Below are 123,395 nucleotides of genomic sequence, written 5' to 3' on the forward strand. Positions count from 1 at the left end.
ATATTCATTTTCACGGCCTAATTCTAATAAATTCTACAAAAGACCTGTGGAGTCAAAATGCTCACTATACCCCTAGATAAATTCCTTAAGCGGTGTAATTTCCCAAATGGAGTCACTTTTGGGAGTTTCCATTGTTTTGGTCCCTCAGGGGCGTTGCAAATGTGACATGACACCCGAAATCCATTTCAGCTAAATTTGTGCTCCAAAAGCTAAATAACGCTCCTTCCCTTCTAAGCCCTGCTGTGGGTTCAAACTACGGTTTACTACCTCATATGGTAATTGGGAGAAATTGCTTTACAGATGCTGCGTGTTTTTTCTCCTTTATTCCTTGTAAAAATTTCTACATTTTTTCAGAAATAAAGTAGATTTTCATCTTCACATACCAATATAAATACATATAGCAAAAAAAACCTGTGGGGTCAAAATGCTAACTATACACCGAGATAAATTCCTTTAGACGTGTAGTTTCAAAATTGGTATCACTTTTGGGGGGTTTCCACTGTTTTGGTCCCTCCAGTTCATTGCAAATGTGACATTTGGCACTGAAAACTATTCCAGCAAAATCAGCGCTCCAAAATCCAAATGACGCTACTTCTCTTCTGAGCCCTGCTGTGGGTCCAAACAGCAGTTTATTACCACATATGGGGTATTGCCATAATCAGGAGAAATTGCTTTACAGATGCTGGGGTGTTTCTTCTCCTTTATTCCTTGTAAAAATTTAAAATGTCTACGTTTGCTCAGAAAAAAAGTAGATCTTCATCTTCACAGACTAATTCAAATACATTTAGCAAAGAAAACTGTGCGGTCAAAATGCTAACTATACCCCAAGATATATTCATTGAGGGGTGTAGTTTCAAAAATAGGGTCACTTTTGTTGTTCTTTTACTGTTTTGGCACCACAATACTTCTTCAAACCAGACATGGTGCCTAAAATATATTCTAAAAATAAGGAGGTCCCAAAATCCACTAGGTGCTCCTTTGCCTCCATTAGGACACTAGGGCCACATGTGGGATATTTATAAAAACTGCACAATCTGGGCAATAAATATTAAGATGCATTTCTCTGGTAAAACCTTCTGTGTTAGGGTATGTTCACACGCACTAATTACGGACGTAATTCGGGCGTTTTTGCCCCGAATTACGTCCAAAAATAGCGCCTCAATAGCGCTGACAAACATCTGCCCATTGAAAGCAATGGGCAGACGTTTGTCTGTTCACACGAGGCGTAATTTACCTGCCGCTGTCAAATGACGGTGCGTAAATAGGCGCCCGCATCAAAGAAGTGACCTGTCACTTCTTTGGCCGTAATTGGAGCCGTTATTCATTGACTCCAATGAATAGCAGCGCCAATTACGTCCGTAATGGACGCGGCGTTCAAGCGCCTGCACATGCCGTTACGGCTGAATTTACGGGGATGTTTTCAGGCTGAAACATCCCCGTAAATTTCAGCCGTTACGGACGCCCTCGTGTGAACATACCCTTAGGTTGGGTTCACACGACCTATTTTCAGACGTAAACGAGGCGTATTATGCCTAGTTTTACGTCTGAAAATACGGCTCCAATACGTCGGCAAACATCTGCCCATTCATTTGAATGGGTTTGCCGACGTACTGTGCAGACAACCTGTAATTTACGCGTCGTCGTTTGACAGCTGTCAAAAGATGACGCGTAAAATTACAGCCTCGTCAAAAGAAGTGCAGGACACTTCTTGGGACGTTTTTGGAGCCGTTTTCTCATAGACTCTATTGAAAACAGCTCCAAAAACGGCCGAATAAAACGGCTCGAAAACGGCGCGAAAACGGCGCGAAAAACGGCGCGAAAAACGTGAGTTACTCAAAAAACTTCTGAAAATCAGGTGCTATTTTCCCTTGAAAACAGCTCCGTATTTTCAGACGTTTTTGGCTCAGCGTGTGAACATACCCTTAGAGAAAAAACTGTATTACAAATGAATTTTGGCAAAAAAAATAATTACATTTGTAAATTTCACCTCTACTTTGCTTTAAAGTGCTTCTGTCACTAGTTTAGTAATGTCCTATCTCCTAGCTAATCTAATAGGCGCTGTCACACTGACAATGCTAGTGAAAATTGTGTCCCAAAACTTTTATTATTTTAAAAGTTATGAGCTTTTTTCTAAATATGTAAATGAGCCATTATTAGACAAGTGGGAGGTAACACCCGCGATTCTCCTGAGGTGGAGCTACCTCACAGCCTCTGACGCTGTCCAATCAGCATGAAGCTGCCTCACACAGTGTGAGAGACTGAGGCTGGAGGGAAGGGGAATCACTTCAAATAGCCATATCTTGGTTTGTGGACCACCGCGTTTCTGGTGTAATATGAAAGAGGAGATTCTAATCTTTTATATGACACCAAGAGCGCAGTTCTAGCTATGACACAACCGGAGATATCACCAGCTGAATACACAGTCGTGAATGGAAGCTGTATACTATATGATCACGCTGTGTTGCTGGGCAGGGAAGGGGGAGAAGCAATGGCGTAACTACCGCTGTAGCAGCCGTACCGGCTGCTATGGGGCCCGCGGCATTTTGGAACCCGTGTCGCCCGCTGGCATGGGCCCCCACCATGGCCGGAGGCTCCGCTAGCTGCCGCTACGGCTACTACAGCGCGACGCCACTTAACACTACGGCAGAGCAGAGAGGTATCTCCCTGCTCTTCCATTAAAGGGGTTGTTCCTACAAAAGACATGTATCCCCTATCCACAGGATAGGGGATACATGTGTGATCGCTGGCAGCGATAGGGAGAACGGGGGACCGAAAGTCCCCTGCAGTTCTCCATCACAAACCTCGGACTTCCGGGGGCTGTGTCCGCAGCTCCGTAGAAATGAATGGAGCGCCGATCGCGCTTGTGCGCATGCGTGACCAGCGCTCCTTTCATTTTTATTGAGCTGCGCAGACTCCGGAAGTCAGAGGTTAGTCATGGAGAACATTGGGGGACTTTCTCCCTATCGCTGCCAGCGATCACACATGTATCCCCTATCCTGTGGATAGAGGATACATGTCTTTTGTAGGACAAACTATAGGTCGGATTTTTTCTGGGGGGTTGGGGCTGTATGGCGTTACCTACAGGGGGGCTGTACAGCGTTACCTACAGGGGGGGCTGTACAGCGTTATCTACAGGGGGGGCTGTACAGCGTTACCTACAGGGGGGGCTGAATAGCGTTACCTACAGGGGGGGCTGTATGGCGTTACCTACAGGGGGGCTGTATGGCGTTACCTACAGGGGGTCTGTATGGCGTTATCTACAGGGGGGCTGTATGGCGTTACCTACAGGGGGGACTGCATAGCGTTACCTACAGGGGGGGCTGTACGGCGTTATCTACAGGGGGCTGTATAGCGTTACCTACAGGGGGATTCTGTATGGCGTTATCTAGAGGAGGGGTCTGTATGGCGTTATCTACAGGGGGGTTCTGTATGGCGTTACTTACAGGGGGGACTCTGTATGGCGCTATCTACAGGGGGCTGTATAGTGTAACCTACAGGGGGGCTGTATGGCATTATCTACAGAGGGGGCTGTATGGCGTTATCTACAGAGGGGGTGTATGGCGTTATCTACAGAGGGGGCTGTATGGCGTTCTCTACAGAGGGGGCTGTATGGCGTTCTCTACAGAGGGGGCTGTATGGCGTTCTCTACAGGGGGCTGTATGGCGTTCTCTACAGGGGGGCTGTATGGCGTTCTCTACAGGGGGGCTGTATGGCGTTCTCTACAGGGGGCTGTATGGCGTTCTCTACAGGGGGGCTGTATGGCGTTCTCTACAGTGGGGGTCTGTATGGCGTTCTCTACAGGGGGCTGTATGGCGTTATCTACAGGGGGGCTGTATGGCATTACCTACAGGGGGGCTGTATGGCATTCTCTACAGGGGGGCTGTATGGCGTTACCTACAGGGGGGCTGTATGGCGTTCTCTACAGGGGGGCTGTATGGCGTTATCTACAGGGGGGCTGTATGGCGTTATCTACAGGGGGGCTGTATGGCGTTATCTACAGGGGGGGGCTGTAAAAAAGGCACTATCTACAAGGGGGGGTTGTGTGACACCCAGGGGAGGGGGGGGCCCAGTCAAAAGTTTGCTATGGGGCCCAGTCTTTCCTAATTACGCCCCTGGGGAGAAGCTGTATGATGATTGGACATACACAAAACATTACACCGCCCAGAGTGAAAAGAAAGAGCCACGTCCTAGTTGGCTATTAGAGCCACATTAGCATATTTAGAATAATTCCCATAACTTTGCAAATAATAAACGTTTTTGAAAACAAATCACACTGTAATCAGCAGCAAAGCGCCTATTAGATTAGTTAGGAGATAGGGAATTTATAATCTGGTAACAGATCCTCTTTAATTCCTGAGAAACGCCTAAAGGGTTAAAACACTTTCTGAATGCTGTTTTATATACTTTGAGGGGTGCAGTTTTCAAAATGTGGTGATTTATGGGGACTTTCTAATATATAAGGCCCTCAAAGCCACTTCAGAACTGAACAGGTCCCTGAAAAAAATAGCCTTTTGAAATTTTCTTGAAAATATGAGAAATTGCTGCTAAACTTCTAAGCCTTGTAACATCCTAGAAAAAAAAAAACGAATGTTCAAAAAACGATGCAAATATAAATTAGATATACGAAATAGTAACTATTGTGTATGGTATTACTGTCTGTCTTACAACCAGATACATTTGAAATTAGAAAAATGCTATTTTTTTCTACATTTCTTGTGTTTTTCACACAAGTATTGAATTTATGGACCAAATTTTTTTACTGACATAAAGTACAATATGTCACGAGAAAACATTCTCAGAATCACTTGGATAGGTAAACGCATTCCCAAGTTATTACTACATAAGGTAACATGTCAGATTTGAAAAGATCGGCTTCGTCCTCAAGGCCAAAACAGGCTCAGTCCTGAAGGGGTTAAAATATAGAGGTGGAGATTGTTGCAACACAATGATTAACCCCTTCCCGACATTTGTTGTATGGATAAGTCATGGAAAGCTAGTGCTTCCTGCATTTTGCCGTATCCATACAACAAATGGTGGACACCGGCTCAGAAGCTGAGTCGGTGCCACCATCCCCGGGAGCTTTATGTTACAGCTGACACCCTGGGGTAATGGCGGGGACTGAAGTTTGTTCCGATCCCTGCCAATAACCCCTTAAATGCAGCGGTCAAAAGCGATCGCTGCATTTAAGGGGTTTGCAGCTCATCGGCACTGGTGCCATGGCTGCAAAGGCAACCGGAGGCCTAACACTAGCCTCCCAGTATGCCTAGTGTTGAAGCCTTTCAGTCCCCGCCCGGAGGCGGGGCTTAAAAGGCTTCTGTAGCCGCCGGCAAGATGGCGCCGGATCAGGAGTTCAGCGGTGGATGTCAGCTGTATGTTACAGCTGACATCCACCTGTAACGGCAGGAACCAGAGCTAGCTCCGATTCCTGCCATTAACCCCTTAGATGCAGCGATCGCTGCATCTTAGAGGTTGGTAGCAGATTGGCAGCCCTGCCATGAAATCGCAGGGCTGCCAAGTGCTGCTATGGCAACAGGAGGCCTAACAATGGCCTCCTGCTCTGCCTAATCGGCTTGCTGTCAGTGAATGACTGACAGATCTAATACATTGCACTACATAGGTAGTGCAATGTATTGGAAAAAAAATCTGACATTTGGACCTTCAAGTACCCCAGTGGGACTAAAGAAAAGTGGAAAAAAAAGTTGTAAAAGAAATAAGTAATAAACAAGTAATAAAACAAAACACAATCTCCCTTTTCACTTATCAAGTCTTTTATTTTTGAAAAAAATGAATAAACCATACATATTTGGTATCGCGGCGTCCATAACGGCCTGAACTATAAAAATATTATGTTATTTATTCCACGCGGTGAACGGCATTAAAAAAAAAACAACTTAAAAAGCAATGCCAGAATTTCTGTTTTTTGGTCACTTTGCCCTACAAACAGTGGAATAAAAAGTGATCAAAAAGTCGCATGTATCCAAAAATAGTACCTATAAAAACTATAGCTCGTCTCGCAAAACACAAGCCCTCATACAGCTCCGTCGACTAAGCAATTAAAAAATGATGGGTCTCACAACTTGGTGACAAAAAAAATACATTGTTTTTACAAAAGTAATTTTATTTAGCTTAGGGCTTATTCAGACGAACGGGATATACGTCCGTGCAACGCGCGTGATTTTCACGCGCGTCGCACGGACCTATATTAGTCTATGGGGCCGTGCAGACATGTGCGTGATTTTTACGCAGCGTTGGTCCGCTGCGTAAAAGTCACGACATGTCCGTTCTTTGAGCGTTTTTCGCGCATCACGCACCCATTGAAGTCAATGGGTGCGTGAAAACCACGCATGCCACATGGAAGCACTTCGGTGCGACCAGCATGATTCGCGCAACAGCTGTGAAAAGGACGAATGAAAACAGAAAAGCACCAGGTGCTTTTCTGTTTACAAACATCCAAACGGAGTGTCATAATGATGGCGGCTGCGCGAAAAGCACACAGCCGGGCAAAACGCCGCGTTTTTTGCGTGCGCAAAAAGCACACGCTCGTGTGAATCCAGCCTAAATGTTGGTGTTTTTCACAATTAAATACTGAATGTATTGGGCACATTTTGCCAGTAACATAAAGTCCAATGTTTCATGAGAAAACAGTCTCAGAATCGCATTCCGAAGTTATTACCACATAAATTGAAACGTCGGATTTGAAAAATGATGCTCTGTCAGTAAGGTCAAAAATGGCCAAAGCGGGAAGGGGTTAAATCCTCACTTATGCTGTCAGTTCACACAGTGTTTACTGCCACTAATTTTGATGCAGAAACGGTGTCGGAATCAAGGCCAAAAAAGGGCCAAAATTGCCCCTCCATTGATTTTAATAGGAGGCAGAGGCCTTTTTTCCCCCAGTCAGCTTTTGGCTGCTCCCGGGAAAAAAAGCACCATGTCCTTTCTTGCCGCGGTTTCAGCCTCTGACCTCCTATTAAAGTCAACGAGAGGCAGAAAAAAACCTGCGGCACTCGTTTCTGAGCGTTTTTTGCCTGTGGTTCTGGAATTAGCAGCAATGGCTGTGGGCCCAAAAAAAAAAAACAACGAAAATACGCAGAAAAAAATGCGCAGGAATTCTGAGGCAGATTTTTTTAGAGTACAATTCTACAGAGCGTCAATAGTCCATCACAGTCCGCAATTGTCTGCAGTGATTATCTGTAGCAACACGAAAGCTCTGCCACCGTCACTAACCACCGCCTGTAAGGACTGGTGCACAGAGCTGTATGAGGGCACATGAAGTCCGCATGCCTGGGATCTACCGACAATCCGGCGTGGATAGGCATAGCCCGAGTGTCCCCTGACATCTGATATTTGTTTCCCTCGTAGATAAGCATCAACAGAGATGTATGGATGCCACTTATCTTCCCTTACTGAAATAACGCTCCCACGCATCTAAACGATGCGGAAACTGTACAAACTATTAGGCTATGTTCACACTGAGTTTTTTGCAGGCGGAATTTCTGCCTCAATATTCCGTTTGGAAGTTTGAGGCAGATTTTCCTCTCCCTGCACGCCGATTTTCGCAAAGTTTTTCGCCCGCGGCCATTGAGCGCCCGCGGGCATAAAAGGCAGCGGAATACGCTTTCTCTGCCTCCCATTGATGTCAATGGGAGCTCAGAGGCATGAACGCCCGAAGATAGGGCATGTCCCTTCTTTCTCCCGCAAGACGGTTTTACTGCTCGCGGGAAAAAGACGCCTCGGCCTCCCATTGAAATGAACGGGCGGCATTTTCGGACAGTTTTTGACGAGTTTTGCGGCGCGGTTTCCGCGTCAAAAAACTCTGAGTGAACATACCCTTATTCTGTCTACAGCCGCATCATGTGTAGGATTTTGTGACCCCTCTTGTCCAATTGCTGCTAAGGTATAAATGCGAAACATTAATGTCACGGGATGATGTGAAGTGCCACCCCCCACTCCCTAATTTTGTATTATAACGATATTACAGACAGGAAGTCTACATGATTTCTTCTTTATGTCACCCATATAGGCGTGAATGATAGAAGCGGCTCACACGGTGTCTTCCTACAGCAGTGTTACTCTACTTGTAACACGCCAAGGAAACAATATGTAAGCAGCACGGGTCGTGACAGTGAGGAGAAGCGACGACAGCATCTGGGAGGGACTACGACCGCGGAGGGATCAACACTGGCGGGGGAGGTTAGTGGCGCTTCTGTCGGGACGGTGCACTCTACTGCTGCGCCCCACTGGTTGACGAGGTAGTGGCTGCGAGCTGTATGTATCCCGGCACAGCACTGCAGTGAGTACATCACTATGAGCCAACTTGTCCCGCTCCTGGGATTCTTTAGGTTCATTCGTTGTGTGTATGTGTGTCCTATATATATATATATATTCAATGCTGATGTGCACATTCCGTCCACGGCGGGAGGTCACATGACATATCTGTGGACATCACGGTCACTTGTAAACAGAGTGGGGAAATTCGATGTGGGAACAGAGCCGTGTTAATAAGGGAAGTTATTGTATTACAAAGATTTTTATGTTTACATTTTTCTGCCCATATAGAGAACTATTGCTATTAGGCTCCTTTCACACTTTTTTCTATCCCCTACCTGATGACGTTACGGTTCTCACGAATTGCCATAATATTACGCCATGTTAATGGCACGGGCACAGTATCTGTGTAAGGGGGCTCCCTCTGTCACCTAATTGACGCCCCGTGGCAGGATCGTGGGATACATGGCATCGGATCTAAAGGCCCTCTGTTCTGCCAAGTGTGAATGCGCCTTTTAGGGCCAGTTCACACAGAGTTTTTTTTTACACGGGAACCGCATCAGAAACTGCGCCAAAAAACAACCGAAAATGCCCCCCATTGATTTCAATGGGAGGCGGAGGCAGTTTTTTTCCTTGAGTGGAAAAACCGTCTCGCAGGAAAAAGAAGCTACATGCCCTATCTTCGGGCGTTTACGTCTCTGACCTCCCTTTGACATCAATGGGAGGCAGAGGAAGCGTTTTTTGCCCGCGGCGCTCAATGGCTGCGGACAAAAAACGCTAGGAAAAAACGCGGCAAACGGCGTGCAGACAGATGAAAATCTGCCTCAAAATTACAGACGGAGTTTTGAGGTAGAATTTCTGCCTGCAAAGAACTCTGTGAATATAGCCTTAGGCTCTCCCTATGTCAGGCCCTGATAAATTGTTTGTTCGTATCAGGCTGGATTCACACGAGCATGTTACGTCCGTAATGGACGGAACGTATTTCGGCCGCAAGTCCCGGACCGAACACACTGCAGGGAGCCGGGATCCTAGCATCATAGTTATGTACGAAGCTAGGAGTCCCTGCCTCGCTGCAGGACAACTGTCCCGTACTGTAATCATGTTTTCAGTACGGGACAGCAGTTCCACGGAGAAGCAGGGACTCCTAGCATCGTACATAACTATGATGCTAGGAGCCCGGCTCCCTGCAGTGTGTTCGGTCCGGGACTTGCGGCCGAAATACGTTCCGTCCAAGTGGCCCTTCAACACATGCTCCCCTATTCTGTTGGACAGTTTACGCTTGCTTCTACCCCCATATTGCTTATTTCAAGGCTATTGAATTATGTATACAATCCCAATATTGTTGTATTTTATCGTTTCTATAAGGGTATGTGCACACGATGAGAGGCTTTTACGTGTGAAAAGACAGACTGTTTTCAGGAGAAAACAGCTGTCTCGTTTCAGACGTAATTGCTCCTCCTCGTAATATACGAGGCGTCTGTGACGCTCGTAAATCTTGAGCTGCTCTTCATTGAGTTCAATGAAGAACGGCTCAAATTACGTTGCAAAGAAGTGTCCTGCACTTCTTTGCCGAGGCAGTCAATTTACGCATCGTCGTTTGACAGCTGTCAAACGACGACGCGTAAATTACAGGTCGTCGGCACAGTACGTCGGCAAACCCATTCAAATGAATGGGCAGATATTTGCCGAAGTATTGTAGCCCTATTTTCAGGCGTAAATCGAGGCATAATACGCCTCGTTTACGTCTGAAAATAGGTCGTGTGAACCCAGCCTAAGGCTTAAAGAGGCTCTGTCACCAGATTTTGCAACCCCTATCTGCTATTGCAGCAGATCGGCGCTGCAATGTAGATTACAGTAACGTTTTTATTTTTTTTAAAACGAGCATTTTTGGCCAAGTTATGACCATTTTTGTAGTTATGCAAATGAGGCTTGCAAAAGTCCAAGTGGGTGTGTTTAAAAGTAAAAGTCCAAGTGGGCGTGTATTATGTGCGTACATCGGGGCGTTTTTAATACTTTTACTAGCTGGGCGCTCTGATGAGAAGTATCATCCACTTCTCTTCAGAACGCCCAGCTTCTGGCAGTGCAGATCTGTGACGTCACTCACAGGTCCTGCATCGTGTCAGACGAGCGAGGACACATCGGCACCAGAGGCTACAGTTGATTCTGCAGCAGCATCGGCGTTTGCAGGTAAGTAGCTACATCGACTTACCTGCTAACGCCGATGCTGCTGCAGAATCAACTGAAGCCTCTGGTGCCGGTGTCCTCGCTCGTCTGACACGATGCAGGACCTGTGAGTGACGTCACAGCGTGATCTGGCAGAAGCTGGGCGTTCTGAAGAGAAGTGGATGATACTTCTCGTCAGAACGCCCAGCTAGTAAAAGTATTAAAAACGCCCCGATGTACGCACATAATACACGCCCAGTTGGACTTTTACTTTTAAACACACCCACTTGGACTTTTGCACGCCTCATTTGCATAACTACAAAAGGTCATAACTTGGCCAAAAATGCTCGTTTTTTAAAAATAAAAACGTTACTCTTATCTACATTGCAGCGCCGATCTGCTGCAATAGCAGATAGGGGTTGCAAAATCTGGTGACAGAGCCTCTTTAATTCACACGATCGTGTTCAGTCCATGATAAACGGGCTCCTACCATCATAGTTATGTATGACGCTAGGTGTCCCTGCCTCCCCGCGGGAATATTGTCCCATACTAAAAACATGTCGGGGAGGCAGGGACACCAAGCGTCATATATAAGGGCATGTTCACACGCTAGACTAAAAACGTCTGAAAATACGGAGCTGTTTTCAAGGGAAAATAGCTCCTGATTTTCCGACGTTTTTTAAGCCACTCGCGATTTTCGCAGCGTTTTTTACGGCAGTTTTTGGAGCTGTTTTCAATAGAGTCAATGAAAAACGCCTCCAAAAACGTCCCAAGAAGTGACCTGCACTTCTTTTTCACGGCCGCTTTTTTTACAGCCCGTCGGAACAGAGCGCCATTTTTCCCATTGCAATCAATGGGCAGATGTTTGGAGGCGTTCTGCTTCCGATTTTTCGGACGTTTTTCGGGCGTTTACGGCCCGAAAAGCGTCCGAAAATAGGCCGTGTGAACATACCCTAAAGGCGGATTTACACGAGCGTGTGCGTTTTGCGCACGCAAAAAACGCGGCGTTTTGCGCGCGCAAAAGGCACTTAACAGCTCCGTGTGTCATGATCATATGGTGCACTGCTGCGTGCTTTTCACGCAGCCGCCATCATTATGACACTCTGTTTGGATGTTTGTAAACAGAAAACCACGTGGTGCTTTTCAGTTTGCAATCATAGTTTGCTTCTGTTGCGCGAATTACGCGCGTCCCACGGAGGTGCCTCCGTGTGGCATGCGTGATTTTCATGCACCCATTGACTTCAATGGGTGCGTGATGCGCGAAAAACACAGAAATATAGGACCTGTCGTGAGTTTTACGCAGCGCACTTGCGCTGTGCAAAAATCACTGACAGTCTGCACTGCCCCATAGACTTGCATAGGTCCATGCGACACTCGTGAAAAGTACACGGCTCCCTGTACTGTGGTCTGTCCGGGAAATGCGTCCGTCATGCGGTCCGTATATCATGGACCGAACACGGCCATGGGCATGAGACCTAAGGGTATAATTAGATAGTTCATCTATACCTTTAAGGCCTCGTTTACACGAGCGTGATATACGTGCGTGCGACGCGCGTGCTTTTCACGCGTGTCGTACGGACCTATGTAAGTCTATGGGGGCATGCAGACAGTCCGTGATTTTTGCTCAGGGTGAGTGCGCTGAAAAAAACTCACGACATGTCCTATCTTTGTGCGCTGTTCGCGCATCACGCACCCATTGAAGTCAATGGGTGCGTGAAAACCACGCATGCCGCACGGAAGCACTTCCGTGCGAACTGCGTGATTCGCGCAACAGCTTTCAAACTCTGAATGTAAACAGAAAAGCACCACGGAGTGTCATAATGATGGCGGCTGGGCGAAAATCACGCAGCCGCACATCATATGCTAATGACACACGGAGATGTTATGTGCCTTTTGCGCGCACAAAACGCCGCGTTTTTTTGTGTGCGCAAAACGCACACGCTCGTGTAAATCAGGCCTATAAATGACATCTAATATAAGAACTTATCCATTCCGAGAAAAGGATAAACCATGTATTTACACATTTAGCCCATGTTCACACGGGGTGGACATGCTGCATAAAAGTACACAGCGTATCTTCACTAGTCCGCACAGGGAATTCCGCCCTAACAACTGCACTAAATTGTGGTGCAGTTTTTCAGACGGAATGTCCACTGCGGAGAGCAGGTTTAAAAGAAAAAAAAAAAAGCAAACAAAGTCTTATACTTTGGGTATGTTCACACGGCAAACGAAAAACGGCCGTAAAATACAGAGCTGTTTTCAAGAGAAAACAGTCTCTGATTTTCAGCCATTTTTTAAGCATCAAGCATTTTTTGATGCGTTTTTTTACGGCCATTTTTGGAGCTGTTTTCTATTGACCCAATGAAAAATGTCTCCAAAAACAGCTCAAGAAGTGACATTCACTTCTTTTTAGGGGCATTTTTTTACTCGCCGTTTTCTCAAATGGCCGCGTAAAAAAAAATGCCCGTAGAAGCGAAATGCCATTTTACCCATTGAAATCAATGGGCAGATGTTTGGAGGCATTCAGCCCCCGTATTTTCAGCCATTTTTCAGGGAGTTTACAGCCCAAAAAACGGCTGAAAATAAGCCATGTGAACATACCCTTACCCATAGTCATGGTGACGCGTCCCACTGATGTCCTGCAGCCCGGCCTTCTGGTGTGACGTTTCATCCCATGTGACCGCTGCAGCATGTGACCACTTGGCTGCAGCGATCACGTGGGTAGATGGGCACGTCATCACTGCATCTATGTCAAAACAGCAGCGGGAAGGAACGGAGCGGCGGCGCTGCAACGACGGGGATCCGTGAGTTGAGCAATTGCTCTTTTTATTATTTTTTTGCATCCCACCTACCGTGGCCAATTTTTTAAATAACTCGGAAAACCCTTTAACAGAAAACCAGGAATTCCGAAGAATAAATTGACGTACTGCGGATTAAAAAACTGCAAGGCAGGTGAATTTCTGAGCGGTTTTCCGGAATGTTTTTTATGGAGCGTGTGGATGAAATGTGTTCAAATCTCATCCACTCTGCTTCTACTGTAATACGCTGCGGATTTTCCATAATGAAATTCGTTGCAGAAAATACAAGACATATCCCTAGAGAAACTATTAGGGCATGACCACACGTGGCGGATTTCCTCCGCAACTGTCCGCATCAATGCCGCACCTAATCCGGGTTGCGGATTACGGCTGCGGATCTGCACAAAATGTGCAGAAAATTGATGCGGACTAGCTGCTGCGGACTGCGGGAAAAGTGCTTCCCTTCTCCCTATCAGTGCAGGATAGAGAGAAGGGACAGCACTTTCCCTAGTGAAAGTAAACGAATTTCATACTTACCGGCCGTTGTCTTGGTGACGCGTCCCTCTTTCGGCATCCAGCCCGACCTTCCTGGATGACGCGCCAGTCCATGTGACCGCTGCAGCCTGTGCTTGGCCTGTGATTGGCTGCAGCCGTCACTTAGACTCAAACGTCATCCTGGGAGGCCGGACTGGAGACAGAAGCAGGGAGTTCTCGGTAAGTACGAACTTCATTTTTTTTTACAGATACATGTATATTGGGATCGGTAGTCACTGTCCCGGGTGCAGAAACAGTTACTGCCGATCGCTTAACTCTTTCAGCACCCTGGACAGTGACTATTTACTGACGTCTCCTAGCAACGCTCCCGTCATTACGGGAGCCCCATTGACTTCCTCAGTCTGGCTGTAGACCTAGAAATACATAGGTCCAGCCAGAATGAAGAAATGTCAAGTTAAAAAAGCAAGACGCATCCGCAGCACACATGACATGTGCATGACAGCTGCGGACTTCATTGCGGAACTTTGAATCTCCATTGAAGTCAATGGAGAAATTCCGCCATGAGTCCGCCACTGCTCCGCAACAGACAGAGCATGCTGCGGACACCAAATTCCGCTCCGCAGCCTATGCTCCGCAGCGGAATTTTACGCCTCGTCTAAACGAACACTGCTAAATTAAAGTGTAAGTCAATGGACAAACGGCTCCGCTGCGGATTAACGCTGCGGAGTGTCCGCAGCGGAATTTAAGTGAAATTCCGCCACGTGTGAACCCAGCCTTATATGCCTCAGTACAGAGATTTTATACATTATTCAATGCCGTTGCCAAAAGCAATACCATATGAAGGTAGAGCCAAGTGTAAACTACTTAAAAGAATGGGTCATGGGAACATCCCTAAGGACCACTTTTCGAAGCACTTTTACACAGCTGATTATTAAAACACAACGGGTAGATTTATCTATGTATTTTGCCTTAAACTGCAGTTTTTTGTCATAAAATATGAAAATATATGGCATATTTAAGAAGTCCATGTGCCACTTTTTCCAACACATATGGGTATGTCGGAAAAAAGTAGGCGGGTTCCAGAGTGGCACTCATTTATTACCTGCTGCTGTTTTTAGTGTATGCCAGAGTCTGGCGCATATTGTACACGGGAAATGTAACAATATTGTCATAAGAATTAATTAATGTAACAAGTTACTACAACTAAGCTAAGTGCAGCACTTTCATGCTGCACTTACCACTGGCAGCAGGATATAGCGACAGGTGCCCTGATTATATTAACCCCTTAACGACATGTCACGCACTAGTACGTGACAGCCGTTAAGGGGAAGTATGGAGCGGGCTCACAGGCCCCCAGGTCTGCCATCTTTGTACTCCTTTGAAACCCTGCATTTCTCAAACCCTCTAATGACAGTATGTGTGCGTGTATCTTTAAGGCTGGGTTCACACGACCTATTTTCAGACGTAAACGAGGCGTATTATGCCTCGTTTTACGTCTGAAAATAGGGCTCCAATACGTCGGCAAACATCTGCCCATTCATATGAATGGGTTTGCCGACGTACTGTGCCGACGACCTGTCATTTATGCGTCGTCGTTTGACCGCTGTCAAACGACGACGCGTAAATTGACTGCCTCGGCAAAGAAGTGCAGGACACTTCTTTGCAACGTAAATTGAGCCGTTCTTCATTGAAGTGAATGAGCAGCTCAAGATTTACGAGCGTCAAAGACGCCTCGCATAATGCGAGGAGGAGCATTTACGTCTGAAACGACGCAGCTGTTTTCTCCTGAAAACAGTCTGTCTTTTCAGACGTAAAAGGCACTTCTCATGTGCACATACCCTCATACCTACATCCACAGGTTGCCATAGGAACACATGAACGCAATACAAATTTAAAAAGACGGTAATAAAAAATGTACACATACAGAATCATAAAAAAAACACTCAAATCATTGCGGTCATTAAAGAGGCTCTGTCACCAGTTTATAAGTGCCTGGTGTTTAATCTCCTACCTAATCTGATAAGCGCTGTAATGTAGATAACAACAGTGGTTTTTATTTTGAAAAACTATCATTTTTGAGCAAGTTATGAACAATTTAAAATTTATTCTAATTAGTTGTTAATGACCAACTGGGCGTTTTTTTAAAACTTTTTACCAACTGGGCGTTGTAAAGAGAAGTGTATGACGCTGACCAATCAGCGTCATACACTTCTCTTCATTCATGCCCAGCTTGTTTCACTGCACAGCGTAATCTCGCGAGATCACGCTGTGACGGGACTTCCTCCCACAGGTCCTTCACAGGAGCGATGGAAGAGTCAACATACAGCGGCTGGAGGTGATGTCTATTCAGTCTTCCATGTCTCTGAAGAACCTTTGGGAGGAAGTCCCGTCACAGCGTGATCTCGCGAGATTACGCTGTGCAGTGAAACAAGCTGGGCAGGAATGAAGAGAAGTGTATGACGTGATTGGTCAGCGTCATACACTTCTCTTCACAGTGCCCACTTGGTCAAAAGTTAAAACACGCCCAGTTGTCTATTAAGAAACTAATCAGCATAAATCTAAAATTGTTCATAACTTGCTCAAAAATGATCGTTTTTCTAAATAAAAAACACTGTTGTTATCTACATTACAGAGCCGATCAGATTAGGTAGGAGATAGGGCACTTATAATCTGGTGACAGAGCCTCTTTAAATCCAAGATTACCTAAGGTGTTAGTTTTAATAATCCACCTAGCCTCTCTGCAACAACAATCTACAGCGATCACCTCCTGCATATGGTAAATCTACTCTTTCTATTCCTGCAAAGGTGAGAACATCTGACCTGCTTCACGATCCATTTTCATCATACTGCTAACAAGCACATCTTTAATATTTTTGCTCTGTCTGAAGCTGATGAGGGTTTTTTTTGTGGTTATGTCTCTTAACTTCTGGATTTGACATTAGTATTGCAGTATATCATGCAAGCGATCCAACGATCTCTGGTTCAAGTAGGGGGACTAATAAAAAAAGTAAAAAACAGTTAAATAAAGTTTGTTTTTTTATGTTCGAAAACAAAGTATTAAAAGTTTAAAAAAAAAACTTTTCCCATTTTTCCTCTGAAGCAATAGCAAAAGATCGAACTATCACAATGTAGCTATAAACCCCGGACGAAGGCAGTTGCCGAAACGCGCGTCGGGTCCAGACGTCTCATCTCACACTTCCATCATGTCCACCGGTATGTTTCATAACTTTTGTTCTGTCTAGCAGCTATTGCCTTGTTTTGTCCATCATCTCTGGTTACCTTCCGTTGATTCCAAAGATTTGTTGATATGTTACACTGTCCTGTAACATCGTGTATCTAAACTTCCTGCGATCCATACTTATCTCTCACACTTATGCAGAGATCGCTACAATCACTAGTACCTCATTTTTGTACTGACCATATTGCTGTTCTTGGACATGTCTGGCTCTTACTTGCTGTGATCTCAACCGGACACGGTTTCCTCTGTGATCATATGCGTTCCCTATTGCTGCTATAATGTAAACTGCTTACATGTTGACACAACACTCATATCCGACCTTTTGATTGATGCGACGTCTTTTTATTGTGTGACTTATTCCTCATTTCCATCTTTTAAATTGTCTCATGTTTGTTATTTAATAAAATTTATATATTTTTTTCATTATTGTGTGCCGTAGTCGATCATATTTTCTTGGTTTAGTCTCTTATCACAATGTAGCGTTGTTTAACCTGCTTAGTGAACGCCACAAAAAATATATATATAAAACATGCAAATTTATGTTTTTTGGTCACCATAGCTCTCCAAAAATATGGAATAAGAAGTGATCAAAAACTCAAATGTACCTCAAAATGGTATCGGTGAAATCTACAGCTCCCCTGCAAAATTTAAGCCCCCACACCGCTTAATTGATGGAAAAAGAAGAAAGTTATGGCTCTCAGAATATGGCGAGACAAAAAATTTTTTTTTTTTTAGCAAATAGTTTTATTTTTTTAAAAGTGGTAAAACATAAAACAAAACATAAATTTGGTATCGCCATAATCATATCAACCTGTAGAATAAGGTCAATATGTAGTTTTTACTGCCTGATGGACGCCGTAAAAAGAAAACCCCCTTAAAGGGAAGGTGTCACTAATTTTTTTTTTATATAATATTGCTTTTAGGGCTGATTCAGACGTGTGTGGCGTTTTTGCGCACGCAAAACACGCGGCATTTTGCCTGCGCAAAAGCCACTTAGCTGCTCCGTGAGGCAGCATCATATGATGCGCGGCTGCGTGCTTTTCGCGCAGCCGCCATCATTATGACACGCCATTCGGATGTTTGTAAACAGAAAAGCACTTGGTGCTTTTCTGTTTACATTCATGCTTTTGACAGCTGGTGCGCGAAACAGGCAGTTCGCACGGAAGTGCTTCCGTGCGACCTGCGTGGTTTTCACGCACCCATTGACTTCAATGGGTGCGTGATGCGCAAAATACGCGGAGATATTGACCGTGTCGCGCTTTTTGCAATTTTATGCAGCGTGTGGATGAGATTTGTTAAACCTCACCCACTTTTCTGCTACTGTTTGCCGCTGCGTATTTTCTGTCCGCAATTCCGGACGGAAAATACGCAGCAATTACATTATGTGTGGACAAGCGCTAATAGCCCGGCTCAGAGGTAACTCCAATCATGGCTGTTTATCCCCTTAGATGCTGCGGTCAATTCTGACAATGCGGTCAATAGTTGTAAAGGATCTGCCAGGCACTACGTCTGTGGATACTCCCAGGGTTAATCAGTCGACACCTGAGGCCAGACCTCTTAGACTGACACCGGCTCCCACCAATCAGGGTGGCAGGCTCAGGAGTGGGAGAGCCTATCGCGGCCTGGTCAGTCGGAGTTAGCTCCGCCCCCTGTTCATTTATACCTGCCGTTTTCTCTTCCTCATTGCTTGTTATTCTTCTTGGATTCCTGGCCCCACTGCTGCCTTGCTCCAGCCTGCTTCTGCCGTGCTTCTGCCTTGCTTCAGTTCCCGCTTATCCTGCTTCGCTCTGCCCCTGGCTTGCTTCCTGCTCCGTGCTCTGCGTTTGTATACTCCACTACATCCTGATCCTGACTGGCTCGTTCACCAATCCGTTTCCTCACGGTGTTCCGTGGGCTACTGCCCCTTCCCTTGCTTGTTCCCTGTTTGTATCCCCTTGCACTTAGTCAGCGTAGGGACCGCCGCCAAGTTGTACCCCGTCGCCTAGGGCGGGTCGTTGCAAGTAGGCAGGGACAGGGCGGTGGGTAGATTAGGACTCACTTGTTCCCTTCACCTCCTTCCTGCCGTAACATAATAACAAGCCCATACCTAGTCTACCATTTCTCCTACGCTGACGCTATCATGGACCCCCTTGAGACCCTGACCCAGCAGATGCAGGGCCTCTCCCTACAGGTCCAGGCCCTGGCTCAGAGGGTCAACCAGTCTGACGCTGCCATAGTAGTAACCCTCGCCTCACCTCTAGAACCCGACCTCAAGTTACCTGACCGGTTCTCAGGGGACCGTAAGACTTTTCTCTCCTTCCGGGAGAGTTGCAGACTTTACTTCCGTCTAAAACCTCACTCCTCAGGTTCCGAGAACCAGCGGGTGGGTATCATTATATCCCGACTCCAGGAAGGGCCCCAAGAGTGGGCCTTCTCCTTGGCTCCTGACGCCCCTGAACTTTCCTCCGTCGATCGTTTTTTCTCTGCCCTCGGACTCATTTCCGACGAGACTGACAGGACTGCCTTAGCCGAGAGTCAGCTGGTGACCTTACGTCAGGGTAGGAGACCTGTTGAGGAATACTGTTCTGATTTTAGAAAGTGGTGCGTAGCTTCTCGGTGGAACGACCCGGCCCTAAGGTGCCAGTTTAGGTTAGTATTATCTGACGCCCTGAAGGATCTGCTTGTTAGCTACCCCTCTTCTGACTCCCTAGACCAGGTTATGGCCCTAGCAGTACGACTTGACCGACGTCTCAGGGAACGTCAGCTTGAACGTTTCAATGTTTTCCCCTCTGACTTCCCTGCGATTCCCCCCAAGGTCCCGTCTCCTCGCTCTTCCACGGAAGACTCGGAGGTACCTATGCAACTCGGGGCCTCCATGTCCCCTCGACAACGTAGAGAGTTCCGCAGGAAGAATGGTCTCTGCTTCTATTGTGGGGGTGACAAGCATCTACTGAACACCTGTCCCAGGCGCAAGAATAAGCAGCCGGAAAACTTCCGCGCCTAAGTGATCATCGGGGAGGTCACTTGGGCGCACAGGTATTTCCCGTTAATATGAAACGCAATAAAATTTTGCTTCCCTTTCAGGTCTCGTTTGCTGGCCGGTCTGCCACTGGCAGTGCCTTCGTGGATTCTGGCTCATCTGCTAATATCATGTCTGTGGAATTTGCTATGTCTCTAAAAATGCCTTTTATTGATTTGCCTTATCCTGTCCCGGTAGTGGGTATCGACTCCACTCCTCTTGCTAATGGTTATTTTACTCAGCATACTCCTGTTTTTGAACTCCTTGTTGGCTCCATGCATTTGGAGCAGTGCTCTGTACTGGTGATGCAGGGATTATCGTCCGATCTGGTATTAGGTCTTCCCTGGTTGCAGTTGCATAATCCCACGTTTGATTGGAATACTGGGGATCTCACCAAATGGGGTAGTGAATGCCTGACGTCATGTCTTTCGGTTAACTCTATTTCTCCCCGTGAGGAGGTAAACACGCTACCTGAGTTTGTTCAGGACTTCGCTGATGTGTTTTCTAAGGAGGCCTCCGAGGTGTTGCCCCCTCATAGAGATTACGATTGCGCCATCGATTTGGTACCTGGTGCTAAGCTTCCTAAGGGTAGGATATTTAATCTTTCATGTCCTGAACGTGAAGCTATGAGGGAGTATATCCAAGAATGCCTGGCCAAGGGTTTCATTCGCCCCTCGACTTCTCCGGTAGGTGCTGGCTTCTTCTTCGTGGGGAAGAAGGATGGTGGTCTTAGGCCGTGCATTGACTATCGGAACTTGAATAAGGTCACAGTAAGGAACCAGTATCCCCTTCCTTTGATTCCGGATCTTTTTAATCAGGTTCAGGGGGCCCAATGGTTCTCTAAGTTCGATCTGCGGGGGGCTTATAACCTTATCCGCATCAAAGAGGGGGATGAGTGGAAGACTGCGTTCAACACGCCCGAAGGTCATTTCGAATACCTGGTCATGCCCTTTGGGTTGTGTAATGCCCCTGCCGTCTTCCAGAATTTTATTAATGAAATTCTGAGAGATTACCTGGGAAATTTTCTTGTAGTGTACCTTGATGACATACTGGTGTTTTCCAAGGACTGGTCCTCCCACGTGGAGCATGTCAGGAAGGTCCTCCGGGAAAATAATCTGTTTGCGAAAACCGAAAAATGTGTGTTTGGGGTACAGGAGATACCATTTTTGGGTCAAATCCTCACTCCTCATGAATTCCGCATGGACCCTGCCAAGGTTCAGCCTGTGGCAGAATGGGTCCAACCTGCCTCCCTGAAGGCGCTACAGTGTTTTTTGGGGTTCGCTAACTATTACAGGAGATTTATTGCCAACTTCTCGGTCGTCGCTAAGCCTCTTACGGACCTCACTCGCAAGGGTGCTGATGTCCTCCACTGGCCTCCTGAGGCCGTCCAGGCTTTTGAGACCCTCAAGAAGTGCTTTGTCTCGGCCCCCGTGCTGGTTCAGCCCAACCAAAGGGAGACATTTATTGTGGAGGTTGACGCGTCTGAGGTGGGAGTGGGGGCCGTCTTGTCCCAGGGTACCAGCTCCCTCACCCATCTCCGCCCCTGTGCTTACTTCTCTAGGAAGTTTTCGCCCACGGAGAGTAACTATGATATTGGCAACCGCAAACTTTTAGCCATTAAATGGGCTTTTGAAGAGTGGCGTCACTTCCTGGAGGGGGCCAGACACCAGGTAACGGTCCTTACTGACCACAAGAATCTGGTTTTCCTAGAATCTGCCCGGAGGCTTAATCCTAGACAAGCTCGATGGGCGCTATTCTTTACCAGATTTATCTTCTTGGTTACCTATAGGGCTGGGTCCAAAAATATTAAGGCTGATGCACTGTCACGTCGTTTCATGGCCAATCCTCCTTCTGAGGAGGATCCTGCTTGTATTTTACCCCCTGGTATAATAGTTTCTGCCACTGATTCTGATTTAGCCTCTGACATTGCGGCTGATCAAGGTTCAGCTCCCGGGAACCTCCCTGGGGACAAGCTGTTTGTCCCCCTGCAATACCTAAGGGTACTCAGGGAAAACCATGACTCCGCACTATCTGGTCATCCTGGCATCTTGGGTACCAAACACCTCATTACCAGAAACTATTGGTGGCCTGGGTTGCCTAAAGACGTTAGGGCTTACGTCGCTGCTTGTGAGGTTTGTGCTAGGTCCAAGACCCCTAGGTCCCGACCTGCGGGCTTACTACGTTCTTTGCCCATTCCCCAGAGACCTTGGACCCATATCTCCATGGATTTTATCACCGATTTGCCTCCACCTCAGGGCAAGTCGGTGGTGTGGGTGGTAGTAGACCGCTTCAGCAAGATGTGCCACTTTGTGCCCCTTAAGAAACTACCTAACGCCAAGACGTTAGCTTCTTTGTTTGTTAAACACATTCTGCGTCTCCATGGGGCCCCAGTCAATATCGTTTCTGACAGAGGGGTACAATTTGTTTCCTTATTTTGGAGAGCTTTTTGTAAAAAGTTGGAGATTGATCTGTCCTTCTCCTCCGCCTTCCATCCCGAAACTAATGGCCAAACGGAAAGGACTAATCAATCCCTGGAACAATATTTAAGGTGTTTCATCTCTGACTGTCAATTTGATTGGGTCTCATTCCTTCCCCTCGCCGAATTTTCCCTGAATAACCGGGTCAGTAACTCGTCAGGGGACTCCCCGTTTTTCTGTAATTTCGGGTTGTTCCAATAATCCTGAGGTAGAGGACGTTCATCGGGAACTGTGCACAGTCTGGGCCCAGGTTCAGAAGAACCTAGAGGCGTCCCAGAGCGTACAAAAGATTCAGGCTGATAGAAGACGTTCTGCTAACCCCCGGTTTGTCGTCTGGTGTCGTTTGGATCTGGTGTGGTTGTCGTCTAGGAACTTGCGCCTTAAGGTCCCGTCCAGGAAGTTTGCTCCCCGATTTATTGGGCCTTATAAGGTCATTGAAGTCCTCAACCCTGTATCCTTCCGTCTGGAGCTGCCCCCATCCTTTCGCATACATAACGTCTTTCATGCCTCCCTCCTTAAACGCTGCTCCCCGTCCTGGTCCCCCTCGAGGAAACCTCCTGTTCCCGTTCTCACCCCTGAGGGGGTGGAATTCGAGGTGGCCAAGATTGTGGACAGTAGGATGATCCAGGGCTCCCTCCAGTACCTGGTCCATTGGAGAAGATACGGGCCGGAGGAGAGGACTTGGGTACCTGCTCGAGATGTTCACGCTGGGGTATTGGTCAGGAGGTTCCACCTTCTCTTCCCCACTAAACCGGGTCCTCTTAGCAAGGGTCCGGTGGCCCCTCATAAAAGGGGGAAGTACTGTAAAGGATCTGCCAGGCACTACGTCTGTGGATACTCCCAGGGTTAATCAGTCGACACCTGAGGCCAGACCTCTTAGACTGACACCGGCTCCCACCAATCAGGGTGGCAGGCTCAGGAGTGGGAGAGCCTATCGCGGCCTGGTCAGTCGGAGTTAGCTCCGCCCCCTGTTCATTTATACCTGCCATTTTCTCTTCCTCATTGCTTGTTATTCTTCTTGGATTCCTGGCCCCACTGCTGCCTTGCTCCAGCCTGCTTCTGCCGTGCTTCTGCCTTGCTTCAGTTCCCGCTTATCCTGCTTCGCTCTGCCCCTGGCTTGCTTCCTGCTCCGTGCTCTGCGTTTGTATACTCCACTACATCCTGATCCTGACTGGCTCGTTCACCACTCCGTTTCCTCACGGTGTTCCGTGGGCTACTGCCCCTTCCCTTGCGTGTTCCCTGTTTGTATCCCCTTGCACTTAGTCAGCGTAGGGACCGCCGCCAAGTTGTACCCCGTCGCCTAGGGCGGGTCGTTGCAAGGGACAGGGCGGTGGGTAGATTAGGGCTCACTTGTTCCCTTCACCTCCTTACTGCCATAACAATAGTGCAGCCTGTGGCTCAATGTGTTTTTGTCTCCCATACAGCTGGTCCTGAGTTTGAGACCTGGCAGAGACCTGGTAAAAGAAGAGTCTATATATTTAACTTTCATTCAGAGGCTTCCCTGTGCTTTATCAGAGAGTCATTGATGTCCCCCTCCCATGTCATGTGTAGGAGAAACTACACAGCATGTAGTTTCTGCTAAGGGCAGGGAGCAGCAGTGGGCTCTTCTTCCTCTAGTGTGTGCTGGCATATGCCAACCTTGCTGGGTGCTGATTCTGGCCCTTCTCTGCAAAGTGATCCTTTATTCACTGCAGAGCAGTCAATAAAACGGCTGTAATCTGCTGTGGATTTTCTGTGCACGAATCCGCACAGGAAAATCTGCAGCATTTCTTGTGTGCAGAGGGCCTAGGAAAATCCTCTATTTTGCTAATTATATGTACTTCAAAATAATTCTTATAACTTAACCCCTTAGTGTTTTTAGCCTGTTTTGGCCTTTAGGACCTACCCCATTTTTGCAAATCTGACATGTGTCACTTTATGTGGTAATAACTCCAGAATGCTTTTGCCTATCCAACGATTCTGAGATTGTTTTCTCATGACATGTTGTACTTTATGATACTGAAAAAATGTCGTCGTTAAATTCAATATTTATTTGTAAAACGCCAAGATTTAGAGAAAATTAGCAAAAATGTGCATTTTTCTAAATTTAAATGTATTTACTTGTAAAACAGATAGTAATACCACACAAAATACTTACTAGTTAACATATCCCATATGTCTACTTTATATTTGCGTCGTTTTTTGAACATTCTTTTATTTTTCTAGGACGTTACAAGGCTTAGAACTTTAGAAGCAATTTCTCATATTTTCAAGAAAATTTCAAAAGGCTATTTTTACAGGGGCCAGTTCAGTTCTGAAGTGGCTTTGAGGGCCTTATATATTAGAAAGTCCCCAGAAGTCACCCCATTTTGAAAACTGCACCCATAAAAGTATTCAAAACAGCATTCAGAAAGTGTTTTAACTCTTTAGGCGTTTCACAGGAATTAAAGCAAAGTAGAGGTGAAATTTACAAATTTCATTCTTTTTCTTCGAAAATTCAATTGTAATACATTTTTTCTGTACCACAGAAGGTTTTACCCAAGAAATGCAACTCAATATTTATTGCAGAGATTCTGCAGTTTTTAGAAATATCCCACATGTGGCCCTAGTGTGATAATGGACTGAAACACAGGCCTAGTGGATTTTGGGGCCTCCTTTTTTTAGAATATATTTAAGGCACCATGTCAGGTTTGAATAGGTCTTGTGGTACCAAAACAGTAAAGACCCCCAAAAAGTGACCCCATTTTGGAAACTATACCCCTCAAGGAATTTATCTATGGGTATAGTTAGCATTTTGAACCCACAGTTTTTTTGCTAAATTTATTTGAATTAGTATGTGAAGATGAAAATCTACTTTTTTTGTGAAAAAACTTAGAAATGTTAAATTTTTACAAGGAATAAAGTAGAAAAAACACCCCAACATATGTAAAGCAATTTCTTCCGATTATAGCAATACCCCATATGTGGTAATAAACTGCTGTTTGGACCCACAGCAGGCCTCGGAAGAGAAGGAGCACCATTTGGATTTCTGATTTTGCTGGAATAGTTTTCAGTGCCGTGTCGCGTTTGCAATGCACTGGAGGGATGAAAACCGTGGAAAACCCCCAATAGTGACCCCATTTTGGAAGCTACACCCCTCAAGGAATTTTTCTAGGGGTAAAGTTAGCATTTTGACCCCACAGTTGTTTTGCTGAATTCATTGGAATTAGTCTGTAAAGGTAAAAATCTACTTTTTTTTCTGAAAAAAGGTAGCCATTTTTAATTTTTACAAGGAATAAAGGAGAAAAAGCACCCCAACATTTGTAAAACAATTTCTCCTGATTACGTAAATACCCCATATGTGGTAATAAACTGCTGTTTGGACCCACACCGGGGCTTAGAAGGGAAGGAGCGCTATTTGGCTTTTGGAGCTTAAATTTAGCTGAAATAGTTTTTGGGTGTCATGTCGAATTTGCAAAGCCCCCGAGAGACCGAAACAGTGGAAGCCCCTCAAAAGTAACCCCATTTGGGAAACTACACCACTTAAGGAATCTATCTAGGGGTATAGTGAGCATTTAGGCCCCACACGTCTTTTGCAGAATTTATTAGAATTAGGGCGTGAAAATTAATATCAACATTATTTCCAATAAAATGTTACATTTTTTCAATTTCACAAAGGATAAAGGAGAAAATGCAACCCAACATTTGTAAAGCAATTTCTCCCGAGTACGGCAATACCCCACATGTGGTCATAAATGCTTTTTCATTAGAAAGTAATTAACCCTTTACGAACTGACTCATGTTTTGCTTTTTGCTTTTTCGTTTTTCCTCCCCGCATTCCGAGAGCCACTACTTTTTTATTTTTCCGTCAATAGAGTGGTGTGAGGGCATATTTTTTGCGGGACGAGCTGTCGTTTTTATTGGTACCATTTTTTGGTACATAAGACTTTTTGAGCACTTTTTATTACATTTTTTGGTAGAGCCTGGGTGACCAAAAAACGGCGATTTTGCAGTTTACAATTCTTTATTTTTCACAGCGTTCACCGTTTGAGTTAAATAATGGTATATTCTAATAGCTTGGACTTTTACGGACGCAGCGATACCAATTTTGTGTATTTTTTTTATTTTTTTACATTACTTTAGAGAAAAAATGTGAAAAGGGTTTCTTTTTGGACTTTAAATATTTATTTAATTTTTTCCACTAATAATAACTATTTACTTTTGTTTTTACATATTTTATTAGTCCCCATAGGAGACTTGAACCAGCGATCGTTAGATCACTGGTAGAATACGCTGCAATACTAATGTATTGCAGTATATTGTGATTTTTACAGGCTCCTGTAACAGCGTGATCACTGTTTCTGTCCGTTAGTCCCGGGTATCAGCTGTAATACACAGCTGACACCCGCAGCGTATTGCGCGGGCTCAGCGCGGGAGATGCTCCATATATCACCCCCCACACCACGACATGCCATTAAGTCATGGTGCGCGAATGGGTTAATGCGCAGCGGATGGTGCAGAGTGAAAATTAAAATTTACAAAATGATGTGTCATTTTAGTGCACTACATGTTGTGCCCAGTTTGTGCCATAAATACCACATAAAATATTAACAGGGTTCTCCCTGGTATGGCGATGCCATATCGGTTGACGTAAACGGCTGTTTGGGCACGCTGTAGGGCTCAGAAGGGAGGGACGCCATTTGGCTTTTGGAGCGCATATTTTGCTTGGTAGTAGCTCTGGCGTTTTGCTGGTATTTCAGTTTATAATGTGGGGGCACATGTAGGCTGGGCAGAGTACATCAGGGGCATAATAAGAGGGTATAATAATGGGGTAAATAAATAATAATCCACAGATATGTGGCCAGTGTCGCACTTATAAATGGCACCCGATCCTATCCGCTTTTGGAACGCTCTGTACATTTTGCATCGCCATAATCTGGGAGCCGGAACTTTTTTTATTTTTTCACCACCGGAGCCGTGTGAGGGCTTATTTGTTGCGGGACAATCTGTAATTTTCATTGGTACCATTTTGGGGTACATGCGATTTTGTTGATCACTTTTTATTCAATTTTTCGGCAAGCCGGGTGACCAAAAACCATCAATTCTGACAATGTTTTTTATTTATTTTTGACGGCGTTTACCCTGGGCTATAAATGACTATTATACTTTATTCTGCGGGTCGGTACGATTATGGCGATACCATATGTATATACGTTTTTTTTATATTTTGCAGCGTTTGCGCAATAAAATAACTTATTTAGAAAATAAATTATCTTCTGTGTCACCATATTCTGAGGGCCATAACTTTTTTATTTTTCATTCAAAAAAGCTGTGTAAGGGCTTGTTTTCTGCGGGACGGGTTGTAGTTTGTATCGGTACTATTTTGGCGTACATGCGACTTTTTGATCACTTTTTATTACATATTTTGAGAGGGGTGGTGACCAAAAAATAGTGATTCTGGCATTGTTTTTCGTTTATTTTTTTTGCGGTGTTCACCGTGCGGGAAAAATAATATTATAGTTTTATAGTTGGGGTCGTTACGAACGCGGTGATACCAAATATGTGTGATTTTTTTTTACGTAATCATTTTTTTTCCTATAATAAAAGACTTATAATAGGAAAAAAAGCAGTTCTTGTTTATATCACTTATAACTTTTATTTTTACACTTTTTTAAAAACATTTTTATTCTTTTTTTTACTTTTTTCACTTGTCCCACTAGGGGACACTTAGACTTGTAGCTTTGATCGCTGCTGGAATACATTACACTACACACGTAGTGTAATGCATTCCAACTGTCATTGTGACGTGACAGTCACACTGACAGGAAGCCTACGACGACCACCCTCCGGGTGGTCCTCATAGGCTTCTGTACATGGCAACCCGGAAGCCATTGTCTGGCGTCCGGTTGCCATGGGTACGATCGCCAGCCCCCGTGATTTCACGCGGGGGCTGCCGATCGACGCTAAACACCTTAATTGTGGCGTTCAAAATCGAGCGCCGCAATTAAGGGGTTAACTGCCGATATCAGCGGCGATGGGCCGCTGATCGGCAACGGGGAATGCAGGGCAGATACCCTGCACAGTTAACCGCCGCTGCGGTGTAGCGCCGCGCGGCGGTTAACTGTCAAAGCACTGATGTAACTGCACGTCAAGGTGCGCAAACTTACTGCTCACCTTGACGTACAGTTACGTCGTGGTGCGTTAAGGGGTTAATCTAATGTCACTTTTTGTGTTTTTCTTTTAGGCCCCATGCAAACGAACGTGCTTTTGCAGCCGCAATTCCCTCGAAAATCCACGGGAGAATTGCGGCCCCATTCATTCCTATCGGGCCATGTACACGACTGTGGTTTCCACGGTCCTTGCATGGCCCAGGTCACCTGACCGCAGAAAGAACGGGCATGTCTTATTATGGCCGTGTTCTGCGGTCCAGGCACATAGGAAATAATGGACGCGGCCACGTGCATGGCCCGCTATTTGTGGGCGGCTCGCGAGTGACACTCCGCTGCCGGCCGACCCGAAAATCACGGCCGTGCACTTGGCTACAGTCGTAGAGGCCTTAGAATTTATAGGTTCTCTTTAAATAATAATGCCATACATACTATAGCAAATTCAACATGTATTCACTAGGGGATCTGTGTTAGTAATCAGATTCCTATCGCGGACGTGCCGTGTGATATCTGAATGGAGGGATTTCATGTGGAATCAGCAAATACTAATTTTTTTCCTGCTGCGCGGTTGGGTGTAGATGTTGTTGCGGACTCCCCATTCACTTGAACTGTAGGCGAAATTGATGCGCAATCCGCACCAAAATCAAGATCCGGAACTTCTGAACAGGCCTAATAATAATATCATCAAACATTAGCTACCAGTGCTATATAATCCCAACACCACCTGAAATCTGCTACAGGTGTTGATGCTTTTTTAAACAAAAAAAAATTCTAAATAATTTACTTTTTTTTATTTTATTTATCCAATTCGCGTTTTGTCCTGACACAAAAAAAAATTTAAAAACAGCACCATGTGGAGAAAGCCATAATCTTCTTACTAAAGAGGAACAATGTCCAGCGCTCATGACATAATTCAGGGTGTATCAGAAGTATAACAGGAAGGTGTAATTTATGATACCTTTTTATTTATACCTTGCAGTTTATTTCCTGTTTTGGGGACAGGTGGGGTCTACTAATCCTAACGCATTCCAGGAATGAGACCTAGGCTGCAATTTTGTTGAGGTTTAGATAGCTCTAGGTTTTGATGGGTGCATAAGAAGGGGCCTAACCCGATATCAACTGTGAAGTACTATGCACACCAGTTTGAGTAAGTTACATGTTTTATTTTCATGCCTGTGTGGACGTTTCAGTCTAATCCTAGACCTTGATCAGGCACTAGAGTATACTGGATTCCTGTGTGCTAGGGCGTAGTATTGCGGCTGACTGCTAAGGAGGCACACCCAGTATATTCTAGAGGCTGATGAAGGCCTAGGCTGCAGTCACACAGCAGCATGTTTACTGCCCCACTTCAGGGCCCCAGATTGTGACTAAAATGGTTGTAAACCACTTAAAACAGCTGACAGCGCTATATAGAGGTCAGGGAGAGCAGTGTAACCATACCCAGGGTGATGGTAATACAGATCGCATGACCAAGAAATCAACGTTTTTATGCCTCCAGCACTGTGACCAGAAGTGCCCCCTCTGCTTTGAGTGACTGCTCTAGTAGTTTCCTGATTGGACGCAAGAGCTGTCACTCAGATCAGAGGAAAAGGGCTGGGGACTGATTAGTAAAGAGAGTCCGGAGCACTGCACATGAAGGGGCCCGCTTAAGGGGCACTTACGATCGTGGTGCCGGGGACATTAAAACGTTAATTTCTCGGTTATGCAACCTGCATGTCTGTCACCCCAGGTATGGTTACACGACTCTCCCTGTCCTCAATATAGCACTGTCAGTAGTTTTGAGGGGTCAAAATGTCTGCTGCATAGACATACACCGTGTTCCAAATTATTATGCACATTGGATTTAAGTGTCATAAACATTTAATTATTAGTTTTTCAATTAAACTCATGGATGGTATTGTGTCTTAGGGCTCTTGGGATCATTGTAATAATCTCAGACACCTGTGATAATTAGTTTGCCAGGTGTGCCCAATCAAAGGAAAACTACTTAAGAAGGACGTTCCACATTATTAAGCAGGCCACAGGTTTCAAGCAATATGGGAAAGAAAGAGGATCCCTCTGCTGCCGAAAAGCGTGAAATAGTGCAATACCTTGGACAAGGTATGAAAACATTGGATATGTCAAGAAAACGTAAGCGTGATCATCGTACTGTGAAAAGATTTGTGGCTGATTCAGAGCACAGATGGGTTCGTTCAGATAAAGGCATAATGAGGAAGGTTTCTGGCAGACAAATTAATAGGATTAGGAGAGCAGCTGCTAAAATGCCATTGCAAAGCAGCAAACAGGTATTTGAAGCCGCTGGTGCCTCAGGAGTCCCGCGAACCTCAAGGTGTAGGATCCTCCGGAGGTTTGCCGGTGTGCCTAAACAATGCTCACAAGCAGAAACGGTTGCAGTGGGCTCAGAAATACATGAAGACTAAATTTCAAACCGTGTTATTTACTGATGAGTGCCGTGCAACCCTGGATGGTCCAGATGGATGGAATAGTGGATGGTTGGTGGATGGCCACCATGTCCCAACAAGGCTGTGACGTCAGCAAGGAGGTGGCGGAGTCATGTTTTGGGCTGGTATCATGGGGAGAGAGGTGGTAGGCCCCTCTTGGGTCCCTGACGGTGTAAAAATGACCTCTGCAAAGTATGTAGAGTTCATACTGACCACTTTCTTCTGTGGTACAAAAAGAAGAACCGTGCCTTCCGTAGCAAAATTATCTTCATGCATGACAATGCACCATCTCATGCTGCAAAGAATACCTCTGTGTCATTGGTTGCTATGGGCATAAAAGGAGAGAAACTCATGGTGTGGCCCCCATGTTCCCCTGACCTCAACCCTATTGAGAACCTTTGGAGCATCCTCAAGCAAAATATCTATGAGGGTGGGAGGCAGTTCACATCAAAACAGAAGCTCTGGGAGGCTATTCTGACATCCTGCAAAGATATTCAAGCAGAAACTGTCCAAATACTCACAAATTCAATGGATGCAAGAATTGTGAAGGTGATATCAAAGAAGGGGTCCTATGTTAACATCTAACTTGGCCTGTTACGTTTTTTTGGATTGAAAGAGCTTTTGATTTCTGTAAATATGACCTCCTGATGCTGCAAATTCAACAAATTACCATTTTAGTTCTCTTTACAACCTTTAAAATCTCTGTTGTGCATAATTGATCTCTGTTGTGCATAATAATTTGAAACAGTGCATTTTGAGTTTTTTACTTCTAAAAAAAAAAGTGTTATCATTAGAAGATGTGTTCAATAAAATTTGCATTATACTCCAACGGTTGATGGCTTGAAGATTATACTGACTGTCATTTGCATCGACTATTTAGGAAAATCAGCGTAAAAAAACATTTGCATAATAACTTGGAACGCGGTGTAGATTTAAAACAACATTCTGCTGCCTGCAGCTGCCACTAAAGGGAGCATAGGAGCTAACTGCATCCTGATATTATTTAGTTCAAATTATAACCGTATGCAGTAAGCTCTCGGTATGTACTACCCTACTTTTTGTGGCGGCTGCAGGTAGGCAGATTGTGTGTAAACACTGTAGTCCGTCAATCCACATTCTAGTGTAAACACTGCCCCTAATCACTCCACAGTCTAGTGTAAATTAGTTCTTTCTTTGGCGCTGGGGCGGTTTCAATCTACTTCTCTAAACTTGAGGACATCCTTGGGACTGCAGACCATCCAGACCACTAACTAGAGCTTATGTCCTCCTACAAAACACTATCTCTGAACAAAGTGGGTGGTGGATATCCCTGCCTTGTCAACAGATGATTGAAAGGTTGTTGATTCAAACGAAATGTCTAAATAGGGTCTACTATACTCCTACTAGGATGAAACGCATAGGGATTTCTAAAGTAAAAACGGCTGTAAAATAGCTCTGATTTTCAGCCATTTTTAAGCATCAAACGTTTTTTTGATGCGTTTTTTGAGGCCGTGTTTGGAGCTGTTTTTCTATTGACAAAATGAAAAACAGCTCCAAAAACAGCTCAAGAAGGGACATGCTACTCCTTTTTACGGGGCATTTTTCTACGCGCTGGTTTTTCAAATGGCTTCGTAAAAAAAATTCCCGTCTGAATGAAACTCCATCTTTCCCATTGAAATCAATGGGCAGATGTTTGCAGGCCTTCAGCTTCCGTTTTTTTTCGAGGCGTTTACCCCCCCCCCCCCCGAAAAATGCCTTAAAAACACTGCATGTCAACACACCCTTAGGCTTCATTCAGACGAACAGGAATTACGTCCGTGCAACGTCCGTGCGGACATGTGCAAAAAAGTCACGACATGTCCGTTCTTTCGGCGTTTTGCGCGAATCACGCACCCATTGAAGTCAATGGGTGCGTGAAAACCACGCATGCCGCACGGAAGCACTTCTGTGCGAACTGCGTGATTCGCGCAACAGCTGTCAAAAGGATGAATGAAAACAGAAAAGCACCACGTGCTTTTCTGTTTACAAACATCCAAACCGAGTGTCATTATGATGGCGGTTGCGCGAAAAGCACGCAGCCGCGCATCATATGATGCTGCCACACGGAGCTGTTAAGTGGCTTTTGCGCACGCAAAACGCCACGTTTTTGCGTGCGCAAAAACGCCACTCTCGTGTGAATCCAGCCTTATAAGCAGAAGTTTTTTGTCACGTTCTCAGAAATGCAACCTGTCTGTGAGATCTTTATAAAGTATGCCCCATCTTGGTATGCAGGTATTTTAGGTACACACCCTGTTCTTACATAAGAATATTTTACAAGTCCTCTATTCACTTATTTCAATTTTCATTTCTTTGGTCAGTAAATATTACTTATTACCATCACTAATATTTGATATGTAATCATGGTTAAAGTAAATTATAAGTACTCCTTGATTATGCAAAATATACAGGCAGTGCTCCAGTTGTTATATAAAATTACGGTTGAGAAGAATTCTATTATGGAGAACAAGGAGTATACTATTCTATGTTTTGCATTGTTTATTACATTTTTTAGGGTTATTTAATTTTTGCAGTAACTGTATATGTGAATTCAAATGCTGTTTTGCATGTTCCTTTTTACTCCACTCAGACCATATGTTGTGAGGCATTTTAGTGGACATATAAAGTGGAGGATGGACTGCACCAGCACGGAGCCTGCTGATCAGGTGAGACTCTTCTTTAAGGCCCCTGCACCCTTCTGCAGATTTAGGCTGGGTTCACACGAGCACATTAACGTCCGTAATGGACGGACGTATTTCGGCCGGAAGTCCCGGACCGAAGTCAGTGCAGGGAGCCGGGCTCCTAGCATCATAGTTATGTACGATGCTAGGAGTCCCTGCCTCTCTGCAGGACAACTGTCCCGTACTGTAATCATGTTTTCAGTACGGGACAGTAGTTCCACGGAGAGGCAGGGACTCCTAGCGTCGTACATAAGTATGATGCTAGGAGCCCGGCTCCCTGCACTGAGTTCGGTCCGGGACTTCCGGCCGAAATACGTCCGTCCATTACGGACGTTAATGTGCTTGTGTGAACCCAGCCTTAGTTGCAAGCACATGCATTTCTGCAAGTGTCATTCAGATGAATGGAACTGATTTTCAGTCTGCAACAAATCTGCCACGTGTGAATCCACCCTTACTTACAATGAAAAATTAAGGCTTAGTTTACACCACGTTTGGCCATCCAGTGGACCATATGCATTTGGTTTAAAAAAAAAAAGAAGTATACTGTCAAAAGGGATGAAAATATGCAGCTAAATAGACATAAGGCTGCATATATGTCTGCCATTGACTTTCATTAAAAAAATAAAGTATAACTTATTTTCTGGTTTACTTATTACAATATTTCAACTACAATCTAAAAATATTTTTTTTTTTAATTAACTTTGATATTAATACATCATGCTGTAGCCCCCATCCCTGAAATTCCTCCAGCCTATGCTTTTCAAACATTTGGCAAAATGATCACTTTTTTTGGCATACTTCTGCCCCCATAAAAGCTTATTGATACTCTACAATATACGTATAGGTATTTATTTATTTACGTTGCATACTTGCTGCAGAATTTCCGCCCAGAGGCTTTAGTAGCTGCAAAGTGAATGAGATTTAAATAAATCTCATCCATACCCTGCAGAAAAAATCTGCTGAAAAAACGTGCAGAAATTGACCAGCGGTGCTGCAGCATATAAATTTATGTTGCAGAATTTCCACACGAAAATTCTGCAGCGAATACGCAACACGTGCCTAAAAGTCTCGGTATACATTGTCAACTGTGTGGCTAAACGTGGTGTGAACAGAGCCTTACTGCCACATGTGTTTTATAAAAGATAAATTGATGCATTTTATCGCTTGCAGTACGGGAACACACGTCTACACTATGAAGCACATGCGGGCAATTTAGACATGGTTCGTAGACTGATGCAGGATGGATACAGTGTACTCAGCCAAAATGCGGTAAGTATGGTTACGATGGGTAATGCCCAGTTCACGGTTTTTGCTTACGTTTGACTTATCCATCGGGAAAAAGTTCCCAACGTAGGCATTCATCACCGCCTACGTTTAATGTATAACAGTGGCATCCCTCACCAAAGTCTTTAATGTTATCCGTTAAACTGATAAGTGGTGAACTGGGATCATGAGTGTTCATGACCTATCATTTAGCGAACACGATTATAGTCTATGGGTGACGCATGCCATTGTTAAAAAAAAAGGCATTTGTTTAAAGAATGCATCTTTAGACTATAATGGTATCTTTTTAATGGATACGTCATGAAAGGCTATTGGAAATTCCATGACATATCTGTTAAACACATGCCTTTGACGTTTGCCTTATAGTGGCATACGTCACCCACAGGATCCCATATTAAAAAACAGTGTACCACGCAGTATACCTTTTTTTTGTGGGTTCCGCTGGAATGGAAAAGTACAGTCTACTATGCTATTCAATCCTTGGACACATTTAGGCCTCATGCACACGGCCGTGCCCGTAATCACGAGCGATACGGAAAAGTGTCCGCGACTAATGGAACCGGGCGGGTCCGTAATTGTGGTCCGTTTTGCGGTCCACAATTACAGAGTTTTTCCAACGGTCGTGTACATGGGGCCTTAGCGTGTACATCGAGAGCTCTTGTTTCCATAATCTCTAGTTTACATCCAGAGGCTGAAAATTGCTACAGACCTCCATCAGTTGTGACGATTGTTCAGATGGAAATGATCAGATCCACCAATCGATTGATTATTTGTTGATAAATCGTAGTGTGTAAATGGGCCTTTAAATACATGAAAGTAATCTGTGAGAGACCACCTATCACACATGAAGTACCACATTGGTGTACACCACCTGAGGTGGTCTCTCACATATTACCTTCATGTATTTAAAGGCCCATTTACACACTACGATTTATCAACAAATAATCAAACCGCACGGCCACCCTGCGAATCAAGGCACAGCGTCAGTGCAGGGGTCTTGCACTTTCCGGACCACAGTCTATCACCCGGACGACTGTCTTGCATCGCTGCCTCAGTTATCCCTGCTGAGGCGCCGCTGCAACATACAATCAGTCCCAGTGTATCATAATCCAGTTCCAATAGTATCCACCACATTGCTGCTCTGCTACCAGGGAGCACCGCTGTGGGAGATCAATTGGCTGGAGTCCATTCACACTATGCTGCTTGCAAACTGCATGGCAGCACATTCTCTAATTGTGGTACTTTACAGAGACATAACTTTGTTATACTGTTGAGCTGGCCTCAGGGTATTTGAGTTTGGGGGTCACTCACACATACCCTATTGCACCATTGGCATTTTAACACAATTTGCTCATTTTAAACATACTAATAAAAGTTACATATTAACTAGATCACACGCCTTCCTCTTTCCCGTCCCTCCAACTACTTTAAATACATGAGAAACGCAAATCCCTTGTTTTCCTGATAGTTTTCTACAATGTATCAGCCTGGAGTTCACAAAGTACTGTGCAGACTTAATACAGTTGTATCCATCCTTCATCTGTGACTAAGACTAGTCCTTAGCTATGTTCACACTAATGTTTTATTGTCTTTTGATTTTTCTGCATTTTTTTTTTTTATTGGACAGCTAATGCAGAAAATATTAGCTTGCAATAGTTTTTTTTAATGAGTTTTTGGATCCAGTTGTAATTACAATGTCCAAACAAATAACTTGCTAAATACTGACCAAAGCTTCTGGCAGGGCTTAACAGGACACTGTGAGGCTGGATTCACACGAGCGTTGCGTTTTTGCGCGCGCAAACAACGCAGCGTTTTGCGCGCGCAAACACCATTTGACAGCTGCGTGTGTCATCCGTGTCTGATGCGCGGCTGCGTGATTTTCGCGCAGCCGCCATCATAGAGATGAGTCTAGTCGACGCCCGTCACTGTCCAAGGTGCTGAAAGAGCTAACTCTTTCAGCACCCTCGACAGTGAATGCCGTGAAAAAAAGAAAAAGTTTGTACTTACCGAGAACTTCCCGGCCGTTGCCTTGGTGACGCGTCCTTGGTGACGCGCCTCTCGACATCGGGCCCCACCTCCCTGGATGACGCGCCAGTCCATGTGACCGCTGCAGGCTGTGCTTGGCCTGTGATTGGCTTGAGCTGTCACTTGGCCTGAATTGTCATCCCAGGAGGTCAGACTGGAGGAAGAAGCCGGGAGTTATCGGTAAGTCAGAACTTCGTTTTTTTTTTTACAGGTTCATGTTTATTGGGATCGGTAGTCACTGTCCATGGTGCTGAAACAGTTTAACTCTTTCTGCACCATGGACAGTGACTATCTCCTGACGTCGCGTACCGATAATTTTTTTGCCGGGTTCGGCCAAATCGAGTTCGGCCGAACCCGGTGAAGTTCGGTTCGCTTGTCCGGCTTCGCTAATCGCAAAGACACTCCGTTTGGATGTTCGGAAACAGAAAAGCACGTGGTGCTTTTCGGTTTACATTCATCCTTTTGACAGCTGTTGCGCAAACACGCAGTTCGCACGGAAGTGCTTCCGTGCGACATGCGTGGTTTTCACGCACCCATTGACTTCAATGGGTGCGTGATGCGTTGAAAACGCTGAATCATCGGACATGTCGTGAGTTTTTTGCAACGGAGCAACGCTGCGCAAAAAACGCTGCCATGTCTGCACGGCCCCATTGACTAATATAGCTACGGGCAACGCACGTGAAAATCACGCGCGTTGCACGCGCGTATTTTACGTTCGTCTGAATAAGCCCTAAAAATGATAATACACTGCGATACATTAGAATTGCAGTGTATTGAGCCAGCATCTGCAGATCGCTGGTTCGAATCCCCTTGGGGGACTAATAAAATAAATAAAATATTAAAAGTTAAAAAAACAAACATTTTTCCTCTAGAATAATGTAACAATAAACAAAATTGGTATCACTGCGTCGTTAAAGTTCTGAATTATTACAATATAACATTATTTAATTTGCACGGTGAACGCCATAAAAAAGCAAACCTTTTAAAATGCTTTTTTGGTCACCTTAGTTCTGAAATTTATTTTATAAAAAGTGATAAAAAATGTGTATGTACCAAAAAATGGTACCAATAAAAACTACAACTTGTCATGCAAAAAATAAGCAAATAAAATCAAAAAGTTATGGCTTTCAGAAAATGGGGGCACCATTTATTTTTATTTTTTTAACAAATATTTTTTTCTTTGTAAAAGTAATAAACATAGTAAAAACTACATAAATTTGGTATCGCCTTAATCATATTGACCCGTAATCGTATTGATCCGCAATTTTTTTCCAATTCCACCCCACAATGTAGTTTTTTTCAGTTTCCCAGTACATTATATGGTACTTAGCGCCAATAGAAATTACAACTCCTCCCGCAAAAATAAGCCTTCACACCACTCCATTAACGGAAAAAAATACGGCTTTTGGAGGTGGGGAGTGTGAAACTAAAATTAACAAATGAAAAATGGCTGTGGCGACTAGGGTTTAAAGTTCTAAGAATACAATGCAGAGTTCTGTGAATTTTCCTACGCCATTCATCCAATGGGTTAAATGACATGATATTTTAATAGTTTAGACTTATACCAATTATGTTTACTTTTTTAATGTTTTACGTTTCTATAGGGGAAAAATGTAAAACTTTTTTTTAAAGTTTTAATATTTGTATTTTTTGATACATTATTAAACATTTTAACTGTCTGGCGGGGCCTAATAGCAGCAGAAAGATGGCAGACCTGGGGGCCTTCACTAGACCCCCAGGCTGACATAATAACCATTGGCACCTTGTGATCGCATTACGGGGATGCGATGGACTGACGGAGGGCCATCCCCCTCTTTCTAACGGATTAGATCTAAGTGGTTAAACAGCTGGTGTCAGAGTTATGTCCGAACTTGGCCATTGCAGTGAGGTGTTGGCTGTACACCCATACTCCCCCTGACATACAGTTATGTCACATAACGCCAAGGGGTTAATAAATGAAATGATACTTAGCTGCAGTTACAGATGAGTAGTTTTTCCACAATGAAATGTCGATGACAACCAAAATGTTGCTGGGCACCTATACACAGTTTGTGATCCCAGTAACTAGATACAACATAAACTTGGGTCTTTAATCTAATTTGGGGTGGAGGCTTTCAATACTGTGTCTGTATAACCAGCTGGACATGACCATAAATGAAGAAGTATAAGGAGTAAAGTAATGTACACAAACTTACCATAGCAAAGGAATGTACGCAAACTAACCAAAAATGTGTAGCAAAACAAACGCATACCGTACAAACTGATCAGAAATAGATAGCAAAGGAATTCATACAAACTGTCTAGTAACAGTATTTAAACCATTCATAACACATCAATAAGACACTTTACTTTGCTAGAAAACAAATTCTATTACACCCGCCATCTACTGTAGCTCTTTGACTTTTACCTCAACTTTCTCTTTCAAGTTGGAGTCTGTGAAAAATATGGGGGAAATTTGTCAACCTATCTACTTGCGAAAATTGTACCGGAAATTTGCGCCAGCACACAGCGGTGTGGGGCATAGCATGTTTGGAGGCCTGTGCATGGCCCTGTAGCTTGCACCCCAGATTGGACCACTCCCCATAACCTGACATGCTATCCCCCTTCAGACAATAATAATAATCTAAAAAAAGTATATACTGTTCTCTCAGGCTCTCACTACCAGCCACGGCATATGCAACTTACTAAAGCATGGCAGCGTGTGGTAGTTGCATGTTATGCAGCACTGATGACGTTGAATGCTGTGTTGCATATTTGGCCCTGATGCTGCTCTGTGTCAGGACCTTGTATGAGCCGCCGCATGCTGAGGGTACCTGGAGGGGAAAAGCGAAGAGGAACAATGAGGTGAAAATATATTTTATTTTATGTCCGATGGGGGGATGGTTGGCGCACGGACGTGGTCATTCGGTCATTGCGTCACAGTTGTGCATGCGACTCTTAAAAAATCTGTCGCATGAAACGCCAGTCTTAGTACATCTGCCCTTAAATGTCTCAGAAGTCAGCGACTAACATCCTGGCGTTCCCTCTAGGCCTCTGTTTTACCGCATTGCCATCCTCCGTGTATGCATCGCTCTAGGGACTCCGTCCCTCAACATCACTGCCATGGTAGAACCTCAATGGCTGCAGCTTATTCTCTAGGTCCTACTGCCAACATATAGGAGACCAAGACCTTTTTTTTCACCCCAGAAGGCCTGCCCTGGCCCCTATACCTTTTTTAAATTAGGTAATTTTTTATTTGCATTTACATTTAATTACAAAACATACAAAAAAATAGAAAAACCCTAACCCATCCCACTCTTCCAGAAGCATTCCAAAATAATACATAAATCATGTATTGCAATGGTACATTCAATGTGTATAGATATAAGATCAAAGTTACAATTAGCAGCATATATTAGTGGTCACAACCAAATATAGATATGATATATCATCAGCCTTATACAGATATACACAGTCGAGTCACATTATTATGACCACCAGCTAATATCCAGAGTAACCGCTGGGAGTGACTCAGTGTAGGTTGTCTCAGTTATCTGGAGCCATGCTGACTGCAGTGAATCCCACATTTGCTGGAGAGTGCGTGGGGGAGGATCCATAGAGTGAACAAGACAATCGAGGTGATCCCACAGATGCTCAATTGGGTTCAAGTCTGGCAAATTAGGGGGCCAGGGAGGAACTTTGGAAGTCTTGGTCGTGCTCTTCCAACCACTGTCGGACATTTCTAGCCATGTGACATGTCGCATTGTCTTGCTGGAAGATTCCATCTGCCCCAGAGAAGACAAACAGCATGTATGGGTGGACCTGATCTGCATTGATGGATTCATACCAAAATCAATTCAGAGCGCCTTCCATATGGATGAGTGGACTCAGAAAATGCCATGGAAAAATTCCCCAGACCATAACGCTGCCGCCAACAGCTTATGTTCTTCCAGCAATGGTTGCAGGGTGTTTGTTCTCTGATGTTTCTCGCCTGACACGCCAATGTACATCCGTTCGATGAAGCAGAAAACGTGACTCATCGGAGAAGCCAACCCTTTGCCAATCATCGGTGGTCCAATTCCGTTACTGCCGTTCAAATTTAAGCCTATTTTTCTGATGCACTTTTGTCAGCATAGGAGCAGAGACCATCCGTCTGCTTCGGAGCCCCATACGCAGTAGGGTTCGCTGAACTGTTGTTTTACACACACGTCTGGTAGCCCCCTGGTTGATTTTCACAATGAGCTGCTCCACTGTAGTGTGTTGTTCGGCCCTCGCGCACCTTCGTTGCCAATGTTCACCTCTCACATCAATGGCACGTGTGCTCCTCAGTTTCCACGTCGGTTATTCCCAAAGGTGCCATTTGTCCACTCACGATACACTTTCACGACAGCAGCACGTGAACAGTTCATAAAATGCGCTGTTGGAGAAATACTGCCACCCTTGTCCCAAAAGCCAATAATCACCCCTTTTTGCAACTCCGATAAATCGCCCGTTTTACCCATGGCAACAATGAGTGATATGTGTTCAGTCAGCCTATCGCACACCTTATATACCCACTAACACATCACTTCTTTCATGGGCTACGCGCTGCTGACTTTTGAAAGTAGGAGGTGGTCATAATAATGTGACTCAACTGCCTTAGAGCATCATATCCCAAAATAGTTCCCCGTCCCAATTCCAGAACCATGCTGGTCCCCTTTACCTGACGTCGGGGATTGCAATTAGACTGGCTTCATGGTTTCCCGATTATGCTGTTATAATGACTGGGCCTGGACCCCAACTGAACTGTACTTATGCTTTCCTTATAGTGGAGACAGGCTAGTTTGTCTATTCTGATCATACCCTGGGACTTCCCGCTGGTCATCGATTAGGAGGCTTCAGTACCTCTTTCTACGTTTTCCTGAGTTATTTCTGCCCATCTTGCATTGGGGTGTTCTACTACTGTAGGGATATGCCCTTTGTTAGGCTTTATGCCCATTCACGTCTTTATCCTACCCTTATCTCCTACATTTTGGTAGTTTCACTGTTGTATTGATAACACTCACAGCTTGTACCCAAGTCTCACTTCACTAATGGTGACCCTAATTTAGGTCTATAGTTTACTTGTTATTCTCTTTCTTCTATGTTTGACATGACATGCCTTTTCTTGTTTATTTAACCTATGGCTTACCTGATTCACCTGCCTATTGGTTTTGCCTATACTTGTTCTCATACCATTGAAACTTATGGCATGTCTTACTGTATTTGTCATGCTCTGTCAGTCTCCTTTTGATGTGATTGCTTACTGGTCTGGTATATGACTATATCTTACCATGTGAAAATTGCCCAAATAAAAGAATTGGGAAAAAAAAGAAATCTATAGCAATTAATATTATAATGTACCATGGGTAGATATTTATAAATGAGATCATATACACTTTGTTTACTCGTATTTGTCTTGTTTCATACAGAGTGGTCTTACTCCTCTACACATGGCAGCTTTTGGCGGAAATGCGCAAGTACTAGAAATGCTTCTATCTTCGCAACCAATCAACGCAATCAATATAAGAAGTATTAAGGTACTAGTGATAATAGTATTTTTTGCAAAATTTGCTGTAACATTCTACTCTAAATGTGAAAACAATACTGTAGCCTGTATATTATGGGGTGCTATATATGATGCAGTTTGTTCACTAAGGGCATGTTCACACATGGCACACGTGGCAGAATTGTGCACATGTTGGTGCAGATTTGGGGCAATTACGCAACTAATCTGCAGCAACATTTGCATATTTGACAGGTAATTCAGACGTTGCAGAAAACACAGCGGACTTGCCACAGATTTCAGTTTTTTCATTGCAAAGGCTGAAATCCGCAGTGAAATTCCGCTTCTTCTCTGCAACAGACAGTGCATGCTGCGGAGGGAAAATTCCGCACCGCAGCCTATGGTCCACAGCTGAGTTTTTCGCAACGTCTGAACTAACTTGCCTCAAAATCTATTGAAACAAATGTAAAAAATGGCCGCTGGTGAATTCTACTGCGGACTGTCCGCTGCGGAATTCAACAACAATTCCGCCACGTCTGGCCGTGCCCTAAATCTGCTTTGTGCTCTTGTGACTTACAAGGATCCCTTATGTATTGTTTACACATACTGTACGTCACCAATAGTAAGTAATGTAACTGACAAAAATAGTCTAAGAATACAAGGGACGTCACTAGATTTTTATAAGATCTGGGCCATGGGACCCCAACTAGGGTTAAACAATAGCAGAAATTTTTGAATGAAAATGTCATTAAGCTAGATGTAGCAATAATTATATATATTAATATTTAGCCCGGTTTTAAGGGGAATGCAAAAAATATAATTTAAAAAAAAGTCACCTTACTACTGTTGTTGAGGAAAATAGTGAAGCTATCTGACCTTGTTGACTGGCATGTTTATGAACCAAACGTGATAGAAAGTCGTCGCAACAAGCCCAAAAATGTAATTTGTGACACAAAAAAGGGTGGAGAGCTGCCAATTTCCAGGCATAAGATGAGATTCCATCTACTCATGTATCCATAATCTTGGCAGGTCTTTCTTGTGAAATGTTTGTAGGATATGGGAAAAGGGCTGAGGATGTGAAGTGTGGTCCCTAGTAATATTTGATTATTAAAATACTAATCAGGATCTTTGATCTGCCTTAGGGTATGTTCGCACGGTTTATTTTTGGCCGTTTTTCGGGCCGTAAACGGACGAAAAACGGCGGAAAAATCGGAAGCAGAACGCCTCCAAACATTTGGCTATTGATTCCAATGGAAAAAACGGTGTTCTGCTCCGACATGCCGTTTTTTTACGCGACCGTTTTGATAAATGGCCGCGTAAAAAAATGGCCGCGAAAAAGAAGTGCAGATCACTTCTTGGGACGTTTTTGGGGCCGTTTTTCATAGGCTCTATTGAAAACAGCTCCAAAAACAGGCGTAAAAAACGCAGAGAAAAACGCAGCGAAAATCGCGAGTGGCTTGCTGCCTTGTGATCATTAACAAGTTCCCCTCGTGTAGTTTTCGGCTGAGCTCTTACCTTCCTCAGGATCAAGGATACCCCACGAGGTGAGATTTTGCATGGAGCCCCAGATCGATGTCGATTGACAGTCATTTTGTATGTCTTCCATTTTCTTACTATTGCACCAACAGTTGTCTCCTCCTCACCCAGCGTCTTACTTATGGTTTTGTAGCCCATTCCAGCCTTGTGCAGGTCTATGATCTTGTCCCTGACATCCTTAGAAAGCTCTTTGGTCTTGCCCATGTTGTAGAGGTTAGAGTCAGACAGATTAATTGAGTCTGTGGACAGGAGTCTTTTATACAGGTGACCATTTAAGACAGCTGTCTTTAATGGAGGCACCAAGTTGATTTGGAGCGTGTAACTGGTCTGGAGGAGGCTGAACTCTTAATGGTTGGTAGGGGATCAAATACTTATTTCTCTGTGCACAATGCAAATAAATATATAGAATTTTGACTATGTGATTTTCTTTTTTTTTTTTTATATAATCTATCTCTCACTGGTAAAATTAACCTAGCCTAAAAATTCTAGACTGTTCATGTCTTTGACAGTGGGCAAACTTACAAAATCAGCAAGGGATCAAATACTTATTTCCTTCACTGTACTTGAATCAGGCTGTGTGGAAGTTCTCTGTGCGGTGCCTGGCTGAGAGTGGAGATTGCAAAAAATGTCAATGTGGACTGCAAGTAAGCATTGCATTACTCCTCTTGTACTTAAAGTGTAACTAAATGTTTAACAAACTTCTGACATGTCATAGTGTCATAGTGACATGTCAGAAGTTTTGATTGGTGGGGGTCCGAGCACTGAGACCCCCCACCAATCGCTAAAACGAAGCAGCTGAAACGCTTGTGTGAGTGCTCAGCCGCTTCGTGCCTGTGCTCAGCTGCTTTGTGTCTGTTCGGCTTTTCCGGAAATAAATGTATCGGTGTACTTTCTAAGTCTAGACTTACCAAGCCAGAAGACTCCAACCAGAGCACCTGCGATGCTCTGGCAGGGGACTTCGTAGAAGAAAGCCCCTGACATCACTGTCCATATATGGACATTGACATCAGGCGTTTCCCAGGGAACAGCTCTTCAAGTAGCGCTATGCCTCGGGAGTTCGGGCGACGTTTCCCACTGATATATACATCCGACGGAGAAATAATAAGGCAATGTCAATCAGGCATATGCTGTTAAGGATATGTTAGACAGCAAGACTGCTTACTAATTTCAGTAGCAACCAACAGAATTGTAAATGCAGCTCTGGGCTATAATATGGGTTGTAACACAGAATTATTTCAAGATTAGTAATGCAATGTTTACAAAGTTACTCAACTATTTTTATGTATGTCAATTCTATATATAAACTGTAAATGTTTTTTTTAAAGGTGAACATACCATTTAAACTGACTCAGTCCCAAGTATTCATAAAATCGGTTAGATAAGTGTCTGCCAGACACCTATGCCTCTTTTTATTTCTGGGGATGAGGAAAAAAGGGGGGAGGGGAAAAAACAGATCGGGCAGAAAAAGGTGCTGTCAGATCATTGTGTCCTCCGCCATCTTTGGAAAAGAAATAGCTGTGCTTGGTTTATGCCTGTGTTATTTTCAGGACTCTACCCTCCTTCATGAAGCAGTTTGTGGTAGAAGTCTTGAAACTGTTCAGCTTCTGATAGAAAAGGGAGCTGACACAAATCTGCAAGACCAGGTATGTGAGTCACAACAGCGTATACCGTAAGTTTGTTGTAAAATTTTATAATATGTTAAATAGGAAATATAAAATATTAGAGACTCAAAAGGAGCATCCAGTAATTGTGAGTTCCCGCACACATATCACTATTGTCCAGTTCTAGCTGCCGTGGGGTGTCCCAACAACAGCCGATTATTATATTTTATTGAACTGGAGTTTTACCAAAGTTTTTCAAATCTGGAATTAGAGCTGCACATTTTCTGGGACATGCTGGGGTTTTTTTTCAATTGACTTTAGTGGAAAAAATTGAAAACCTTATGTAAAATACACAATTGTATTCCCAGAGACATAGTTCTAGGAACATTTTCAATAAAGTACAAGCCCTTTAACTGAGTCCTTACATATAGTTTTTTAATCTGACCACAAGATGCGTTGTCTGCATTTTTAAAAAATTATCATGAACATTAAAATTACTATACAAATCCCTTTCCTAATGTATTTTTGGTCACAGTAATAAATGGTTCACAACATAAAATAACATTTCTTTAATACCATAATATATGCAATTATAAACTTTATCATAGTGAATGTTTCAAATTATTATTATTATTACTATTTGGTTATAAATTTTCCATGCTTTTTATTTCAATTGCTTTTAGAGGTGATCTTCATTGTGGCAAGAAAATAAATCTTAGTGTATTTTCTAGGCAGGTAATACACCTTTACACTTGGCTGCCTTCTTGAGACCAGCTTCTTTGTCTATTGCTATATGTCAAGCTCTTCTCAAAGGAGGTTCAAATCCAAGCATCCTAAATTTGGTAAGAATTAGGTCACGTAAAATCTCAAATAAAAAATTTCAAATAAGCTTTATAATCCTGTTCTGCATATTCATGTGTAATGAATGGACTTTCTGCACAGGTAGAAGAGAATTTTATTATTGCTGTTTTGAGAGGAGCTGCTATGGAGGGATGCAGGAGCTCAGAACTTCTTGTCACACTTGCCCTCAAGCACCACCCTGACCTGCTGAGTCGAAACTCTGTAAGTAGAAGACAACCGTTGCTACATCCTACACTAGAGATCTCTGTTCGTTAAAATCATGTCTATAAGCATAAGGGCTCGTCCACACGTAGCGGAATTGCTGTGTATTTTCAGTCTGGAATTGCGGACGGAAAATACGCAGCAGAATACAGTAGCAGCAATAGTGGGTGAGATTTAACAAATCTCATCCACACGCTGCGTAAAAATTCTGAGTACATATTGACCTGCGGTGCATATTTTTCGGACCACAGCATGTCAATTCTGCTGTGGAAAGTGTATTGAATTGCTGCGTTTTTTAGTGGAGATGTCACCATCTCCCAGCAGAAATTTTCTGCAGCAATTCCGTTCCGTGTGGACAAGCCCTTAAAATGCTGAATATCAATCAACAATATGTAAGTTCAACCCCTTGTTCTTTAGCTGTCGTTACTTCCTGATCCTAGCAGACAGTCAGCAAATTTTATCATGACACTTACTGATAAATCCTTCTGTCTGCAGCCCATGGCCATGTGAGGGAAGCAATCAGTGACAGATTTCACCTATATTACATAGTTACATAGTTACATAGTTTGTACGGTTGAAAAAAAGAAACATGTCCATCAAGTTCAACCAAGGGATGGGAAAGGGGAAGTAAAAAATTTCTACACATAGCAGTTAATATTTTTTTGTTCTAGGAAATTATCTAAGCCTTTTGTAAAGCCATCTACTGTCCCTGCTGTGACCAGCTCCTGCGGTAGGCTATTCCATAGATTCACAGTTCTCACAGTAAAGAAGCCTTGTCGCCTCTGCATGTTGAACCTTTCTTTTTCTAGACTGAGGGAGTGCCCCCTTGCATTACGCATACTGAGTCAACTGAAAAAAATAATCTGCAAGATTAGAGCATCTGGTGACAAGAACTCATCACCAAGTGATTGCCTATGTGACATTTAAAAAATAGATATTTTCATCTGGTTGGGGGATCAGTGCAGTTTTTAGGGGTGAAGGACCTGTCGTGACATCATGGTCACATGACCATGATTGCACAGGTCCAGCACCCAGGGAGTAGTTCAGTGGGAGTCTGTCGGGAATGTACAAATGAACTGCAGAGGAGGTAAGAGAGGAGCCTGGATAGCTCTCATGACACTCTCCCTCGCACTTCTAGCATCATCTTGTTTAAATCTGCAGCCAGCATCATTTAATCTCTGTCCACTGAGTTGCTGCTGCCAGTCTCGGAGCGATGGGAATGGAAAAAGTGTTGTTCAAAGTGGGAAAGGGTAGAAGAGGATGCTACTGCCAGTGGGGTAAGGGTAGGAAGGGATGGAATGCTGCTATCAGAGGGGAAGGGGTGTGTATAATGCTGTTGCCAGTGGGGGAGGTGTGGAGTGAATTCTGATGCAGAATGTAGCTTCCATTCGAAGAAGCGTGGTTAGGGGACAATGCTGCTGTCAGTAGGAGAAAGGTGAGAGGGGGACAATTCTGCTGCCAGTGGGAGAGGGGTGAGAAGGGGCACAATACTGTTGCCAGTGGGGAAGTGGTAGAAAAGGGACAATGTTGCCTCACTGTGGTATTTGATTGGTGCTTCTGTGGAGCTATTTTGTGCTGCACTGTATTATTTGGGGCTGCTAGGTGCTATTTTGTGTGCCGCATGGTGGTATTTGGTTGGTGCTGCTGGTGGGATTATAAGGCACTGCAGTGGTATTTGTTTGGCGCTGCATGGTAATATGTGTTCGCTGGTGAGGCCCTGGCATCTCCACGAATTGGCTGGTGAGGCACGAGTAGAAAAAGTTTGAGAAGCCCTGATCTATGGGATGGTTTATAAGATAATCCGATAATACAGGGTGGGCCATTTATATAGATACACCTAAATAAAATGGGAATGGTTGGTGATATTAACTTCCTGTTTGTGGCACATTAGTATATGGGAGGGGGGAAACTAATCAAGCTGGGTGTTGACCATGGTGGCCATTTTGAAGTCGGCCATTTTGTATCCAACTTTAGTTTTTTCAATGGGAAGAGGGTCATGTGACACATCAAACTTATCGAGAATTTCACAAGAAAAACAATGGTGTTCTTGGTTTTAACATTACTTTATTCTTTCATGAGTTATTTACAAGTTTCTGACCACTTATAAAATGTGTTCAAAGTGCTGCCCATTGTGTTGGATTGTCAATGCAACCCTCTTCTCCCACTCTTCACACACTGATAGCAACACCGCAGAAGAAGTGCTAGCACAGGCTTCAGTTGCTGCACATCTCGTATCTTCACAGCATAGACAATTGCCTTCAGATGGCAACAAAGATAAGTCTAAGGGGGTCAGATCGGGAGACCTAGGGGGCCATTCAACTGGCCTACGACGACCAATCCATTTTCCAGGAAACTGTTCATCTAGGAATGCTCGGACCTGACACCCATAATGTGGTGGTGCACCATCTTGCTGGAAAAACTCAGAGAACGTGCCAGCTTCAGTGCATAAAGAGGGAAACACATCATCATGTAGCAATTTCAGATATCCCGTGGCCTTGAGGTTTCCATTGATGAAAAATGGCCCCACTATCTTTGTACCCCATATACCACAACATACCATCAATTTTTGTGTTCCAACAGTCTTGGAGGGATCTATCCAACGTGGGTTAGTGTCAGACCAATAGCGGTGGTTTTGTTTGTTAACTTCACCATTCACATAAAAGTTTGCCTCATCACTGAACAAAATGTTCTGTGTAAACTGAGGGTCCTGTTCCAATTTTTGTTTTGCCCATTCTGCAAATTCAGTGCGCCGATCTGGGTCATCCTCGTTGAGATGCTGCAGCAGCTGGAGTTTGTAAGAGTGCCATTTGTGAGTAGCTAATATCCGCCGAAGGGATGTTCGACTGATGCCACTCTCCAGTGACATGCGGCGAGTGCTACTCTGTGGGCTCTTGATGAATGAAGCTAGGACAGCCACTGATGTTTCTTCATTAGTGACCGTTTTCATGCGTCCACATTTGGGCAAATCCAACACTGAACCAGTTTCACGAAACTTGGCAAGCAGTTTGCAAACTGTAGCATGGGAGATGGGTGGTCTCGTAGGGTGTCTTGCATTGAAATCTGCTGCAATGACCCGGGTACTGCGTTCACCAGACATCAACACAATTTCTATCCGCTCCTCACGTGTTAACCTCTGCGACATGTCAATGGCTGTAAACAAAGAGAAGCTTGTAAATAACTAATGAAAGAATAAAGTAACTTTAAAACCAAGCACACCATTTATTTTCTTGTGAAATTCTTGATAAGTTTGATGTGTCACATGACCCTCTTCCCATTGAAAAAACTAAAGTTGGATACAAAATGGCCAACTTCAAAATGGCCGCCATGGTCAACACCCAGCTGGAAAAGTTTCCCCCCCTCCCATATACTAATGTGCCACAAACAGGAAGTTAATATCACCAACCATTCCCATTTTATTTAGGTGTATCCATATAAATGGCCCACCCTGTAGATTCTTATTAATACAAGGTGTCAAACGACAGAACTGTCTGAAACTCCATATTCGTAGTCCTGCTTCGAACTTCATATGTATGCCTCACCTGCAAAACCTGACTAAACCCCCTGTGCGGAGGATAAAAGTCTGCCTGTCTCATAGAAATCTTCCAGGCAGATACCCAGGGTATCTGTAACCGCTGCGAGATTTTAAACTACATATAAACATAGAACTCCGGCTTAAAGCTTGTCCCACTACCTTCTTGATATTTGTCCCAAAGGTGTTGGATGGTGCTGAGGTCAGGGCTTTGTGCAGTCCAGTCAAGTTCTTCCAAACCAAACTCACCCAACCATGCCTTTATGGACCTTGCTTTGTGCATTGGGACACAGTCATTCTGGAAAAGAAAAGGGCCTTCCCCAAACTGTTCCCGTTCCCACAAAATTGGAAGCATGCAAATGTCCAAAATGTCTTAGTACGCTGAAACTTTAACATTTTCCTTCACTGGAACAAAGGGGCCTAGGCCAATCCCTGAAAGGCAAACCCATAGCATTATCCCTTCTCAACCAAGATTTACAGTTTGCACAATGCAGTTAGGCAGGTAAAATTCTCCTGGCATTTGTCAAACCCTGACATTAAATTCTAATAAAATAGTAGAGCAGGCAGCCATTTCATGTGTTCCATCCCCCATATACATTTTATATAATGGTGAATCAGGCTGCTATGTATGTGTTCCGCCCTCATATAAATATCATATAATGGTAGATCAGGTGGCCATTTCATGCACTAACCCGTATATATTTAGTATAGCAATGATTTGAAATATATATGGGGGAATACATGTAAAGGCTGTTTGCTTTACCACTATATGAAATGTATATGAGGGGGACATGAAATGACTGCCTGCTCTACCATTATATGAAATGAATGAGGGCGAAACGCGTAAAATGGCCATAATAAGTCATCAGTCTTGGCAAGTAAAGAAGAGATATGCTGTGCAGACCGCTTGCAATCTTTATAAATCCCCACTAGTTGATTTTCAATTGTGCTCTCCCTGCCCTCCACTGCCGCAGTTCTCTGTTACCTTTTGTAGGTCATGTCGTATTATGGAAATATCTTACCTCGTGCTCCCCAGTAGATAAAGCAGTTTTACAGTGCGTAACTGACAAAAACTCTCCTTCAATGTAGGTTCTTCAGTCTAGGTTCTTTTCAGTTGTGTTTCTGGGTCAGTTTTGGGCCAGGAGGCATTAGTGCTACCTTCTGATTATTGGGAGAGTATTCCACGGCTGCAGTAGGCATAACTGCGTCCTCGTCCAAGGAGTCCATGACTGTGTCTGAATCTGACACGTGGAAGTCAAGAGTCGAACCCCCATCTATCCTTCCAGAGACGGATGGGGCTTTTACCCGGACAAATCACTCCAATCAGGCTGCAACTTCCTGCCTTTTAGCCACCTATGCTCCTGTCTGCTCCGTCAGTTTATCAGCAGTGCCTTTTTGGTCCTTGCGCTCCGCTCCAGCTGCCAACTTTTTCTTGCGCCTTTTTGTCATTGTCATCCCGAACAAATACACTCTCCAGAAACAATAAGCAAACGGAGGTCTACACAGTCTAGTAATATCTGGCTGAAACAGGAGAAAAGTCTGGATACTATGCAGGAGCTCTCAAACTTGCATTCTTTTACATGCTGTACTAGGCCACAACCCCTTAGGGTATGTTCACACGCTAGCTGTCATTTACGGCTGAAATGACAGCCTGTTTTCAGAAGAAAACAGCTGTGTCGTTTCAGCCGTAAATGCTCCTCCTCGTAATATATACGAGGCGTCTGTGACGCTCGTATATCTTGATCTGCTCTTCATTGAGTTCAATGAAGAACGGCTCAAATTACGTGGCAAAGAAGTGCCCTGCACTTCTTTGCCGAGGCAGTCAATTTACGCGTCGTCGTTTGACAGCTGTCAAACGACGACGCGTAAATTACAGGTGGTCTTCACAGTACGTCGGCAAACCCATTCAAATGAATGGGCAGATGTTTGCCGACGTATTGTAGCCCTATTTTCAGACGTAAAACGAGGCATAATACGCCTCGTTTACGTCTGAAAATAGGTCGTGTGAACCCAGCCTTAGAGTTTCTTTTTAATAAAATGGTTGGCATAGCTTCCAAAAGGTAAACTTTTTCCTTGATGAGACCTATTGACAAAAGGGAGAACTGAATTTGAAGTGATCTCAATAGTTTTGTTTTGAGTATGGTAAAGTTTGAAAAAGTGCTTTTGACAAAAATCTAATAAGTCTAATAATTTCTCCCTGCAAAATTTAGGTTGGTCTCACGGTCTTGGATGAAGCAAGAAAAATAACAGCTCCAATTAATATAATCCGATTAATCAAGGAAAAAACCCAGGTAGATGGTAAACATAGTTTGGAATAATACAGACAGATATCTTATTTGTCTAGTTCTATTTTTCTCTAAAGTGGACCTTCAAAGTTGCTCATGTCTATTTGTTCTACCAGACGTTTAAATGTGATGGCAAGGAGATGCAGCTGGCGGATTGTTTTAGTAATATTCATGAGCCTCTCCAGAAAAGCTCCTATGCTGGGTACTTTTTCCGGCATTTTACAGTAGCCTCAGCAACACTACTGCCCAATCTCCTGCTAGAAATCTAACTATAACGGTAGAAGAGGCGTCAGGTAGATCAGGAGATACACTTCAAAAGGAATCTCCAGCAACCTGGAGAAACACTGGGATTACACTTTAGGACCCCCTGGACATGCTGCAGAAACATCTTCAGCGTGTACAAGGGGCCTAAGTGTACCCACGCAAGCAGCGGATTTGTTGTGTATTTTTCTACAGTGAATCCCCAGCAAAATCTGCTTGTGTTGCAATCAGATTTTGTTGCAGATTTCACCCCTTTTACATTGAAAAGGGTGAATTCCGTTGTGAACATCCTTAAAGGAACAGAGTCACGAAAATTTTTTTTTTTACATCAGTTTGGTTTTAGTGTTTCATTACTTTTTTTTATTTTTACACTTTTTCTTCCCTATGGGGGCTGCCATTTTTTTTTCCATTTCTGTATGTGTCGATTAACGACACATACAGACATGGAATACGGCAGCTACAGTCCCATAGTGAATGCGAACGGGGCCCGTTCCATTCACTATGCTGTACGCCGTCTGTGTGGGAACAGCGCATGCGCCGCTCCCACACAGTCCAAGTTGAACTGCGCGCCGTCCGGCGCCATTTTCCTGTAGACCGGAAGTCGCGGCCGGACAGTAAGATTACTACTTCCGGTCGCGGCTTCCGGACTTGTGCACTTGGAGCGGCGGTAGCAGACGGAGCGGACGGACCGGAGGGAGCGGCGGCGACTGGAGCAGGTAAGTTATTTCTATGTATGTTCGTGTTTCACTGTGTGTTTACTAGTGTATGTTAACCTACTACACTGTGTGTTAGCTCAAAAAATGGCGACACACAGTGTAGGATGTTTGACCGTTCAATCCCCTCGTTTCTCCCGGCACTAGCCAGGATAAAGGAGGGGGGGATTCTGAGAGCTCACTAGAGCGAGTGTGTCTTCCCAAATTTTGCAGCATAACGCAATGTGGTTGCTTTACCACATGCAATGCTGCAATTTTGGGAATTGCTCCATCTAGTGACCAGCACTGGGAAATATAAATTAGAATCTAATTTATAATATTTCCTGACTAGTGAAAAAAAGTAAAAAATTAGAACACTGTTTAATCATTTTTACACTAACTGTTCAATTAAAAAAAACTCGCAACACATTCCCTTTAACAGAATGAGCAAGCTGTGTATATGAAAATCTGCAGCATGCTCTCATATCCATGCAGAAAATGTTCTGCAGCGTGTGGATGAGCTATATTAAAATCTCATCCACATGGCTGGTACTGTAATGTGCTGCACAATTTCCATGCGCTAATTCTCTCTGTAAATCTTCAGCATTTCTGTCTCGTGTACAGGGGACCTAAAATGGATCTCAATAGTCAATCCTTGCTTAGGTTCATTTGCCTATACACATGCATGGTAGTTGGCTGATAATCCTTTTCTCTCTGATGGTTTGGGGCTTGTGCATACACACAGCAGTCAATCTGATCAAGCAAAACTGCAGTTTTGGCGGAAAGGATCAAAGGCCCAGGCCTTCAATAAGACAAGGTAGATTTCAAAGTACTTTATACTATTGCCATTAGACCAGTGCATTTAAGCTGGACTCCTTTTTCTTTTTTTTTAAATTCTTTTATTTGTCATTTTGTTATTTTATATCACAAATCGTACAAATAATATACACAACATAGTGCAAAAATGGCATTGAAAATCATACAACAGATCACAGGTCAGTTATCAGCCTCACATCAACACATGAGTTCACCTGAGAGTACCATGACGCTGAAAACACTTATGTAAGAAAACTCCGGTATGCACCCTGAACTCGCAGCCGTGCATGATATGTCCTAAATGTGCATAAGAGCATTAAAGAGAGCTGGACTCCTTTTTCATTGGTCTGACCTAATGGAACCAAGTAGCCAGCTCTGAAGAAAATTAATAACAGATAAGCAATACCCATTATGTATGGATTTATATGCTTTTTATGCCCATGACTTCACATCTGCTTTCATTGTTTTCTTTTTTAAGTAATATAAAAAAAAAAATCTGTGTGTATGAACAATTTGTAATAACAAAGAACCAAAATAAATCAAAAATACACCATTTATGCTGTCTCTTTTTCATAACTTTTTTGTTGTATGGTTCTCGGAATGCGGCAATTCAAAAATGAAAAATCTCCTGCCGTCCTTAGGACCTGTTCTTATCAGCGTCGGGCTTCCGTTCGACCTTTCCGTCGGAGGAACCGATGAACAGAAAGCCAAACTGAAACCTCACAGAAAGAAAACAAATGGAAACCAATTGCAACGGAAGCATTACCATTGGAATCAATGGTAATTCAAACGGAAACTATAGTTTATTTTTGGCTTTCCTTTCATCAGTACCTCCGACAGAAAGGTCGACAGAACCCATGAACTGAAGCCCAATGCTCATGTGAACACACCCTTAACGTCAAAGTAGCCTCATTCCTTAAGGGGTTAAGGAAATACGGTCCTTACTAACCTCACAGCGAAAGGAAACTGAGTGTGAATTGATTGGCCTAAAATTATACGTTTTTATTTTTTTAGGAGCAGCAAAACCAGACGCTATCAAAAAATGTCACATTGCAATACAACCACAGGCCAGTTGAATCTGTGTCTTCTGATAAGATACCCATTATGGAAGTTGGTAGCTGGAAGCCTGGTAAAAAGGTTAGGCTCTTTATATGTGGACAAACTGGAGTAGGAAAAACTACCTTTGCCAACGCACTGAAAGAGGTATTGTATATTTCTAAGCTGCTCATTATTCCCATCTTATGCCAAAATTGGCTGATAGGTGCAGGTCCTCCCTCTGGGACATCCACCTTTCTTGTGACTCCATTCGACCATTCCCTGTTGCCACAGACTCCATACGATGAAATGAATAGGTGCGCACTGCCCTTTCCATTGAAGTCTATGTTTGTAAGGGGGGTTGACACTTTAATTCCTCCCCTCTTGCAGCTTGTAATGATTTGAGTTTCAGCTTTTGTGCCCACCCTGTCTTTTTCCATAATATGTCATCCCCATGTTGTCTTCCCTTGTCTTAGGCCCCATGCACACGACAGCAAAAAACCTCTGTTTTTGCGGACCGCAACTGCGGTCCGCAAAAACGGAGCCATTCACTTTCATTGAACACTGACACCTTTCCGTAGCACTACGGAAGGGTGTCAGTGCCGTGGAAATGTTCCGGGAATTATGGAACATGTCCGTTCTTTCGCATTTTGCGGGCAGTGCTCCCATACTTTGTATGGGAGCACGGCCCGAAAATGCGGCTGTCAGTCAGCGGCCGGCCGTGCCCGCAATCGCGGGCCGTGATTGCGGGCACGGTCGTGTGCATGGGGCCTTACTTGTGGTTGCTGGGGCTGCAGAGGAGGACAGTAGCAGGGGAGGGAGCAGGTAACTCCCAAGAAGAACAGAGCATAGTCGCTTATCAAGTGCCATAATGCTAGCGCTCTGCCACTGAGGTGTGGAGAAAGCCTCCTCTTAATGTGGTACGAAAGAGGGAATTACAGAGTGGTGTCCATTCATCCGTCGTGACATAACAGGATGGAGGAGACAGGGACAGCAGAGGAGGCTCTTTAGGGGAGGGACACGATGGGACTAAATAGTGTGGTTTGAGCCTGGGGCCTCACCAAAACATAGTAATACTTAGTGGTAGCGTTCCACATAGAGCAGATGTGGGAAGCCTGCTGCAAGTTTAGAGTGTCTGCAGGTGCAAGCAACCTTTCCTTCCACTATGCCCCTCCGCACCCTTACTAACCAAACTATGGGGAGGATAGGTATATGTGTCTATTGCCTAATGATTTAATACTACTGTCAAGTTAATTGTTATACAGTACTAATTGCTATCCTGTTAACACATAGGACTGCCTACGGAGGTAAGCACGTCTTAAGGGGTGGTAATATGGAGGTCTGAGGGATTAAACTCTCTTTCTCAATGACGGAGTCCAGGACCAGTACACAATAAGTAACGCAGTGTACTAACAAGAGCCAACTTTTTCAAATTCTAAATAATCGGTATAATTGTGATTAAAGTGAATATAACTTTTAATGTTCATATCCTCTTCTTTACATACCAGACAGGGCCTCTGGCCATACTACAACATTACCTTACTGGTCCAAAAATTCCTCCTTCCACCAAAGGAGTAGTTTGTTCACAAACTGGTTTGGAAGGTGAGTTGTTATGTTTCAATCAATATGATGAGAATCGTTAATTATGCGTACCTAACTTTTCTGGTGACTTTTCAGAATAAGCTGTCATATGTATGTACATGAGTAATAACACTATTTCTGGCCATTATATGACTTGTATTCTGCATTTTTTAGAAGTTTTCCCCTCTGCAAGCTTTAGCTCTAATTCTTAATTTTCCCTAAACTGGTGGGTGGAGCCTAAGGCTGGGTTCACACGACCTATTTTCAGACGTAAACGAGGCGTATTATGCCTCGTTTTACGTCTGAAAATAGGGCTACAATACGTCGGCAAACATCTGCCCATTCATTTGAATGGGTTTGCCGACGTACTGTGCCGATGACCTGTCATTTACGCGTCGTCGTTTGACAGCTGTCAAACGACGACGCGTAAATTGACTGCCTCGGCAAAGAAGTGCAGGACACTTCTTTGCAACGTAATTTGAGCCATTCTTCATTGAAGTCAATGAAGAGCAGCTCAAGATTACGGGCGTCAAAGACGCCTCGCATAATGCGAGGAGGAGCTTTTTCGTCTGAAACGACGCAGCTGTTTTCTCCTGAAAACAGTCTGTCTTTTCAGACGTAAAAGGAAGCTAGCGTGTGCACATACCCTTAGACTTCTATGGGCAGTATGTAACATGATCCCTCAGCAAACTAATAGTCTGTCTCGCCTTAAAGAGACGGATTTAGCAGTAAATTTAGGGTGAGTGAACAATGAGTAGGGAGAGGAGGAAAGGAGCCTGATAAGTGGAGAAAAAGAAATTTTTGTCTAAAAAGAAATATTACAAAGTTTCTTATATTCGCTCGTACTATTGACCATTTGACAGTTACCAGCTATTCTCTGTTCTCCTTCTTTAGGAACATCTTTGGCGATTTGGGATTTTGCAGGGCAAATGGAGTACTGTTTCAGCCACTCTCTACTCCTCAGGACTAGTGGACCCAATACATTATACTGTGTGATGTTTAGTTTAGAAGGGATTGAGAGTGACATTTATGGAGGACAGAGGCGCGCTCTGGAACAGGTATATTACAATGTGTGTATATGTGTGCGTATATGTATATATTGTAGCGTCCACGGCCGCGGACCATCAGGATTACTCACCCCATGATGGCCGCAGCCATGGATCTGTGAGCACTGGCCCGCATCTCCTCTCAAGGAGACGCCAGCGCTCACTTACACTCCGTTCTGCTGTGTCCTGGGCTATAAAAAGGGCTCGGCCCTTTCACTCATTGCCTGAGCATTGTTGTGTTTACCCGTGTTAGTCTTGCAAATGGTCCCTTAGTGTTATCCTGTTCCCAGTGTTCCCGTACCTGCTACCTGTATCCTGTTTCCCGTGCTACCGTTGTTCCTGTGTCTTAGAAAGTTGGAGTTGTTTTGTGCCATCGGTCACGCCTGCTGTGTTACACCACGCCTGGTGTCTGCTGCCAAGGTCCCATCTGGGCTGTCTGAACTGCTACAGGTACCCTTGTGCTTGGACTATATAGACCTTGACTTGGTACACTGTTTGGCCAGCTGCTATTCCGCTACGGCGGTACAGCCCAGTGGGTCCACAGATCGTGACAGTACGCTCAGGCCATGGACCCGCTGATCAACCCAAGACCGTAACGACATCACAAGCCATGCAGGCGGATATGCTTGTCTGCTAATTACGACAGTACTAACTCCTCCAGGCGGTGATTGCCATTACACATTGGTTCCTGTTGCTCCGGTTGTTCCTCCTTCTACACCTCCTGTCAGTACCAGAGTTGACTCCCGATTCTCGCTGCCACTACCTCCTCGCTACGACGAAGACGAGAGTACCTTCAGGGGATTTCTGAACCAGTGCCAGATCCACTTCAGTCTACATGCCAGAGAATTTCCTACTGATGGTGCAAGGATCGCATTTATAGTCTCACTCCTTACTGGCAAGGCCCTAGCATGGGCAAACCCTATTTGGGAACGTCAGGGACCAGAGACCTGTGACTTCCAGTGTTTTCTACAGACTTTTCACACGGTATTTGAGGAACCTGGACGAGTCTCCTCAGCAGCTGCATCTCTTCTGACCCTTCGCCAGGGGGACTCCTCCATGGGCGAGTACGCCATTCAGTTCCGCACCGTGGCGGCAGAGCTGTCCTGGAACAACGAGGCCTTGGTGGCTACATTCTGGCAGGGACTATCTCATAAAATTAAAGACGAGCTTGACGCTCGTGTTCTGCCACCTACCCTGGATGACATTATACTTCTAGCCACCCGGATTGACATGAGGATCCAGGAGCGATCCCAAGAGGTTCGTCGGGAGAGAAGATTCCCTAAGCTGGCTCCTATCCTTCAGCAATCCCTGTTGCCCTCACCAGTTGTCCCACCACCGGAGCCTATGCAGGTGGACCGGCTCAAACTGTCTGCCCAGGAGAAACACCGCAGACGCACTTTAGGACTTTGTCTGTATTGCGTCCTCGGAGGCCATGTTGTGCGTTTGTGCCCTCAGAAGCAAAAGACAACCCTAGGTGGAATGGCGCTAGATAGAAAGTTCTCCTCTAAACTGTCCATTCCCGTGACCATAGTGTCTGGTGAAAAGACGCACTGGGTCTCTGCATATCTGGACTCGGGGTCCGCAGCAAACTTATCCAAAAAGACCTAGTGGATCTTCTCCAGTTGCCCACAGTCCTTCTGGATTCGTCTTTGGCTGTTGCCTCGGTGAATGGACTGCCTCTTCCTGATCGTATCTGAAACCAAGCCGCTGAAGTTCCAAGTTGGAGCCCTTCATTCGGAACTAATTTAGTTTCTTGTTTTACCTAAAGCCGTCAATCCTGTCCTACTGGGCCTGCCTTGGCTCCGACTACATGCCCCAGTCCTGGATTGGAATTCCGGAGTTCTCCAATGGGGCTCCAAATGTTGAAGCCGCTGTCTGTTACAGATCCATCCTGTCCAGCCTTCTCTGCCTCAGTCATTGGCGGGATTACTGTCACGGTGCGGGGTGTAGATGTCACGATGCGGAATGTGGACCCACTGGGCCGTACCGCGTTGCGGGGATGGCAGCTGGCCAAACCGGAAGGTACACAGTTCAATGGTTCAGCGAGAGTACCTGAGGCAATCGTAGGCAGTGGCGAGGCGGACACGTCCAGAACCAGGCGGTGGGAAGTCGTTCGGTGAGGTGTAGCAGGGTAGCGTAGACTGTAGCACAGCACGGCAGTTAGCACAGCACGGCAATAAAACTAGGTAGCACGGAAACAGGATACGGGATACGGAATACAGGAGCAAGGTACACTGGGAGGCTGGAAGACACTGGGAGACCATAAGCAAGACGAACAATGGGAAAACTAACAACGCTCTGGCAAAGGGCAAGAGGGCAGAGCCCTTTTTATAGCCCAGGGCATCCTGGGCCAGATTACAGTTTTTACAAAAACGCGCGCACTGGCCCTTTAAGGCCGTGCACGCGCGGGCGCGCGCACCCGCCGGAGACACTCGGAATCCGGAAGAGAGTGCCGGCGCAGGAACCACTGTGGGACTAGGAGTCCTGGAGTAGCGGTTCAGGACCACCGGTTTTAGCAGGGAGACGTGAAAGGAGTTAGGAATCCTGAGAGTGGGGGGGAGCCGCAGCTTGTAGGATACCGGGTTAATTTGTAGCAGGACTACAAAGGGACCAAGGAACCTCGGGGCAAATTTGCATGACGGCACCTTCAGCCGGATATTCCTAGAGGACAGCCAGACTTTAGTCCCTGGAAGGAACTGCGGAGGCGCCCGTCTTCTTGTGTCTGTCTTTCTCTTCATGCGGTCCACTGCCAAGAGGATAGAAGATCGGGTCTGTTGCCATATCTGTAGAAAGTCCCTGAAGGTGGAGTCGGCTGCAGGCACCTGGGACATTGTAGAAACAGGAAGAGGTATACGAGGATGTTGGCCGTAGACGATGAAAAATGGACTGGATGTGGTCGACTCACTGGTGTGGTTGTTATAGGAGAACTCTGCCCACGGGAGCAACTGCACCCAATCATCATGGCGCCTGGACACAAAGTGACGTAGGTAGTTCTCCATAATCTGGTTAACTCTCTCGACTTGCCCGTTGGACTGGGGATGATAGGCCGAAGAGAAGTCCAATTTCACACCAAGGAGCCCGCAGAGTGCTCTCCAAAACTTCGAGGTAAACTGGACACCTCTGTCCGAGACAATATGCAGGGGCAATCCGTGCAGACGGAAGATCTGCTGTATGAAGAGGTCAGCCAACCACGTAGCAGACGGCAGAGCGGTCAACGGGATGAAGTGAGCCATCTTGGAAAATCGATCCACCACCACCCAGATCACACTGCAACTCGCAGAAGGAGGAAGATCCGTGACGAAGTCCATAGCGACATGTTGCCACGGGGCAACGGGCACAGGCAGTGGTTGGAGCAAGCCCGCAGGTCTGGAGTGAGCAACTTTATTTGCTGCACAGACTGTGCACGAGGAGACAAAGTCCATGACATCTTTGGGCAGCGTGGGCCACCAGAACTGACGGGTGATTAAATCTTGGGTCTTACGAGCACCCGCGTGACCTGCCAGCTTAGAGTTGTTACCCCAGCGAAGAATTCTTCCTCGGTCAGCCAGACGCACAAAAGTCCTACCCGGAGGAATGTCTCTGACTTGCAGGGGATTCACAGAGAAGATACAGGATGGGTCAATAATATTCTGTGGAGATTCCATGGCGTCCTCGGTTTCGAAAGATCTAGACAAGGCATCGGCCCTCACATTCTTGTCGGCGGGACGGTAGTGGAGTTCGAACCGGAACCGAGCAAAGAACAACGACCACCTGGCTTGACGAGGATTCAACCGCTGGGCCGTCTGTATGTAGGTCAAATTCTTGTGATCCGTGAAGATCAGGATAGGGTGAACCGCGCCTTCCAGTAGGTGTCTCCACTCCTGCAGAGCCAGTTTGATGGCCAGTAACTCCCGGTCCCCAATCGAGTAGTTACGCTCTGCGGGAGAAAACAGCTTGGAATAGTAACCACATACCACGGCCTTGCCTTTCGGTCTTTTCTGGAACAACAGTGCACCAGCACCCACCGAGGAGGCGTCCACCTCTAACGAAAACTGTAAGGACACGTCCGGATGGTGCAGAATGGAGGCAGATGTGAAGGCTTTCTTTAAGGATTCAAATGCGGCTTCAGCCTCCGGGGTCCACAACTTGGCATTCATACCTTTCTTAGTGAGGGTGGAGATAGGTGCTGTCAAGATGAGAAGTTGGGGATGAAGAGTCGGTAGAAGTTGGCGAATCCTAGAAAGCGTTGGATGGCCCTTAAGCCTTGGGGGCGTGGCCACTCCAGGACGGCCTTTACCTTCTGGGGATCCATCTTGAGACCCTGATCTGAGATAATATAGCCCAGGAAGGATAGAGACTTCTTCTCGAACACACACTTCTCCAATTTGGCGTAAAGTCGATTCTCTCTTAGACGGAGCAACACCTGGCGGACATGACTTCGATGAGTTACTGGGTCTGGGGAAAAAATCAGAATGTCATCGAGATACACCACAACACAAACATACAGGAGATCACGAAAAATGTCATTGACAAATTCTTGGAATACTGCGGGAGCGTTACACAGGCCGAAGGGCATAACTAAGTATTCGTAATGCCCATCACGAGTATTAAAGGCAGTCTTCCACTCGTCACCTCGACGAATCCGGATCAGATTATAGGCCCCCCGCAGGTCCAGTTTAGAAAAAAAATTTGCCCCCCGTATGCGATCAAACAGTTCCGAAATTAAAGGCAGAGGATACCTGTTCTTCACCGTGATCTGGTTTAGGCCTCGGTAGTCGATACAAGGTCGTAATGATCCATCTTTCTTTTTAACAAAGAAGAACCCTGCCCCGGCCGGGGATGAAGATTTACGAATGAAACCCCTCTCCAGGTTCTCCTTGATGTAAGCCGACATGGGCTGGGTCTCTGGCAAGGAGAGAGGATACACTCTACCACGAGGAGAAGACGATTCCGGAACCAGGTCGATTGGGCAGTCGTATGCCCGGTGTGGCGGCAAGGTCTCGGCCTCCTTTTTATTGAAGACATCGCCGAACATAGAGAAACAGAGGGGCAAACCTGCCAACAACTGAAGAGGAGCGGGCTGTGGCGACTGGATGTGACTCAGACAGCGGTCAAGACACTTCGGGCCCCACTGGAGAACCTCTCCAGAGTTCCAATCCAGGACGGGGGCGTGCAGACGAAGCCAAGGCAACCCCAACAGCACGGGATTGACGGCCTTGGATAGGACGAACAGAGAGATGATCTCGGCATGAAGGGCTCCCACTTGGAGTTTCAACGGCTTGGTTATGGACACAACTGGGTCTGGTAATGGCAGTCCATCCACCGAGGCAACGATCAACGGCCTTTCAAGCGGGATAGTGGGCAACTGTAGAAGATCCACAAGATCCTGGCAGATGAAGTTGGCTGAGTCCAGATATGCGGAGACCTGATGAGACCTCTCGCCAGCAATAATGGTTACAGGAATAAATAGTTTGGAGGAGAGTTCTTGCTTTAATGTGTTGACGCCCAGGGTTGTCTCTCCAACCAAGCCTAGGTGCTGGGGTTTTTTGGCTTGAGGACACAGACGCACGACGTGGCCAGCGAGGCCGCAATATAAGCACAGTCCAGAGGTGCGCCTGCGCTGTTTCTCCTGGACCGATAATTTTAGTCGGTCAACTTGCATCGGAACCTCAGGCAAAGCGATAGAAGCAGGCAAGAGGGGTTGCTGAAAGTTGGGCGCCAGTCTAGGACGCCGACGCTCCTGACGAACTTCATGGGATATCTCCCTCAGCCTTATGTCAACCCGAGTGGCAAGCAGAATCAAGTCGTCCAACGCGGGAGGCAGGTCTCGAGCAGCCAGTTCGTCCTTGATCTCGGGCGACAGACCATGCCAATAGGATGCCACAAATGCCTCATTGTTCCAGGATAGCTCTCCTGCCAGAGTCCGGAACTGAATAGTATACTCGCCCACAGAGTTGTCCTCTTGGCGAAGGTTGAAGATGGCGGTGGCGGCTGATGAGACTCGTCCTGTTTCCTCAAAAACGGTTCGGAAAATTCGTGCGAACTCCTGGAAGTCTCGGGTCTCGTGTCCCTGACGTTCCCAGATAGGGTTAGCCCATGCCAGGGCCTTGCCGGTCAGGAGGGAGATGATAAATGCGATCTTGGCTCCATCTGACGGAAATGCCCGAGAGTGCAGGGTAAAATGAATGTGGCATTGGTTCAGGAACCCCCGACAAGCACTGGCGTCTCCATCGAACCGAGAGGGCAATGGCAGCGAGAACCGAGGGTTCGTACAGGAACTGCCAGGAGGAGCAACAGGAGGGTCGGCTTGAGGAACTTTCACAGAAGCAGGAATGGAGGCAACTAGCGTCCCTAGCTGCTGCGCCATAGAGTCCACGGCCACGAGGATCTGGTCCTGCCTAGCTCGGAGATCCAGCAGATCCGCCTGCATGGCTTGGGAGGGTGACAAGCCCTTGATTTGGCCAGCGGGGTCCATGGCCAGAGCGTACTGTCACGGTGCGGGGTGTGGATGTCACGATGCGGGGTGTGGACCCACTGGGCCGTACCGCGTAGCGGGGATGGCAGCTGGCCAAACCGGAAGGTACACAGTTCAATGGTTCAGCGAGAGTACCTGAGGCAATCGTAGGCAGTGGCGAGGCGGACACGTCCAGATCCAGGCGGTGGGAAGTCGTTCGGTGAGGCGTAGCAGGGTAGCATAGACTGTAGCACAGCACGGCAGGTAGCACAGCACGGCAATAGCACTAGGTAGCACGGAAACAGGATACGGGATACGGAATACAGGAGCAAGGTACACTGGGAGGCTGGAAGACACTGGGAGACCATAAGCAAGACGAACAACGGGAAAACTAACAACGCTCTGGCAAAGGGCAAGAGGGCAGAGCCCTTTTTATAGCCCAGGGCATCCTGGGCCAGATTACAGTTTTTACAAAAACGCGTGCACTGGCCCTTTAAGGCCGTGCACGCGTGGGCGCGCGCACCCGCCGGAGACACTCGGAATCCGGAAGAGAGTGCCGGCGCCTGACTGGGGGACGACGCTGCAGGCAGGTAAGCTGTCCATGGCCACGGCCGTCGGGGTTAATGACCGATCGACGGGCCGTGGCCATAGACGTTACAATTACCCCTTAATTTCTCGAAGTTTGCGGATGTGTTCAGAAAGAAGGAGGCTGAGAAGCTTCCTCCACACCGGGCTTATGGCTGCCCCATTGAACTGGTTCCAAATGCGTCCCCTCCCCGTGGTCGGGTATACCCTCTCTCCTTACCAGAGACTCAGTCTATGTCAGCCTATATCAAGAAGAATCTGGGGAGGTGTTTCATAAAAAAAAGTCCTCCTCCCCGGCCGGGGCCATGTTCTTTTTTGTCAGGAAAAAAGACGGATCTCTTCGGCCTTGCTTTGACTACCGTGGTCTCAATCAAGTCACGGTCAAGAACAAATATCCATTGCCACTCATTTCCAAACTATTTGACTTCATACGAGGAGCCGAGATCTTCTCTAAACTAGACTTGCGGGGGGCTTACAATTTGATCCGAATCCATCAGGGTGATGAGTGGAAGACGGCGTTTAACACTCGAGATGGGCACTACGAATACCTGGTGATGCCCTTCGGTCTGTGTAACGCTCCCGCGGTCTTCCAGGAATTCGTCAATGATATCTTCCAAGATCTTCTCTATGTCTGTGTTGTGGTCTATCTCGATGATATTCTGATTTTCTCTCCAGATCCGACGACTCATCGGATGCATGTTCGTCAAGTTCTACTGCGATTCAGGGAGAATCGTCTGTATTCCAAGCTGGAGAAGTGCGTCTTTAAAAAGAACTCTCTGCCCTTCCTGGGTTACATCATCTCGGATCAAGGTCTCAAGATGGATCCTGAGAAAGTAAAGTCCGTCCTGGAATGGCCACGTCCTCAGAGCCTGCGGTCCATACAGCGTTTTTTGGGATTTGCCAACTTCTACCGGCCGTTTATCCCAGACTTCTCATCATTGACGGCTCCCATCTCTACTCTTATCTAGAAGGGTGTGAACGCCAAGATGTGGACTCCAGAGACAGAATCTGCATTTAATAGCCTCAAGAATGCCTTTAACTTAGCCTCAATCTTCCATCATCCTGACATCTCTCGACAGTTCTCGTTGGTGGTGGATGCTTCCTCTGTCGGTGCACGTTCACTTCTGTTCCAGAGAGGCCTCAAAGGAAAGGAAGTGATATGTGGCTATTACTCGAGACTTTTTTCCTCCGCAGCGCGTAATTACTCTATTGGGGATCGGGAGTTACTGGCCATTAAATTGGCTCTGAACGTGTGGAGACATTTGCTAGAGGGCTCAGCCACTAGCATCCTGATATACACCGACCACAAGAACCTTAGGGTATGTGCACACGATGAGAGGCTTTTACGTATGAAATGACAGACTGTTTTCAGGAGAAAACAGCTGCCTCGTTTCAGCCGAAAAAGCTCCTCCTCGTATTATGTGAGGCGTCTGTGCCGCTCGTAAATCTTGAGCTGCTCTTCATTGAGTTCAATGAAGAACGGCTCAAATTACGTTGCAAAGAAGTGCCCTGCACTTCTTTGCCGAGGCAGTCAATTTACGCGTCGTCGTTTGACAGCTGTCAAACGACGACGCGTAAATTACAGGTTGTCTGCACAGTACGTCGGCAAACCCATTCTAATGAATGGGCAGATGTTTGCCGACGTATTGCAGCCCTATTTTCAGACATAAAACGAGGCATAATACGCCTCGTTTACGTCTGAAAATAGGTCGTGTGAACCCAGCCTTACGTATTTCCAGTCAGCTCAACGGCTGAACCCCCGTCAAGCCAGGTGGTCGCTGTTCTTCGCCCGGTTCCAGTTTGTGCTCCACTATTAGCCCACAGACAAAAATGTGAGGGCTGATTAGGGGTCCAGGTAATTTAAAACAGGACACCGTGGAGCCTCCGCAAAGTATCATTGACCCATCCTGTATTATTTCTGCTAATACATTGCAAGTCAGAGACATCCCTCCTGGGAGGACTTTTATGCGGTTGGCAGACAGTCGGAGAATCCTTCGCTGGGGGCACAGCTCCAAACTGGCTGGGCATGCGGATGCTCGTAAGACCCGAGATCTGATTGCCCATCATTTCTGGTGGCCCACGCTGCCCAAAGATATTGTGGACTTTGTCTTGTCCTGCACTGTGTGTTCTTTCAACAAAGTTGCTTACTCCAAGCCTGCCGGTCTGCTCCAACCTCTGCCTGTGCCCAATGCTCCCTAGCAGCATATAGCAATAGACTTTGTCACTTCCTTCCTCTACAGGATGCAATACGGTCTGGGTGGTGGTGGACCGATTCTCGAAGATGGCTCATTTTATCCCGCTGACCATCCTATCTTCTGCTCCTCAGCTGGCGAAACTCTTCATCCAGCACATCTTCCGTTTGCATGGTTTGCCTCTTCATATCATGTCTGATCAGGGGGGGGGGGTTAAGTTCACCTCAAAATTCTGGAGAGCCATCTGTAAACTCCTAGATGTGAATTTGGACTTTTCTTCAGCCTATCATCCCCAGTCTAATAGCCAAGCCGAGAGGATTAACCGAATCATGGAGAATTATCTTCGCCACTTCATCTCCATGCAGCATGATGATTGGGTACAGCTTCTTCCATGGGCTGAGTTCTCGTACAACAATTCTCCACACCATTCTACATTGTCTACAGCCAACATCCACTAATTCCTCTTCCTGTTTAGGCTACATCCCTGGTAGCCGCAACTGACTCTGCATTTGGAGATTTTCTACAGGTCTGGCAGCAAATCCGGTCCTATATTCTGCAGGCAGTCGATCGCATGAAGCGAAAACCAGATGCTAAGAGAAGAGAACCACGTCTATATTATCCATGTACCAAATTCTGGCTATCCTCAAGGAATATCCGGCTGAGGTTGCCGTCATACAAGTTTGCTCCCTGGTTCCTCGGACCCTTTAAGATCCAACAGCAAATCAACCCTTTCATATTTCCCTCCTGAAGCCTGTGGTACTGAACCACTACACAAAAACGCCGAGCCCTGCAGTTCCTCCCAGCGGTTCTTCCGATGTATTCGAGGTTAAGGAGATCCTGGACTTCAAAAAAGTAGGAGGAAGAATATTTTATTTGGTGGATTGGAAGGGGTTTTGGTCCAGAGGAGATGTCCTGGGAGCCAGAAGAGAACCTCAATGCTCCTGCCCTCATTAAAAAGTTCCTCTCTCGCTCTGGTCCCAAGAAGAGGAGGCGTAAGAGGGGGATACTGTAGCATCCACGGACGCGGACCGCCGGGATTACTCACCCCCCCCCCGACGGCCGCAGCCATGGATCTGTGAGCGCTGGCCCGCATCTCCTCCCCAGGAGACACCAGAGCACACTTCCGCTCCGTTCTGTTGTGTCCCGTAGGGCCAGCACCAGAGCGTGCACATTAAAATAATCATTAATTAACCCATCATCACACTTGGACTCTGCCCTTTCACTCATTGCCTGAGCATTGTTGTGTTTAGTCATGTTAGTCTTGCAAATGGTCCCTTACTTAGTGTTATCCTATTCCCAGTGTTCCCATACCTGCTACCTGTATCCTGTATCCCGTGCTACCGTTGTTCCTGTGTCTTAGAAAGTTGGAGCCCTGTTGTGCCATCGGTCACACCTGTTGTGTTACACCTGGTGTCTGCTGCCAAGGTCCCATCTGAGCCTAGCCGTTACTACTGTCTGAACTGCTACAGGCACCCTAGTGCTTGGACTATATAGACCTTGACTTGGTACACTGTTTGGCCAGTTGCTATCCCACTACGGCAGTACGGCCCACCGGGTCCACATACCCGCAAATCGTGACATGTGCCCACAAATATGTTTCTGTAAATGTTTGTTTTTCCCTTGATAAACTTATGTTAATAGATGCTTTGGATTCTTTTTTTACTGATACACAAGCACTTTTTCAGGATTTTTTTAGAGTTTTGGTTAGGAATCTGAGGCTTGATGAAGCTTGTCATGGAATTTTGTGTAGAAAGCTTGGCCAAGAAGCCAGATATTAAAGGAGTTTCCAGACTTATGTTAGTAAATGGTTTCCACGCTAACGCTAAATTAGGCTTTAACACCTTAATGAACGGTCCATTTTGTGCGTTAATGACCAAGGATTATTTTTTGTTTTTTCACTGTTGCATTCTGAGAGTCGTAACTTTTTTTTTATTCCGTCGACATAGCCGTATAAGGCCTTGTTTTTTGCGGGACGAGTTGTATTTTTCAATTGCATCATTTTTGGGTGCATATAATATATTGATTAACTTTTATTAACTTTATTTTAGGAAAAAATTGAAAAAAAATGGCTTATCCAGCATTTTTTTCAGGTTATACATTTACGCCATTCACTATGCGCCATAAATAACATGTTACCTTTATTCTATGGGTTGGCACGATTATATTACCATATATGTAAAGGTTTTATGTTTTCCTACGTTTGCAAAACAAAAATCCTTTTAAAAAAAAACAATTACTTGTTTTTGCATCGCCGCATTCCAAGAGCCGTAACTTTTTTTTACGTCGATGTAGCCATATGTGGGCTTGTTTTTTGCGGGACAAGGTGTAGTTTTCATCGGTAATATTTTGGGGGACGTGGGACTTATTGATTAACTTTTATTTGATTTTTTTATGGTGGGAATGGGAGTAAAAAAGGAATTTTGCCATTGTTTTTTGCTTTTTTTTTTTTTTTTTTTTACGCCGTTCACCCGGCAGTTGAATTAATTGTTAACTTTATTGTTTGAGTCGTTACGATCGCGGTGACACCATATGTGTATGTGTTACTTGTTGTTTTACACTTTTACTAAACAAAACTACTCTTTGGGGAAAAAAATTGTTTTTATTTGATTTTTACTGTAATCTTTTTTTTTTTTTTTTGTCCCACTAGGGGACTTCACCATGCGATCTGCTGATATCTCATATAATGCTTTGGTATACTTAGTAACTTTGGCATGGCCTAATAGGCAGATGCTGAAGGCAGACCTGGGGGCCTTTGTTAGGCCCCCGGGCTGCCATGGAAACCCGACGGCGCCCTGCGATTTCTTTGCGGGGGGTCGATGGGGTGACAGAGGGAGCTCCCTCCCTCTGTCAAACACATTAGGTGCCGCTGTCGCTATTGACAGCGGCATCTAATAGGTTAAACTGCCGGAATCGGAGAGCGCTTCGATTGCGGCAGGAGCCAGGCGGTGTATAATAGCCATCCTCTGGCCGCTGATCGCGTGGGTACACTGGCAGTACCCACCTGATCAGAGCGACGGATATATCCATCGCTATGCGGGAACTAACACCTGCTTACGACGGATATATCCGTCGCTCGTCGTTAAGGCGTTAAAGGGGATTTTGCATTATATTAAAAGATGGTATATCTACAGGATATGGCATCACTTTGTGGCAGGGACCGTTTTAGACAAAGCGTGGCTCTGGCAAATGTTAAAAGTGAGCCCCCAAATTCTGAATTACTGTATCAATAATGCAGTCAATTCAGAATGCGATGTGCAGAGAACTGCATCGCTGATTTCTAGCTCATCCAGTAGTGTTGCAAGCCCCAAAGCACATGTCCCCCTCACACAAAAAATATTATCTATATACATATACAGTTATTAAATCATACCACTATACCAGATTAAATATTAGGCTCAATTCACATCTGAGTCGGGCTTCCGTTCATGGGTTCCGTCAGACCTTTCTGTCAGGGAAACCCATGAACGGAAAGGCAAATGGAAGTCATAACTTCCGTTGGCATTACCATTGATTTCAATGGTAATGCTTCTATTGCAAATGGTTTCCATTTGCCTCTATTCCGTAAGGGTTCAGTTTTTTTGGCGGAATCAATAGCGCAGTTGACTACGCTATTGACTCCACCATAAAAACGGAAACCTTACGGAACGGAGACAAACTGAAACCATTTCCAACGGAAGCATTACCATTGAAATCAATGGTAATACAAACATAGATTGGATAGAAGGAAAAAACGGCTGGCACTGCTGAACCAGAATCACTGGTATGAACGGAGCATATAAAAATGGTCTTCTTATCTTTGCTGATTATAGCAGCTACGTTGCCTAGGGGTGCTCATCGATCAGTACAGCACAATGGAACTTGAATGGAACAAGTAGAAATATCGAGGCACTCACCAGTTTGCAACAAACTTCTTTATTTCTGGATCTCGGTCAGGATGTGGAATCAAGCCTACGGCCGTTTCACGTGCGTACACGCTTTCTCAAGGCCAGAAATAAAGAAGTTTGTTGCAAACTGGTGAGTGCCTCGATATTTCTACTTGTTCCGTAATACAAACATAAGCTATGGTTTCAGTTTGGTTTCCGTTTATGGGTTCCCCTGACGGAGAGGTCTAACAGAACCCAGGAAGGGAAGCCCAACGCAGATGTGAACTAAGCCAGACCTGGATAATGTTACTGAACACAACTTACTATTATAAGACCAATATTACTAATAATAACAACACAATACAAGTTCCACATAATACCGCTACACCATAACCACATAGTGACCAAATAATATTTTCATACGGTTACTGAATAATATCTCCACACCATGACCACATATTACCTCCACATAGTGACTTAATAATACCGCCATATTGTTACTGAATAATACTGCCACACCATCACCACAGTGACTGAATGATACCCCCATACTGTTGCCGAATAAAAATCACTATACAAAGACCAATATTACCACCATATAGTGGTAGATACCAGTTCTACACAGGAGCTCTGCAGACCATATAATATTACCACCTTATAGTGACCATATAGTGGTAGATGCCAGTTATACACATGAGCTCTGCAGACCATATAAGTGATTACAGCACTTTTATATCCAGTGACTCCCCAAGATGGTAATAATGATCCGTTAGTGCCTGACACAATAAAAGTGCCCCCTTTTTGCCCCCACACAGTAATAATGCCCCCTTTGTGCCCCCTGTAGGATAGCGCCACAGCATCCCCTGTAGATAGCGCCACACACACTCCCCTGTAGATAGCGCCATGCACAGCCCCCTGTAGATAGCGCCACACACAGCCCCCTGTAGATAGCGCCACACATACAGCCCACTGTAGATAGCGCCACAGCATCCCCTGTAGATAGCACCACACCCCCCTGTAGAAAGCGACACGCACAGCCCCCTTTAGATAGTGCCACGCACAGCCCCATGTAGATTACACCACACACACAGACCCCTGTAGATAGTGCCACACCACACACAGCCCCCTGTAGATAGCACCACACATACAGCCCCCTGTAGACAGCGCCACACACACAGCCCCCCTTGAAGAAAGCGCCACACACACAGCACCCCCTTGAAGATAGCACCACACACACAGCCTTCCTTGTAGATAGTGCCACACAGCCCTCCCCGTGCATAGTGCCACACAGCCTCCCCTGTATAGTGCCACACAGCCCCCCTTGTAGATAGTGCCACACAGACCTCCCCCTGTATAGTGCCACACAGCAATCCCCCCCTTTTTAGATACACAGGCCCCCTTGTAGATAGTGCCACACAGAAATCCCCTCATTTTAGATAGACAGCCCCCCCTAGTAGATAGTGCAGCAATCCCCCTCGTTTTAGATACACAGCCCCCTCATGCTACGGGCCCCGTAGCAGCCGCTATGGCTGCTATTGTGGGCAGGGGGCCCTTAGAGGATAGGGGCCCTGGGCAATTGCTCAGTTTGCCCCCCCTAACGCTGGCCCTGCTTTGTGGGTTCTAACTGCTGGACCATCAATCCTTTGAATGAAGCTAAGCACTGGAACATCTTAAGTGTGAGCTCTGCACAGCAAGTGTAAACTCTCCTAGCCACTTACTGTGCAGGCAACAGCAACACAATCCTATTCTCTTGATTGGTTATTTTTCTGCAGTTCCCTACAAAGCGTGTGACCAGGTGTGCATGAGAAAGGCTTTTTTCCTTCTCTGGATCTTCAGAGGGTCCCAGAGGTCGGTCCCCCACCTATTATAATGCCATATCCTAGTGATATGCCATAACATTTATCAGATGGGAAAACCCCATTAAGATTTATGAACTTTAGACTGAAAAACACCTTCACATTTAGAGGGCATCATGTAATACTGGTGATTCTTCTTAAAGGGGTCAAATAGGATTACAGAAATATACTTGAAATAACTGATAATGTTCCATTTACTTATATAAACCATTAGAACTGAGTAGCTGAGTCTATACGCATTTTCTTGCTTTATACTTTAAGGGGTTTTCCCACGAGAGACATTTATGACATATCCACAGGATATGTCATAAATGTCAGATATATGCAGGTCCCACCTCTGGAACCTGCACCTATCTCCAGAACGGGGCCCCCTAAACCCCGTTCAGCCGCTGTGTGTTGCAGCTGAATGAGGTAAATTCCGACTATGAAAATTTTTATATGGTCATGAGTTAGGTAAACAGCTTAACTCGTGGAGCTACGCTGTTTGCGTATCTCCAATAGTAGTGAATGGCATTTACAGAAGCAGCGTAGCACCGTAACTGCCATTAAGTTCTTTTTTTTCAACATTTAATTTTTATTAATGTTTTCAGGTAGTACAAAAACAGTAAATACGGCAATATATCTCCAATCAGGTTATCAGTGACGAAATGTATACATAACACACATGTTATTCACAATGAACAATTCTTGTCACGTTATTTACATTGAGACATAAAACCCGGGCAGTTGCAATACATATCAGTGAATTACTCAAAGAAAAGAAAAAAAAATATTAAAACAAATAAAACAAGGAAAAACAAGAAGAACAACAAACAAACATCGTCCATCCAGATCTAAGCATGTGTTAGCCTTGTTACATGCCTGTGGATGAGGTAGAAAAGCATGATGCCGGCCATTATTACTCGTGCCCAGGTATCTTAGTGTCAGGGCTTGGCCAGTCACCTACCTGCAGCGGAGTCCCTAGGCCTCCGATGAAATCCCAGGTGTCTGCTTTTAACGGGATCAAACTGTGGGACATATAGAAGTACCCGAGTTAGAGCTCGGGATTGAGGAAGCCAGATAGGTCTGCCATGGCTCCCAGAGCTTTAGAATTTTAGGCAACCGGTGTGTTCGCAGCGCATACATACGTTCCATCGTAAAGGAAACATTCACTAGATTGATAAGTTCAGGAATGGGAATGATGTCGTTACATTTCCATGACCTAGCAATCAACAAACGGGCCGCTACAATAATGTGACTAGACACTGTCCCAGATGCCGCTGGGATCTCTGACATTTCAAGAAAACACAAGGCCATAGCCGGATTTGGTTTAACAATACAGGAAGACACTTGGGAAATCATTTCAAATACCTTTACCCAAAATGAGTGAGCCTCAGGGCATTGCCACCACATGTGGAAATTTGAACCTCTGCACCCACATCCCCTCCAGCACGCCTCCGAGTAAGTAGGATCAGATCTCGCAATCTGTGAAGGAGTCATATACCATCGTAGTAGTAGTTTTTGAGACGATTCCCAATGTTTCACCCCCTTAGAGATTTTCCTAGTCCATATGAAGGCCGAACCCCATTCCTTCAAGGTGAAGGATGAGTGTAATTCTCCCTCCCATTTTTCACAATAAGGAGGCCTGCTGGAAAGAAGGCGAGCACACAGGTCCTTATAAAACATAGAAATACCCTTCTTTTGATTTACAGGACCGAAATAATAAGTTTGGGCCACAGAAGGGAATAGGGGCTCGTTAACATTCAAAGAGGTGAAGAGATGCCTAATGCATAGATACTTATAGAAATCCCTATTCGGGATAGAGTACTCCGACACCAGGTCAGAGAACGCCAGCAGAGTGCCGCCCATGAACAGCTTGTGTATATGAGAAATTCCGGAGGATATCCAGCTGTCCAGAGACACCCCCGGCAGCTCAGAAGTCAGAAATCTCAAAGGTAAATTTTTTATAAGTGTAAGAGCCGATGAGGGGAGATATGTTGAATAGTGCTTCCAAGCTTTATGTGAAGCTGTGATAGGTGGGGACAATACCCCAGAAGGCTTAATGTTTACCTTGGGGGTTTACCCTCAGGAGTGATAGAAGAGGTTGGTCTACTATGGTCTGTTCTATATGGGCCCATTGTTTTGAGGGCGTGGACGTGCACCAGAACTTTAGCTGATCAAGAATAGCCGCCCGGTAATATCTCTGGACATCCGGCACCCCCATCCCGCCCCTCCGCCAGTGTCTGTACATCGTGTGCATCCTGATTCTTGTTTTTTTGTGCGCCCATATGAAATTGTTCAACAATCTCTGGAGGTCTCTTAAATACGAGTTAGGAAGGGGTATTATCACCGTACGAAATTGGTACAAAATTATGGTTATAATCATCATTTTAATGACCGCGATTCTGCCCGCCCAGGATGTACTGACATGGGAATATGATGCCAACAGTTGTGGAATGGTTTGCAATAGTGGGCTAAAGTTATGTTTAAAAAGGAGATTAGTGGACGTGGTAAGAGAAATGCCTAGATACGAAATTTTAAGGGGATTCCATTGGAAGGGAAAGGCGCTCTGTATAGAGGCTTGGACATGTAGAGGAAGACCTGCGTTCAGCAAGTGGGACTTGTTGCAGTTAACCTTGTAATATGACACCTCCCCGAATTTGTCTAGAGTCTTTTGAGCTTCTGTCAGAGAAGCTAATGGGTTTGTTAAGGAGAGGATCACATCGTCAGCGTATAGCCCTATTTTATGAAGGGTATGACCAACTTGAATTCCCTGTATATCAGTGTTCTGCCGGATTGCCTCCGCTAATGGTTCCATTACCAAAGCAAATATCAGAGGGGAGAGTGGGCATCCCTGTCGAGTGCCATTAGTAATGGGGAATGGTGTGGAAAGGAAGCCAGAGGCTAAGACTTGGGCGGAAGGGTTAGAGTATAACGCTAGAATCGCAGATTTAATCCATCCTGTGAACCCGAATTTGGTAAGGATCGCACCCAGGTATCCTCAGTGAACCCTGTCGAATGCCTTCTCCGCGTCCAGAGCAAGGAGCACAGAAGGCACTCGCCGTTTTTCAGCCCAGTCTATCAGATTAACATATCGCCTTGTACCATCAGGCGCCTGCCTGCCTGCAACAAATCCCACCTGGTCCTCATGTATAATGGTAGGGAGTAGATTAACCAATCTGTTGGATATTACCTTGGCATAAAGTTTAATGTCCACATTCAAAAGTGAAATGGGACGGAAGTTTGCCGGGGAGTCCGGGGACTTCCCGGGTTTTGGGAGCGTGACTATAGTAGCGGACAGCATCTCCTCTGGGAAGGAGCCGGCTGCCGCCGCTTTGTTGAACACCTCCACCAGGTGTGGGGACAGCACCTTCGAAAAAAATTGAAAATAATAATTAGTGAACCCATCGGGGCCCGGTGCCTTGTGCTGCGGCAAGCTTTTAATGGCTCGAGAAAGCTCCATTTCTGTAAAAGGTGCTTTTAGGGCAGAACCATCGGTTTCTGAGAGGGAAGGGAGATTCATGCCGCCCTAGAAATTGTATATGTTTACCGGGGAAGGTTGGTGAGTCGATTGATCCTCTTTCAGATTATATAAATTATAGTAATAGTTCCTGAATTGTTCATTTATCTCTTGAGGGTGAGTAATGTGACCCCCCCTGGCGATCTAATATATATGCAGTTCTCTGTTTAGCATTGCGCTTTTTGATCATTTTGGCTAGTAAGGCTCCCGGTCTATTGCCTTGAGTATAAAACCCCAACTGCATAGATTTTGACATTGTCAAATATCTTGACATAAGCACACTTTGGAGTTGCCCTCTAAGATCTTTGATGCGGAGGGAAATGTCCGGAGTGACCTGTTTTTTATTGAGGGACTCTAAACTGTGTAATTGGGAGAGAATGTCGGCAGTCGTTTTTTCCCGATGTTTTTTTAATCTGGACGCGGCCTGAATCCCCATTCCCCTCATGTACGCCTTGTGTGCGTTCCATAGAGAGAAACTATTTTCGGAGGAGGGAGAGTTCACCTCAAAGTATAAATTGAGGTGGTTATTCATAAGATCCTCAGTCATTGGATGATCTAGTACCAGATCGTTTAGTTTCCAGGAAGAAAAGGGAGGGGAGGGGGATGTATCCGAAACCACCAAAGTAATCTGGGCATGGTCAGACCACGATATATCTCCAATCAACGATGTAGACCTATATCGCAGGCTACGTTTACATACCAGGAACATGTCAATTCTAGAATAAACCCTGTGGGGTGCAGAAAAATATGTAAAGTCACGTTCGTTCCCGTGCTGGCAGCGGCAAATATCATACAGCTCCTCCCCATGTATCGTGTGGTGCAATTGGGAGCGTGGCCTAAGTGCGTTCGAGGAGTCGATTATAGGGTGCATTACCTCATTAAAATCACCGCCGATAATTAGTAATCCCTTCTCCACTTTACGAACTTTACGGAGAATTTTATGGAAGGCCCTGAGTTGATGAGAGTTCGGGAGATATAGATTAACCAAAGTATACGTTATATGATTAATATCACAAATGAGGATCAAAAATCTACCCTGGGGATCTAAGATCACTTCGTGCTCTTTAAAAACCACCGATTCCTTAATTGCAGTAAGGACTCCTTTAGTTTTCCTGGAGCTACTAGCCTGATAAACATGCGCAAATTTGGAGTGTGTACATTTAGGGGGGTTGTGTTGCGAGAAGTGTGTTTCCTGTGCAAAAAAAACCTTGCATTTCAAATCTAATGTTTCTTTCCACATCATTTGGCGCTTGAAAGGGCTGTTAAGCCCTTTAACATTCAGGGAGGATATTGTAAAAGGCATAACGTTTTATCTGAAGGTGCGTTAATGAGGGCTAAATACCTGGTTGTCGCCCGCTGGCTGCGGGTGATCCAAGCAAGACATCTGGATGGACAAAGCCTGTCAACTTTAGACATAAAAACCAAGAACATTAAAACATAAGTGAAAAACACATGGCGCCTACACTGCGCCGAAAGAACCTCCATGGGGGGAGAGAAAAAGGCATCAAGGTAGCATGTATCGCGTATTTATGGTCAGACAGTCACCTTAGAGAGTCAATCAGCTGGGCGTCTTTAACCCGTTTCCCATTCGGGGGAAATGCGACGTGGAGATGCTCTTGAGGGAACGACCGTCGTATTGGTGATCGGGATATTCCATTGTCACAGCAGCGATACGCCGTCAGAAGGGGAAGACATCACATCAGTGGATCCGTTCTTGTTGACGATCAACTTGACCGGGAAACCCCATTTATACTTGAGGTTGTGCTCCCTGAGAGTAACTGTGATTGGTTGGAATTGCTTGCGAAGCATCAGCGTAGAAGCAGATAAATCCGGAAAAAATCGAGACATGGGTGTAGGGCTCAGGAAGTTTCCCCAATCTTCTGGACTCTTGAAGGATACGATCTTTAGTTTGATAAAAATGTACTCTCGTTAATACATCCCTTGGAGAATCGATAGGAGCTGAGCGAGATTTAGGGATCCTGTGCGTTCTATCTAGAGTCAGGTCTAGAGGAGTGAGCGTAGGTGACAAAGCTTTAAACATGTCCTGTAGATAGTTCTGCAAGTCCCACGGGGAGACGGTCTCTGGGACCCCCCGTACCTTCAGGTTGTTTCGTCTGGATCTGTCTTCCTGATCCATTAGTTTGGACTTCAGCCATACCACTTCATCTTTAAGGGCAGAGTGAGCATCTATAAGCGTATTATGGGCTGCAGCGTAATCTCCCATCTTGCGTTCAATGTGGTCTATGCGGCACCCCAGCTCATCCACCGACATTTGAATCTGTGACATCATTTTATGTAATGTCTCCGATATGGAGCTCTGTAACGACTGTATTAACCCCTTCATAATAGCAGTGGTAAGGGGGGCATCATCTGGGATAGCCGTCATTTCAGGGACAGTAGTAGCTGTAAGGCCGCCCACGTGGGCCGTTAATGGAGAGGGGGAATGTGCTTTCTCATGCCCCGGGCCCATGCTGTTAGGCGGGGAGAGTCATGAGCGAGTCGCCCCCCGTTTGGCAGGGTTACCCACATCTTCTGAGCTCCCCTGGGGAGTTATGTCCCTCTCTGCAGACTGACCTGAGCTGTCCGTTGATGAGGCACAGGGACGCGCTTCCTCCCTCTCAGGAGGCGAGCCGGCGCCATCTTGGGTGCGGTCCGTCACTGGGAAGTAGTCCGGGAGCTTTTTCAGCTCTACCTTCGCTCCCCTTCTCTTAGTCATGATGCTCCCTGGTTCTAGGAAGGTTAAGGAGTGGAACCCTCGTGATTCCGCTTCTTTACAAGGCGATCTGTCGCTGTGAGCCGCTTGTTAGCTACAAGTTGTGCAGGAGGACTTGTCTCACACCGCCATCTCAGTCAGCGGCAAGCTCCACCCCCAACTGCCATTAAGTTCTATGAGACTTATGGAAACAGCGTAGCTCAGTGAGTTACGCTGTTTACCTAACTCACGACCATATAACATTTTTCATGGTCGGAATTTACCTCATTCACCTTCAACACACAGCGGCTGAACGGGGTTTAGGGGGCCCCGTTCTGGAGATGGGTGCGAGTCCCAGAGGTGGGACCCGCATCTATCTGACATTTAAATGTCTCTTGTGGGAGAACTCCTTTAACCTTCTGTGATATGCTTTTTATACACTACCGTTCAAAAGTTTGGGGTCACCCAGACAATTTTGTGTTTTCCATGAAAACTCGCACTTATATTTATCAAATGAGTTGCAAAATGACTAGAAAATATAGTCAAGACATTGACAAGGTTAGAAATAATGATTTTATTTCAAATAATAATTTTCTCCTTCAAACTTTGCTTTCGTCAAAGAATGCTCCATTTGCAGCAATTACAGCATTGCAGACCTTTGGCATTCTAGCTGTTAATTTGCTGAGGTAATCGGGAGAAATGTCACCCCATTCTTCCAGAAGGCCCTCCCACAAGTTGGATTGGCTTGATGGGCACTTCTTGCGTACCATACGGTCAAGCTGCTCCCACAACAGCTCTATGGGGTTGAGATCTGGTGACTGCGCTGGCCACTCCATTGCAGAAAGAATACCAGCTGCCTGCTTCTTCCCTAAATAGTTCTTGCATAATTTGGAGGTGTGCTTTGGGTCATTGTCCTGTTGTAGGATGAAATTAGCTCCAATCAAGCGCTGTCCACAGGGTATGACATGGCATTGCAAAATGGAGTGATAGCCTTCCTTATTCAAAATACCTTTTACCTTGTATAAATCTCCCACTTTACCAGCACCAAAGCAACCCCAAACCATCACATTACCTCCACCATGCTTGACAGATGGCGTCAGGCACTCTTCCAGCATCTTTTCAGTTGTTCTGCGTCTCACGAATGTTCTTCTGTGTGATCCAAACACCTCAAACTTCGATTCGTCTGCCCATAACACTTTTTTCCAATCTTCCTCTGTCCAATGTCTGTGTGCTTTTGCCCATATTAATCTTTTCTTTTTATTAGCCAGTCTCAGATATGGCTTTTTCTTTGCCACTCTGCCCTGAAGGCCAGCATCCCGGAGTTGCCTCTTCACTGTAGACGTTGACACTGGCGTTTTGCGGGTACTATTTAATGAAGCTGCCAGTTGAGGACCTGTGAGGCGTCTATTTCTCAAACTAGAGACTCTAATGTGCTTGTCTTGTTGCTCAGTTGTGCAGCGGGGCCTCCCACTTCTCTTTCTACTCTGGTTAGAGCCTGTGTGTGCTGTCCTCTGAAGGGAGTAGTACACACCGTTGTAGGAAATCTTCAGTTTCTTGGAAATTTCTCGCATGGAATAGCCTTCATTTCTAAGAACAAGAATAGACTGTTGAGTTTCACATGAAAGCTCTCTTTTTCTAGCCATTTTGAGAGTTTAATCGAACCTACAAATGTAATGCTCCAGATTCTCAACTAGCTCAAAGGAAGGTCAGTTTTATAGCTCCTCTAAACATCAAAACTGTTTACAGCGGCGCTAACATAATTGCACAAGGGTTTTCAAGTGTTTTCTAATCATCCATTAGCCTTCTAACACAGTTAGCAAACACAATGTACCATTAGAACACTGGAGTGATGGTTGCTGGAAATGGGCCTCTGTACACCTATGTAGATATTGCATTAAAACCCAGACGTTTGCAGCTAGAATAGTCATTTAGCACATTAACAATGTATAGAGTGTATTTCTGATTAATTTAATGTTATCTTCATTGAAAAAAACTGTGCTTTTCTTCCAAAAATAAGGACATTTCTAAGTGACCCTAAACTTTTGAACGGTAGTGTATATGTATGTTTATATAATTTATTTTAAAATGTGTATTCCACTTTCTAGTTGATGTTTTGGCTCCGATTTCTCAGTATGACTCACAGTTCTCAGTCCAAGCCACATGTTTTCTTGATTGGAAGTCACTTAGATACCCTGCCACATGAAAACAATACATCAATTGGTAAGTAAACATTTTCCTGTCTCCTTAACCCGTTCCTGTCGTAGCCACTTTTGGACTAAATGACAGAGCCCCTTTTTTTAAAATCTGACGTGTCACTTTATGTGGTAATAACTTTGGAGTGCTTTCACCTAGCCAAGCGATTCTGAGATTGTTTTCTTGTGACAAATTGTACTTTATGTCAGGGGTAAAATTTGGTAGATAAATCATTGCTTATTTGTGGAAAAACATCAACATTTTGAGAAAAATTGCAAACATTTTCATTTTTCTACATTTTAATGTATCTGCTAGTAAGACAGATACAGTTACTAGTTCACATATCCCATATGTCTACTTTATGTTGGCATCATTTTTTGAACATCATTTTATTTTTCTAGGATTTTACAAGGTTTATAAGTTTAGCAGCAATTTCTCAAATTTTCAAGAAAATTTCAAAACCTATTTTAATAGGGTCCAATTCAGTTCTGAAGTAGCTTTGAGGGGCCTATATTTTGTGAAACCCCCATAAATAACCCCATTTTAAAAACCACCCTCAAAGTTTTCAATACGGCATGTAGAAAGTTTCTTTACAGGTTAAATTTACACATTTCTTTTTTAATAAATTTTTTCTGTTACACAGAAGGTTTTAGCAGAGAAACACAACTTAATATTTATTGCCCAGGTTCTGCAGTTTATAGAAATATCCCACATGTGGCCCTAGTGTCTTACAGGACTGAAACACAGGCCTCAGGAGCAAAGGAGCACCTAGTGGATTTTGGGGCCTTCTTTTTTTTAGATACATATTTTTAGATTATATTTTAGGCACCATGTCAGGTTAGAAGAGGTTTTGTGGAGCTAAAAACAAAGGAAACACCTCAAAGACCACATTTTGGAAACTACACCCCACAAGGAATTATTCTAGGGCTGTAGTGAGCATTTTGACCCCACAGGTATTCCTTAGATTTATTAGAATTGGGCAGTGAAAATGAAAAATTTAATTTTTTCCCGCTAAGACATAGCTGTAGTTCAAAATTTTTCATTTTCTCAACAATTAAAGGAGAAAAAGCACCACAACATTTGTAAAGCAACTTCTTCAGAGTAGGGAAATACCCCTATTTGGAGCGCACATTTAGCTGGATTGATTCCTGGGTGCCATGTTGCATTTACAGAGCCCCGGAGGTACCAGTACAGTAAAAGCTCTGAAATGTGACTCCATTTAGTAAACTACACTCCATGATGAATTAATCTAGGGTTGTAGTGATCATTTGACCCCACAGGTTTTTGCTGAATTTATGGGGATGTGAAAATTAAAAAAAATATATATTTTTTACAATAAGATGTAGTTCTAGCTCCAAATTTTTCATTTTCACAAGGACTATAGGGGAAAATCAGCCCAATATTTGTAAAGCATTTTCTCCCGAGTACAGCAATACCCCATATGCGATCGCAAACTGCTGTTTGGACACACGGCGGGACTCAGAAGGGAAGGAGCGCCATTTTACTTTTTGAGCACATATTTTGCTGAATTGGTTTCTGGGCGCCATGTCGCATGTGAAAAGCTTCCTGGGGTACTAGTACAGTAGAAATTCCCCAATGTTACCACATTTTCGAGACTTTACCCCTCAAGGAGTTAAATTAGGGTTGTAGTGATTGTTTTGACCCCAAAAGTGTTTTATACATTTTATTAGAACTGGGCCATGAAAATTTAAATCTACATTCTTTTCTAATAATATGTAATTTTAGCTCAGCATTTTTCATTTTTACAAGCAATACAGGAGAAAATACACCCCAAAATTTGTCACGCAATTTCTCCCGAGTAAGGCAATACCCCATATGTGGTCATAACCTGCTATTTGGACACACAGCAAGGCTCTAAAGGGAAGGATCGCCATTTGGTTTTTGGAGTGCGGGTTTTTAGGGTATTGTACAAAATATCTGCTCTCCAGTATTGCCTGATCTTTGACTTCTTCACTAGCCCTATAAGCAGCACAATGCCCTAAAGTTTCCTCATCTCTGCTGCTTCTATGGGGTCCACCTTTGAGGTCTAGCAAATGACTATGTGGGGTATTTAGTGAAAAACTACTGGACCTAAAACATTTGTCTGGGCCGCATTTAGCATCATTTTGCATCATTGCTTTTTGAGAGTCATAACGTGTTATTTTTCTGTTGACGGCGCGTTTTTTGTCGAACGAGCTGTAATTGTTATTGATTCCATTTTGGGGTACATGCGATTTTTTTTATTTTTGTTTCTTATCACTATTTCATTTTTTGGGAGATGAGGAAACCAAAAAACAGCAATTCTAGTACTGTTTTGTTTTTTCTTTTTTACAGTGTTCACCGTGCAGTATAAACAACATGTTAACTTTATTCTGTTGGTCGATACGATTACAGCGATACCAAATTTATATCGTTTTTTTTACGTTTTTCTACTTTCCCACAATAAAAATACTCTTTTCCCCAAAAATCATGTTTTAGTGTCGCCATATTGTGTCAGCCATAACTTTTTTATTTTTCAGTTCATATCGCTGTGGGAGGGCTTGTTTTTTGCATGACGAACTGTAGTTTCTATTTGCTATTTTTGGGGTACTTGTGACTTTTTGATCAGTTTTTATTAAAAAAATTTTAAGACAAGATGACCACAAAAAAAAATGGTGTCTTTATTTTTATTTTATTTTTTTACGGTGTTCACCGTGCGGTAAAAATAACGTGATATTTTTATAGTTCAGCCCGTCCCAAACGCGGCGATACCTATTATGTTTTTTCAAAAAATAATTCTAATTATAAAGGACTTGAACAGGGAAACAGGGCGATTGTTGTTTTTATTACCTAAAAATTTTTATTTATTTATTTTTCTTAAACATTTTTTTTACTTGTTTTCTTACACTTACCTGGGGACTTGAAGATCTGATCTTCTGATCCCCGGTACAATACACCTCAATATGTATGTAGTGTAGTGTACTCTAACTGTCATTCTTCATCTGACAGTTAGCCTATTAGGAACTGCCTTGGGCAGGACCTAATAGGCTTCCATACCTGGCCGACCAGGAAGCCGTTGCTGGGCATCGGCACCGGTTTTGGCACCCGCGGTATCTTGCGGGGGGGGTCCATTGAGGTACAGAGGGAGCCCCCTCCCTCCTTCAACCACTTAGATGCGGCAGTCGCTATTGACTGCTGCATTTACGGGGTTAAACAGCGGCGATCGGTGGTAACTGCCATCGCCGCCGTTGCAGCAGGAATTCGGCTGTATATTACAGCTGACACCCGCTGAAGCTCCTGTGCCCGCTTCATCTACAGGCCGTGACTGTACGCCATATTGCGGGAATGTACTGTTAATAAGGATGTACAGTCACGCCCATTTGCGGGAAGGTGTTAAAGAGGACCTGTCATTAGCTCCTACAAAGTAAGTTCTCAGACACACGTAATTGCCGCTGTGTATGTGAGTCCAGCGGTTTTTGTTGCTTACTTCTGCATTCCCCCGTTGCTGAGATATTGCCCCCTCTTTTGAAACTCGCGATGACGCTGGCCTAGTAGTGTCTGGAGGAAACAGCCTCACGCTGATAGGTCAGTATCAGGGGCTTTCTGCTACCTACGTCCATTGAGAATTGCTGGCGACCAAACTAACTTGGCTAGCCAACGGCACATTTACATATTGTTTAATAAATAAACAGGGGGCAATATATTAGCAATGGGGAGACGCAGAAGTAAGCAACAAACACCGCTGGATTCACAGACACAGCAGCAATTACGCGAGTCTAATAACTCCCTTTGTAGGAGCTAATGACAGGCCCAAGCTGTCCATACTTTTTCAGCTATGTTCACACAATATATTTTGAATATAGGTGAGATATATACAGTGCATTCAGAAAGTCTTCAGACCCTTTCACTTTTTTCACATTTTGTTATGTTGAGGCCTTGTGCTAAAATAAAAAATTCTAAGTTGTTCCCCATCATTCTGCATTCAATACCCCATAATGACAAAATGAAAACAGAATGTTAGTAATCTTTGCTAATTTTACAAGGAAAAACTAAAATATTGCATTGACATAAGAGTTCAGACTCCTTACTGTATTTACTTTCCTCTTTTTTTGTATAGTCAATTGTAATAAAGCCTTACAGTTAGGTACGTCTGCTGATTCCCTTTCATGGTAATGAATTATACAAAAACATACTTATTTTGCTGTATTGAATAGTGTAGCGAACTACGCAAAACAAAACAGTATCTTGACGGGAATCTGTCAAATATATGCCAAAAGGAATCACCATGATATAAGGGCATATGGACATCATACAGGAGGGTTCCACCTTTATGATGTCCAAATCTTCTTTCAACATGAATTCTCATGAACGCCGAGCTTAAGTCTGAAATATTTTTTTTCCTGATAAAAATCATACAGAAATATTTGACAGAGTAGTGGAACCAATTTTTATTTAGAACAAGAGTCAAGATGCACGATAAGGGACCCCAAACAATATTGATTAAAGGTGTTGTCCTCCTTCTGACAAATGATGACCTATCCACCGGATAGGTCATCAGTATATTATAGGTGTGGGTCCGACACCCGGACCCCGCATCAATAAGCCACTCCGGTGGCCTGTGGGCACTGGATGTTATGGCACATAATGCTATGTACAGAGCCTGGAAGCAGTTGGCTCTCTACATAGCATAGCGGCCGTGCTGCAGAACTGCAGGTCCTCTCCTGTTCACTTGAATAGGAGCAGAACTGCAGCTCGGCCGCTATTCCGTGGCCGGAGCTAAGTGCGTGCGGCATCTTCGTCCAGTGCTCGGAGGCATCGGACCAGCTGATCTGTGCGGGGTTCGATTGTCGGATAGGATAGGCCACCAGTTGTCAGACGGTGGAAAACCCCTTTAGTTAAAAGTGTTTTTTATTATAATGAAAAAGGTTGCTAGTTGTTGATAAGGCATGTGTTTCCATTTTAAATAAGTGTATTCTTACATAAGTGTACATAAGTAAAGTGCATAATTTATGTGCACGGTGTTTCATTTAAAGCCAAGGTCTCTGTAAGCATTCGTTCTCTTGTTCACTGATTTCTGAGAAAAGGTATTTAAAGTTTTAAACTAAAATTGGATGATCATTAATATTTACTCATTTGAAAACTAGTATTTTTTATTCAATGAATTTCTTTACAGCTAAGCACTTTTATGAAAATGTGATGAAGACGGAGTTTGATCTATTCAGCTGTTTTCAGATGCAGTTTTTCGCCCTAAACTGCAGAAACATGAGTCATGTCAATGCCATCAGAGAACCTCTGTCAAAGACTGTTTCACAGGCCTTTCAGGTAACAGTGTACACAATTCTTTCTGAAATTCTTTGCAAATGCAACAGCTTGTCTCAACTGTAGAATGGTCATTTTCTGTGATTGTCCACTACAACATTTGAGTTTAGGCTCATCATTCAAAGACGGTAGGCTGAAAAACAAAACTGATCGTCTGTTGATGTTCAATCAATAGTATCTGTCATGAAGGGTGCTATAGTTAGTAATTTGTACTTTATACTAAACAAAATTCAAATATATAATGCTTGTGTTTTTATGCTAAAAATGAACAATAAAGAGCCACTGTTGTGATGCAGTATCGCTTTAAAGAGGCTCTGTCACCAGTTTAATACTTCTGTATCTCCGACCTAATCTAATAAACGCTTTGATGTAGATAACTACTGTTTTGTTTTTTTTTAAAAACATTTATTAGTGACAAAAGCCCAACTGGGCGTTTTTTTAGTTTCACCAAGTGGGCGTTGTAAAGAAAAGTGCATGATGCTGACCAATCAGCGTTATACACTTCTCTTCATTCATGGCCAGCTTTATTCACAGCAGACTGTGATCTCGCGAGATCACGCTGTGACGTGACTTACTCCCGCAGTTCCTTCACCTGAGCGAGAGGAGAATGACCAAACATCGGCTCCATCCATACCAGGACGATTATCCTCCTCAGCAGCAGTCCTGGCACGGCTGGAGGCAATGCCTGATCATTCTCCCATTGCTCCGGTGAAGGAAATGTGGGAGTATGTGATGTCACAGCGTAATCTCGCGAGATCACGCTGTGCTGTGAATAAAGCTGAGCATGAATGAAGAGAAGTGTATGACGCTGATTGGTCAGCGTCGTACACTTCTCTTCACAACGCCCACTTGGTCAAAAGTAAAAAAAACGCCCAGTTGGGCATTAAGAAAGTAATTAGCATAAATCTAAAATTGCTGAATACTTGGTCAAAAATGATCATTTTTCAAAATAAAAACCACTGTTGTTATCTACATTACAGCACCGATCACATTATGTAGGAGATAGGGCACTTATAATGTGGTGACAGAGCCTTTTTAAATACTGGCATCTATAATATTGCTCTGAGCAGGACTTCACCCTAACTGAAATTAAGGGGGGGTCTTTGGCGCTTCCTCAGTCCCTGTGAAAAGGACGTGTGGGCGGTGCTTAAGAAGCCCTGTGAGTATTTAAAGAGGCTCTGTCACCAGATTATAAGTGCCCTATCTCCTACATAATCTGATCGGCGCTGTAATGTAGATAACAACAGTGTTTTTTATTTTGAAAAACGATCATTTTTGAACAAGTTATGAGCAATTTTAGATTTATGCTAATTACTTTCTTAATAGACAACTGGGCGTGTTTTTACTTTTTACCAACTAGGCGTTGTACAGAGTGTATGACGCTGACCAATCAGCGTCATACACTTCTCATTGTTCCTTCCCAGCTTCTTTCACTGCACAATCACGCTGTAACCATGGGCTGGAACAATGAGAAGTGTATGACGCTGATTGGTCAGCGTCATACACTTCTCTTCACAACGCCCAGTTGGTAAAAAGTAAAAACACGCCCAGTTGGTCATTAAGAAAGTAATTAGCATAAATCTAAAATTGTTCATAACTTGCTCAAAAATAATCGTTTTTCAAAATAAAAACCACTGTTGTTATCTACATTACAGAGCCTATCAGATTATGTAAGAGATAGGACATTTATAATCTGGTGACAGAGCCTCCTCAACCCCTTAGTGAACAACAATACGCCTTTTCACGTTCATCACTAAGGGGCCTGACGCCTTTTCACGTGAGCCTAGTCTAAGTCCTGCACGGGTCTCCCGTGCAGGCTGGAGCCGGGGCTCTGCTGTCTTATGACAGCTGAGCTCCTGCTCCAACGCCCGCGATCGAAGTTTACTTAGATCACGGCCGGTTAACCCGTTAAATGCCGCCGTCAATAGTGACCGCGGCATTTAACTTGTTTACAGAGGGAGGGAGCTCCCTCTGTCACCCATCAGCGACCCGCAAATGCAATCGCGGGTCTCCGATGGGTTGTCATGGCAGCCGGGGGCTTGATAAAAGCCCCCAGGTCTGCCCTGGACATATGCCTATTAGGACGCGCCGGAGGCACATCCTAAGGCCTCATTCACACGACAGGGTTTCCCGGCCGGGTGCCAGCCGTTCATAAATCACCCGGCTGTATTAGGAATAATAGACCCCTAATGGGGCTATTCACACGACCGATTTTTTGACGGCCGGGAAAACCGGCCGTCAAAAAATGGGACGTGCTCTATTTTCGGCCGGGTACCCGGTCGCCCGGCTCCCATAGAAGTCTATGGGGCCGGGTAATACACGGCCATCACCGGAATGTGTCCCGAGTGATGGCCGAGTTTTCCGTCGCTTGCGCTCTATCTCCTCCTCCTCACAGCCCAGAGTGCATGTGAGGAGGAGGAGTTTATGCCATTCGGACGAATGGCTGTATGCTGTACACTGTGTGGCAGGGCCGGGGTGTACAGCAGGTGGAGGGAGCACTGCGCTGGCTCCCTTCCCGTGCTTGTTTTAAAAGCGCCCTGGCCCGGCGACACCTTCCATGGCGCCGCTAGCAGCTGCTGCGGCTGCTACTACTGTAGCGACGCCACTATAGCAGAGCAGGGAGGTATCTCCCGGCTCTGCTATGTGCTAGCCCCACTTTAGCTCCTTGAAGGAGCGGAATCCCCGTGTTTTCGGGGATTCCGCTCCTGGACAGAGCGCTTGATGTCTCTGTCCATATCTGGGCAGTGACATCAGGGGAAACTCCTGAAGCGGAATCCCCGAACACATGGGGATTCCCCTTCAGGAGTTGCCGCTGATGTCACTGTCCAGATCTGCCCGGCCCGGAACGGATGCAAAACTTTATGCAAACCGGCCGGGCAAAATGGCCGATTTTACCGGCCGACACTCGGGCTCGGGCGGGACCCTGTTGTGTGAACCCAGCCTAATAGATGCCTGTCAGATTTACACTGACAGGCAATAATGCTCTGGTATACGAAGTATACCAAAGCATTATAGTAGCGATCTGAAGATCGCACAGTAAAGTCCCCTAGTGGGACTAATGAAATAAGTAATAAATGTGAAATAAAGATTATTAATAAAAATGACAGTAAAAAAATAAATAAAACCATTTTTTTCCAGAAAAAGTGGTCTTATTTAGTAAAAGTGTAAAAAATAAATAAAAGTACACATATATGGTATCGCCGCTACCGTAATGACTCCATTAATAAAGTTAATATGTCATTTAAACCGCAAGGTGAACACCGTAAAAAAAAAAAAAAACGCAAAAAACAATGGCGAAATTGCTATTTTTTTCCATTGCCCCCCAAAAAAGTCATAATAAAAATGAATCAATAAGTCCCATGCACCCCAAAACAGTACCAATCAAAACTACGTCTCGACCTGCAGAAATCAAGCCCAAAAAATTACTACATTGATGGAAAAATAAAAAAGTTACGGCTCTTGGAAAGCAACGATGCAAAAACAAATAATTTTAGTTCAAAAGTGTTTTTATTGTGCAAAAGTCGTAAAACATAAAAAACCTCTACATATGTGGTATCGCCGTAATCGTACCAACCCATAGATTAAAGGTAACATGTTATTTACGTCGCATAGTGAACGGCGTCAATTTAAAAACGCATAGAACAATGGTGGAAGTTAATAAAAGTTAATAAAAAAATTATATGTACCCTAAAATGGTGCTATTAAAAAGTACAACTAATCCCGCAAAAAACAAGTCCCCATACAGCTATGTAGACGAAAAAATAAAAAAGTTATAGCTCTTTGAATGCGACTATAGAAAAACGAATAAAATAGCTTGGTCATTAGGGCCTAAAATGGGCTGGTCACTAAAGGGTTAAGCTTTCGTCCAATCTGTTCACATTAGAAGGTTTAGCACAACTGATAGGAGAAGATCTGCTGACTGACGAATCTCCTGCTCAAGCACTGCCTTCACATCTTTTTCAGAGACTGCTGAAGCAGCAAAAAAACACACATCTTATGGATAGTGGCAATTTTACTAATCGTAAATAAAATCTTACAAAGTAATGAATCAAAATTAGTTTAAAATTAAAAGAGCTAGTTACTATTGTATATCCAACATTTTTTTTCTACTGCAAGTTCATATACATAATAGACCTTTTATGTTTACAACTATAGAATTCAACAGAAGATTATGTTCCTGAGATCTGTCAGCTGATAATGGAGCAGGTCTCACATCTGCGCTCACAGAAGGTGAGGAGTGATGATGTGTGGAGACTTAAATAGTCACTATTGTTTCAATAAACTTTGCATTAGTCAATAGTACAAGCACATATAAGAAACATTGTTATATGTCTTATTAGATAAATTGCCTTTTTTTTCACTTATGAGACATTTCTAACCCCCCCTGCCTTCTGCACTGATGTCCTCCATTCTGCTGCTGCTTCTGAGTGTGTGCTACAGGGAGACAGGAGAGCAGGATCTCCTCTTTTCTCTTTGTGAATTGTTTGGGAGACATCATAGCAGCTTGTCCCAACCCCCTCTGGAGCTGAGCTTAGGAAAAACTGACAATTATAAATACAGCATAAATGGGCCACATGTTGGAGGTTTTTTAATTCCTCCTTTGAGAAGGGAATTTTTCCCCCATTGATGGAGGAGGCCACGAGCGGGCTGATCCTGAAGCCTAATAAAAATCCTGCTAATATTGACTCTTACAGGCCGATTATTGTTAATAAAAATAAATATTAAAATCCTTGCCCGGATGCTGTCATCTACACCGTGTTCCAAATTATTATGCACATTGGATTTAAGGGTCATAAACATTTAATTATTAGTTTTTCCAATGAAACTCATGGATGGTATTGGGTCTTAGGGCTGTTTGGATCATTGTAATCAATCTCAGACACCTAATAAGTTTGCCAGGTGTGCCCAATCAAAGGAAAATTACTTAAGAAGAACGTTCCACATTATTAAGCAGGTCACAGGTTTCAAGCAATATGGGAAAGAAAAAGGATCTCTCTGCTGCCGAAAAGCGTGAAATAGTGCAATGCCTTGGACAAGGTATGAAAAAATTGGATATTTCAAGACAACTTAAGCGTGATCATCTTACTGTGATAAGATTTGTGGCTGATTCAGAGCACAAACGGGATCGTTCAGATAAAGGCATAATGAGGAAGGTTTCTGCCAAACAAATAAATAGGATTAGGAGAGCAGCTGCTAAAATGCCATTGCAAAGCAGCAAACAGGTATTTGAAGCCGCTGGTGCCTCTGGAGTCCCGCGAACCTCAAGGTGTAGGATCCTCCAGAGGTTTGCAAGTGTGCATAAAGCTATTATTCGGCCACCCCTAAACAATGCTCACAAGCAGAAACGGTTGCAGTGGGCTCAGAAATACATGAAGACTAATTTTCAAACCGTGTTGTTTACTGATGAGTGCCGTGCAATCCTGGATGGTGCAGAAGGATGGAGTAGTGGATGGTTGGTGAATGGCCACCATGTCCCCACAAGGCTGCGACGTCAGCAAGGAGGTGGCGGAGTCATGTTTTGGGCTGGAATCATGGAGAGAGCTGGTAGGCCCCTTTAGGGTCCCTGACAATGTGAAAATGACATTTGCAAAGTACGTAGAGTTTATGACTGACCACTTTCTTCTGTGGTACAAAAAGAAGAACCGTGCCTTCCGTAGCGAAATTATCTTCATGCATGACAATGCACCATCTCATGCTGCAAAGAATACCTCTGTGTTGTTGGCTGCTATAGGCATAAAAGGAGAGAAACTCATGGTGTGGCCCCCATGTTCCCCTGACCTCAACCCTATTGAGAAACTTTGGAGCATCCTCAGGCAGTTCACATCAAAACAGAAGCTCTGGGAGGTTATTCTGACATCCTGCAAAGATATTCAAGCAGAAACTGTCCAAATACTCACAAATTCAATGGATGCAAGAATTGTGAAGGTGATATCAAAGAAGGGGTCCTATGTTAACATGTAACTTGGCCTGTTAAGTTTTTTTTTATTGAAAGAGCTTTTGATTTCTGTAAATATGACCTCCTGATTCTGAAAATGCAACAAATTACCATTTTAGTTCTCTTTACAACCTTGAAAATTTTTTGATCTCTGTTAAAAAAAATCTGTTATTATTAGGAGATTTGTTCAATAAAATTTGCATTATACTCCAACGGTTGATGGCTTGAAGATTATACTGACTGTCATTTGCATCGACTATTTAGGAAAATCAGCGAAAAATAACATTTGCATAATAATTTGGAATGCGGTGTATATTGGCAAAAGTAATAATGAAAGTTGTCCAAAGTGACCAGACTGGGTTTATTCCAAATAAATCCACCAAAATTAATATAAGAATAGTTTTTGGGAATCTACAGGCTGTAGATTTGGATGGGGGGGCAGGAGGCAATCCTTTCTCCGGACTCCTCTGGGGCTTCTAAAACTACCAGAGAAAGTAGGGCAAAAAAATTTACATGCACCTCCATAATTGTATCAAAACAGTAACAAAAGTTTTTATTGGACACCAAAAAGGAGAAGACAAACAAGTTAAAAACATTGTATACAAGAATTCAAACAGTGATAAGATATAATAAGACACACAGTAAAGTGCACAATAGCCGCAAATTAGATCAGACCAGCTGGACACATGAATGGCCCTAATAAGGATCCCACTTCAATACATGTGATAATTCCTAACATAGGATAAGATCATGAATAAATGTGACATACAATGCAAAAATGCATATACCTAAAACATCATAAGAATAAGACAATAGATACAAGCCCGGCAGAGGTGCTCACACTTAAAAAACACAGACCCCCTCGCGTATCGCCTGGAGAAACATAGCTTCCTCAGGGGTATAGAATGGATTGATATAGTGTCCTTTATATATACATATAGTCAGGCGTGTTGAATGCAATAATTACGCTTTCCATCGGAGGAATCCATGAACGGAAAGCCAAACGGAAACCAAAGCTTTTGTTTGCATTACCATTGATTTCAATGGTAATGCTTCCGGTGCAAATGGTTTCAGTTTGTCTCAGTTCCGTAAGGTTTCCGTTCTTTTAGCGGAAACAATAGCTTAAACGATTACGTTATTGTTTCCGCTAAAAAAAAACCCTTACGGAACGGAAATCATTTGCAAGGGAAGCATTACCATTGAAATCAAATGATAATGCAAACGGAAGCTTTGGTTTCCGTTTGGATTTCCTCTGTCGGAAAGCTACAACAGAACCCATGAACTGAAACCAAGACGGAAGTGAACACAGCCTTAGCCAGCGCATTGGGCGGTGTCCCAGAAAAGCTACTGCATCTCTGCAGTGTTACCATGTAGATGTAAGCCCCAAGGACAAAGGTGGATAATAATTTACACCTGCACATTTTCAAGGAAAATGGCATGTGCACCGGCCGGTGCACACACCTAACACCAATCATATAGTAGCGTATAACATAAGCTGAACACATGTTCACATAATTATATAAATAAATAGCCCACATAAATGTCAAGGACACCACCACATTCAATAATTAAAGCAATATATATTTTAAAGGAAATAACAAAATAATTCAATTACATTTGTGTAAATATAACCTAAAGACAAGAACTATTGTACAAGACAAGAATAATAAACTCCTGTGTTTGACACGTAGAGTAGAATCATCTAAAGTTTTCACTTCTCTTCTATTTCATAGCTTTGATATTAACCCTTTCCCTCCTCAGCCATTTTTTGGATTTTCACTTTTGTTTTTTCTGATGAGTGACCAATCAGTGTCATACACTTCTCATTGTTCCAGCCCAGCTTCTTTCACTGTACAATCACACTGTTCTGTGGATCATGCTGGGCTGGAACAATGAGAAGTGTATGACACTGATTGGTCACGATTGGTCAGCGTCATACAATCATCTGTACAACGCCCAGTTGGCAAAAAGTAAAAACACACCCAGTTGTCTATTAAGAAACTCATTAGCATAAATCTAAAATTGTTCATAACTTGCTCAAAAATGATCGTTTTTCAAAATAAAAACCACTGCCGTTATCTACATTCCAGCGCCGATCAGATTATGTAGGAGATAGCGCACTTATAATCTGGTGACAGAGCCTCTTTAATGACATTACATTGTAAATCCGTAGGCTCCCTCCGCTCTGCAACTTTACATGGTCTGCCACTTTGTGGCAGAGCTGCTGTGGTTCCTATTCTTAAATGCTTCCACTTTGAAATAATACGACTCACAGTTGATTTTGGAATATCTGAGGGTATGTTCACACGCAGTAGCAAAATACGTCTGAAATTACGGAGCTGTTTTCGCCTGAAAGCAGCTTCTGATTTTCAGAAGTTTTTTAACAACTCGCGTATTTTACGGAAGTAATTGGAGCTGTTTTTCAATGGAGTCCATGAAAAACGGCTCCAAAAATGTCCCAAGAAGTGACGTGCACTTCTTTGACTCTGGCGTCTTTTTACACGCCGTCTTTTGACAGCGACGCATAAAATTACACCTCGTGGGAACAGAACATCGTAAAACCCATTGAAAGCAATGGGCAGATGTTTTTATGCGTAATGGAGACGTTTTTTCAGGCGTAATTCGAAGCGTAAAACGCCCGAATTACATCTGAAAACAGTGCGTGTGAACATACCCTAAGAGGGAATACATTTCAGGAACTTGTTGCAACAGTCGCATCCTATTACATTACCACGCTGGAATTCATTGAGTTCTTTAAAATGACCCATTCTTACACAAAGTTTATAAAGGCGACTGCAAGGCTAGGTGCTGAATTTTATACACCTGTGGCAATGGTACTGAATGCAACACCAGAATTAAATGAGTAACAGGTGTGTCCCAATACTTTTGTCCATATAGTGTACCCCTGATATTTTGTAGAAAAGACGAGGATTCTTCATTAACCAGTTTTTTAGTGCATTCTAATAATATCGAGAAAAAGTGGCGCCAGGGAACGCCATATTTTTCAACGTCTTTACATCAGAAAATTGATTAACCTGCCCCATTGTCTTTGCATTTCATATCATATTTATTTTCTGTGATGGCAGGAAGGAGGTGAAGGGAAAGTGAGCCCTAATCTACCCACCGCCCTGTCCCTGCCTACTTGCAACGACCCGCCCTAGGCGACGAGGTACAACTGGGCGGCGGTCCCTACGCTGTCTAAGTGCACAGGAAAACAAACAGGGAACACGCAAGGGAAGGGGCAGTAGCCACGGAACGACACGAGGAAACGGAGCGGCGAACGAACAGTCAGGACCAGGACGAAGTGAGTAACCCGAGCGGGCACGGAGACAGAAGCAAGCCAGGGGCAAAGCAAAGCAAAGCAAGTCAAGTCAAGGAGAACTGCAGCAAGGCAGAAGCACGGCAGAAGCAGGCTGGAGCAAGCAGCAGTGGGGCCAGGAATCCAAAAGAATAACAAGCAATGAGGAAGAGAAAACTGCAGGTATAAATGGACAGGGGGCGGAGCTAACTCTGACTGACCAGGCCGCGATAGGCTCTCCCACTCCTGAGCCTGCCACCCTGATTGGTGGGAGCCGGTGTCAGTCTAAGAGGTCTGGCCTCAGGTGTCGGCTGATTAACCCTGGGAGTCTCCACAGACGTAGTGCCTGGCAGATCCTTTACAGTACTCCCCCTTTTATGAGGGGCCACCGGACCCTTACTAAGAGGACCCGGTTTAGTGGGGAAGAGAAGGTGGAACCTCCTGACCAATACCCCAGCGTGAACATCTCGAGCAGGTACCCAAGTCCTCTCCTCCGGCCCGTATCCTCTCCAATGGACCAGGTACTGGAGGGAGCCCTGGATCATCCTACTGTCCACAATCTTGGCCACCTCGAATTCCACCCCCTCAGGGGTGAGAACGGGAACAGGAGGTTTCCTAGAGGGGGACCAGGACGGGGAGCAGCGTTTAAGGAGGGAAGCATGAAAGACGTCGTGTATGCGGAAGGATGGGGGCAGCTCCAGACGGAAGGATACAGGGTTGAGGACTTCAATGACCTTATAAGGCCCAATAAATCGGGGAGCAAACTTCCTGGACGGGACCTTAAGGCGCAAGTTCCTGGACGACAACCAGACCAAATCCCCGACGACAAACCGGGGGTTAGCAGAACGTCTACTATCCGCCTGAATCTTTTGTGCGCTCTGGGACGCCTCTAGGTTCTTCTGAACCTGGGCCCAGACAGTGCACAGTTCCCGATGAACATCCTCTACCTCAGGATTATTGGAACCACCAGGGGAGACGGAGGAGAACCTTGGGTTAAACCCGAAATTACAGAAAAACGGGGAGACCCCTGACGAGTTACTGACCCGGTTATTCAGGGAAAATTCAGCAAGGGGAAGGAATGAGACCCAATCGAATTGACAGTCAGAGATGAAACACCTTAAATATTGTTCCAGGGATTGGTTGGTCCTTTCCGTTTGGCCGTTAGTTTCGGGATGGAAGGCGGAGGAGAAGGACAGATCAATCTCCAACTTTTTACAAAAGGCTCTCCAAAATAAGGAAACAAATTGTACCCCTCTGTCCGAAACGATATTGACTGGGGCCCCATGGAGACGCAGGATGTGTTTCACAAACAAAGAAGCTAACGTCTTGGCGTTAGGTAGCTTCTTAAGGGGCACAAAGTGGCACATCTTGCTGAAGCGGTCGACTACCACCCACACCACCGACTTGCCCTGAGATGGAGGCAAATCGGTGATAAAATCCATGGAGATATGGGTCCAAGGTCTCTGGGGAATGGGCAAGGGACGTAGTAGGCCCGCAGGTCGGGACCTAGGGGTTTTGGACCTAGCGCAAACCTCACAAGCGGCGACGTAAGCCCTAACATCTTTAGGCAACCCAGGCCACCAATAGTTTCTGGTAATGAGGTGTTTGGTGCCCAAGATGCCAGGATGACCAGATAGAGCGGAGTCATGGTTTTCCCTGAGTACCCTCAGCCGGTATTGCAGGGGAACAAACAGTTTGTCCCCAGGGACGTTCCCGGGAGCTGCACCCTGATCAGCCGCGATATCAGAAGCTAAATCAGAATCCGTGGCAGAGACGATTATACCAGGGGGTAAAATACAAGCGGGATCCTTCTCGGAAGGAGGATTGGCCATGAAACTACGTGACAGAGCATCAGCCTTAATATTCTTGGACCCAGCCCTATAGGTAACCAAGAAATTAAATCTGGTAAAGAATAGTGCCCACCGAGCTTGTCTAGGATTAAGCCTCCGGGCCGATTCTAGGAAAACCAGATTCTTGTGATCCGTAAGGACCGTTACCTGGTGTCTGGCCCCCTCCAGGAAGTGCCGCCACTCTTCAAAAGCCCATTTAATGGCTAGAAGTTCACGGTTGCCAATATCATAGTTACTCTCCGTGGGCGAAAACTTCCTAGAGAAGTAAGCACAGGGGCGGAGATGGGTGAGGGAGCTGGTACCCTGGGACAAGACGGCCCCCACTCCCACCTCGGAAGCGTCAACCTCCACAATAAATGGCTCCTCTTGGTTGGGCTGAATCAGCACGGGGGCCGAGATAAAGCACTTCTTGAGAGTCTCAAAGGCCTGGACGGCCTCAGGGGGCCAATGGAGGACATCAGCACCCTTGCGGGTAAGGTCCGTAAGAGGCTTAGCGACGACCGAGAAGTTGGCAATAAATCTCCTGTAATAGTTGGCGAACCCTAAAAAACACTGTAACGCCTTAAGGGAGGCAGGTTGGACCCATTCCGCCACAGCTTGAACCTTGGCAGGGTCCATGCGGAATTCATGAGGAGTGAGGATTTGCCCTAAAAATGGTATCTCCTGTACCCCAAAGACACATTTTTCAGTCTTAGCAAACAGATTATTCTCCCGAAGGACCTGGAGCACCTTCCTGACATGCTCCACGTGAGAGGACCAGTCCTTGGAAAACACCAGTATGTCATCAAGGTACACAACAAGAAAATTACCCAGGTACTCTCTCAGGATTTCATTAATAAAATTCTGGAAGACAGCAGGGGCGTTACACAACCCAAAGGGCATGACCAGGTATTCGAAATGACCCTCGGGTGTGTTGAACGCAGTTTTCCACTCATCCCCCTCTTTGATGCGGATAAGGTTATATGCCCCCCGTAGATCGAACTTAGAAAACCATTGGGCTCCCTGAACCTGATTAAAAAGATCCGGAATCAAAGGAAGTGGGTACTGGTTCCTTACGGTGACCTTATTCAGGTTACGATAATCAATGCACGGCCTAAGACCACCATCCTTCTTCCCCACGAAGAAGAAGCCAGCACCTACAGGAGAAGTCGAGGGGCGAATGAAACCCTTGGCCAGGCATTCCTGGATATACACCCTCATGGCTTCACGTTCAGGACATGAAAGATTAAATATCCTACCTTTAGGAAGCTTGGCACCAGGCACCAAATCGATAGCGCAATCGTAATCTCTATGGGGGGGCAACACCTCGGAGGCCTCCTTAGAAAACACATCGGCGAAGTCCTGAACAAACTCAGGAAGCGTGTTTACCTCCTCCCGGGGAGAAATAGAGTTAACAGAAAGACATGACATAAGACATTCATTACCCCATTTGGTGAGATCCCCAGTATTCCAATCAAACGTGGGATTATGCAGCTGCAACCAGGGAAGGCCTAAAACCAGATCAGACGATAATCCCTGCATCACCAGTACAGAGCACTGCTCCAAATGCATGGAGCCAACCAGGAGTTCAAAAACAGGAGTATGCTGAGTAAAATAACCATTAGCAAGGGGAGTTGAGTCGATACCTACTACAGGGATAGGATAAGGTAAATCAATACAAGGCATCTTTAGAGACATAGCAAATTCCACAGACATGATATTAGCAGATGAGCCAGAATCCACGAAAGCACTGCCCGTGGCAGACCGGCCAGCAAACGAGACCTGAAAGGGAAGCAAAATTTTATTGCGTTTCACATTAACGGGAAATACCTGTGCGCCCAAGTGACCTCCCCGATGATCACTTAGGCGCGGAAGTTTTCCGGCTTCTTATTCTTGCGCCTGGGACAGGTGTTCAGTAGATGCTTGTCGTCCCCACAGTAGAAGCAGAGACCGTTCATTCTGCGAAACTCCCTACGTTGTTGAGGGGACATGGAGGCCCCGAGTTGCATAGGTACCTCCGAGTCCTCCGTGGAGGGGCGAGGAGGCGGGACCTCGGGGGGGATCGCAGAAAAGTCAGAGGGGAGCACACTGAAGCGTTCTAGCTGACGTTCCCTGAGACGTCGGTCAAGTCGTACTGCTAGGGCCATAACCTGGTCAAGAGAGTCAGACGAGGGGTAGCTAACCAGCAGATCCTTCAGGGCGTCAGATAATCCTAACCTAAACTGGCACCTTAGGGCCGGATCGTTCCACTGAGAAGCTACGCACCACTTCCTAAAATCAGAACAGTATTCCTCAACCGGTCTCCTACCCTGACGTAAGGTCACCAGCTGACTCTCGGCTAAGGCAGTCCTGTCAGTCTCGTCGTAAATGAGGCCGAGGGCAGAGAAAAAACGATCAACAGAGGAAAGTTCAGGGGCGTCAGGAGCCAAGGAGAAGGCCCACTCTTGGGGCCCTTCCTGGAGTCGGGATATGATGATACCCACCCGCTGGTTCTCGGAACCTGAGGAGTGGGGCTTAAGGCGGAAATATAGTCTGCAACTCTCCCGGAAGGAGAGAAACGTCTTACGGTCCCCTGAAAACCGGTCAGGTAACTTGAGGTCGGGTTCTAGAGGTGAGGTGGTGCGCCCAACCCTTTGGGCCAGGGCCTGGACCTGTAGGGAGAGGCCCTGCATCTGCTGGGTCAGGGTCTCAAGGGGGTCCATGATAGCGACAGCGTAGGAGAAATGGTAGACTAGGTAAGGGCTTGTTATTCTGTGATGGCAGGAAGGAGGTGAAGGGAAAGTGAGCCCTAATCTACCCACCGCCCTGTCCCTGCCTACTTGCAACGACCCGCCCTAGGCGACGAGGTACAACTGGGCGGCGGTCCCTACGCTGTCTAAGTGCACAGGAAAACAAACAGGGAACACGCAAGGGAAGGGGCAGTAGCCACGGAACGACACGAGGAAACGGAGCGGCGAACGAACAGTCAGGACCAGGACGAAGTGAGTAACCCGAGCGGGCACGGAGACAGAAGCAAGCCAGGGGCAAAGCAAAGCAAAGCAAGTCAAGTCAAGGAGAACTGCAGCAAGGCAGAAGCACGGCAGAAGCAGGCTGGAGCAAGCAGCAGTGGGGCCAGGAATCCAAAAGAATAACAAGCAATGAGGAAGAGAAAACTGCAGGTATAAATGGACAGGGGGCGGAGCTAACTCTGACTGACCAGGCCGCGATAGGCTCTCCCACTCCTGAGCCTGCCACCCTGATTGGTGGGAGCCGGTGTCAGTCTAAGAGGTCTGGCCTCAGGTGTCGGCTGATTAACCCTGGGAGTCTCCACAGACGTAGTGCCTGGCAGATCCTTTACATTTTCTCCTTCAGATACGCTTTCAGTACTGGAAAGAGTTTGCTGAGAGGGTTCAACAGGTGTTGCCAAATCCAGTCTGCTCAACCACTCTCCTAACAGCCGTGGAATATCTGCATAACATCTCTGAGGTATCATCAGGCCTGAATATATTTCTTTATCCTGGTCGATTGTGCTGTCGAGTTCTCTCCATGTAGTTCTCACTTCTTAATTGTGGTCTCCTACTATGTTCCATTCTCTGCTCCTGTACTAATCCTTGCTGCTTTTGAATCCCTGACTAACCTGATCCTGACAAAACTATTACAACCACCATTCCTAAAAAGGGAAACTTGTGTTTATCTATACTTCGTCCATTTACTCTCTTCCTAACCTGTTAGCTTTGTTTCCTATATAGTTTGCATAATTTTGTATTATTTACTACATGTACATTTAGTATAGATAACATCAATATAGATAACAGACAACACAACACAGCGGCCACCTTCTCCCTGCCTTCCCTTACTAAGATAACGTGAACAATTTTGTGTATGTACACATGTCCAGATCACAGAACAGTACATTGTTTTCTGGAACTGGCACCTGATACTTACATGTACATATAGAGACATAATTAGCATATACTACTAAAAGTCCTTTTATATCGGCAGATTTCTGCTGGCAAACGAGCGCAGAGCGACCATATAACACGTCGATTTGTGCTTGTTTCGTTCCATTTACTTGGAGCAATCATTGTACTGTATGGGGCTGAATGAGATAGTTTGTCCCACCCAGTTTGCATCCTTTTTGGCAGCGCATCCCTGTTTAGACGAGGAGATGTGCTGCCATTAACGATGATTTTGACTGCCGCATTAAAGATGCAATAAGCCAACAAACAAGCGTTTGCATGATTGTCGGCTGAACGCTGCCATGTTTATACGGGGCAATGATCTGAAACAAACGTTCATACAAGCGCTCATTCGATCTATTATGTGCCATTATAATATCGTATCCTGTTAATGGACCTTTAGTAAATCTATTCCCAACATGCCCAGGTGCCTTTACACTTGGTTTACAATGGATCCTTCCTGTGTTGAAGAATTTTGAAAAGTTTATAAAGCAGTTGAGAAGACACAATGACCAAATGACCTGTAGTCATACTGACATCTCAATTGCTGAATATGACCTGAGTAGTATGAGTATATACTATCTTCTCCATTTACCAGGAATAATATTCTACTTTAGCAATACTCCAGGCCACTCAGGCTTCTAAATGAGTTTCTCAATGGACAACTGGGCGTGTTTTTACTTTTTACCAACTGGGCGTTGTGAAGAGGAGTGTATGAGGCTGACCAATCAGTGACCAATCAGCGTCCTACAATTTTCATTGTTCCAGCCCAGCTTCTTTCACTGCACAATCACACTGTAACAATGTGCTGGAACAATGAGAAATGTATGAGGCTGATTGGTCACTGATTGGTCAGCCTCATACACTCCTCTGTACAACGCCCAGTTGGTAAAAAGTAAAAACACGCCCAGTTGTCCATTGAGAAACTCATTAGCATAAATCTAAACTAGCTCATAACTTGCTCAAAAATGATCGTTTTTCAAAATAAAAACCACTCCTGTTATCTACATTACAGCGCCGATCAGATTATGCAGGAGATAGGGCACTTATAATCTAGTGACAGAGACTCTTTAAGTAAGATAGCAGCAGAGATCTTCACTGTGCACATGCTGCACACTAAAAACGGGTTCTCCTTTTCACAGTAGACTCCCCAGCTCAGAACCAGAAAATCTCAGAGCAGTCAAAATCTGGTCAGACTTGGACTGCTCACTGTTGGAAGTGAGCAGTCCAAGGGCCAGAGCTTTTATTACTAAATTAGAAAATAAATTTTTAATTTTCCTATTTATATTTACTTGAAAAAATATTATTTATTTATTTTTAAATATGTATGTGGCTCAATTATTTCTCCTGTATATTATTTCTGACAGCTATTATACCTGCCTCAGTACTTTTTACAAAGAAAACACTCAGCCACAAAGCCTTGCCAAAATATCACTACTGAACGGAGTCCTAAAAATGTGTTGCCATCCGGTTTAATTATCTTAGATCTGAACTGGTTACTTCAAGACGTCTTTGGTGGAATTGGCCACTATGCACTTAGCCCAGCATCTGGAACAAATAAACAACGATGGAGTTCAAAAGAAATTGCTGCTGCCTTGAACATGACAAATGGTGAAGTAGACAGTGAATGTGTACTGGAGTTACTAGAAGCATTTCAACTTGTTTTTAAAACGCAAGAAGGTGAATTTGTGGTGCCTGGCTGGCTAAAAAAAGGAGGGCCAGAAAGACATGGGGGATGGGAAAATATGCGAGGTGTTGGATATCGCTGGAATTATGGCAGTAGAGGACTGTTTAGCCATTTTTTAGTGGGTCGCCTTCAGATCCAGCTTATGTGTATGTTTGGAACAGACAGATGTCAGCTGTGGAAGGAGGGAGCACTGTTGGTTACCAATGCTCAGTTGAGGGTTGAGGTCTCAGAAGACAAGAGGTCTTTATATTTAATTGGGGGTTGGCGAATAAAGGCGGCAGAGGGAGACTGTTACCAACTTTTGGAGACGGTAGGAAATGAAGTTGAAATTCTTCTTAGGAATGAGCATGAGCATCACTATGAGAAACTTCATCTTTGTCCTACAGAGCTGCGCAATGTGACTGTGTCTTCTGAAGTAGCTATGTTAGTAGGCTTTGTCCGGTCGGCAGGCATAGTTGAGGAATTTAGTGGATTTAGTTTTACGCAGATCATGGAAGCCGAAAAAAAGAAAGCTCCTCTTTGTGGAAAGTGGAATATGCAGCCATGGGAGGTATTGTTCCCACAGCATGACACAAGAATGTTGTCCAGTCTAGGAATGAATTGTAGTTCCCGCTGGCTTGAAGGCGCTACGCTTTTAACACTTTGCAGTTTGCTAGACACCAAAAGTCCTGTAGAACTAAATTGGAAAAGACTCGGAGAATTGCTCGGGGAAGCATCCAACAGTACGGTAACGGAAATTGAAGAAGAGGCAAGAAATAGAGGATTGTCCGCCACCAACCTTATATTAAATAAATATCCTGTTTCTTTGCATCGATTAAAGGAATGTTTAAATCAAATGGGCAGAGAAGATTGTATAAAAGCAATTGATAATATGATGATACAATTGAAACATAAAGTTGACCATCAATAAATATGAGCCTAATAAATGTATAACTGTGTTTCTGATTTCGGAATATTTAATGTGTCCCTTAAGTTAGTTTCTATTGTAAGAGTACAAGCTCTTGTATGTAAAAGTAAAACATTGCTAATTAGCTCTTAGGCGCTGTTCACACAGAGTTTTTTTGACTCGAAAACCGTGTCAAAAATGAGCGAAAACCCCTCCCATTGATTGCAATTGGCGGCTGAGACGTTTTTTTCCCGCAAACGCAAAAAACCGCTTGTGGGAAAAAAAAGCAACATGACCTATCTCAAGGCTTTTTCCGCATCAAAAACCCTATTGAATTCAATGGAAGATGGAAAAAACCGCAGTGAACGCAGCGTTTTTGACGCGTTTTGTAGAAAAAAATGCTCGCAGTTTTTTCCTTTGCCTGTTGAAGCTGATTTTTCCAGCCAGAATTTTTTGCAGGCAAAATTCCATTTGGAATTTTGAGGCAGATTTTGATCTGTCTGCACGCCGTTTGCCGCGATTTTCGCGGCATTTTACGCACGTGGCCATTGAGCGCCACAGGCAAAAACACCGCAAAATACACTTTCTCTGCCTCCCATTGATGTCAATGGGAGGTCAGAGACTTATTCGCCCGAAGATAGGGCATGTCGCTTCTTTTTCCCGCAAGACAGTTTTTACGCTTGCGGGAAAAAATGCCTTTGCCTCCCATTGAAATCAATAAGAGGCATTTTCGGACGTTTTTTGGCTCGTTTTCTGATGCGGTTTCCGCGTCAAAAAACGTGTCAAAATAAATCAGTGTGAACTAGGCCATATAGTCTTGGTGTAAATATTAACAGATCAACAGCATCTTAAGTTGTAAGGTAAAGTATGTTCAAGTTACCACACTTTAGTATATTCTTCGCAATAAGAAGATAAACTTGGTTTTTTGGAAGGTCCATAGTGGTCAGATAGAGTGTTGGTCCTTAATAAAGTCTTCCCGTGGCTTAAAGGCTATGTAAACCTTTGAACACTTTATATAAAACAAGATATTATGGTAAGATCAAGCTGTTATCAATCAGATCTAAGTTCATGAACGTAGATGTGATCGATAACTAGTGGTTCCTTCAACAACACATTTCACAACTTTAGTCATTAGTAATGTAGAGTTTGTAGAACTTTTAGGAGTTGCACTTCAAGTAGTTGTACTTTAGGGAGTTTTAGTGCAGTCTAAGGCCTAATTCACACGAGCGTGTTTGGTCCGTGATATACGGTCCGTATGTCGGCCGCATTTCCCGGACCGAACACACTTCAGGGAGCCGGGCTCCTAGCCTCAATAGTTATCTATGACGCTAGGTGTCACTGCCTCTCCGTGGAACTACTGTCCCGTACTGAAAACATGATTACAGTGCGGGACAGTTGTCCCGCAGCGAGGCAGTGCAGAACTGTTAGCAAAAACGCAAGCAGTTCAGCAACAACATAGGCAGCGCGGTCATTAACCGCATGCAGTCGGACATTATGAAGATGCAGTAAACTGCACAAAAAAAAACATTGTAATATATTAGCAGCAGTCTGTCCATAACAAAAAATTCACTATTGACTTCTATTGAAAAATGACTTGCTGCAGTTTAAAAACGCAACATAAACGCACCGTGACCGCACCGTGTCGCCTTACCCTTAGTGAAGTGGAGTCTAGGGAATCCCCTCGTCTTCACCCTGAACACCCGCGAGAGGGTGTGAACGTTGCTTCATAGGGATTCCCAAGTAGCAGGTACCAGGGTAGTCCTCAAATGATTATTGGGTTACAGGTGAAGGAATACAACGAAGAGAGGGATCAGCCATGGTCAGACGTTTTCAGAGTTCAGTACAAAGCAGAGCAATAGGGGTTAACCCCTTTTTGCAAATTAACTGTGTCCCTTTTAGAGGTACATTTCCGCAAATGAGCGTACAGTTACGTCCATGAGATGGGGGCGCAGAGGAGCTGTGCTCGCACTATTCTTAGTGGGTGACAGCTGATATACACATCTGACACCCCCCCACACACACTGCAACGGTCAGAGTTACCACTGATCCCAACTGTTTTACACAGTAAATAAAATAAAACCATTTTTTCAATAAAAAGCGTTAAAGTACTAAAAAATATGAAAACCCTTCAGAATTTTCTATATTTTTGCATAAATTTGACCTAAAACTACATCAGATTTTTACACAAATTCTAAAAGTAGATAAAGAGAACCAAATCAAACAAATGAGTCAATAAATAAATGACCGTCTATTATTTTTTAGGAAAATTATCCAATATCACATACAGTTAGGTCCAGAATTATTTGGACAGTGACACAATCTTCATGATTTGGGCTCTGCATACCACCACATTGGATTTGAAATGAAACTACTGAGATGCAATTGAAGTGTAGACTTTCAGGTTTAATTCAAGGGGTTGAACAAAAATATCCTGTGAAGCGTTTAGTAATTGCAACCATTTTTCTACACAGCCTCCTAATTTCTGGGGCTCAAAAGTAATTGGATAAATTAACATTACTGTTAAAGGGCTGGTATAATGGTGGATTGCACTTACTCGTGTCACCAACCACTACTACCTCCTTTATAATCAGGGTCACTAGGGTTATGCCTAGTTCCCCTACCTTTTCCTTATACTAACGTTTGTCTACTTGCTTTACTGCTATGTAAGTGTATACGACTGAGTAAATACAATTGTATAGTAAATAAAGGATAATATTTATTACTAACAATAATCACACTTACATATAAAATACACCAAACACAGAACACAGTAACTGATCACAGTTTAGTATCAGTATACCCCAATACATATAACAAGTTCATATATACTGAGTTAAAGTCACTCTAGAATGCCACAGTGACAAAGATTTCAAGCTTCTTTGTCCCTGCCCCCACCCAAATGAAATGTCTGGCAGCTGTTTCCACTATGTATGTCCCTGCCCAAGGAAATCCTTGGCTGCTTTTTCTCTTATGTGCAATTCCTCCCACCCCCAAGGAAATCTCTGTCTTTTCTCTCTCCTGTAGGCTCCCCCCTCCCCTAATCTGATGTTCAATAGCCATGTTCTCACCTATGTGCACCCCCCCAAGCTAGTGTTCAGCAGTTGTGGTCTCGCGTATGTGCACCCCCCAAAGTTAGTGTTCAGTAGTCGTGGTCTCTCCTATGTGCACACCCCTCATCCAACCTGATGATCAGCAGCTGTGGTCTCTCCTATGTGCACCCCCTTCCCGTAAGCTGGTGTTCAGTAGTCATGGTTTTTCCTATGTGCACTCCCCTCCCCTAAGCTGTCGCTCAGTAGCCGCGGTCTCTCCTATGTGAAACCCTCCTCCCCCTAAGCAGGTGTTCAGTAGCATGACACACTGGGTACTTAATCTGGTTGTTTTTTTTATCAGCACCCAATACTAGAAAAGGTTGCTTACCTCTGGCACAGAGCTATATTGCTTGCTTATAAGTATTTAATAGGGACTACTGTACCTACTCCTAGTATATGAACTATACTCAAGCCCTGACCCTGAGGACCAGGTACCATTTTCCACAGGTCTGCCTATAGCTAAAGGCCTCTTGATGCAGATTTACTAATGTATCTGCACCTAAAATGTGTCAAAAAAAGTGCCACAATTTGGCGTATTTCATTTAAGAATAAATGTTTGCACCTCTCTAGACACCTTAAAAAAAGTTCTGAAAAAAAGGTTAGGACTTAAGAAAAAGGGTGTGTGGTTTAAAATGCGCCAAAGATCTGGCTTAAAATTCTTGTGCAAGCTAAGCCAAATCAAAGGTGGTATAAGGAGTGAAGTGTCTATCTAGATGCACCAAATTTATCATACCGCATGCAGGGCCGGCTCCAGGTTTATGTGGGCCCTTAAGCGACACAGACTTAGTGGGCCCCTTTGCGGGGGAACTCATGGCAGCAGCAAAATGGCAGTGCCCCCATAAAGAAGTTAGGCCCTGTTTATGCGCCCATAAAGAAGTTAGGCCTCTCAGTTTGTACCCACATAAATTTAGTGCCACACAGCTCCCTCCCAGGTAGTGCCACACAGACCCTCCTCCTAGGTAGTGCCATACAGTCCCTCCCCCCAGGTAGTTCCACACAGCACCCCTCCAAGGTAGTGTCGCTGCAGAATTTACATTGTCCATTAACGTTGGACATTATCTGCATTTGTCTATGAGTTCCAAATTAATTAATGCTCTCTCAATGGTGGATCTGAGAGAGGCCGGCCGGAGAGACCATGACACGCAGCTTCAGTGTTCAAACAGTCTCTGCCCACAGGGGGCGATCCATCTTTATTTATAGGAAAATGAGAGTAGGTGGTAACCTCATACTTGCAAAGCATGAGCATTCTAAATATGGTAATATCCCAAAACTCCACATATATCTTTAGCCATAAGAAATACAATGTCATCACGTTTTCCCACGTTGCCTTTGTAACAGCTGAAATGCAAAGCCATAAACGAAACGACTTGAAATAGAATAGCCATCCCCCCATGTAGGCTCTTGTGTCAGCAGATCTTTGAGCTTTAGTGACAACTCAACTGTCCATTTAAAGCAATATATGTTCACACATATAAAGATAATTAAAATATTTTTGACAATTCCCTTCTTTTGAACATAAAATTGCTTAGCCATGTATTAGAATATTCATCCGAGATTACATTCTGGTCAGCTCCCCTGATCCAGGGCATTTTTAATGCCATTCACCGCGACATGAATACTCAGGATACGTGTCTAGCAATAGGTGAGTGTACAGCGATACATACTGTACACACCTGAAGATTTAGGGAATTACAGGTTTCACAATTCGGGCAATACCATCTATCTTGGTGATTTTCTACGGCTTGACAGATAACTTTATCAGGTATGGAAGTATTTAGTGTCACATAAACAGGTGGCTCTGAATGTTTCCTCCCACCTCGGTTCTTAGGGTGGTCTGGACCTCATGCACTTTAATATCCTGCGCTGTTTTCTTAACTGCTGATACTTTTGCAATCAAACATGTTACAAGTTTAAACATAATATATCTCTATCTAAGTAGCTGGTTGTATCCTGGCTCGGTACATACTCCTGGTCTCCTGGGTGGCTACTACTTATATGCTTTAAACCCACATATATGACATACATGTTGGGTTGAAGCACATCTCTGGAGTGATTTAACACTCCTGCAATCCAGGAGAACAAGATCATGTCTCGTCCGGTGGCATTCATCGATGCCACCCCCTTTATCAGTTAGATTACCTCGTATTGCATCTTCTAGGCCCTGCGTTATCCGTTTTCTAGCTGTCTCGGAGCACTGGGAGCTGCCAGTTGTTCTAATCCCCAGACTATACATATTCTGTGTCTCTTCCCTCACAGTCGGTGAGGTTTACAGCATCAAACAACATGTCATATTTATTAACCTGACCCATGTTTACACATCACACACTGTCATTGGTGTATCATCTAATCATGGACGGCGGTATTCCTGGCCTGAGATCTGTTTTTCACAGTGCTTCCCTCTTTGAATGTCTTACATGGTTAAACAGACAGGGAACTAATGCCCCCGCTGCTATTACAAGAGGGACAATTCCAGGAGAGTAAGGGTTAAGCGCTAGGGAAAAGAGATGGGACCGCAAGGCCAAGGCAATAACTTCATCTATCTTCAGATCTGGCATCGTCTTTGAATGGAGACATATACGACAGTCCAGCAATTTAGTCAATACTGATATCACTTGATGTTTGATAAACTTGTCATTAAACTCTTCTTCTAGCTCATCAGTTAGACAATAGGTAATGTAGAGATGACCGAGAAGATGAAGGTCAGCTGGAGCTTGACGAGACCCACAGTTCATCATCGTGATTGAGGACCTGTCAGCAGTGACCGGCGCGTGTCCAAGTTCTGTCCTTCCAATGTAACGGATGTGGAAGTTGTGAGCTGGACTTGGTACGGACGTCACAGTGCGGCTCTAGTGCTTTACGGTGTCTCTTTAAACAGGCCAAGTCCCCGGCTGTATACAATGTCCTCCTTTCGCTTAGGTTCTGGAATGGAATCATAAACATATTTATACATCTGCGTGAGCTGTTTCTCCAGAGCTCCCACATAACGGGTGATGTCAGAGGGCAATGGGCAGGCGCTCAGTCCAGGGTTTATGGGTTTCAGCCATGACCTTCTGGATTTTTAACTTCAAAGTCCCATTCAACCTTTCTACCTTCCCACTGCTCTTGGGATACGGGGTGTGAAAAGCTGCTCTATGCCCAGGACATGCACGATTTCTTGGAGTACCTCTCCAGTAAAGTGAGTTCCTCTATCACTTTCTATTGTCTCAGGGACCCCATATCCACATACCACTTCTGAGAGCCATCTTTTACTTTTGCTGTGGCCCACGTTACTGGCCACGCCTCAGGTCACCCAGAGAACAGATCTACACAGACCGGTACATGTTCATACTGTCCCACCTTTGGTAACTGAGTCAATCTGCAATCGCTGATATGGGTAGGCCGCCTTTACCATATGCCTTTTTGCAACCCGCACAGTTTTGCCTATGTTATGGCAGACACATATCATGCACCTCTGGACAAATCTGGCAGCAGCACTTGCTGAAACCCCGGGGGTACCCACAATTTGGTCACCATTGCACTCATTCCTTCTCTTGACACATGCGTTGGTCCGTGCATTAGTTGGGTTATCATGGGGAAGAGGACCCTGGGTAGGCACATCCTGTTACCCACCTTCCATATTCCATCCTCCCCTTCACTGGCACCTTTTGTCTGCCAATGTCCTTTTTCCTCTTATGTGGCTTGACTTTGTAGTCTACTTAATATTATCATGTCTATGGGACCAGATACTATGCTGGTCAAGAATACTACGTCCTCCTCTATGAGGGACATGAGAGCCGCAGCTTTCGCAGCCTTGTCTATTAGTCTATTTCCCCTTGCTTCGGGGGCAGCTTGCACTTTAATAAGAGCTTGCACTTTGCGCATACCTACCTGCTTTGGCAGTGTCAGAGCCTCAAACAGTTCTTTCACTCTCTCAACATTATGGGTTTACCCGTGCATCCAGCAAAATCTCTGTTCCCCAGATTAGGCCATAATTATGTGCAATATCAAAAGCATATCTAGAGTCAGTATATATATTTGCCTTCAGTCAGTCTACACACCTCAGCGAGTACCTTCACCTCCACCTCCTGTGCTGACACGGAGGATGGGAGTGGTTGTTTCTTTATTACCTCTGTTTCGGTAGTAACAGTATACCCAGTCTTGTAGCCTCCTTCATGGTGGTACCTGGAACCATCTACAAAAGAAACTCAAAACCTGGATTAGATATTGGATCACCTGTTACATTTTCTAATGTTTTCATCTCTATTTTCATTAATTCAATACAATTATGTTGGTGACCTGTGTTACTGGAGAATCAAATATGGTGGGAAATCAACTTCCCACCAGGCTGGAAATTCACTGTCTGCTGTTTCCTGCGACTTATCCCATTCCCTCTCAAGTCTCCCATTGACCATATATCCTTCTCTTCCTCCTCTGTTGAACCCTGCGGAAGCAATGTAGTAGGGTTTAACACTGTACACTGTACATCAATGTATGGTTAGTTTTATATGGGGTGATGAGACTGGTCTTAAACTTAGTAGACATGAGCTTAGTGTGTGCTTGATGAAAAATCTCACTAACAGTATGGGGCACCCTGAGAACTAGAGGCCAATCTTAGCACTATGTCTGTTGTCGTGTCTTTGAGTAGAGCAGCTGCTGCTAGTACACAGATACAAGACGGAAGGTACAACGTTGTTTGGCATTCTTAGGGAGAGGGTCTTATTATAAGAACATACACATTCCTTCAGTACCCTTGCCTTATCTGGTTATCAATACTTTTCAACTGTCGGAGGCTTAGAGGGCGCTGCTTCCACTGGGGTTTGGGGCTGTTTGCAAACAATTTTAACAGTCACAGGGGCCACAGACATGCGTCCTACATCTGTTTACCCTGTGCCCAGAAGGAGGACAGGACCGTCCTTAATATTTCCTGAGGTGTGGGGTCCTCCTAGTGCAATCCCCATAGAGTGCAGCACACATAAAATTTAGCATATCATCAGTAACTTCAATCTGTCCATCAGACATATTGAATGGCAACCTGAATTGCTGCAAGGATGTCAGAAACTACAAGATTGACTGGACAGGAATCTGACACCATAAATGTAACAACAGCTCTTGTGAATGCTGTAATCTTATTTGCATTTTCATTTCATAAAATATATTCCCAATATGTTTCTGTGTGTATGTGTGTGTGTGTGTATGTGTGTGTGTGTGTGTGTGTGCGTGTGTATATGTGTGTGTGTGTGTGTGTGTGTGTGTCATGTGCATATGTAATGTATATACCATCATTAAGCAGAAAGGATACTCTTATAAATTAATAAGAGGTTTGCAAAATAGCAAAATATTTCTTTACTTAATTAGTATATGTCAATTATTAAATAAACCAATCTATTAACACAAATGACAAAACATATTGTGCACTATATGTGTCATCATATGCCAATACAGGGGCGTAGCTAGGGGGGGGGCAAGCGGGGCACGTGCCCCGGGCGCAGTTCAGAGGGGGGCGCCAGCGCCACCTCCTCCTGCACTATAATTGTACCTGTGTCGCAAGGACACAGGTACAATTAGAAGCAATGAATGACCGGGCACGTTCCGTGCCCGGCCATTCAGCGCCTCTTCACGAATGAAGCGACTGGTACCTTTTGTACCAGTGACGCTTCCGTCGATGAAAGGCGCTGACTGACTGGCAGGGAAAGTCATCCTGCCCAGCCAATCAGCGCCTTTCATAGACGCTGCGTTCAACCCCCTGGAGACCTGCGCAGTAGGTGAGTTTGAAATATTTTTATTTTTTTTAATTTTTAATTGTAATAGAAGTGTGTGGCCGTATCTGCGGGGGGGGGGGGGACTTTGTCTACACGGGGGACTTTATCTACGGGGGGTGTCTATCTACAGGGGGACTATATCTACAGGGCTGGGTTATATACAGGGGGACTATATCTGCTGGGCTATATACAGGGGGGCTATATACAGGGGGACTATATCTACAGGGTGTCTATCTACAGGGGGACTATATCTACAGGGCTGGGCTATATACAGGGGGACTATATCTGCTGGGCTATATACAGGGGGACTATATGTACAGGGGGGCAATATACAGGGGGACTATATCTACAGGGGGGCTATATACAGGGGGACTATATCTGCTGGGCTATATACAGGGGGACTATATGTACAGGGGGGCAATATACAGGGGGACTATATCTACAGGGGGGCTATATACAGGGGGACTATATCTACAGGGGTGCTATATACAGGGGGACTATATCTACAGGGGGGCTATATACAGGGAGACTATATCTGCTGGGCTATATACAGGGGGACTATATGTACAGGGGGGCAATATACAGGGGGACTATATATACAGGGGGGCTATATACAGGGAGACTATATCTACAGGGGGGCTATATACAGGGGGACTATATCTACAGGGGGCTATATACAGGGGGACTATATCTGCTGGGCTATATACAGGGGGGCTATATGTACAGGGGGGCAATATACAGGGGGACTATATCTACAGGGGGCTATATACAGGGGGACTATATCTACAGGGGGGCTATATACAGGGGGACTATATCTACAGGGCTGGGCTATATATAGGGGGACTATATCTGCTGGGCTATATACAGGGGGGCTATATACAGGGGGACTATATCTACAGTGGGGCTATATACAGGGGGACTTTATCTACAGGGGGGGCTATATCTACAGGGGGGCTATATACAGGGGGACTATATCTACAGGGGGGCTATATACTGGAGTGGGCTGTCTATAGAGCACCATATACAGGGGTGGGCTATATAGTATATAGCCCCCTGTAGATATAGCCCACCCCTGTATATGGTGCTCCATAGATAGCCCACCCCAGTATATAGCCCCCCCTGTAGATATAGTCCCCCTGTAGATATAGTCCCCCTGTAGATATAGTCCCCCTGTAGATAGCCCACCCCTGTATATAGTCCCCCTGTAGATATAGCCCACCCCTGTATATAGTCCCCCTGTAGATATAGCCCACCCCTGTATATAGTATCCCACAAATAGCTCCCCCTATAGTGCTCCACAGAAAGCCCACCCCTGTATATAGCCCCCTTGTACATATACTCCACCCCTGTATATAGTGCTTTACATATAGCCCACCTTTGTATATATTATATACAGGGGTGGGCTATCTGTGGAGCACTATATACAGGGGTGGACTATCTAGTGGAGCACTATATACAGGGGTGGGCTATCTGTGGAGCACTATATACAGGGGTGCACTATCTAGTGGAGCACTATATACAGGGGTGGACTATATGTACAAGGGGGGGCTATATACAGGGGTGGGCTATCTGTGAAACACTATATACAGGGGTGGACTATATGTGGAACACTATATACAGGGGTGGGCTATATCTACAGGGGGGCTACATACATGGTTGGGCTATCTGTAGAGCGCTATATACAGGGGTGGGCTATATCTACAGGGGGCTATATACAGAGGTGGGCTATCTGTAGAGCACTATAGGGGGAGTTATTTGTGGGACACTATATACAGGAGTGGTCTATATGGGGGCACTATCTACAGGGGGCTCTATGGCAGGCACTATCTACAGGGGGCACGGTGTGTGTGTGTGTGTGTGTGTGTGTGTGTGTGACACGGTGTATGGTGCTATTATAATTAGAGGTGCAGTGTATAGCGCTATTATATTTAGGGGTGTAGTGTGTGGTATAATGATAACTTTATACTTATTTATAGGTGCAGAAATGTTGGTAAAGTGAGAAGCTGAAGACATGTGAGCGGCAAACTGCAGAAATGGTCCGGGAGAAGTCATCATAGAGGTCTGGACCAAATGGAGAAAAAGAACTAGAATCTGAGACGTCACCGGTGAGTCACTTAATGTAAATGTTTATTCTGCCTCTAATCAGTAATGTAGTCACTGTATGATCTGCAGCGAGATGATGGGTGGTGTGATTATGATAGGATTTATTTTTTGTGAAACGGCATCTCCCAGCACATCCTTATCATTGTTCGGGCCATGCTGGGAGCTGTAGTTTTACGCCGTTCAAACCTATACGGCAGGGGTTGCACTAAATTGAGCTGTATTTGTTCTGGGGCTGTATATACGTATTGAGCTTGCTTCTGGGGCTGTATATATGTACTGAGCTTGGTTCTAGTGCTGTATTTATGTACTGAGCTTGGTTCTGGTGCTGTATATATGTACTGAGCTTGGTTCTGGTGTTGTGTATAGAACCATATGGCTTGTGAAATGTACAAATAATTTTATGCTCGCGTTACATGAAAAGAAATGACACGTCATTGATTGGTAGAGATAACAAACACGCCGAGGGGGAAGGAGATGTCGGGAAAGAGGTTGGGGGGGGGGGCGCCAAACTGAATCTTTGCCCCGGGTTCTGGAGAACCTAGCTACGCCTCTGGCCAATAGAAACTTTTAATATCAAATAATCATAAACTAAAATGTAACAATGACATAAAAATCTTTCTTGTTGAATCACTTATCATGTGGTGATTTCAAAGAAACCATTTCCCTTTAAAAATAGTTCATCACTCACAATACCAGCTGTTCCCAGACACTCTCAGTACTGAGAATCCAATTTCACGCATTATATACCTTTTGTGTGTGACCTTATGTAAAACAAGTATATAACTAGAATGACTGTGTATAAACTCCTATTCTTGGATTATTCATCCAATGAACCATAATCTTCATTTAGTAATGCGCATCATGTTAAATTTAAATATGAATGAAGTTTTTCATTGTGGTCGACACATAAAACACATATAACGTAACATATAACATATAAACATAAAACATATAATACTCAATCCTGTGATTTTATCAGGCTTTTTTTCTTTCTTTTTCTAATCTAAGTTACAGTTCTTATTTTGCACTACATGTGCACTTTTCTGCAGACACAGCTAAACTACAGATAACAGAGAATGTAGCATTAACCCCTTACTAGCCAAAACTTATGAGCTACAACGTCAAAATGTCACCATGTGCTCCTGTCAGTAAATGACCAAGCATCTTCACGTTAACACACGTTATTCTCTTATCATTAGTTATATTAGTCTAACACTGTTACTATAGATTAAAAATAAATCTTGTTAGACATTCCATGCAATTATTAAAGTGACTGTTAAATAAACCAAAAAGGAAAAAGATTTACAGTAAAGTTTAAAATGTCTTGGAAAACTCCTATAACGAGAGGAAATTTCATTAGTGACAATTTAGGACAGATGATATACAGTATATTCCAACAACCAGATCTGGATAGAAATAGATAAGAATCTTCACTTTATCAATCTCACTTCTCCTACAATCCATGGTCATTACACTTAAAATGATCCTATTGGCTTTAACTCTATTTCTAGCCAATTCCTAATCCACGTCTAACTATCTCTCTATCAATAATCCCTGAACATTTCACCCAATGTTTCCTTTTTAGGAAGTGACGAATTAATTGATTCCTTTATGAATTTAGATGACGCCTTTCTCTCAATGTATGACTAATAACTGATCACATGTCACCCCTGGAAACCTCTTGTTTCTGTAAACCTTTGGTTTATAAAGCTGTACATAGAAGAATTATAGTTGGCACATTCTTTTCTACTGGAATGTCTCTATCTATAGAATTAGACGCTGGTTAATTCTTACTGACAACTGTGTTTCCTTGTGTTTTTTTATTTTTCTATTTCTGGTGCATTCAATCACTTCTATCTGTTCTCTGCAACTCTGTCTATTAATCCAGGGCCCATCATCTCTCAACAAACCATCCCAACTAGTACAACTGAGGACTACCCCACTTAGGCTTTCTCAATTTCTACGTTATTTTCTCAATTTATTTTTTTTCCCTCACACCTTTCCCCGCATAGTTTCCTAACAATATCTGCTGCTGTTTTTCCACACCCTGTACCTTGGGTGTTATGCCCCAATTCCCGGCTGGCCAGCACTTTACCTTGGGCATACTTCAATCCAGATTTCCCCATGCCCTCTGCTAAATCCCAGACTTACTAATGTAGCCAACCTTATCTTGACTTTTTCTCAATGGCTTTTGCTGTGTGATGTCACGCTGCAGCAAGTTATCAGGGTCAAGACAAACCTGGCCACATCCGCACTAACTCTTCAGTCTATTTTCCTGGCCTACTTAACCCCTCGGCCTATATTTAGTCTGTCATTGGGGTTCCCGCTTTTTTTTTTTATTATTATTTTTTTTTGTTTTCTCCAGGACCCAATGCACTCTGCTAAATCATTTAGTCTGTCATGGGGGTTCCCTATGCACTTCTGCTGATCAGTAGGGCAACCGCGTATATCTGATCGGTTTCCTAAACAGCAGCCAAACTATTTTACTGTCTCAGGCGCCCATGGATGTTCTATAAACTTTCTAGTCACAGAGATGTTACTTAATAATCAGCAACTCATTCAGATTGGGCGTCCAAGGATTAGCCCACATACATACTCTTACTTCCGGCCAGGTGCGCCTCCTATGGGTCACAGTCTGGATACGCGAAAGTCCTAACAATCACTTGGGCGGGGATGGTTACCCGTCACTTCTGCAAGGATCAATTTGCAACCTGATCTTAATACACACTAAACCCAGGGGCCGGAGGGAACACTTCGGACATGCCGTTTAGTGTTTTCGCGGTATTTGGTTGTTTTTGTATGTTTTGCGATCAGAAAACAACCACTCCCTTATCTCAGCCTCTCACAGATACACTCACAGATTCGTGTCCACTCTCACACCTCTTCCTATAATTCATACATACAACAGCTCATAGACAAATGGTGTTCATGGTTCCCAAATAGTCAAAAAAGACAATACCTGGACAGCAGCTAAAACAAGAGAGAAGTGCACAGTAAGTATAACATTTCTTACTCACCGGTTTTGTGTGCAGTTCTCCGTTATCTTAGCCGTCATCCACCTTCGATTGTCGCCTTCGATCTGTGTTGAGAATCCCGGACGAGCCCCCAAGTAATGTCGCTGCAGAATTTACATTGTCCATTAACGTTGGACATTATCTACATTTGTCTATGAGTTCCAAATTAATGAATGCTCTCTCAATGGTGGATCTTAGAGAGGCCGGCCGGAGAGACCATGACACGCAGCTTCAGTGTTCAAACAGTCTCTGCCCACAGGGGGCGATCCATCTTTATTTATAGGAAAATTAGAGTAGGTGGTAACCTCATACTTGCAAAGCATGAGCATTCTAAATATGGTAATATCCCAAAACTCCACATATATCTTTAGCCATAAGAAATACAATGTCATCACGTTTTCCCACGTTGCCTTTGTAACAGCTGAAATGCAAAGCCATAAACTAAACGACTTGAAATAGAATAGCCATCCCCCCATGTAGGCTCTTGTGTGAGCAGATCTTTGAGCTTTAGTGACAACTCAACTGTCCATTTAAACCAATATATGTTCACATATATAAAGATAATTAAAATATTTTTGACAGTAGTGCCACACCGCCCCTCTCCCTGGTAGTGCCATACAGCCTGCATTCCTGGTAGTGCCACACAGCCTGCCTCCCTCCCTGGTAGTGTCACACAGCCCCCCTCCCTGGTAGTGCCACACAGCCCCCCTCCCTGTAGGGAGTGCTTTTGGGGCTCCGTCTAGGTGTGGAATTCACAATCATAGCATTGCCGATGCTCTGGCCGCGGATTCTGCTTCAGAAGGAGCCCCTGACCTCACTGTCCATATATGTCAGGAGCAGAGCAGTGTCCCAGGTAGAGTGGTAGTAGTGATCTGCCCAGGACTTTGGCTCTGGTATTGCCCCTGACATCACTATCCATATATGGACAGTGATGTTGGGCTTCCCCAGAGCTGGAGTACCGGAGTGGAACCTTTGCTAGCACTCTGCTCAGGACTTCAGCTCTGCTCCTGACATCACTGTCCAAAAAAACCAATATATGTTCACATATATAAAGATAATTAAAATATTTTTGACAGTAGTGCCACACAGCCCCTCTCCCTGGTAGTGCCATACAGCCTGCATTCCTGGTAGTGCCACACAGCCTGCCTCCCTCCCTGGTAGTGTCACACAGCCCCCCTCCCTGGTAGTGCCACACAGCCCCCCTCCCTGTAGGTAGTTCTTTTGGGGCTCCGTCTAGGTGTGGAATTCCCAATCATAGCATTGCCGATGCTCTGGCCGGGGATTCTGTTTCAGAAGGAGCCCCTGACCTCACTGTCCATATATGTCAGGAGCAGAGCAGTGTCCCAGGTAGAGTGGTAGTAGTGATCTGCCCAGGACTTTGGCTCTGGTATTGCCCCTGACATCACTATCCATATATGGACAGTGATGTCGGGCTTCCCCAGAGCTGGAGTACCGGAGTGGAACCTTTGCTAGCACTCTGCTCAGGACTTCAGCTCTGCTCCTGACATCACTGTCCAAAAAAAGGCCCGTAGTTTTTGTATTTGCTTAATAAATTACACTATATCTGATGATTATATGACTTGTATATGGCATTTTTTTGCAGTTTTCCCCTCTGCAGGCTCTAATTTTTAGTTTACCCTGAGCTAATGAGTAGAGCCTAACTTCCGTCATGACTGCCAAACACAGCACACCTATAGAGAAGAGAACATCTTGCTCCCTAATCTCTTTATAGCATGTCCCAAGAAACAGCAGCAGCATGGAGGAGATCATACAGCAGTAATGAGCAGTGTAGCTGTAAATCCAGCACTGGGGTGAGATAAAACCCTTGCAAGAAGCTGCAGCAGTTTCTCTGTGTGTCTCTCTGGGTCATTCTGCTTCTGCTCCCTCTTTTACCTCCCTCCATAGACTTCTAAGAGCAGCATGTAACCTGATCCTGCAGTAAGATGAAAGTCCATCTAGTCTTGAGGAGGATTTAGCAGTAAATTCAGGGTAAGTAACAGGTTAGTAGGGAGGGGAGAGGAGCATGATAAGTGGAAAAAGAGGCATTTTTCTCAAATAAGATATACTAGAAAGTTTCTTATATTCACTTGGACGATTGATTAATGCAAAGATTAGTGACCATTTAAGTTGTTAAATATTATATTTTTAGCAGTTTTATCATTTCTAGCACCTAAGTAAATCAACAACTTACTAATTATTGTAAGGTATCAATGTTAGGAATGCAGCTACCTTACTATAATCCTAATGCGCTCTTTTGTTTTAAGTTATGTTGGTAACAGTAACGCTGACAAGCTGAACCTAAAGACTAATGTATTATGCTAAGAAGATTACTACAAGTAGGCTGGAGGTTGAGGTTTAGACTGAGAATCGATGGTAGAAGTGTCTAAGCAGAAGGTGTTTGAAATACAAGAAACATTCTATCCATTAAAGGTATAGTAACTTACTAACTTTTCCTAGTACTATGTCCCGATACCAATGACTCCATAACTCTTTCCATGTTTGTGAGATTATTAGTGCATCACTGTTCTAAATGTAGACCCAGTTTAAGTAAAGCAATTTTTGCTGTGATTATACTTTGCTACATGTTTTAAGCAAATACAGAACTGATGCATGCATGATGTATTTAGAACCTCATTATTGCATGGTATCAATGGTGTTATTGAGTTCAATAACATGATATTAAACTAGAAAATATTCATGGGAGAGACTTCCGAACTATATAAAGGTACACGTCTGAGCAGTTAGAGTGGTACTGTTTACTCAACAGATCAAGGTAATATTTCTGCGTCCTGTGGTCTATGCTACTTCATGTGGATCTATGCCAGCTATGATATTCACTGTAGTTTATGTGATCGCTTTTTAATTGTACATCAAAGATTTCAGCTATAAATAATTTAAAATTCTTAGACCTATCATTATTCTGAAGATCTACTATAACTATTATTATTGTCATTAGAATATTCTATATGATTTGGCATTAAGTTTTCAATGCTACTTTTCTTAGGAAAGTGGGGTAGATTTACTAAGCTGTGTACGTTTTAGACAGTGTAAACTTAGACCATGCACCAAATTTATCACCATTACAAACATCTATAGTATCTTCCTCTGTGTAAGCCACGGCTGCCAGTCAGAGACATCACGGTCACATAATAAAGGTCCTACCTCCAGTTACGGCAGAGGAGGGTTAAAAGGTTATTCCGGTTCTTATTTTTTTATTTATTTGTTCATAGAATAGAAAATTATACTGTTTTCTAATATATATATGTATTTAAAATATTGCTTGGGTCTGGTTTGGGGGTCTGAATTAATTCAGAGGTCTGAAGTCATTTTGGCTTCGGGTCAGAGGTCTAAATTTATTTAGGGGTCTGGAATAATTTTAAGGTTTGTTCTGGGGTCTAGAGTATGAATTAATTTTGGGTCTAGTCTGAGGTCTGAATTAAATTTATGGTCTGGTCTGTGGTCTAGATTATTTTTAGGGTTTGGTTTGGAGTCCGATTTAATTTTAGGGTTTGTTCTGAGGTCTGAATTATTTTGAGGTCAGTTCTGATGTCTGAATTAATTTTGAGGTTTGGTCAGGGGTTTAAAATAATTGTGAGGTTTGGTCTGGGGTCTGAAGTTATTTTGGGATCTGGTCTGGGGTCTGAATTTATTTAGGAGTCTGGGTGTATATTCACTTTGGTCTGATAAAGGAAACTGAATTAAATGTGGGGTTCTAAAAGCGACAGCCCCAGGCAATAATAACCAATTTGTTTATTGTTGCACTCATTTAGGGCCAATTCTGATAAAACCAACATTGGTCAACTTTGATTTGACCAGAATTGGGCTTACATAAGGATACAGGAGAAGCTAGAGATTGACCCGACAGAAATTCCTGTCTGGCATGAAGCCTTCATTGGGTTGACACAGTCTAATCTGGGTAAAGAGTCTAAGAGAGCCCTGGTTTTCACCTTAAGCCCCTTCACTGAGGTACGGACATTGCTGCAGGGTGCCCCCACATAGTTGTCTCCAGTACAGTCCCCTGTATGTAGCCAGGAGCAGCAGGCAAAGGAATTAGCATAATCACAAAGAATTAGAACCAGGACAGCGGGCAAGGGAGTTAAACAGGCCAGCAGTCCGTGACGAAGGATACTGGAATTAAGGGTACTCACAGAGAAAGGTACAGAAGAAGGTAGACAATTGCTTTTGTGATGATAGATTGACTGCACATATTCTTGGTTCATGAGAACCTCCTGTATCTTTTATATTATGTAAAAAATGGACATTTGTATAACATATGTTTGAATTTTTTAGTTTAACAGGATCTACGAGTAATGGAATTCATATATAGGTACAGTATGTTTAAAACCATTGTCACAAAACGATTTGGCACTAGAAATGTTTCATTCTACAGCATCAGCTGTCGGATTTATCATGTCATATAGGATGATAAATAGGATTACTGCATCTGTAGGATTTTATATTAAGGATTAATTGCATATAAGATTTTATTCAGGATCATTCCATTATACTTTTGAATGTTTATTTTGATGACAAGTTTTAGTCACATGATTTTGCATCCTCTTCAGGATCTACACATTGGTTGCCAGTTTGTACTTTAGAGTATATGCCAGTGGTATGTTTAATACCTTCCACCAAAGGTAGATTTGTAGTTTCTAAACTCTACTTTAGATAACAATTGAATCACTGGAGTAGGACGTGTTTCTCTCCCAAAAGATTGCCTGGATACACTTGAAACAGAAACGTGAGGTTTCCCAGTCTCGAAATTTAGGAACGGCACAGACTTTGCTGAACTACTGAACGAGTAGGGATTTCAATACCCCGCAAATGCTATTTTCCACCTGTCTGGGAAAAATATTGTCCTCATATTCTCTAACTTGGAGCACCATATGCACTTTATATACAACATATATGAATATAGCCTTTTGAAAGTGGCATTATACAAACTTCATACACACTATATTCCCCTGACAATAGGGAATATTTCTCTGTTTTGCACAAATTGTTCTAGCGTGCTTTTGTCTGCACACCGTTTTTTGTTTTTTTTAAATAAATGAGTACAATTTATATTTTATGAAATTCTAGTCCTACTCCAGTGATTTAGTTTGTACTTTATAATCTTAAAGTTTACCTTGTTTGCCCTGTATCTATAAACATTGCCCTATGTGATGTTTCTGTATTTTTATTTTTCCTTTAGTGACCAAATTCAATGCAATTCTTTGAATTCTTGGTCATTCCATGAGATGAGCTGAGCGGGCATCTCAGAGTCAAATCCCTGGTACACCTGGAACAGTTTGCAAAAATAATTTTATGAACTT

The 123,395-nt window shown here is 44.4% G+C and overlaps 1 protein-coding gene across 2 annotated transcripts; it reads left to right on the plus strand.

The window, feature by feature from the left end:
- Positions 1-8,027: 8,027 nt before the first annotated feature.
- LOC142748001 (uncharacterized) lies at positions 8,028-104,164 on the plus strand. Of its 2 annotated transcripts, XM_075855117.1 has the most exons (17): positions 8,028-8,290; positions 16,822-16,934; positions 33,606-33,681; positions 34,867-34,965; positions 42,435-42,542; positions 45,592-45,687; positions 46,377-46,487; positions 46,588-46,707; positions 52,447-52,527; positions 55,305-55,493; positions 56,834-56,927; positions 57,801-57,964; positions 81,178-81,292; positions 86,418-86,566; positions 90,719-90,793; positions 100,977-101,090; positions 102,931-104,164. In XM_075855117.1, the coding sequence occupies exons 3-17, from the start codon at positions 33,649-33,651 to the stop codon at positions 104,158-104,160; spliced, it is 2,778 nt and encodes a 925-aa protein (XP_075711232.1). In that variant the 5' UTR covers positions 8,028-8,290; positions 16,822-16,934; positions 33,606-33,648; the 3' UTR covers positions 104,161-104,164. The 2 variants fall into 2 exon arrangements, with proteins under 2 accessions (XP_075711232.1, XP_075711233.1); XM_075855118.1 differs by lacking the exon at positions 100,977-101,090.
- Positions 104,165-123,395: the final 19,231 nt, after the last annotated feature.

Source organism: Rhinoderma darwinii, chromosome 3, assembly GCF_050947455.1.
Source record: "Rhinoderma darwinii isolate aRhiDar2 chromosome 3, aRhiDar2.hap1, whole genome shotgun sequence".
NCBI classification, from domain to species: domain Eukaryota; kingdom Metazoa; phylum Chordata; class Amphibia; order Anura; family Rhinodermatidae; genus Rhinoderma; species Rhinoderma darwinii.

Excerpts from the sequence above, each read along its gene's own strand:
- LOC142748001 (XM_075855117.1), top strand. The coding sequence starts at position 33,649 with ATGGACTGCACCAGCACGGAGCCTGCTGATCAG. Across the intron at positions 57,965-81,177 it reads AGAGGCGCGCTCTGGAACAG|TTGATGTTTTGGCTCCGATT; the intron begins GTATATTACAAT and ends TCCACTTTCTAG. Across the intron at positions 90,794-100,976 it reads CACATCTGCGCTCACAGAAG|ATACGCTTTCAGTACTGGAA; the intron begins GTGAGGAGTGAT and ends TTTCTCCTTCAG.